The sequence below is a fragment of the Hemitrygon akajei genome, chromosome 19, assembly GCF_048418815.1.
Source record: "Hemitrygon akajei chromosome 19, sHemAka1.3, whole genome shotgun sequence".
In the NCBI taxonomy this organism is placed as follows: Eukaryota; Metazoa; Chordata; class Chondrichthyes; order Myliobatiformes; family Dasyatidae; genus Hemitrygon; species Hemitrygon akajei.
In genome coordinates, this window is record NC_133142.1 from 7,668,914 (window position 1) to 7,790,809 (window position 121,896).

Consider the following 121,896-nt stretch of genomic DNA (forward strand, 5'->3'; position numbering starts at 1 on the left):
CCATGGAGAGGACGAGAACTTCAAATGTTTTTGCCTGCATTTCTGAAATAGGTAAAAAAGACAATGTCAATAACATAGCAGATCAATTTGAACAGACGCATCATCGGCTCCATCCTACCCGCCATCGAGGGTATACATTCAGAAAGGTGCTAGAAAGAGACCAGCAATATCATGAAGGATCCCACACACCCTACTCATGGACTGGTTGTCCTACTCCCATCATGAAGGAGGCTATGTAGCACCCACACCAGGACTACAGAACTCAAAAACACTTACTTCCCAGAAGTAGTAAGGCTGATCAATATCTCCACCCACTAACCTCCCCTCCACACCCCCAAACACCGCTACTTTATCATTTCCTATCAGAGTCACCTTAGGTATAGACAATCCAGTGCCCAGCGTCACCTTATGGACATACAATCAATACATAACCCATCTTATGTATTTATTGTGTTCTTTATCTTATTGTATTTTTTGTGCTGCATCAAATCCAGAGTAACAATTATTTTGTTCTCCTTTACACTTGTATACTGGAAATGACATTAAACAGTCTTGAACCTTGAACATCTGAAAAGTTTCCTCCACGTACCTGACAAAATGTATTATTGCTCTCAGAATTTGTGTTTCTTTCTTCAAGGCCATAAATTGTTCTTGAAAGTTCACATTGCAATAGATGAACACCACACAAAATGCAGGAAAACATAGCAGGTCAAAGTTCAAAGTCAATTTATTATAAAGGTGCATGTTTATCAGCATTTACAAGCCTGAGATTCATTTTCTTGCAGGCATTCACAGTAAATACAAAGAAACACAATAGATTCAGTGAAAAACCATACATAACAGGATGGACAAACAGCCAATGTGCAAAAGACAACAAAATGTCCAAATACAAAAAGAGAAAAATAAATTAAATAACCAATAAATATTGAGAACATGAGATGAAGAAACACTGAAAGAAGGTCCGCAGGTTATGGGAACAGTTAGTATTGGGATGAGTATAGTTATCAGAGGATCAGCAATTTAAAATTCCTTGGTGTCATCATTTTAGAGGATCTGACCTGGGTCCAGCACCTGAGGGCGATTACAAAGAAAACACAGCAGTGCCTCTACTTCCAAAGGAGTTTGCAAAGATTCTGTATGTCATCTAAAACTTTGTAAAACTTCTGTACATGTGCAGTAGAGAGTATATTGACTGGTTGCATCACAGCCTAGTATGGTAACACCAACACCATTGAACAGAAATGCTGATTCCAAGATGGCAGCTCAACGCAGTTTGCAGCTGCTTCTCTGGAGTTGATATCTGTTATTTGTCAAGTGGGGTGCCATGCACAATCCTAATCTGATGAAAAATGGACGTGGGAGCATGAAGGAACATCTGGAAATCTTCAGGAAGGCCTTCTTCATTGCTGCTGCTATGAGGTCCGGGTCTCTGCTGGGAAGAACAGGCCCCCAGTCCTCAGGGTCGCATTGCTGGTGGCCGGGGCGTCGTAGTGCGCTCGGCAGAGGATGGTGCTCAAAGAGGCTGTGCCGGAGGGGATGGTCAGAGGCTCAGAGGTTTGATGGACTCGGAGTCCACTGCAGTTGGGGTGCTTTCACTGTGTGCTGCATCTGCGAGGCTGAGTCCGGTGGTGCCTTGGAAGTCCATAGCGAGGGTATTCCCTTCTGCCGCCTGCATGGGATGCAGAATCGGGACCCTGAGGACTTGTGGAAACTGTACTGTGGTTTCTTTCAAACTTATAGTCTTTTAACATCTTTGGACTATTTTTACTGTGCCCATGGTCTGTTTTTTTTTTAATCAATTGTCATTTTGTTTGCACTGTTGTAACTATATGATTTTGTATAGATCTTGTAGCTTTAGTTTTTGGTTTGATGGGTGGTAAAGTTGGTCTCCTGACTTGATGTGTTTGGGTAGTCTTGTTTTGTCTGGTGGGTTTGGAGCTCCTTTCCGGGGATCAAGCTAAGATGGTAGCACCATATTAATAAGCAGCAAACTCTCCGGACTCTGGATTTGGGGATTACCAAATGTTATCTGAATTTTCTGGTGTAGTCTGTTTTGTCGTGTGCTTTTGTGATATCATTCTGGAGGAATGTTGTTTCATTTTTTAACTACATTGCAGTTGTGGTTTCTAAATGACAATAAACTGAAATTCAATTCAATTCAATACAATGAGTTGTGAATACAACCCTGTCTATCTTGGATAAAGCCCTTGCCACCACTGAACACATCTACGCTATTGTGGGAAAGCAGCATCCATCATCAAAAAAACCCACTATTCAGGCCATGCTCTCTTCTCACTGATGCCATCAAGAAGGATGTACAGGAGCATTAGGTCCTACACCACCAGGTGAAGGAACAGTTATTACCCTTCAACCATCAAGCTCTTAGACAAGAGGTCAGGCAGCATTTTGAAGAGGAATAGGAATTTGGGGTAACATTTCAATTTAACTGAATCTTCTGAGGAAGTAATGAAGATGATGAATGAGGCTAGGGCAGTAGATGTTGAAAGCATTTGACAAGGTCCCTCATGATAGTCTAGTCCAGAAGATGAAGTCGCTATGAGATGGCAAATTGCATCCAAGATTACCTTGGTCATAGAAGATACCAGGTATTGGTGGGAGCAGTGCTTTTGTGACTGGAAGTCTGTGGCCATTTCTAATCCACAAGGATCAGCGTTGGCTCCTCTGATGCTGGAATATGCAGTATGTTAATGACATGACAGAAAATGTACACAACTAATTAGTAAATTTGTATATAACATAAAATTATGGATCATAAGGAAGGCTGTGACAAGAACACAGAAAGATAAGATCAGTTGAACTTTGTGCAGAAAAATGGTAGATGAGACAAATCTGGACAAGCTGAACGTGTTGCACTTTGGAAGGCCAAATGTAAAAGTCATCTTTCTAGCAAATGTTAGGACCTTCAGAAGGATTACAGGGTGCATAGTTCCCTGAAAGTGGCAACGCACATTGATAGGTGGTAAAGAATGCATACAGCATGCTTGCCTTTATCAGTCAGACTGTTAGGTATAAGAGACACGTTACAGCTGTATAACATTTTGGTTAGGCCACATTTGGAGTATTATGTGCAGTTTTGGTCGACACACTATAGGAAGGCTTTGGAGAAGAAGCAGATAAATTCTCTCCATAACTGAATGAGTTTCTTCTTGGTGCTCCAATTTTCCCAAACATCCAGGACATGTACAGGTAAGGTTTAGTAAGTTGTACTCATTTTATATTGACTCTGGAGACATGGTGACACTTGTAGGTACTGTCTTGGACTGTGTTGGTCATTAAGTCAAACTGGGGGTTATATGTATGAAGTAAGTCAATGACATACATCGTTACGCTACCACTTCACATGAACGCACCTCACTAAAGAAAGGAAAGTAAAACTGAGTAGACACGTTATTCCCGGCCCCCGTGTAGTTATTCTGATTAGTTTTTGGAGTTTCAAAACATAACAGTAGGCACAAAGAAGTTTTAAATGAGCCCAAGATGACTATCCATATGTTGAAGCACAATAAGACCTGTCAGTTAGAAAACACACAACAAGATTCAGAATGGGGAGAAAGAGATGTTTGACTAAAAAATTGTGCAGCTCATGTTTCTTCAGAAGGGGGAGAGATGGTTGATTTTTAAAAAAGCCAAAAATAGACAACATTCATGGGTTCATAAAAATGTGAAAAGTGAATATTGGGTGATAATAATTATGGGTTATATGTAAAAGTATGTGAATGGCTTACGTTATTACGCCATCACATCATATATGTGTGCCTCACTAAAGAAAAGGAAAGCAAAATTTAGTAGACACATTATACAGACTCCAGCATTTTTCTTTCAATTAGTTTTGAGATACAAAACATAACACACTCCACTGATGCTGCCTGACCTGCAGAGTTCCTTTAGCATTCTGTGTGAGTTTCTCTAGATTTCCAGTGCCTGCAGAATCTCTTATGTTCCTGATTTGCTGTTCACATGTCAGCTATCTTGAGCAGCAGGATGCTCCTGCTTTTAAGAATAAGGACAGCAGCATTTTCACTCTCACAGAAGCTAAATATCACTTACTTGCACTCGTAGTTTTCCGGGCCCACTGTCTGCGTTTTACTTGTTTCCTTTCAGGGTGCTTTTTGGTCACTGGCACATCTACAATTAGAAAAATATTCTCTAAAATTACCTGCAGTAAATAACAGAGACATAACAAAGAACACATAACCGTACAGGCCATTTGGCTCATCATGTTTTGGTGACCCTATATAAACCTATTCACATTCAATCTATCACACAAAAGTACAACTGCAGATGCTGTGGATCAAAGAATACGTACACAACACTAGAAGAACTCAGCAGGTCAGGCAGCATCCGTGAGAAAAGAGTAGCCAACATTTCGGGCCGAGACCCTTCATCAGGAATGAGGGGGAATAGAGATAGGGGAGGGGGTAGGGCCTAGAGGCGCCAGGTGGAAAACCAATCAGAGGAAAGATAAAGGGGGGAGGGGGAGGGGATAAGCATGAAAGAACTATCGAGATAAAGAAGCAGAAAGTTGAAAAGGGAGAGAGGCAGAGAGGGACCTGGGATAGGGGAAGGGGGAGGGGGAGGGAATTACTGGAAATTGGAGAATTCAATGTTCATACCACCAGGCTGGAGGCTACCCAGACGGTAGATGAGGTGTTACTCCTCCAACCTGAGTTTGGCCTCATCATGGCAGTAGAGGAGGCCATGTATGGACATATCTAGATGGGAATGAGAGGCAGAGTTGAAGTGGGTGGCAACCGGGAGGTCCTGTCTATTGTGACAGATGGAGCGTGGGTGCTCAACGAAGCGGTCCCCCAATTTGCGTTGGGTTTCACCGATGTAGAGGAGGCTGCACCGGGAGCACTGGATGCAATAGATGACTCCAACAGACTCGCAGGTGAAGTGTTGCCTCACCTGGAAGGACTGTCTGGGGCCTGGAATGGTGGTAAGGGGGGAGGTGTGGGGACAGGTGTAGCATTTGTGCTTGCAGGGATAAGTGCCAGGTGGGAGTTCTGTGGGGAGGGACGTGTGGACCAGGTAGTCGCGGAGGGAACGATCCCTGCGAAAAGCTGAGAGGGGTAGGGAGGGAAAGATGTGCATGGTGTTGGGGTCCTGTTGAAGGTGGCGGAAGTTGCGGAGGATATTATGCTGGCTGGTGGGGTGGTAGGTGAGGACAAGGGGAACCCTGCCCCTGTTGTGGTGATGGGAGGATGGGTTAAGGGCTGAAGTGTGGGAAGTGGAGGAGATTCAATCTATCCCTTCCTTCCTACACAGACCATAATATTCCATTTTTCTTACATGAATGTTACATCCAACTAAGTGTTTTTTAAATGTCCCCAATGTATCTACCTCTACCACCACTCCAGACAGGGTATTCCAGGCATTTACCACTCTGTGTAAAATAAAACCTTACATCTCGCATCTCCCCTAAACGTTCCTCCACTCACCTTAAATGGATGTCCTCTACTATTGGCCATTGCCAACCTGGGAAAAGTAGCTGGCTATCCATTCTATCTATGCCTTTCATAATCCCATACACCTCTATGAAGTCAGCCCTCGTCCTTCTTCTCTCCAAAGAGAAACACTCTGGATTTCTCAACCTTTCTGGTAAATACAACATCTGCCGGAAGTAAATTCCTTGTATGTGCATAGGTACTTGGCGATTAAAGTCTGATTCTGAATCCCCTCTGAAACATTCTTCCTAAAATGAGATAATACAGCTGAACACAATACTCTAAGTAATTCAGGTTTGAAGTAAATATATTATCAAAGTACATATGTATACGTCACCATATACAACACTGAGACTTATTTTCTTGCAGGCATACTCTGTAAATCCAAGAAACATAATAGAAACAATGAAAGACCTCACCTAACAGGATGGACAAATACAAAAAAAATGATAATAATAAATAAATAAGTGGTAAATATCAAGAACATGAGATGAAGGGTCTTGAAAGTGAGTCCATAGATTGTGGGAACAGTTCAGTGATGGGGTGGGTGACGTTGAGTGAAGTTATCCCCACTGGTTCAAGAGCCTGGATGGCTGAGGAGTAATAACTGTTCCTGAACCTGGTGGTGTGAGTCCTGAGGCTCCTGTACCTCCTTCCTGATGGCAGCAGAGAGAAGTGAGCATGTTCTGCGTGGTGTGGGACCCTAAATGGCAGATGTAGATGTTACAGCACTCGATGTAGATGTGCTCAGTGGTGGGGAGGGCTTCTTTCCATGCTGGAAGTGCGGATTAACCCGTGTTTTATAAAGCTGCCTTATCATTTGCTCCTCTTTCTTCAGATATGGTTGGGGGGAGGGGGCGGAGTTGTTATTATGATCTGCGGAACCTAGTCTCATCTCAGGGGATTAGGCACTTAGGCCTGAATCTTTGAAGTTCTCTCCACTAGGTTGTGGAATGTCCGTGCTAATCACTAAATATACTCAATACTGAGATCAAACACAAGGAACTAAAGTGAAATAAGCTTGGGCAGGAAAATGCACAAGCAGTAATAATCTTAATGCATAGTAGGGAGGGCTTTTTAAATTTATTGAGATACAGTACGAAATAAACCTTTCTGACCCTTCAAGCCATGCCATCCAGTAACCTCTGATTTAACCCTAGCCTAATCACAGGACAATTTACAATAACCAATGAAACTACCACCTGGTATGTCTTTGGACTGTGGGAGGAAACCGGAGCACTCAAGGGAAACCCACACGGTCACAGGAAGAATGTACAAACTCCTTACGGGCAGCAGCAGGATTTGAACCCAGGTCACTAGTACTGTAAAGCATTGTGCTAACCACTATGCTATCTTGCTGCCTGATGAGCGCCAACATGGACTAACCCTGCTTCTCTCTCCTATGATGGTCTTATCAAAGGTGCAAGTGGGAGACCAGCTTAGTAACCATGACCACAATATTTTATAGATTCTACTGACTAGTAGAATCAAATCTAATAAATGAACTTTTGATCACAGAAGACCAAATTCCATAAAACACTGAATTCCAAAGGAAGGATTGTGGAGCAAGCTATCCGTTGCCTCAGAGTCACCAAGCACATCTTCCCCCCCCTCCCCCCCGCCCACTTCCTGCTTTCTGCAGAGATCATTTCCAATGTGACTCCCTGTCCATTCATCCCTCATCACCGATCTCCCTCCTGGCGCTTATCCTTGTAAGCAGAACAAGTGCTACACCTACTCTTACACCTCCTCCCTCGCTACTATTCAGGACCCCAAACAGTTCTTCCAGATGAGGCAACATTTTACCTGTGAGTCTGCTGGGTTCATCTAATGTATCCAGTGCTCCCAGTGTGGCTTCCTGTATATCAATGAGACCCGATGTGGATTGGGAGACTGCTTCACCGAGCATCTACTCTCCGTTTGCCAAAAAATGTGGGATCTCCCAGTCGCTACCCATTTTAATTCCACTTCCCATTCCTATTCCAACACATCAGTCTATTGCCTCCTTTACTGTCACAATGAGGCCACACTCAGGTTGGAGAAACACCACCTGATATTCTGTCTGAGTAGCCTCCAACCTGATGGCATGAACATTGATTTCTAGAACTTCCAGTAAAGACTCCCAACCCCATCATCTTTTCCCTCACTCACCTTACGTTTCTACATGGTATCAATTTTCACAATTATTTTAATGTTTTAGATTTATTTTCTCAGCTACCAACTCAAAATCTCATGAGGATGTCATTAAAGCGCAAAACTTACTTCTTTGTTTTCTCTTTGTTTTCGAGCTCTGCTCCTTAGATTTTAGCTGTGTTGCATCTTTCTTCTTTGAGAGTTTGCAACGCTTTGTCGGGAACAAACTCTTCTTTTTTGACAGATTTTTCGTCTGTAAATTTTCCAAACTGGCACTCTGATCTTGATTCTTCTCTGGGGGCTTTGCTTCTGCAGATATTTCCCTGACTTTCTTTACTACTTTTGCTCTTTCAATGTTTTTATTAGCTTCTGCATAAAGGAATACAGAGTACAAGAAGATATATAAGTCAAAAGAAAAAATAAAATAGTATCAAATGCATTGTATTAAAAATACAGTTAGAATCACAAAAAACTGTATTCATAAAAATTAAATTGTAATATTGAAATATAATAATTTTGTTATACAGAAAAAAAATCTAAACCCACTACCAAAGTCAGAGCTGTTAGGAAAAGCAAGAAAAAATGGGGAAAAAACCCTTATCATATAATAACCACTATCTGTACTTTTACAACAAATCAGAGGTTTTGAAAATAACTCAAAAATGCTCCCCACAATGTATAAAAGGTTTGCCTAGATTCAAAAACTGAACATTGGATCTTCTCTAAATTTAAGCATGACATAACATCCCATAACCACTGAGCATGAGTAGGTGGAACAGCATCCTTCCATTTAAGCAAGAGCGCCCTCCTAGCTATAAGTACAAACCCCATTTCCAGAAAAGTTGGGATATTTTCCAAAATGCAATAAAAACAAAAATCTGTGATATGTTAATTCACGTGAAACTTTATTTAACTGACAAAAGTACAAAGAAAAGATTTTCAATAGTTTTACTGACCAACTTAATTGTATTTTGTGAATACAGATTAAGGCCAGACTAAGAGTGGTCCAATGGTCCTCCAGGGTCGGGGGTTCAGCTCAGGGCTAACAGCCCTGACTGGTCAAACAAAATTGTTATGGAAACAGCAAAGAAGAGTCTGTCTACATCTGTCTGTTTCAGGACAGACGGAGATGGATGCCCTTCATTGCTGCCCTAAACACCAGCAGGTATAATGGGCAGTAAGTAAGTTGGTCAAAATACTAGAATATGCTGCAAATTATAAATAGAAAAGATTCTGCAGATGCTGGAAATTCAGAGCAACACACACAAAATGCTGCAAGAACTCAGCATGTTAGGCAGTATCTATGGTGAGGAATAAACAGTCAATGTTTCAGACTGAGACCCATCTTCTGGACTGAAATATCCAGTGTTTATTCCCCACCATAAATACTGCCTGACTTGCTGAATTCCTCTAGCATTTTCTGTATGTGTGTGTGCTATACAAAAAGTAGTTTGCAGAGTCATAGAGTCATACAGAACAGAATCAGGCCTTCTGGCCCATCTAGTCTGTTTCATGGTGCAGTGAATGTGGAATTGAAACCAGATAATTAATAAGCAACAATCATAAAAGGAAAAATGACACAAATGTGGCTAATGAGAGAAGTTAAGGCTAAAATAAAAGCAAAAGAGGCAGCGTATAAAGAAGCAAAAATTAGTGGGAAAACTGATGACTGGATGAATTTTTAAAATTTACAGAAGGAAACTAAGAAAGTCATTAGGAAAGAAAAGATGAATTATGAAAGTAAACTGGCAATTAACATAAAAAGGATACTAAGAGTTTTTTTAAATATATGGAGAGTAAAAGAGTGACACGGGTAGATATAGGACCTATTGAAAAGGATGCTAGAGAAATTATAATGGTAACAAAGAGATGGCAGAGGAACTAAATGAGTATTTTACATCAGTCTTCACAGTGGAAGACTTTAGCAACATACTTGATAGCCAGAGGTCTTAGGGAATAGAATTAGGTACAGTCAAGATTACTAGAGAGAAAGTGCTTGAGAAGGTAAATGGACTAAGGATAGATAAGTCTCCTGGACCAGATGAAGTGCATCCACGGGTTCTGAAGGAGGTGGCTTTGGAGATTGTGGAGGTATTGGAAATAATCTTCCAGGAATCAGTAGACTCTGCCACGGTTCCGGAGGACTGGAAGGTTGCTAATGTAGTTCTGTTGTTTAAGAAAGCGGGGGAGGCAGCAAAAAGAAAATTACAGACCTATTAGTCTGACATCGGTAGTTGGAAAATTATTGGAGTCGATCCTCAGGGATGAGGTTATGAATTACATTGAGGTGTATGACAAAATAGGCCTAAGCCAGCATGGTTTCATGAAGGGAAGATCCTGCCTCACCAACCTATTGGAATTTTTTGAGGTAATCTCAAATAAGATTGACAAGGGAGAGGCTGTGGATGTTGTGTATTTGGATTTCCAAAAGGCCTTTGATAAGGTGCCGCATAAGAGGCTGCTTAATAAGATGAGGGCCCATGGAATTACAGGAAGGATATTGGAATGGGTGGAGCATTGGCTGATAGGCAGAAAGCAAAGAGTGGGAATACAGGGATCCTATTCTGGTTGGTTGCCGGTTACTAGTGGTGTTCCGCAGAGGCCGGTGTTGGGGTCTCTTCTTTTTACACTGTATATTGATGATTTAGATCATGGATTAAATGGTTTTGTGGCTAAGTTTGCGGATGACACCAAGATAGGTGGAGGAGCAGGAAGTGTTGAAGAAACGGAAAGGTTGCAGAGAGACTTGGTCAGTTTAGGAGAGTGGGCAAAGAAATGGCAGATGAGATACAGTGTTGAGAAATGTGCGGTTGTACATTTTGGAAGAAGAAACAATCGGGCGGATTATTATTTAGATGGGGAGAAAATTCAAAAATCGGAAGTGCAAAGGGACTTGGGGGTCCTAGTGCAGGATACCCTAAAGGTTAACCACCAGGTTGAATCGGCAGTAAGGAAAGCGAATGCTATGTAGGCATTCATTTCAAGAGGAATAGTGTATAAGAATAAGGAGGTGTTGATGAGGCTCTATGGGGCACTGGTGAGACCCCATGTGGAATACTGTGTGCAGTTTTGGGCCCCCTATCTTAGAAAGGATGTGCTAATGTTGGACAGAGTTCAGAGAAGATTCACGAGGATGATTCCTGGAATGCAGGGACTAACATATGAGGAGCGTTTGTCGGCTCTTGGATTGCATTCATTAGAGTATAGAAGAATGAGAGGGGATCTCATTGAAACATTTCGAATGTTGAAAGGGTTGGATAGAGTAGATGTGGAAAGGCTGTTTCCCTTGGTGGGTGAGTCCAGGACAAGAGGTCACAGTCTTAGAATTAGAGGGTACCCATTTAAAACAGAGATGAGGAGAAATTTTTTTAGCCAGAGGGTCGTGGATTTATGGAATTCATTGCCACATATAGCTGTGGAGGCCCAATCATTGAGGGTTTTTAAGGAGGAGATTGACAGGTATCTAATTAGTCAGGGTATCAAGGAATATGGGAAAAAAGCTGGAAATTGGAACTAGACGGCAGAATAGTTTAGCTCATGGTGGAGTGGCAGAGCAGACTCAATGGGCCAAATGGCCTACTTCTGCTCCTTTGTCTTGTGATCTTGTGAACTACAAAGGTGAGGAAATGCAAAAGCACTTACTACAAAGGACTGTGAGAGTAGCTGAGAGGATCTTAGGGGTCTCACTACCATCTATTGGGGACATTTATCAGGGGCCTTAGTAATATTAAGGATCCACCCATCCAGCACCTTCTTTGACTTTCTATCATCAGGCAGGAGACTCTGATGTACATAAACAAGAGCGGTCAGGATGGCAAACAGTTTCTGCCATTAGGCATCCGAACTACCTGCTGCACCACATTCAAAATGTCACCAGTTCATCGGTTCTGTACCTAACAATATTTAATTTATACACATTAATTTGTTTATTTATGCATAATTCATCTGTAGGTTTTAACCTTGCTTTTCCAAGTTATCGTGTGTTATGTGTACTACTGTGCTTTACATCCTGGTCCAGAGAAACGTTGTCTCATTGGATGGTATGCATGTATAAAGTTAAATGATAAATGATAATAAACTTGATTTGACTTGTAGCTAGCTGATTTCTGTATGTGCAGTATCATGCTGACCCTTCAACAGTTCTAATGCCATTTCTCCAATTAATGAACAAAGATGAGAACTGTAATTAAAGGGAAGACCAGCAGAAGACAAACAGCTTTTGAAGTAAAAGAGTACGAGGAAAATGTCTATGAGTTGACTATGATATAATGTACTTTGAAAAGTGTGTGAAGATTTCAATTGGAGCAGAAGCTCAAATTAGTCACACAACAGATGATGCTCAGGGGAAAGCTATTATACTTCCATCATTTATATTGACAAAGAGTGAGAAAAACCTTCCTCAAATTGATAAAGAGCCATTCGGAATCATCACTGCAGGGTTGAAGCGCTTCATCAATTCCTGGTGGGCAGACTTTCTACCTTAGTCACAGATCATAAACATTCATTAGTAACTTTTGGTCCTAAATCAGTAATACTGACATATAGAACATCGAACATTACAGCACAGTACAGGACCCACATTCTAAGACCCACGATGCTGTGCCGACCTTTCACTCTACCCTAATATTCTTCTCTTCTACATAACCCTCCATTCTTCTGTCATCCATGTGCCAACCTAAGTGTTTCTTATATGTTCCTAATGTATCTGTCTCTATCACCACCCTGACAGGGCATTCCACACACTTACCACTTCCTGTGTAAAAAAACCTATGTCTGACATATCCTCCCCCATACTTTCCTCCAATCACATTAAAATTATGCACCCTCATATTAGCCATTTCCACTCTGAGAAAGAGTTTTTGGCTGTCTGCTTGATATATGCCTCTTATCATCTTGTACATCTTTATCAAGTCACCTCTCATCTTTCTTTGCTCCAAAGAGAAAAGTCCTAGCTCGCTTAACCTATCCTCAAACAATATGTTCTCTAATCAAGTCAAGTCATTTATTGTCATTTCAACCATAACTGCTGGCACAGTACACAGTAAAAAACGAAACAACTTTCCTCCAGGACCATGGTGCTACATGAAACAACACAAAACTACATTATACTTCAGACCTACATGGGACTACATAAAGTGCACAAAATAGTGCAAGATAGTAGAATAATTAATAAACAATAAGCACAGTAAAGGGCAAATTACAATATAATAATAAATAGTGTAAATGTAAACAATGTTTTAGCAGGAATTGAGAAAGAAATGAGCAAAAATTGCAAAGGGAGTGGAGTGGTGTTCAGGGGAGGGAGAGAGGGAGAGGGAGGGAGAGGGAGAGGGAGAGGGAGAGGGGGAGAGAGAGAGAGAGAGAGAGAGAGAGAGAGAGAGAGAGAGAGAGAGAGAGAGAGAATGCGCATGCGTGTGTGGAAGTTGGTGTTGGACTAGACTCTGGGAATCCAGACAGAATCCTGATAAATCTCATCTGCAGCCTCTTTAAAGCTTCCACATTCTTCCTATATTGAGACAATCAGAACTGAATATTTCAACTGTGGTCTAACCAGAGTTTTATAGAGTTGCAACATTACCTTGAGGCTCTAGAACTTAAGTCCCCACAAATGAAGGTCAGAACACAGCATATGCTTTCTTAACCACCATATCAGATTGCACTGCAACTTTCAGCAATCTATAAATGTGGACTCCAAGTTTCCTCTATTCCTCCACATTGTTAAGAATCATGCCATTAGCCTTGTATTCTGCTTTCAAATTCAATTTTCCAAAGGGAAACACTTCACACTTTTCTGGGTTGAACTCCATCTGCCACTTCTCAGCACAGCTCTGTTTCCTGTCAATATCCCATTGCAACCTATGACAGCCCTCTACACTATCCAGAACTCCATCAACCTTCATGTTATCTGTAAACTTACTAATGCACCCTTCCACTTCCTCATTGAAGTCAAAAATTGCAAAGGCCAGGGGTACCAGAACAGATCCCTTCCTAGTCAGTGCCTGACTATGACTGTAGAGTTTGAGGAGGTAGGCTGTACTCTTCTCTGAACACAAATTACGAGGGACCAAACAAAATTTTCAATAAGAGTATCACAGGATACTGTTATATTTTGTAACTCCAGAAATTACTCAAAAGCAAAATACAGGAACTCGCGGATGTGTGTGTACATTATTTTACTATAGTGAGGTGAGCACTTATGATATGGTGGCATACTGACATATGCCATTCAAGTACTTTTACATATTAACTGTAATAAACTGTTTAAACAAAAAAAGTGTATAATCAAAAATATTTACAATATTACTCAAATATTAAATACACAACACTCCTCCTTACTCAACTACACACTCCAAATCAACATACAGGTAGAATGCAACTCAACTTTTACATGCACACACACATATCTACACATCTAGCTATACACATATACACAGTATAGTATATAACTACTCAAACTTCTGCTTTATGATGGTGTTACTGAATATGGATGACAGCTGGTAATCTGAAAACAAGATATTTAACTAAATACTCTATTAATAACTGCTTTTATATGGAAAATTGTGATAAATATTCCATCTAAGCACTGAGCTGATTTGGAAAGCTCGAGTGTGGGCCAGAAGCGGCCCAGAGAGTTTTGCTGTGGTAGGGCCTGAGCCAGAGTTTGGGGAACGACTCAGTGCTTGAACAATTTAAACGCTGGGCCAGGGTGCCCGGACTGGAGGTGAGGGTTGAGCTGGTTCTGCTCCACAACGTTTTACTCTGCTCTTCTCCATGATGAGGCTGAGACACTGTCATGCCCCAGATGCTCCTGGCTTACTGTCTGCATGCTTCACAGCAATCTGCCTCTATACGATGGACTGAGTCTGAGTCTATGGGCCCTCTCCGGCTGTTCCCAGCTTCAGATTTATAGACTCAATTTCATTCTGAATGCTGATGCTTGCTTTATTGTTTTCATGATTTGATTTGTTTTTTCCCCCCTCTTTGCACATTAGGTGTTAGTATTTTTTTTAAATTAGGTTCTTTCAGAGTTCTTGTTTTGTGGATGCCTGCTAAGCAGAAGAATCTCAAGATTGGATAATTTATACATACTTCGTTAGTGAAGTGTACTTTGAGTTACATGGACATCCACAGCATAATGCATTTTAAATTGTCTCATTCAGGCCTCAAGATTCAATCGCTTGGAGGATTTTTCACTCCTGTGGGATAACATCTTTCCTGATGAGTGTGGAGAGGTGCTTGGCAGGTGAGACTTGTGTCTGTGAAACAATCTCAGGTTCTGGGGCTTCCTCCATGGTGACTGCAGGAGTTGGCTCTGGGACTGCAGGAAGTGGTTTGGGCACCTCATTTAGAGTACATATATAATGCCTATAAATAGTGTTCACCCCATTTGAAATTTTCATGTTTAATTGTTTTACAACATTGAATCACAGTGGATTTAATTTAGCTTTTTGACATTGATCAACAGAAAAAAAGATTTTTGTGCCAAAGTGAAAACAGATCTCTACAAAGTGATCTAAATTAGTTATAAATATAAAACACAAAATAATTGATTGCATTAGTATTCAATCCCTTTAATAAGACACATCAAATCATCACTTGTGCAGTCAAAGTGTTTTAGTTAGATAGAGATCTGTTTCTGTAGAACTGTGTGCATTGAAGGTGTTTCAACTGATTGTAATAAAAATACACCTGTGTGTGTGTGTGTGTGTGTGTGTGTGTGTGTGTGTGTGTGTGTGTGTGTGTGTGTGTGTGTGTGTGCGTGCGTGCGTGTGTGCGTGCGCGCGCACGCAGCGTGTCTAGGGCATCTGAAACCTGGTGGAGCCCATCCCTCTACAGGTTTTTTTTTTATGAGGTCGAGTTGCTAGCTTGACACTCAACCCAGGCACAGATGGAGAGCATGCAAGGGAGCCGGCCAGATTCGAACTCAGGACCTTTTGCCCCGAAGTCCAGCGCTGATACCACTACGCCACGTATCTGGTGTATCCTGGCAAAAACTATGCCATAAAGACACAAGGACACTCCAAGCAACTCCACAAAAAGGTTATTAAGAAGCACCAGTCAGTAGATGGATACAAGAAAGTTTCCAAGTCACTGAATATCCCTTGGAGTCAATCATCAAGAAATGCAAAGAATATGACACAGCTGTAAATCTGCCTAGAGCAGGCCATCCTCAAAAAGTGAGTGACTGTGCAAGAAGGGACCTCTCCTTCACTGTCCAAAAAATAAAAGAGCTGCTTGTAGATTACAGGAGGAACGGAGACAGTCTTGCCCCGATCAACATCAATGGGACTGCAGTTGAGAGGGTGAGTAGTTTCAAGTTCCTCAGTATACACATCACTGAAGATCTCACCTGGACTGCACACATCAACTATGTGGCAAAAAAAAAGCATTACAATGTCTCCTCCACCTCAGGCGACTGAAGAAGTTCGGCATGAACCCCCAAATCCTCAAGACCTTCTGCAGGGGCACCATTAGAGCACCCTGACTGACTGTATCAACTCCTGGTATGGGAACTGCACCAGCGTTCATTGCTAGGCACTGCAGAGAGTGGTATGGACAGCCCAGCGCATCTGTGGATGTGAACTTCCCTTCACTGAGGACATTTACAGCAGCAGGTGCAGAAAGAAGGCCTGGAAGATCATTGGAGACACTAGTCACCCCAACCATAAACTGTTTCAGCTGCTTCCATCTGGCAAACGGTACTGCAGCTTTAAAGCCAGGTGAACAGGCTATGGGACAGTTTCTTTCTACAGGCCATTAGACTTATAAATTCACATTTGTACATTGCAATGGAGTCAAAGTGCAAAGATCTTTACTCCCCACACATTGTGGGACGGATGTAAGATTTAAATAAATTCAATTCAGTAGTGAGGAAGGCCACCAAGAGACCAATGACAACTCTGGAGGATACAAGCTTCAGTAGTTGAGATGAGAGAGTCTGCACATACAACAACTGCTGCCTGGGTGCTTCACCAGTCACAGCTTTATGGGAGAGTGGCAAAGAGAAAGCCACTGTTGAAAAAAACTCACATAAAATCTAGGTGAGAGTTTGCCAAAAGGCACATGGGAGACTCTGAACTCAACTGGAAGAAGGCTCTAAGGTCTGATGAAACCAAAATTGAGCTCTTTGGACATCAGACTAAATGCCGCACATCATCAAAACACACTCTCCCTACCGTGAAGCATGGTGGTGACTACATCATGCTGTGGAGATGCTTCACTGCAGCATGCCTTGGAAAGCTTGTGAAGTTAGAGGGTAAAATGAATACAGTACAATACAGGGAAATCCTGGAGGAAAACCTGACACAGTCTGCAACCGAACTGCAACTTGGGAGTAGATTTGTTTTCTAGTAAGACAATGACACCAAGTATAAAGCCAAAGCTACACTGGAATGGCCTAAAAACAACAAAGTTGATGTCCTGGAGAAGCCAAGTCAGAGTCCAGACCTCAATCCAATTGAGAATTTGTGGCTGTACTTGAAAAGGGCTGTTCACTCACGATTCCTATGCAATCTGTCAGAGCTTGAGCTGTTTTGTAAAGAAGAAAGGAAAAAATTGCAGTGTCCAGATGTGCAAAGCTGATAGAGATCTGTCCACACAGACTCAAGTTAATAAAATTCACTAGGCAAGGATCAGGATGACCAAGCCAATGAGGTGTTAGCACTGCCCCTTTCAATACACTCCAGGGTCTGGAAGATTCTGTGCCCAGCTGATAAAACCCCAGACTGATTACAACCTGACAAGTAACTATTCTAGTAAGAGACAAGATAAGATACTTAATAGGATGGCTGCGAAGTCTCGGAGAATTAACTGGAAGTGATCAAGGGCAATTGCGACTTAAATGTAAACTAGAGAAAACTTGACAATAACACATAAAAAATCTGAAGCACAAAAATACAGCTAATTAAAATTAATAAAATGCAGAGAATACAAAAAAATCCAACAGCAAAAAACTCAATAGTTCTCAGAAAACTACTGATGACCCAAGGTCATGACAAATTCTAGTGGTTCATTGGGTACATCTTCATGTGCCTACACTATCTACAATGTGGAAAATGATGCACATACATCACAGAGATAAATGACAGGAGTGACCGATGGTTAAATCACAAAGCGTTGACTTCTTGGTACTGATATTGATGTTATCGCTGCAGTAGATACAGGCAGGTTCATAGGGTCCAGATTAAAATCAACAGGGAATTATACCACATACACTGGTGTAGTTAAGTTAATTATTTTCCAAATTCATGTAGCACACTACCTTTTACTCTTCGCTTGCCTTTCTTCCGAAATGGTTAGGAACAGTTCGTCTTTAATAACAATTTTAAAGACTAAAGATCAGCTTTATTTGTCAGATGTATGCCATAACCTTGAAACATAGTGAAATTTGCCATTTGCACCAACAGCCAACACAGTATGAGGATGTGCTGAGGGCAGCCTGCAACTATCGCCATACTTCCAGTATCAAACTAGCCCGCCCACAATTTACTAACCCTAATCCGTACATCTTTAAAAAGTGGGAGGGGGCAATTATCAGAAATTAGTGAAATCATTGTTCATGTAATCACATCTGAGGCTACCCAGAGTAAGGTGTTACTCCTCCAACCTGAGTGTGGCTTCATCACGGCAGTAGAGGAGGCCACGGACAGATATATCAGAATGGGTATGGAAAGTAGAATTGAAATGGATGGTCACCCAGAGATACAGCTTTTTCTGACAGATGGAATGAAAATGCTCAGTCTTTGTCTCAGCACCCTAATGTCGATAATGTATTTATGATAAGAAGCAAGGTGCTTTTCTGGGTTTTGAAAGTATGTGTGCTAAAATTGCAGGGAAGAAACTCAAATCTGTTGTAACATTTGGTTATTTGAGTTACTGTCATCTTCCTGGGACAGCTTGAATTAGTCTGGCCATTTTTAATCTGGTATTAATTTAGTGTCAATTTTTTTCAACCTTGTGCCAACAATGGATTTTTAATCTGGTGCCAGCTCACACCACTCAGTCTCCAGAGCCACATAGACACAGAAGATCTGAATTTGTATGGCTACTAATCAGTCACCAAAGGCCAAGCAAACCTAGCGTATCGCTTTACAGTGGCGGCAATCACAAATCGGGGTTCAATTCCCATTGCTGCCTGTAAGGAATTTGTACATTCTCCGAGACCAGATGAGTTTCCTCTGGCTGCTCCAGTTTACTCCCACAATCCAAGTTAGGGTTAGTGAGTTAGGGGTTACTATGTTGATGCTGGAAGCATGGTGACACTTACAAGCTGCCCACAGCACAATCCTCAATAATTTGATTTCATGTAAACGATTCATTTAAATGTATGCTCCTATGTTTCAATGCACATGTGACAAATAAAACTACTCTACTGTTTATATTTATCTTTAACTTGGGGTGCGTCTGGTGTTCTGGTTGCCTCTGCTTGTCCCTAAGACAAAGCATTAACTTGCTCTGTCTACTCCTCAACCTTAGAAACATATACAGGAGAAAATCTGCAGATGCTGGAAATCCGGAGCAACATAAATAAAATGCTGGAAGAAATCCACAGGTCAGACAGCATCTGTGGAAAAGTGTAAACAGTCCACGTTTCAGGCCAAGACCTTTCTTCAGGACTGAAAGGTAAGGAGGGGAGGGAGATGATAGGTGAACTGGTGGGTGGGAAAAGTCTGGAGAAGACAAAACCTGATAAGAGAGGAGAGTGGACAATAAGAGAAAGAGAAGAGGGAGGCAACCGAAAGGGTAGTAACAGGCAGGTGAAAGACACAGGGCTATTACAGAAAAGGAGGCTATTCATCGCATCAAATCCTTCCACTCTTCTCATTACTACTATCAGGGAGGAGGTACAGGAACCGAAAGACATACACTTAATGCTTTAGGAACAGCTTCTTCTCCTCTGCCATCACATTTCTGACCAGTCTATGAACCTGTGAATATGACTTTGCCTGTCCTAATTCGCATTATTTATTAATTTATTTACTGTAACTTGTACTAATTTTTGTCTTGCAGTGTACTGAGCCTCAAAAGTCCTGCCAAAGGGTTTCGACCTGAAACGTCGATTGTACTGTTTTCCATAGATGTTGCCTGACCTGCTGAGTTCTTCCAGCATTTTGTGTGTGTTGCTCTGGATTTACAGCATCTGCAGATTTTCTCTTGTTTGTAATTTCACAACATTTTTATTTTTATTTATTTATTGGGATACAGTGCAGAATAGGTCCTTCTGCCCCTTCGAGCTGCACCACCCACCAAACGTAATCACAGGACAACTTACAATGACCAGTTAACTTATCAACTGGTATGTCTTTGTACAGTGGAAACACCTGGAGGAAACCCACATGGTCAAGGGGAGAACATACAAGCTCCTTACTGGCAGTGGAGAGAATTGTATCTTGGTCGCTGCTGCTGTAAAGTGTCGTGCTAACCACTATGCTACCAAACAAAAACTGATTCTGAATCCGCTACTTTCCTCCAAAATAATCTATTCCATTCTACTCCCAAGCACTGTCTCTGTGGCTCTGTAAATAATATTCCCTCAAGTTCATATCCATTTCCCTCATGAAAGGCCTGATGATTCCTGTTATGCAACAAACATACAGGTAATAATTCTCAAAACATCAGCAATCTGTACAGAGTGTTTTACTCCACTTCTCCAGTTCTGCCCTTCGGGCAATTAATTTGTTTTTCTTGTATGATTAAGCATATTTGGCTTTTATTTTAATAAGCAGTCCTGGTCTGTGCAGCCAGGAAGTAATAAGTAGGAAATCACAATGGCTAGCAGAAGGCCAGACGTTTATGTTAGGAGCTATAAAGAGGTTTCGATCTAAAGCCATCCTGTTGTTTCCACAGCAGAAGCATTACTTTTGGAAGTTGATGTTATATTGTTTAGAAGTTAACCTAAAGGTATCAGTAAGATCTTGCTGAAATAGAATATTATTTTTGAGTTAATTAGCCACTAACCTAGATGCTAATAGTATACTCATATTATTTACCGGTAGTATTTACTTGTCAGAATCTTATAGTATTTAGCTGCAGTAAACTTAGCTAAATATACCTGTGTATATTAACTTGTGTGAATAGAACAACGTGGTAATTGCACTGAATTTTGTTATTGATCAGTTTCAGTCCTTCTTCACTCTGTTATGTGATTTAGTCTGCAATAAAACCAAGGAGCTAGGATACTACTTCATGGCTTTCCGTCATTCCTGAATGGGAAAACAAACAGGAGAACGTCTGCAGATACTGTCAATCTAAGCAAGACACACAAAATGCTGGAGGAACTCAGCAAGCCAGGCAGCATCTATGGAAAAGAGTAAACAGCAGGACTCATAAAGGGTCTCAGCCTGAAACGTGGATTGTACTCTTTTCCATAGATGCTGCCTGGCCTGCTAAGTTCCTCCAGCATTTTATGGGTGTTTTGTTGATTATTGAATGGAGTTAAGCTGACTGTCTAGTTGATTTTACAATACCTCAGCAAGGGCCGTATACCTCCCTTTCCTTTACCCTTCAATGACTCTGTATTGATGGTTTTGAGTTTGATACTGCTGATTGAAAGGGCTTGGCCCCTGCCCAATATAAAAAAAACCTCTAACAACCATGTTTCCATAGTTCACCACAGCTAATCCCACTTCTATCAGTAGATGAAGCAAAGTTCACAGTAATTTTATTATCAAAGTACATATATGTCACTATATACCGGTACTACCTTGAGATTCATTGTCTTACAGGCATTTACAATATAACAAGGGAACACAATGTAATCAATGAAAAACTACCCACAGGGACTGACAATCACTGTGCAAATACAAAAAAACAAATAATATACAAATAAATAAAGTGGAGTAGCTAAGATGGCACCAGAGGGCGACTTCTTTGCGCTCATCTGTGGAACAGCTTAAATTCTTCTCTTTAATGTCTCTTGTTTTCCTTTTCAAAGGCGGCTGGGGTTCTGTCGGAGTCCGTGATCAGCTGCCCTCAAACTGTGGTTCTATACACTGGTGAGTTCCTGCTTCCAGAGTTCAACGAACACTCTAGCATTTTTGTTATCTCCAGGAACAGCCTGAAAGACAAACACCTTTGGGGTGCGGTCTGATGTGGATGACCCAATTCCTTTCTGTTGTTGTCAATTGGAACATTGCAAAGATCGGACCATTAAGACATCGGGTGCAGCTGTCAGAGGCCTCTGCACTCGGGCGATCACTCTATCTCTCTCTCTCTCTCTCTCAATGAGCTGAAGTAACCGTCGCTTCAGATTATAACATTGAAATAGTGATCTATCGGCGTCCCTCTCGCTGTGGAAAAGGTGACATCTCCCTGTCCTTTGATAGTGAGAGAGAGAGAGCCTATGACATGTCAAAGTTTGAGGTTATGGACTGTAGTTCATTGGACTGCAAATCATGGGGGGCTTTGCTAATGCTTGCTTGCTGGGTGGTGGGTGCTGGTGATTCCTGCTGGAAAAAGTGGGTGAAAGGGGACACAGGAGGGTTGACGTTCTGCTGCTGCTTGTGCATGGGGTGGGGAGGGATCTTCTGTGTTCTAACATTTTTCTGTCATTCATTCTTTGCGGTTTTCTTCTGTTTTGTGGATGTCTGCAGAGAGTAGGAGTTTCAGGTTGCATACCGAATACATTTTCTGATATTAAGTGGAACCATTGAATACTGAGAACATGAGTTGTAGAGTCCTTGCAAGCGAGCAGTGATTGCCAGTATATACTTATGCACCAGGATTGGAGTCTAAAACCATGCTTAACCTCCATTGACTTGGATAGACACCAGTTTAATCCAGCAGCCTATATTTAATATTGTGAAATTATATTCCAGGTAACAGTGATTTCACTGATGATAAGTTGCCATACTTTCTATCTTGACCAAGATGATGTTAAGTACTCACAATATCTTTGCAGTGTTTGTACACTGCTACAAGGCAACAAATTACATTTAATATGTCAGTATTAATAAAACTGATTTTGGTGTCCAGAACTGGAAATTCCCCCTCTCTACTAACAGAGTATCCCTCATTTCAGCCTCAAAGAATCCTCTTGCATCACACATTGGAAGTCCTTTTGAAATGAGATTGCAATTTAATGCTGAATTTAGAGTGTCTTTGTGGTATAGTCAATTGGGTCACAAATGATGACAAAAATGTGCAATGCACTTTAGTGAAGTTGCACAAAAGATGATCAGAGTGACCAGCCCTGGGTGGATCTTGCAATGTTATAATGCAAAATGGTCACCAACCTGGATCAAGCAAGGGTCAGTAATGTGAGGCCTAAGGAGTATGCCCTATCTTCATTATATGCGTCTTCAGACGGATTCACAGTTGTATGAGGAACCTATTTCTACCAATGTCTCCTTATATGCGTCCAAAACTCACAGTTATGCGAGGAGCACTGCTTTCCCTCCAATAAAAGTCACGTGCGCGTGCCTCAGTCTCACTCCCGCCAGTCTCACATTGGTTTTGGCAAGGTGTGGATGCACTATTTTGCACTCTTAAACATTTGTTGGTTTTACCTATGGTGCAGTGATTTTGTGCTTGAAATATTTAACTATGCCTCCTAAGCATCCAATGTCATATCCCAGGCAATCAGCCGAGTGGCAGTGAACCGCTTTAACACTTGGAAAAAAGTTGGAAATTATAAACAGCGCAGCATCAGCTGAAGGTAACACAGCTCTGGGATGGTACTGCTGGGAACAGAATTCTGCCTTTAAAGTTCTTTTGTTGCTTGACAATGCACCAGCCCATCCTAAACATTTGGACAGCATTCATCCTAACATAACAGTGCGTTTCCTGCCGCCTAACACAACATCACTGATTCAACCACTCGACCAAGGTGTGATCCACATTCAAGGTGTAATTTTTTACGGCGAACTATCTCTCAGATGCTGCAAACAATGGACGATTTTGAAAATCCCAGGAGTTTACCAACGGTGAGGGAATGGTGGAAGTCAGAACACTTGGCACAAATGGCGATGGACATGGACCCAAGTTTAGAACGAAGTCAGCATTTCAGTTGTTCTCTGCTGTCAACCCTTTTTCCCTACAAGCAAATTTGTGCTGAAAAACAAAATGCTGCCAAGCAAACAAGCCTCACCACTTTCTTCAAACTGGTGCTGGCAGTTCTAAGAGTTCTGTGAGTCTTCCTTCACCCCTTGCTGTGCTTGATATGATCCTGATGACTCCAACCATCCATGCACCTTATCCACGTAAAGCTGCCCAACACCACAACAACCACTCATCTCCCGGAATAAACACACCTGCCACTGTTGGTAAGTACTGTACACCCTAGTATGTTAACTTTCTATGATTTATTACATTGAATATTACCTTGAATTGATGAAATACTATGAATGTGCCTTGTGGTACTGCTTTTGTGTCGTATTGGTATGAAAATGTGAATAAATTAGAGAAAAAACACATTTAGGAAGCCCTCTGGAACGCATCCCTATTTTCTCCATTTAAATAATTATTCACATTATGCGTCGACTGCGAGGAATGTATCCCCCGCATATAACAAGCATAGGGTGTTTAGCTAACAAGTCGGGGAGTGGACAACAGATTGGAAATCTGTGTGTCTGTGTGTCTTGCATGTGCCCTAGTTAATCAAATCTGTTAGCAGCCAGTAACAGTAATATCCATGAAATATAATTTTCTCATGACATTGTCTTTCAGATTTTGATTACACTTACAATTAGATTGATTCAAAGTTCAAAGTAAATTATATATATCACCATATACAATCCTGATATTTATTTTTTGTGGGCATACTTAATAAATCCAATAACCATAATAGAATCAACTGAAGACCTCAACGAACAAGGTTCACAGCCAGTGTGCAAAAGACAACAAACTGTGCCAATACAAAAGAAATAATAATAATAAATAAGCAATAAGTATCAAGAACATGAATAAAGAGTCCTTGCAAGTCCATAGATTTTGGGAACAGTGATGGGGCAAGTGAAGTTATCCCCTTCTTGGAGAGCTGATTATTAATAATGAGTCATGTGGTTGAAAAATGTCATCTGAGAAAAGTTTGAAATCCATTGTTGGCTTTGAAATATAACATTTATAAGTGAGCCAAAGCTGACCAAACTTACATTGCAATTTAATTACCTTCCTCTAAATTTATTGCAAATTGTACTGGGGTTAATAGTATAAAAATGTGGAAGATTCACAAAAATATATCCATACTATCTGTTCAAAGATTCAAAGTACATATATTGTCAAAGTGTGTATGCAGTATACAACCCCGAAACTTGTCTTCCCACAGACAGCCACTAAACAAAGAAACACCATGGAAACCGGTCAAAGAAAACATCAAACACCCTACATGAAAAATTGTGCAAGCAACAAAGAAATGAGCAAAAAATGCAGAATATAGAACATCAAACCACAGAATCATTGAAACATCCTAGGAATGTTCAGTTTAGTACTTTACTTTATTGTCACCAAACAATTGATACTAGAGCATACAATCATCACAGCGATATTTGATTCTGCGCTTCGCACTCCCTGAAGTACAAATCGAATTAAATACAATAAAAAATGTAAATTATAAATAATCATTATTAGAAAATAGAAAAGGGAAAGTAAGGTAGTGCAAGCCACGTCTGGATATTTGGAAGGTACGGCCCAGATCCGGGTCAGGATCTGTTCAGCAGTCTTATCACAGTTGGAAAGAAGCTGTTCCCAAATCTGGCCATACGAACACAGTTCGTACAGATCAATTTAGCTCTGTGTCGATCGTAGACTGCGGGCTACGAAGCCGGTCTGCCACAGTCTGAATCACACAAAACAGCAATAAAAAAGGAAAAAGCAGAAACACAACAGAACAGGTCATATGGCTCTACCCATTCACTTTGCCACATACCCTTCATATAAGCAAATAGTAAGTATTCAAATTTTGTTCATTACTTACCGTATTGGTTGGGATCAGGAGTTGTGGCAATGATTTCTGAAAGGAAATAAAGTAAATGTTACCTCAATGTGTATTAACAGAAGTATCCATAAATGGTTTTTTTTCCCCCAGAAAGCTCAGCCTGGAAAGACAAGATAATTCTACAGCACTTGGCATCCTTAAATTTTAATGATGAAAAGAAAATACATGAGTGGCACACACAAATTGCTGGAGGAATTCAGCAGATCAGGCAGCATCCATGGAAAGGAAAAAAGAGTTGAGATTTTGGGATGAGACACTTCATCAGGATGGGAAAGGAAAGGGGAAAAGGCCAGAATAAGAAGGTGGGGGGGGGGGGGGGGAGGTGAAGGAGCACAAGCTAGAATGCGATAGGTGAAGCCAGGTGAGGGTAAAGTAGGTGGGTGGGAGAGTGGGGATGAAGTGAGAAGCTGGAAGTGATAGGTGGTATAGGGCTGAAGAAGAATGAATCTAATTGGAGAGGATAGTGGACCATGGGAGAAAAGGAAGGAAGAGGGGTACTGAAGAGAGGTGATTCTGGCTATGTTCCTTTGAATTAATGCACTATAATCCAAAGAATATTCTACTAACAACAACACACACAAAATGCTGGTGGAACACAGCAGGCCAGGCAGCATCTATAAGGAGAAGGGTCTTGACCCGAAACGTCGACAGTGCTTCTCCTTATAGATGCTGCCTGGCCTGCTGTGTTCCACCAGCATTTTGTGTGTGTTGTTGTTTGAATTTCCAGCATGGGCAGATATCTTCATGAATATTCTACTAAACCTCTTCTGCACCCTTTCCAAACAGTCCACATATTTCAAATAATTCTACACACAATACACCAAATGTGGCCCAACAAAAGGTTTATAGAGGTTACAATGACTAAACCTTTCTACTCAACACCCTGACTGATAAAAGTATGACTTTTTACAATGTATTCTCTTGCAGAGCCACTTTCAGCAAGCTATGAACTGGCATCTCAAGATCCCTCTACATATCATTGCTACTGAAGGTCATGTACATTCCTCATACAGCACAGAAACAGGACCCTCACTCCAAATGGTCCTTGCCAGTCAAGATTCTCACCCAAGCTAGTCCCATTTACCTGCTTTTGGTCCATATCCTTCTGAATCTTTCCTAATCTATGTACCTGTCCAAGCACCTTTCAAACATTAATATACCTGCCTGCCTCAACCACTTCCTTGGCAGCTCATTCCATATATTGACCAGTCTATGCATAAACCATTTCCACTCAGAATCCTATTAAATCATTTTCTCTTACCTTAAACCTATGTTTTAGTTCTTGATTCTCGAACCCTGAGAAAAAGACTGTGCATTTATCATATCTAAGCCCCTTTGTACAAAGTACATTTATTCATTTTTTCATTCATTCATTATGTGCCATGTGGGTGATGATCTTCAAAGGTCTTTAATCTGAGAATCTCTTCGAAACGTTTACCTGTCCATCCCTTGACGTAACTCATGAACGTCCTGTGCTGTCGATGGCAACTTTTTCTTCCATCAGTTTTTTCCATCACTGCAAGATGTTCAAGCTTCACTTTTCTCAGTACATGTCCCAGAAATTCCAACTGTTGTTTCCTGATTGATGCTATCAGCTCTCTTCTTATTCCAGCTTTTCACAACACTTCATTAGTTACTCCATCCTTCCGTGATATTTTCATCATTCTTCTCCAAAACCACATTTCTGCAGCTTCAAGTCTTCCCTCATTTTGCTTTGACGTTGTCCATCATTCATTTCCATATGTTCATGTGGAATGAACATAGCACCACAACACTCTGAGTTTCAGGCCCATAAAATTATGTTATTCTTTAGTATCTTGCTCAAATGATCAAACATGCATTTAGCAACCCCAATCCTTGTTCTAATTTCTACATCAATTATACATAAGAGAAAGAGGGCTATGGAGGAGGGAAGGATTGGATTGTTCTTGGAGTAGGTTAAAAAGACAGCACAACATCATGGGCAGAAGGGCCTCTACTATGTTCTGTGTTCTACTCAACCTCTCCCTAATCGAGTCCCAGCCACATCCTTACAAATCTCCCTACATTCTTTGCAGTTTAATGGAATCTTAAGGTGCCACGGTAGTGTAGCAATAAGCACAACACTATTACAGCTTGGGGCATCAGAGTTCAAAGTTCAACCCTGGTGTCCTCTATAAGTAGTCTGTACATCTTCCTTGTGGAAGACATACCAGATCGTAGTTAATTGGTCATTGTAAATGGTCTCATCACAAGATCAGGGATAAATCGCGGGGGGTGGGGAGGGGGGAATGTCGTCAGGAGTTGCAGCTCGAAGGGCTGTACCACGAATTAAATAAATCCCTTTCCTATACTAGGTGACCAAAACTCTGCATTTGCAACATAAAATTCCAATTTCTATTATCAATACCATGACTAATGAAGGTCAGTGTGATAAAACGCTGCTTCACCACCGTCTACCTGTGATGTCATTTCAGGAAACCATGTACTGTGAGATACTCAAACCACTCCATTTGGCACCAACAATCATTGCATGGTCAATCAAAGTCACTTAGATCACATTTCTCCCCCATTCTCATGTTCAGGCCTGGAGCAAATAGGTGGGTTGTTGGGCTGGAAGGGCCTATTCCCTGCTGTATCTCGAAATGAATAAAAATAAATACTATTCTATCTACGGTGATTGTCCATCATGTCTGATGATGACAGGAAACCTGTGGGAGAGTTTTTAGGAGAAAAAGCCATTGTACTGGGGCAGTTCCAGTCCCCCAACCTCAGAAGTCTGGGGTCAGTGGTATGAATGAAGGTCACTAATTGGGGTCTTCCTTGGTTGCAATGGATGATGTCTTCTGTGCCTTTTCATGCCCTTTGCTCTCCATGGAGGATTGCAGAAATGCCTTCCTGCCATTGGATCTCACTGCAGATCTCATCCACCCATCTCAACAGAAGTGACTTTCCATGATAGCACATGTCCCTGTCTCATCTACATCTATGATATATACAGCAGTGTTGCATGAGGTTGTTATAGCCAGGGGCAGTAATGAGGATAAGCTCCCACTACATATCAGGACACGTTTGGAAGAACTCAGAATCAACAACAAATTTTAATTAACTGCGAAAGGAACTAGATTCCTATCATTAGGGTTCTGATAAACTCTGGCTAAACGCAGGTAAAAACAGCTCAGGGCTGAGGTTTCTTTCCTTGAGAATTAATACAATTGCATGAACAGTCAACTGCCTGGCAACATTTGCAAAGGAGTTCTACGAGAAGAAAATTTATTTTATTAATAATAGTTTTTGAAATACAGAATATCCTGACACTAAAGAAAGAGGCATTTTTAAGAATCTAGCACCATTTACTTGGGCGCACAGCAGTTCAAAAAACCACAGTAGTTAGTGCAATTACTGCATAGTGTAAAATCGGACTGGCGTATCTATTGATCGCAGGAGAGGGCCAAGTTTAAATGCAGCGTTATAAGGAGCAGACTATTAATAAATTAATTCCGTTATTCCACGAAGTAGGGAGATTCTGGAAGTTATTGTCATTACTTATAACCATATAACAATCACAGCACGGAAACAGGCCATTCCGGCCCTCCTAGTCCGTGCCGAACTCTTAATCTCACCTAATCCCACCTACCCGCACTCAGCCCATAACCCTCCACTCCTTTCCTGTCCATATACCTATCCAATTTTACCTTAAATGACACAACTGAACTGGCCTCTACTACTTCTACAGGAAGCTCATTCCACTCAGCTATCACTCTCTGAGTAAAGAAATACCCCCTCGTGTTTCCCTTAAACTTTTGCCCCCTAACTCTCAAATCATGTCCTCTCGTTTGAATCTCCCCTACTCTCAATGGAAACAGCCTATTCACGTCAACTCTATCTATCCCTCTCAACATTTTAAATACCTCGATCAAATCCCCCCTCAACCTTCTACGCTCCAATGAATAGAGACCTAACTTGTTCAACCTTTCTCTGTAACTTAAGTGCTGAAACCCAGGTAACATCCTAGTAAATCGTCTCTGCACTCTCTCTAATTTATTGATATCTTTCCTATAATTCGGTGACCAGAACTGTACACAATATTCCAAATTTGGCCTTACCAATGCCTTGTACAATTTTAACATTACATCCCAACTTCTGTACTCAATGCTCTGATTTATAAAGGCCAGCGTTCCAAAAGCCTTCTTCACCACCCTATCTACATGAGACTCCACCTTCAGGGAACTATGCACTGTTATTCCTAGATCTCTCTGTTCCACTGCATTCCTCAATGCCCTACCATTTACCCTGTATGTTCTATTTGGATTATTCCTGCCAAAATGTAGAACCTCACACTTCTCAGCATTAAACTCCATCTGCCAACGTTCAGCCCATTCTTCTAACCGGCATAAATCTCCCTGCAAGCTTTGAAAACCCACCTCATTATCCACAACACCTCCTACCTTAGTATCATCAGCATACTTACTAATCCAATTTACCACCCCATCATCCAGATCATTTATGTATATTACAAACAACCATTGGGCCCAAAACAGATCCCTGAGGCACCCCGCTAGTCACCGGCCTCCATCCCGATAAACAATTATCCACCACTACTCTCTGGCATCTCCCATCTAGCCACTGTTGAATCCATTTTATTACTCCAGCATTAATACCTAACGACTGAACCTTCTTAACTAACCTTCCATGTGGAACTTTGTCAAAGGCCTTGCTGAAGTCCATATAGACTACATCCACTGCCTTACCCTCGTCAACATTCCTCGTAACTACTTCAAAAAATTCAATAAGGTTTGTCAAACATGTCCTTCCACGCACAAATCCATGCTGGCTACTCCTAATCAGATCCTGTCTATCCAGATAATTATAAATACTATCTCTAAGAATACTTTCCATTAATTTACCCACCACTGATGTCAAACTGACAGGTCTATAATTGCCAGGCTTACTTCTAGAACCCTTTTTAAACAATGGAACCACATGAGCAATACGCCAATCCTCCGGCACAATCCCCGTTTCTAATGACATCTGAAAGATCTCTGTCAGAGCTCCTGCTATCTCTACACAAACTTCCCTCAAGGTCCTGGGGAAGATCCTGTCAGGACCCGGAGATTTATCCACTTTTAAATTTCTTAAAAGCGCAGGGAGTACTTCCACCTCTTTAATTGTCATAGGTTCCATAACTTCCTTACTTGTTTCCCACACCTTACACCATTCAATATCCTTCTCCTTAGTGAATACCGAAGAGGAGAAATCGTTCAAAATCTCTCCCATCTCCCTCGGCTCCACACATAGCTGACCACCCTGATTCTCTAAGGGACCAATTTTATCCCTCACTATCCTTTTGCTTTTAATATAACTGTAGAAGCCTTTCGGATTTACTTCCACCTTATTTGCCAAACCAAACTCGTAACTTCTTTTAGCTTTTCTAATCTCTTTCTTAAGTTTCCTTTTACATTCTTTATATTCCTCGAGCAATTCCTTTACTCCATGCTGCCTATATCTATTGTAGACATCCCTCTTTTTTCGAACCAAGTTTCTAATATCCCTTGAAAACCATGGCGCTTTCAAACCTTTAACCTTTCCTTTCAACCTAACAGGAACATAAAGATTCTGTACCCTCATAATTTCACCCTTAAATGACCTCCATTTCTCTATTACATCCTTCCCATAAAACAACTTGACCCAATCCACTCTCTCTAAATCCCTGCGCATCTCCTCAAATTACTTGATTCTCTGCACATCTTAAAGAGAGAACAGAACAGATCGTTCCTCAGATACATATCACATTATACTGAAGGCAAAGCAGATAAAGCATACAAATAAAACTTAGCCCTTCTAATTTCCTAGCGGTTTCCGATTACCTGAGTAATAGCAAATATTCATGGAAAAATAGAGTTACATGCTTTCAGGAAGCCATTAGGATGCTGCTGCCATCAGGAAGGAGGTACAGGAACTCAAGTCAAAAGTAAAGTTTATTTTCAGAGTGCATTTATGTCACCACATACAACCCTGAGATTCAATTTCTTCGGCAATACTCAACAATTCCAGACAACAAACTGAGTAACTGCAAATATAAATAAAAAGTAATAACGAGAACATGAAATAACAAGATAAAGAGTCCTCAAAGTGGATCCTTGGTTGTTGGAACATCACAATGCATTGGCAAGTGAGTGCAGTTATTTCTTTTTGTTCAAGATCCTGATGGTTGAGGGATAGTAACTGTTCCTTAATCTGGTGGTGCAAATCCTAAAGCTGTTTACTCTCTACCTGAGAAGTCCCACACCACCAGATGAGTTTGAGAATAGCTATTATTCCCTCAACCATCAGGCTCCTGGACCAGAGTGGGTAACTACACTCACCCCAAAACTGAACTGATTTCACAACCTAAGGACTCACTTTTAAAGACACTACAACTCATGTTCTCATTATTCATTATTTATTTATTTATTCTGTTTCTTAATATATTTTCACATTGGTTGTTTGTCCATCTCTGTGTGTGTGGACTTTCATTGATTCTATTGTGTTTCTTTCTATTTACTGTGCCTGCAAGAAAATGAATCTCAGGGTGGTATATAATAGTTTACACAGTATACATACATATATGTTGCTCCCTTCTTGAAAACTGGAGTGACACTTGCAATTTTATGTCTGCCAGAACCATTTCAGAATCTAGTGATTGTAGAAAGATTATTACTAATGCCTCCACAATCTCTTCAGCCACCTCTTTCAGAATCCTGGGGTGTAACCAATCTGGTCCAGGTGACTTATCTACCTTCAGACTTTTCAGTTTCCCAAGAACCTTCTCCCTAGTAATGGCAACTTCACACACTTCTGACCCCTGATACTCTGGAACTTCCACCATGCTGCTGGTGTCAACCACAGTGAAGATTGCCGCCAAATACTTATTCAGTTTGTCTGCCATTTCCTTGTCCCCCATTACTATCTCTCCAGCATCATTTTCCAGCAGTCCAATATCCACTCTCACCTCTCTTTTTCACTTATGTATCTGAAGAAACTTTTGGTATCTTCTTTACTATCATTGACTAGCTTACCTTCATTTTCCATCCTTTCCACCTTAATGACTTTTTAGTTGCCTTCTGTTGGTTTTTAAAAGCTTCCTAATCTTCTAACTTCCCACTAACTTTTGCCCTATTATACACACTCTCTTTGGCTTTATACTGGCTTTGATTCTCTTGTTGTGTCATCTTGCCTTTAGAATACCTCTTCCTCTTTGTTAAGTATAAATCCTATGTCTTCTGAGTTGCTTCCCAAAATTCCAGCCATTGCTGCTCTGCCATCATCCCTGCCAGTGTTCTGTTCCAATCAGTTTTGACCAGCTTCTCTCTCATGCCTCTGTAATTCCCTTTACTCCACTGTAATACTGCTACATCTGACTTTAGCTTCTCCTTCTCAGATTTCAGGGTGAATTCGATCATATTATGATCACTTTCTCTAAGGGTTCTTTTACCTTCAGCTCTCTAACTAATTCAGGTTCATTGCACAACTCCCAATCCAGAACAGCTGATCCCTTAGTGGGCTTAACCATGAGTTGCTCTAAAAAGCCATCTCGTAGGCATTCTAGAAATTCCACCTCTTGGAATCCAGCACCAACCTGATTTTCCAAATCAATCTGTATATTAAAACCCACCATGACTATTGTAACATTGCTCTTGGTGGTGCATTTTCTATCACCAGTTGTAAGTTATAGACCACATCCTTACTACTGTTTAGGGGTGTGTATATAACTCACATTAGAGTCTTAGGTCTACCCACAACGAATCAAAACCTTCTGACCTTATGTCACTTCTTTCTAAAGATTTGATTTCATGTTTTACTAACAGAGCCATGCCACCCCCTCTGCTTACCTGCCTGTCCTTTCGATACAATGTGTATCCTTGGATGTTATAATCTTCTTTCAGCCACAATTCAGTGATGCCCACAACGTGGCAATCTATAACTGTGCTACAAGTTCATCTACCTTATTCTATACACTGCGTGCATTCAATTATAACATCTTCAGTCCTGTATTCACCCTTTTCGATTTTGTCCATCTTTTACTTTGCAACTCCTCCCATTGACTGCAATTTTGCCTTATCAAGGTGTCTCCTTGATAGGAGACTCACTGCACACTGCCTCTGTTTGTAAACCCACTATCTCATCATCAACACTATCAATCCAGTTCCCATTTCCCTGCCAAATTAGTTTAAAGCCTCTGGAACAACTCCAGCAAACCTGCCCGCAAGGATATTGAACTGCCTCTGGTTCAGGTGTAACCCATCCCTTTTGTACAGATCATACCTTTCCCAGAAGAGATCCCAATAATCCATAAATCTGAACTCCTGCCCCCTTCTCCAGTTCCTTAGTCATGTATTTACCTGCCAAATCATCCAGTGCTTACCCTCACTGGTGCATGGCACAGGCAGCAATCCAGAGATTACTACCATGGAGGTCCTGTGTTTCTGCTTTATAGAAAGAAATAAACTATGGATGTACTCAATACAACTTCCCAAATATCCCAGAACAAACTAACAGGATATCATTCAATTTTTTTGTTTGTTTGTTTTGGGGTATTTTTTTCTGTTACTTACATTTCATTTTAGATATATCCCACCATCCCTTGGTCCCTGCCTGAAATATTACCGGTAACAGTATTGCATTCATTCTTCAGATATGCCAATGCTTCATACTCTATATTAGCTTCTTCCAAAATTTGTATGAGGCTTTGAATTGTTGGAGGATTTTGCCGATTTCTCCACATACGTAGCATATTAAATATTTGATACTGCTGATTATCTCTACTGGAGGCAATTTGGTCAACTTCAGAATTTGTAATGTCTAGATATCCTATTGCCAAGCACTTCCAAGTGCCTCCTATTTTTCCAGCTAGATGCATTAGCTGTTGTTCTGTTACAATATCTGAAATAGAAAGAAGAAAAACATTTTTAAATCAGGAAAACAAATACAACTTTTTTTATTGTGACTGAATAAGAGAACCCCTAGTGCAGGGCTTCCCAACTTGGGGTCCATGGATCCCTTGCCTATTGGTCCACGCATAAAAAAAGTTTGGGAACCCCTGCCCGAGAAGAAACTCCCAGCATGTTTTATGGTGAAATGTATTGAACATTGTAAGGTCAAAATAGAGTAGATGTGGAGAGAATGTTTTCTAGAGTAGGGACATGTTCGGGACAGTATTGTGGGCTGAAGGGCCTGTATTGTGTTGTAGGTTTTCTATGTTTACTAGTGGGGAAGTCTAGGACCAGAGGGTACAGCCTCAGAATAAAAGGTGTTCATTTAGAACTGAGATGAGAAGAAATTTCTTTAGTTAGAGGGTGATGAATCGGTAGAACTAATTGTCACAGACGTCTGTACAGACCAAATGGAAGCCACTTAATTTGGAATTTGATAGGTTCATGATCAGTAAGTGCATCAAAGGGTATGGGGAAAAGGCAAGAGAATGGGGGTGAAAGGGATAATAAATCAGGATGATAGAATGGTGGAGTAGACTTGATAGGCCAAATGGCCTAATCCTGCTCCCACGTTGTATGGCCTTACCTTCCTCCCAGATTCCAAACAAACAACTGCAGGTTAGTAAGGTGTAACTGAGTGGCAGGGTTGGGCCAGAAGTGCCTGTTACTGTACTGTTGACAGGGTTGGGGGGGGGGGGGGGGGGAAGGGGCCTGTTACTGTGTTGTAGCTCTAAATAAATAAACCAAAAGTAAAACACAAGGGGGTAACTTACAGTCATCACTTAATGTGCCAGATTGCACATCGTTGGGATATTTGTGATAGTTTTGCACCCAGCTTCTGGTTATATTCATTCTATGTTTGAAAGAAAGTAGTTGAGCTTATTCATTTCAGATAGTTTTCTACTTTTTTATATTATTCAGCTAGTTAGAGCTAGTTAGAACTTCCGGTAAGGTGGCAGTACGTTTGGATGCAGTGGCTTCTAGGGGGATAACCAAAGGCGTTTTTTTTTTCTTTGTTAAATATCTTTTTAATGATCAGATCACAATACTGGACTCCAAAGACTTTAGGTGCTGCTTGTTCATTGGAGGAGCTGGACAGAGTGTCGGAGGAGCTGGAGGGTTGTCAGAGGAGCTGGACTGGGTGCAGACTGGGTTGCTTGTCTGCCACAGGAAGGCAGTGGGGTTGGTGTGTGAAGCGGCATGCAGTGTAACCATGGGTGATAGCCTTGGACATTTCTCTTGCGATTGCACTGTTGGACAGTGATATTGTAAGATGCCACAGGACAATTATCTTTGTTTGGTGACATGACAGGTGGTGAGGAAGCTACGTAGCCTTAACTGTAGCGAGGACTAGGCCTCAAGCCACGGGCTTGCCTGCTACTGCAGCCCAGGAAGAGACTCAAGAAGCAGTGTAGCTCAGTTGGGTGCTGCCCTCCAATGTTTAAAATTAAAATTGCAGGCTGGGTTGTAGTTGCTATGCACTACCAAGAACAACACCATCAGTCTGCAGGACATGTTGCTTGAGGACTTGAGCTATATGAATGTTTTTTTTTGCACGACTATGTTTTTTTGCTCAGTGTTTTGATTTATGTGCTGTGTATGTTTTGCAACTTGGCCCCAGAGGAACGGTGTTTCGTTCAGCTATATCCATGTATGGTTGAATGATAATTAAACTTAAATTTGAATTTGATTTGATTTATGTCCATTGATATCCACAACTGAGAGTCATCACATCATGTATTCATTTCAGCTATACCTGCCCTTTCTCGATTGTTGGTGTCTTGCCTGTTACTTGCCAACATGTTTATGCCTTGAGCCTAGAGAAAAAAAAAGGGGAAATGATAGATAAATCACAATGGAACAATTTGGGAAGTTAATTGGCTGATTTATTGCTTTCTGCATGTAATGATGTTTCATATGTGAGACTTTCATAAGTGTTAAATTATTAAATGAACCAAGAAAGCAAAAATTATACTTCTCTCTTGTATTTTTTAATGGAATTGCATCTATTAGTTTTAATTGGCCAGAGAAAAACAGTTTTCCCATTACACCACAACTGTGTAGTTTAGATAGGGAAGGCTGAACTTAATGGCCAAAAGTATCATGAACTTAGAACATAGAACATTAAATCATAGTACCAGCCTTAAGACCATAAGATATAGGTGCAGAATTAGGCCATTTGGTCCATTGAGTCTGCTCTGCCATTTCATCATGGCTGATCCATTTTCCCTCAGCTCAATCTCTTGCCTTCTCCCCGTGTTCTTTCAAGCCCTGACTAATCAAGAATCTATCAACCTCTGCCTTAAATATACCCAATGACTTGGCTTCCACAGCCACCTATACCAATGGATTCCACCGATTCACCACTCTTTTTGCTAAAGAAATTACTCTTCATCTCCATTCTAAAAGGACACCCCACTATTCTGAGGCTGTGTCCTCTGGTCTTAGACTCCCCCACCACAGGAAACATCCTGTCCACATCCATTCTATTGAGGCCTTTTAATATTCAATAGGTTTCAATGACATCACCCCTCGTCCTTCTGAATTGAAGTGAGTAGAGGCCCAGAGCCATCAAACATGCCTCATATGACAAGCCTTTTAATGCTGAAATCATTTTTGTTCATTGTCTTTGAACTCTCTCCAATGTCAGCCCATCCTTTCTTAACTTACTCAATCTAATCCTTCCCTCCTACATAACCCTTCATTTGTGTATCATCCCATGTGCCTGTCTAAGAGATTACAAAATGCCCCTAATGTATCTGCCTCTACCACAACCCTGGCAGGGCGTTTCATGCACACTGAACTCTCTTTTTTAAACAACTTTCCTCTGACTTCTCTGCTTTACTTTCTTCCACTCGCCTTAAAATTAAATCCTGTTTGTATTGGCCATTTCCGTCCTGGGAAAAAGTCTCTGGCTATGCAATCAATCTATGCCTCTTATCGTTCTGTATACCTCTATCAAGTCACCTCTTCGCTCCAAAAAGAGAAGTCCTTGCTCAAATCAAACTACCTTCATAAGACATGCCCTCTAGTCCAGGCAGCATCCTGGTAAATCTCTGCACCATCTCTAAAGCTTCCACATCCTTCCTACAATGTGATTAGAACTGAACACAATATTCCAGTGTAGTCTAATCAGATACTGATAAAGCTGAACATTACCTCACGGCTCTTGAACTAATTTTTTCCAAATAATGAATGCCAGCTCACTATATGCCTTCTTAAGGTGCAAACTGTGTTGCTGCTCGCTACTCAAAGACATTGGAATTGGTGTGTGAAAGTGACATGCAGTGTAACTGGGGGTGATGTGTTGGATATTTGTCTTGTGATCACAAGACCTTGTTAGATATTGATAATGCAGGATGCCACATTGTTTGGTGATGAGACAGGCGGTGTGGGAGCTGTACAGCCTCGGTTGTAAAGGCCTCAAGCTGTGGGCTTGTTTGCTGCTGCAGGCCAGGTGAGGAGGTGCCGGAGGCGGTGTAGCGTTGAGTCTGTGCTTGGTTGGAGGCTGTTCTCTTTTCTCAGTGCTGCCCTCCAGAGTTCGATGAGTGGAATCCTCTGAGATGTAACACAGAGTCATAGGAAGTCATTCCTACCTGTGGCCATCAAACTTTACAACTCTTCCCTCGGAGTGTCAGACACCCTGAGCCAGTAAGCTGGTCCTGGACTTACTTCCACTTGGCATGATTAACTTATTATTTAATTATTCATGGTTGTATATCGCTATATTTCTTCACTATTCTTGGTTGGTGCGGCTGTAACGAAACCCAATTTCCCTCAGGATCAATAAAGTATGTCTGTCTGTCTGTCTGTCTAAATGACAGACTGGATTATCAGGAACCGTACCATCAATTTGCAGAACATATCATTCATGGTCTTGAACTATATATGTGTTTATTTTTGTGATTATGGGTTTTTTGTTTGCTATTTTGAATGTGCTGAATATGTTTTACCCCTTGGCCCCAGAAGAACACTGTTTTGTTTGGCTGTATCCATGTGTGATTGAATAGTAACTAAACTTGGTATGATTTGATTTTGAATTTTGAACAACCCTATCAACTTGCATGGCAACTTTGAGTGATCTATGAACATGGACCCCAAGATCCCTCTGTTCCTCCACTCTGCTAAGAATCCTGACATTAACCCTGTATTGTATCTTCAAATTCTACCCTCCAAAAAGAATCACTTCTCATTTTTCCAGGTTGATTTCCATCTGCCACTTCTCAGCCTAGCTCTGCATCCTGTCAATGTCCCACTGCAAACAAAAATAACCCTCCACATGATCCACAACTCTAAAAACTTGTCTCATCTGCAAACTCACTAACACACCCTTACACTTCCTGATCAAAGTCATTTATAAAAATCTCAAAGAGCAGAGGTCCCGATCTCCAGGCAAAAGGACACTTCATCTATTATCACCCTCTGCCTTTTATGGGCAAGCTAATTCTGTATCCACACAGCCAGGTTTCCCTGGATCCCACGCCTCCTGACTTTCTGAATCAGCCTACCATGGGGAAACATCAAATACCTTACTTAAATCCATATACACCACATCCATTACTCTACCTTCATTGATGTGTTTTGTCACATCCTCAAATAATTCAATTGGGCTTGAGAAGCATAACCTACCTGCCCCTCACGAAACCATTGTGACCATTTCTGATCAAACTATGCTTCATTAAATATACCCAATGTCTTGGCCTCCACAGCTGCCACAGTAATGAATTCCATGGATTCACCACCCTCTGGCTAAAGAAATTCCTCCATATCTCTGTTCTAAATGGACATCCCTCTATTCTAAGGCTGTGTCCTCCTGTCTTAGACTCCCCCACCATAGGAAACATTCTCTTCACATCCACTCTACTGAGGCTTGTCAACATTTAATAAGCTTCAATGAAATCCCCCCTTCATTCTTCTGAATTCTGAATTCCAGTGAGTACAGGCCCAGAACCATATAATAAACTTTTTCAATTCCGGAATCATTTTCATTCCAATAGAGACAATTCCTAGCATTTTAATGCTTCTCAGATCTTTCCTTTTATACACATAAGCGCATTTGCACAGTTTGTTTACAGTTTCCAGTTCTTGATGTTTACAGTTACATTTGCTAAGTATGGCTGCAGAAACAGAATCTCAGGATTTATGGGATTTATGTGGTGACAAGTATGTACTCCGATACTAAATTTTACTTTGAACTTTAAACTTTACACTGTTCATTATCCCATTACCTATTTTGAACTTCCATGGACATTGGACCAACCATAGAACCATAGAACATCACAGCACAGAAACAGGCCTTTTGGCCCTTCTTGGCTGTGCCGAACCATTTTTCTGCCTAGACCCACTGACCTGCACCTGGACCATATTCCTCCATATACCTCTCATCCTCTTCATCTCAACGTTTTTCTCCATGACCCATTGAAGCTCAGAGTTTATTGCTCCTGGCTAGTCTCTCATATAAATTGTATATAAATTTAATATTAGCTTTCATTCTTTCTTTTCTCAACTTATTGTAGTGAACTAATCTTACATCAGTGCTGTCAAGGTTTTTGTTTTATTTATTGAAATACAGCATGGAATAGACCATCCCAGCCCCCGATTTAGTCCTAGTCTAATCATGGGACAATTTACTTAATAGCCTATCAACCAGTACATCTTGGGACTGTGGGAAGAAACCCACACAGTCACAGGGAAAATGATCAAACTCCTTACAGAACAGCGGCAGGATTTGAACCCGGGTCAATAGACAATAGACAATAGGTGCAGAAGTAGACCATTCGGCCCTTCGAGCCTGCACTGCCATTTTGAGATCATGGCTGATCATCTACTATCAATACCCGGTTCCTGCCTTGTCCCCATATCCCATGATTCCCCTATCCATAAGATACCTATCTAGCTCCTTCTTGAAAGCATCCAGAGAATTGGCCTCCACTGCCTTCCAAGGCAGTGCATTCCAAACCCCCACAACTCTCTGGGAGAAGAATTGATACTGTAAAGTGTTGTGCTAACCACTACACTACCATGTCAAGGATTGAGACAGCATTAATCAGGCTCTTTAAATAACTTCCTCAAACCAATGCAATCCTCCTGCAAGCTATCCAGGCTGTTTCAAATCATCTATCGTCCAGAAAAAGCAGACATTTAGTCAACAGCATCCTTATCAAAGACCCACTCGATCCTGTTCACCATAGAAGTAACTTGATTGAAATGGCTTCTCTACATTCTCCTTCCCAATTCTGTGATACTAATTAACTATATGAATAACTCCTCCAACATGAGTCATTTGACAAATCTCATGTCTTCTATTAAAACCGGAACAAGAAGTTAACCCAATTTAATTCACTCCCACGGACCATCTGTACATTTGAGACCATAAGACATAGGAGCCAAATTAAGCCGTTTGGCCCATGAGTTCAGGTATAGCCAAATGAGATTTCTTTTGCTTAAATGTACAAAAGCGTTATCAAAAAAAATGTCTAGCGCAGGGGTTCCAGTCTTTTAATCTACCACCACCTATGTCATTAAGCAAAAGGTCTGCCGACCCCAGGTTGGGACCCCCTGATCTCGGGAGATCAAGAAAGGAAATTAGAAGTGGTAAAAGTATTATCCGGGGGTGAGACTGAAAGAGATTTACCGCAAATTCCGGTCTATAAGCTCCCCCCCCCCCCCATTTTCAAGGTTACTTTTTCATGTTACTTTTGTATAAGCCTTTTATGGGCAAGCTAATTCTGTATAAGCCGACCCCTTTTGTAGAGGTTTTTGATTTAACCAGAAAAGATCCCAAGATGTCACATGCCGGTACTCAGCTTTGCCGGATCCAGAACCTGGAAATTTTGTGAACCGGTACTTGCTAAGAAAATAAGCCTACACATTGTAGAGCGTTATAAGCGAATTCTTAATAAATAAATCAGGGAGGGAAATTTTGGATTAGGTTCCCAATGCTAAAGGATCCTCTGAAATGTAACCCCCGTGAAATCATTTAGCACCCATCGTAATCTCGTTAAAACATAACACGGGGTGGCAGGATCAGTACGTATACTCAGTATTGATTTTGCGACCACCATGTACAAAAGATTAAAACGAATGTGATATGATGCTGGCTTCAAGCCGAAGGTTGTTGATTTTGCTAAAGGAACGAATAATTCTGCAGCTGCTAAGAAGTTTAGTGTAAACGAGAAACAAGTGAGAGAGTGGAGAAAGGCAGAGGACACGCTGCGGGAAATGCCAAAGACGCTATGTGCAAACTGCGGGAAAACATGCCAGTGGCCAGAACTGGAAGAAAAAGTTTTAGAGTGGGGGAATCACCAGCGATCATCCAGATACGTTGTTACCAGATAAATGATTCGAGTTCAAGCGTTGAAATAGGCGAAAAACACCGTGAGGTCAGCGAAAATTTCAAAGCTACGCGAAGTTGGTGCACCCGATTTATGAACAGACGCGATCTTGTCTTGAGACAAAAATGATTGCTCAGAAAATTCCCGTGGGATACTGTTTACATTCAAGAACGCTACTGGATGGACGAAGCGGGTTGCTTAAAGTGGGTTAAAGAGGTGTGGCGTCGACGTCCCGAAGGTTTCGGGAAGGAAAAGTCGCTACTTGTCCGGGGCAAGTTCAAAGCGCACTTGTCAGGTGAAACAAAAGCAGCGTTGAAAGCTGAAAATACGGACATTGCAGTCATCCCCGGTGGTTTGTTGTCCGTGTTCCAGCCACTAGATATGAGTTTAAAGAAACTATTCAAAGAATTCATGCGTCGACAGTGGAATGAATTTGACTCAAAAACAGCTAATAAATACGACCTGTCTTCTGTGTGTTCGTTTTTCCAAAGTTGGCACCCTCTGTATAAGCCGACCCCCTAATTTTAGGACCAAAATTTGGGGCCAAATTCTCGGCTTATACACCGGAATTTATGGGTAAAAGTCCAAAATCTTAATCATCTATATTTTAAAGTTTTGAAGAATTGTCAATAGAGTTAATGCGTGCATTGATCATAATCATTCATGAATCCATAGGTTCTGGAATTGTCCCTGTGGATCGGAAAGTAACAAATGTGACCCCTGTTTAAAAAAAGAAAAATCGACCAAACTATCCTTTCATCGTGAGAGGAAAATTACTATAATCTATGAATGCATTAACAAATTACCCAGAAAAGAATGTTCGGATTGAACAGAGAAACTCACTGAGGATTCGTTTTCCAGCTTCCTTGGAAATTTACCAGGGTTCCGCTTCCCGCGCTTATTTGAAATTCATCATGGCTCCAGAACCAAGAATGAGTTAATGCTAAGACGAGGAGCACGATAATTGGATCCTGCCGGTGGGCGGTCAACCGGAACAAAAAAATCGGCCGAACAATCTTAAATAAATTTATCGGATCAGGATGTTTCGGACATTTGATCATACTGGAAAGGAAAGAACTCGGAAGCCAGAAAAAAAAAGGAGCGGAGGGAGGGAAGTGTACAGTAAATGAAAGTGAAACGAAATCTCAATATCTTTATCTCCCATCCCCCTTTCACTCTCCACTTTCCGTAAGGATAGCTGCCACCGTGATTCCCTTGTCCATTCGTCCTTACCCCACTAACCTCTCTCCTGGCATTTATCCCTGCAAGAGAAAGAATGCCCTCACCTCCTCCCTCATCGCAATTCAGGGTTCCAAACAGTGCTTTGAGGTGAGGCAACATTCAACCGCGAATCAGTCGGGCTCGTCTATTGTGTCCGGTGCTTACGGGTAGCAGGACCTTAAATTGGCCTAAGGATGTGGTCGACCCTTCCCTTGCGAATCCCCGGTCCAGCTGACCCAGCTGGCAGCACCTGGTAAGGGTCCGTTGCTCGGGGTTACGAGCGATGGCGGACGGCGGACCCTGCAGGAGACTGGTGGGGAAAGAGGAAGAGCTACGACCTTGGAAGACAATGGTTGCTTTGAAAGCAGATGATCTACCAAGAAGAGAGGTGGTTATCTCTTTACACTCACCTGGCAGAAGGCACTGCTGTAACCTGCCAAGTACACGATTTCCCAATATGTCAGTCTCAATAAAGGATCAAAACAACGACGTTAACGACAAGTGTCGGGACAGAGCGGCGTGGAGGGAAATCATCCGCCAACCAGAAATTCTATATGCGACTTGACGGCTTCCGATGCGGCCTCTTCTACGTTGGTCAGACCTGAGGGACGGCTTTGTCAATCACCTTCACTCCATCAACAAAAGGTGGGATTTCCTATTTTAATTCCAATCCCCACTCCCATTCCAACACGGCAGTTCGTGCCCTCCTCTGTCACCACGATGGCATGAATGTTAATTTCTCTAAATTCTGGTCAGTTTCTCCTCTGCCGCTTCCCCCTTCTTCAATTCCCCACTCTGGTGCCCCTCTCCTCCTGGTGTCCTTCCTGCTTCCTCTTCCCTGATCCAATCTCCTCTCCTATCAGATTCCTTCTTCTCCAGCCCTTTACCTTTTCCATCTATCACCCCTAGCTTCTCACTTCACTACCCCTTCCCCACTCACCTAGTTTCACCTATCACCTGCCAGTTTGTGCTCCTTCCCATCTCCCACCACCTTGTTCTGGCTGCTTTCCCCTTCCTTTCCAGTCCTGATGAAAGACCACAGCCCAAAAACATTGACTTCCATATATGCTACCTGATCTTCTGAGTTCCTCCAGAACTTTGTGTGTGAAACCTCCAGATTGTTTTGAGCAGTGGCCAAATAGCAGTCGGAAATGTGAATAAATGTAGCTCACTCAGGTCCACTGACCAACAGGAAAGATGTAAATAAGGCTGAAAGAATACAGAGAAAATTTACAAGGTTGTTGCCGAGACCTGGGGACCTGAGTTATAAGGAAAGATTGAGTAGGTTGGGACTTTATTCCTTGGAACATGGAGATTTGATAGAGATATACAAAATTATGAGGGTATAGGTAGGGTAAATGCAAGCAGGCTGTTTCCACTGAGGTTGGGTGGGACTAGAAATAGAGGTCATAGGTTAAGGGTGAAATGTGGAAAGTTCAAGGGGAACATGAAGGGAAGCTTCTTCATTCAATTGTGGGAGTGTGGATCGAGCTGCTAGCACAAGTGGTGCATGCAAGCTCGATTTCAACGTTTAAGAGAAATTTGGATAGGTACGTGGATGGTAGGGGTCTGGGTGCTGGTCAATGGAAGTAGGTTGTTCAAATGATTCAGCATGGACTAGATGGCCCAAAGGGCCTATTTCTGTGCTGCATTTTTCTATGACTCTATGACACTGATCAATACCCTATATGATGCATCATGTATAATTTCAGATCTATTTCAAAGCGTTCTAGTGTACTTCATTTCTGAGATCACCTGTAATAGCTATGAAATATTGTGTGTTGTTACTGATAAACCTGCAACAATGGAAAACTATGAACCTCAAAAGAACCAGATGGCCACTGTGTTCCCTCTCTCACAACTGGTAATGAAATATACCCACTTCTCTTGGAGCAGAATGGCTCTGGAACCTTCCTTATGCACAGTGAATAAAAAATATATCTACAAAGAAGGCCATGAGAACAGTGATCTATATAACTACCTGTTCTAGCCCTCCTCTTAAACCAAAGTGCAATGAGCTCTCTGGTCCTGTGTGGGGAGCCAAAGAGTGCTGGGCTCTAAGGTGCCGAGAACACCTTCATTAGTTAACTGTGGTTTAACCAGTATCATTAGTTGTTTAACCTTGTTAAGTTTATTTTGTTAGTCTTGGGAATTCTGGGTCACCTGTGCTATTTAAGCGCATGCTCCTCCACGCTTATTGTGGGGTTCTAATTTTGAGAATGGTTCGTCTTGCGGTGTCGCTTGGTCGAGCTACCAATGTTCTGCTGGCATTCCTATGTATAACCTCTGCTTGCCATCCCTGCATGAGAGTCTGAACTTGGGTTGCATCATTGATAGTGTACACTGTGATGCCAAAGTTTGGGTTAAAGCAGCAAGATGTATCAGTGATACCTCATACAGATCCTCACTCAGATCTGTGTAGCAGATTTGCTTTCTGATGGTTAGCCCTCTGAGTGCAAGTCCACCTGCTGCCTCTTTGACCAGTTTAATCTCTCTCAATCATGCTGCAACTGCAGTGAAACATTTAGATAACAGCACAGTGCAGTGATAGTGGAGGGATAGCATGTTTGGACTGTAGTACATCACAGTACAGGCCCTTCAGCCCACAATGTCATGCTGACCTTTTAACCTTAAACACAAAGACCTTTTAACCCTTCTGTCCCATAGTCCCTCATTTTTCTCTCATCCATCTGCCAATCTAAAAGATTCTTAAGTGCCCCAATGTATCTGCCTCTACCACCACCCCTAACAGCATGTTCCATGCAACTACCACTCTGTGTGAATAACATACCTCTGACATTCCTTCTCCCCCCCATAATTTCCTCAAATCACATTAAAATAATCCTCATGATCATAATTATGTGTTGTATGATCAAGGGGATCATGGTCTTTCTATGATCATGATTATTCTTGGCAATTTTCTCTACAGACGTGGTTTGCCACTGATTTCTTTTGGGCTGTGTCTTTACAACACCAGTGACTCCAGCTATTCTCAATACTCTTCAGAAAGTGTCTGCCTGGTGTCAGTGGTCACATAACCAGGACTTACGATATGCAGCAGCTGCTCATACGACCATCCACCTCCTGTTCCCATGGCTTCATATGACCCTGATTTGGGGGGGGGGGGGGGGGAGGTTGCTAGGCAGGTGCAACACCTTGCTCAAGGGTGATCTGCAGGCTAGCAGAGGGAAGGAGTGTCTTACACCTCCTTTGGTAGAGATGTAACTCCACCCCACCACCTTAATATTCTCCCCCTTTACAATAGCCATTTTTCCCTGGGAAAAGTCTAGCTACCCACTCTTTCTAAGTCTCTTATCATGATGGAGTCCTAAGAGCTGCCTGACCTGGCTGTTATTGAACTTCTCGAGAATTGATTGGTCTGCACTCATCCAAGCCAAGGGGGGCATATTCCATCTGACTTTTCCATTTGACTTGTACTTTATGGACAGTGGAAAGATTTTGTAGTATCAGTAGCTGCATATATCACAGTGGCAGTGTAGTAAACTAAATAGGACACTCCTCCAAATTTAGGGAACAGCAGTAGGAAGTCAAAGTAAATTTATTATCAAGGTACATTTGCAATACGTCACAACATACTACCCTGAAATTCATTTTCTTGTGAGCATTCCAGTAGAACAAAATATACAATAGAATCAATGAAGAACTACACAAGATGACAGACAACCAACCAATGTGAAAAAGGAGGCAAACTGTACAACTACATAATAATAATAGTAATGGATATAATATTACAGGATAAACACGGAATAGCACTTAAGATAAAGCCATTCCAAATACACATAGCATACAGAGATCAATAAGTGAAAAACACTGGAAATATGCTAAATTGAAAGAGGAAATTGAAAGACTATGGAACAATGAACAGAATTAATTTAGATCGCTTTGTAGAGATGTTTTCACTTTGACACGAAGGAATCTTTTTCTGTTGATCTGAGTCAAAAAAGCCAAATTAAATCCACTGTGATTCAATGGTGTAAAATAATAAAACATGAAAACTTCTGGGGGGGGGGGGGTGGTGGGAGAGATGAATATTTATTATAGGCACTGTGTGTAAATCTTCAGAAAGCTAAAATACTAAACACCACTAGAGTAGTCCGAAAAGTCCTAATAATTGAGAAATGAATTTGCTTGGCTATATCCATACCTCAGATTTTACCAGCTTAAGCTGACAAAAAATATAAATATGTAATAAATCACATTGAAAACAGGAGGTGAGTGAAGTTATCAATGCTGTTTCAGGAGCCTGATGGTTGATGGGTAATAAAAGTCTGTGTACAATGAACTGCTTTGATGACATATCTACTTTTGTCAGGACAAGGTGAACCATTTTAGATATCTCCAGAGTTCATTTCACTCTAGCACCCAAATATAGACAGTGGATATTGTTTGTTTGGACTGTAATACATGTTCAGATTCTGTTGTTAGGAAGCTATCAATTCATCCCTTCTGGCCAAATACAGACAGAATCACCAGTTTCATATTACTAGAGACTATCCTATTGAAGTGAATGAACCATATTAATCCCTCATTCAGCCAGAGGCTAGAAATGATGCTTCTATATTGTAACTTGTGAAAACTTCTATTTCCATTCAGTTTATAACCTATATTAGATACATGAATATATTGTGGTTTGGACATTTTACTGGAGGTGCCAATTCTCATTTACAACTTGTGGTATCTATACACAGCAGACTGCTGCACACGCTGATACATTTCCACTTGCTGCTTGGGCAAACTTGCTTAGGCACACAACCCAGGCTTTTCTTACACAAGAGATTTCACAAAGAAAACTATTCCCCATTCCTGTTTCCCTCTCTCAACTTTTTCTGTACCTATCCATCACACCCTCTGTCGCTTCTCCTCCTCCCCTTTCTTCCATGGTCTTCTCTCCTATTAGATTTCCCCTCCTCCAGCCCTTTATTTCTTTTGCCAATCAACCTCCCAGCTCTTTACTTCACCCCTACCCCCTGTCCTGGTTTCATCTAACATCTACCACCTTGTACTTCTTCCTTCCACCCCCCAACTTTACTCTGACTTCTCATCTTTTTTTCCAGTCCTAAAGAAGAATCCCAGCCTAAAACCTTGACAGTTTATTCCTTTCCATAGATGCTGCCTGACCTGCTGGGTATTTATTGGATTTCCAGCATCTGCAGATTTTCTCATGTTTGCAATAAAAAATCTATAGAAAACAGCAAAGACCATTTTTGTGCATTTGTGGGAACCCTTTCAATTTTTGGAATCATTTTTGTGGACATCCTTTGAATGCTCTCCAATGTCAGCCCATCCTTTCTTAGATAAGGAGCATAAAACTAAGCTGTTCTTGTGGGCTAAAAAGTTCTGAAGTCAAAGTCAAGTTTATTGTCATCGACACAAGTTCATGTATACACAGGTGGAGTGGAAAACTTACTTGCAGAAGTATCACCGGCACAGAACATCATGTAAGCAGTAGTCACAAGAAAAATATAAATTATACACAATTTTTACAAGAAAGAACAAATATAGAAAAAAGTAAATTTTGATGCAAAGTGATCTAAGTGGTCACAGTAAAGGGTTAGGGTTAAAGCTCCAGGACAGGCTGGTCAGATGCTGAGGGACTGTGTGACCTAGCTAACAGAGGTCTTAACGGACTTCTTTAATATCTCTTTGAAACAGTCCACTGTCCTTGCAAGCTTCAAGGCAGACAGCATCGTTTCAGTCCCCAAGGGAGTGATGGTAACTGGCCGAAATGTTTACTGCCCAGTGGGACTGAGTTCAATAATCATGATGTGCTTTGAGCGGCTGGAAATGGATCACATAAAATACTATCTTCTAGCTAGATTGGACCCTTTTAGTTTGCTTACCATTCAAACTGGTTCACTGATGATGCCATAGCCTCGGCTCTACACTCCACCCTGTTGCACCTAGATAATGATGCCCCATGTGCCAGAGTGTTGTTCATTGACTTCAGCTCGGCATTTAACATGGTCGTCCCTCAGATGCTGGTGGGTAAACTGTCCTTGTTGGGACTCAACACCCCTTCCTGTAACTACATCTTGGACTTCTGGAAAGACCTCCAGTCAATCTGAGTTGACAGCAGCACCTCAATTCCACCATGCTGAGCACTGATGTCCTCCAGGGTTGTGAGCTAACTCCGCTGCTGTTCATGCTGCTAACTCATGACTGCGCTACCAGATTCATCTCAAACTGCATCATCAAGTTCAGAAGCAGAATCAGGTTTAATGTTCATGGGTTCAATATCCTTTCAGAAATTGGATGGCAGAGGGGAAGAAGTCGTTCCGGAATTATTGAGTACGTGCCTCCAGGCTCCTGTACCTGCTCCCTGATGGTACAACAACTGTCGGCGTCATCAGTAATAATGATGAGTCAGCAGGAGATAGAGAGGTTTGTCAGATGGTGTGAGAACAACATCCTAGTGTCAGTGTGGAGAAGACAAAAGAGATGATTGTGGACTAAAGGAAGATGCAGGTTGACACCTCTCCATTGCACATCATTTCTTGCAAGCAACCACAAAATAAAGAAACACCATAAAACCCACTAAAAAGACAAAGACCATCAATCACCCAATGTGTGAAAAAAGAACAAATTATGCAAACAATAAAAAAGTAATCAAATAACACAAAGAACGTGAACTGCAGAGTCCGCAAAAGTGAGTTTACAGTCACAAAGCCAGTTCAGTGCTGTAGCCAGGCAAGCAGCTGAATGGCTACAGGCCACAGCCACTTCAGTACTGAAGCAAGTAAACACTTGGAGTAGTGAGCTGAATACCCGCTCAGCCTCGAATCCTTGATCTCTTTAATCTGACCTGGTGCTCAAATCAGCTAAACATAGTTTTGTTCTTTGGCCAGGTCCCACTGCGTTAATCCAGCCCAAAGTTTCAGTCTGGCCCCAAGTCCACTCCAGCAATGGCTGTGCCTGCATTCTCGAGAGTCCAGCTTGCCGAATCCTTCAGGACGCCACAAAAACGCCAGGTCATACAGATGGCTGAAAAGCTCAACTCCCAAAGGGAAATTACAGGCTGCAGATTGCAGTGATCATGGTCCAGGTGAAGTGTAATTAATAGAAGAGTTAGAAGTTTTGTTTACTGCCCGCTAATTGTCACTGTATCTTGCCAGTTCCATCTTGCAAAGGTCAGTGAATAGTGGTGTTCTCCAGGGATCTCTGCTCTTTGTAATATACTGTACACAGATGACCTGAATGAAAACGTGGACGGCAGTGTTGATAAGTTCACTGACAATACAATGATTGATTGCATTGTAAATAGTGTAGAAAAATGCTAAAGGATAGAGCAGGATATAAAGCCATTGAAGATATGGGCAGTAAAATGGCAGATGCAGTTTAATCTGGGTAAGTGTGAGATTTGCACTGTGGGAGATCTAACGTAAAGGGAGGATATACAGTTAGTGACAGGACCCCTAACACTGTCTACGTCTGGAGAGATCTAGTCAATAACTCCCTGAAAGTGGCTGCACAGGATGATGGGTGGTAAAAAGGTATATGGCATGCTTAGCTTTGAGAGTCATGAAGTTATGTTGCTGCTATATAAAATTCTAGTTAAGCCACATGTGTTGTGTTGTATGACGTGGGTTATCATGGTCTTTCCATGACTATGATTGTTCTTGGCAAATTTTTCCACATAAGTACTTAGCCATTGCCTTTTTCTGGGCAGTGTCTTTACAAGATGGGTGACCCCAGCCATTATCACTACTATTCAGAGATTGTCTGCCTGGCGTCAGTGGTCACATAACCAGGACTTGTGATATGTTCCAGCTGCTCATATGATCATCCACCCCCGGCTCCCATGGCTTCACATGATCCTCACTGGGGCTAGGCAGGTGCTACACCTTGCCCAAAGGTGACCCGCAGGCTAGCGGAGGAAAGGAGTGCCTTACACAGAGACAATTACAAATATAACAGATGTTTAAGAGCTCTTAAATAGGCACATGCATCTGCAGTGAATGGAGGAATATGGGCCTTGTTTAGGAAGAAAGGAATCTTTTTTCAGTTACGCATTTAACTACTTTAATTAGCTCAACTCCAAGAGGACCACAACCTTATCATGGTGTGGAGGCTTGCGTGCCTCAATGACCCAGAGTTAGTGCTTTGGTTTTTGCTAGGTAGGGTTACCCATATCAAACAGGTCAAAGGTAGAGGACAGACTAAGAGTGGTCCACTATTCCTCCAGGTTTTGGGGGTTCCACACAGGATTAAAAACTCTAACTGGTAAGACAACATTGTTATGGAAACAGCAATAAAGAATCCTTCTGCATTCAAGTGCATCAGTATTCCTGAGTCTCTACCCAGGACTTTCATGAGGATGATTCCAGGAATGAAGGGGTTAACATATGAGGAGAGTTTGGCAGCTTTGGGCCTGTAATCACTGGAATTTAGAAGAATGTGGGGGCGGATCTCACTGAAACCTACCGAATGTTTAAAGGACTAGATAGGATGGATGTGGAGAGAATGTTTCCTATGATGGGGGTATCCAGAACTAGAGGGCACAGCCTCAAAATTGAGCGACGGCCCTTTAGAACAAGGGAAGGAGGAATGTTTTTAGCCAGAGTAGGAAATCTGTGGAATGTTCTGCCATGGAGGCCAATTCCATGTGTATATTTAAGGTGGAAATAGATAGTTTCCTAATTGGTCAGGGCATCAAAGAATATGGCGAGAAGGCATGTGTATGAGGTTGAGTGGGGTCCAGGATCAGCCATGATGGAATGTCTCAGTAGACTCAATGAGCTGAATGGCCTAAATCTGTTCCTATGTCTTATGACTGACAGTAGTGAAAACTGAGAGGAAGCTACTGACATGATGAAGGAAGCTCTGAACGTCAGCGGAGGTGGAGGACCTTCATTGCTGCCCTAAATGCTAGCAGCCTAGCAGGCAGTAAGTTAATTAGCTCAGCAAAACATTGTGGGTCGAAGTGCCTGTACTAAGTTCTATGTTTTAATATTTTGATTGAATTACCAATAAACTTTCAGAAGATGTTTGACTTAAGTGTAATGTGTAAAGCTTATTAAGATGAGACCTCTCAATGTTATGGGGAAAATTGAAGGTAGAAATGATCTAGGACATAAAGCAAAGGATTTGGCTGATCATTGTGTGGAGGTAATTTTATGTGTTGTTCTCCTTGGGTTAATTTTGCAATGCGATTTTTATAAATTATCTGTTACCAGGTTCAAGAACAGTTACTACCTCTCAACCATCAGGCTTTTGAACAAAGGGGATAACTACACTCATTTGCCCATCCATTGAGATGTTCTCACAACCAATGATCCCACTTTATCTTGTTATTTCATGTTCTCATTATTTATTGCTATTTATTTATATTCACATTTGCACAGTTTGTTGCCTTCTGCACTCTGGTTGATCTTTCATTGATCCTGTTACAGTTAGTACTCTATGGATTTGCTGAGTATGCCCACAGGAAAATAAAACACAGTATTGTATATGGTGATATATATGTACTTTAATAATACATTTTACTTTGACTTTACCAGAAGTAGCATTAGAAAGACTGTAGTTAATTTGAGACCCGGCAACAAGTTTTGATGAAACAACAAATTTGAAAAAAAACAGAATTGGTGTTTTGTAAAACAACAAATTTGAAAAAAAAACAGAATTGGTGTTTTGCAAAACAACGAATTTCATACATTGAAGAGTTCTTAGATCGGCACATGAAATTGAAGTGAGGGGAAAGATATGGACCCTGTGCAGGGAGAAGGGTTTATTTTAGTTAGGCATTTAATTACTAGCTTAATTAGCTCTGTAAATCATTTGGGCTGAAATGTCTGGTAATAAACCTGATTCTGATTCTTTCAAGTTGTAACTCCGTATTATTTGATAAAATAGAGAAGATGAAAAGACAATGTTACATACAACAGGGGTCACCAACCTCTTTTGCACCACAGAATGAGTTAATATTGACAATATTCTTGCTGAACGGCGGGGGTGGGTGGGTAGTGTTAATCACAAACGGAATATAGGTGATAAGTCAACTATAAGTCATTTATAAGTGGCTAATACGCTCAATTTCATTTCTAAAAGGGTTTATCTAACGAATTTAATATTAAACACAAAGCGAATATTTTCCCTGCATGAATATAGTAATAAGTCAATTATAACTCACTTATAAGTCAATAGCATCATAACATTTTTATAACAACACACACAAAATGCTGGTGGAACACAGCAGGCCAGGCAGCATCCATAGGGAGAAGCACTGTCGACGTTTCAGGCCGAGACCCTTCATCAGGACTAACTGAAAGGAAAGATAGTAAGAGATTTGAAAGTAGAGGGGGGAGGGGGAAATGCGAAATGATAGGAGAAGACCGGAGGGAGTGGGATGAAGCTAAGAGCTGGAAAGGTGATTGGCGAAAGTGATACAGAGCTGGAGAAGGGAAAGGATCATGGGACGGGAGGCCTCGGGAGAAAGAAAGGGGGAGGGGAGCACCAGAGGGAGATGGAGAACAGGCAAATAACTAAATATGTCAGGGATGGGGTAAGAAGGGGAGGAGGGGCATTAACGGAAGTTAGAGAAGTCAATGTTCATGCCATCAGGTTGGAGGCTACCCAGCCGGTATATAAGGTGTTGTTCCTCCAACCTGAGTTTGGATTCATTTTGACAGTAGAGGAGGCCATGGATAGACATATCAGAATGGGAATGGGACGTGGAATTAAAATGTGTGGCCACTGGGAGATCCTGCTTTCTCTGGCGGACAGAACGTAGGTGTTCAGTGAAACGGTCTCCCAGTCTGCGTCGGCTCTCACCAATATATAAAAGGCCACACCGGGAGCACCAGACGCAGTATACCACACCAGGCGACTCACAGGTGAAGTGTTGCCTCACCTGGAAGGACTGTCTAGGGCCCTGAATAGTGGTGAGGGAGGAAGTGTAAGGGCAGGTGTAGCACTTGTTCCACTTACAAGGATAAGTGCCAGGAGGGAGATCGGTGGGAAGGGATGGGGGGGACGAGTGGACAAGGGAGTCGCGTAGGGAGCGATCCCTGTGGAAAGCAGAAGGGGGGGGGGAGGGAAAGATGTGTTTGGTAGTGGGATCCCGTTGGAGGTGGCGGAAGTTACGGAGGACCTGGAGGCTGGTGGGGTGGTAGGTGAGGACAAGGGGAACCCTATCCCGAGTGGGGTGGCGGGTGGATGGGGTGAGGGTAGATGTGCGGGAAATGGGAGAGATGCGTTTGAGAGCAGAGTTGATGGTGGACGAAGGGAAGCCCCTCTGTTTAAAAAAGGAAGACATCTCCTTCGTCCTAGAAAGAAAAGCCTCATCCTGAAAGCAGATGCGGCGGAAACAGAGGAATTGTGAGAAGGGGATAGCATTTTTGCAAGAGACAGGGTAGGAAGAGGAATAGTCCAGGTAGCTGTGAGAGTCTGTAGGCTTGTAGTAGATATCAGTAGATAGGCCGTCTCCAGAGATGGAGACAGAAAGATCAAGAAAGGGGAGGGAGGTGTCAGAAATGGACCAGGTAAATTTGAGGGCAGGGTGAAAGTCAGAGGCAAAGTTAATGAAGTCGACGAGCTCAGCATGCGTGCAGGAGGCAGCGCCAGTGCAGTCCTCGATGTAGTGAAGGAAAAGAGGGGGATGGATACCGGTATAGACTTGGAACATGGACTGTTCCACAAAGCCAACAAAAAGGCAGGCATAACTGCGAACCATACGGGTGCCCATGGCTACACCCTTGGTTTGGAGGAAGTACATAACATTTTTATGTAACGTTTGGATATTAAACACACAGCTATATGTTCCTCCTATGAACATATAAAATCATTGCAACACACCAGTGAGAGGACAAGGTGAGGGCCGGAGCTCCCCATGCCGGGGTCGCGGTCCGGAGAGAGGGACTGACCGAACGTGCCCGCCCTCCTTGTAGGATCTATCGGCCGACAAAAGTTTGGCTTGAGGGATGACTTTCAGTAGATCGCAGCGAGGTAGCTGCTCTGCCACTTACGAAACCCTGAGCCCAAATCAGGTCGTCTGCGAATATTTTAGCACCGGGTTCCCCACGAACATTTGGTGTGCTAAACAGGTTCAGAGGCGGTGCCCACCTGTCCGCGCTCCGGGCCGGTACCAACGGTACTTCCCGCCGGCCGCACGAGGCGGTGCCCACCTGACCGCGCTCCGGGCCGGTACCAACGGCACTTCCCGCCGGCCGCACGAGGCGGTGCCCACCTGTCCGCGCTCCGGGCCGGTACCAACGGCACTTCCCGCCGGCCGCACGAGGCGGTGCCCACCTGACCGCGCTCCGGGCCGGTACCAACGGCACCTCCGGCCGGCCGCACGAGGCGGTGCCCACCTGTCCGCGCTCCGGGCCGGTACCAACGGTACTTCCCGCCGGCCGCACGAGGCGGTGCCCACCTGACCGCGCTCCGGGCCGGTACCAACGGTACTTCCCGCCGGCCGCACGAGGCGGTGCCCACCTGTCCGCGCTCCGGGCCGGCACCAACAAATGTGGAGGGAATTTCACTCTGTGTCTGACCCCGGGAGTGCGTGACGGGACAGTGTGGAGGGAGTTTCACTCCCAGACAGCCCTCACTTTTCCTTTCATCCACAAAAGAGTCCCTTAAATGTCCCTAAAGTATCTGCCTCTGCCACCCACTCCTGGCAACGTGTTCCACGCACATAACACTCTGTGTAGAAACCTCTGACATCCCCTCTGTACTTGCCTCCAAAATGATACCGTCTCTTATTGGCCAGTGCCACCCTGAGGAATAAGTCCACTCTTATCACCTTCTCAAGTTGCCTCCCATCCTCCTCCACTCCAAAGAGAGTAGCCCTAGCTTGTTCAACCTCTCCTCATAAAACATTCTCTCTAATGCATCCTGGTAAATCTCCGCACCCTCTCTAAAGTTTCCGCATCCTTCCTATAATGAGGCGACCAGAATTGAACACAGTATCCCAGTGTGGTCGAGCCAGGGTTTTATAGAGCTGCAACATTACCTCCCGGCTTTCGAACTCAATGAAGGCCAACACACCGTACGCCTTCTTAACTACCTCGTGTGGCAGCTTTCAGGATATGATCCCCATTGAGAATCTTCCATTCACCCGATGCTCTGCCTTAAAGTTCGACCTTGCGGAGTGAATCGCTTCGCTTTTCCCCCTCACTAAACTCTGTCTGCCACTTCTCAGCCCAGCTCTGCACCCTATCAGTGTCCCCTCATAGCCTACAGTGCAGTGGGGTGTGCCTATCGAGGGGGGCACTGACCTATGAGGAGCATAGGCTGCTGAAACTGTGGAGTGAAGGGGCAAGGGAGGGGTCGGGGGGGGAATGGTGAGCCCACTGACATGAATCAGCCCTCTCTCCACTCCCTGGAGGTACTCCCCTCTCCTTGCTGTGGGCTGTACGATCACAGCTAAATGGTAGGGCATTAAGGAATGCAGTAGAACAGAGTGATCTAGGAATAATGGTGCATAGTTCTCTGAAGGTGGAATCTCATGTGGATAGGGTGGTGAAGAAAGCTTTTGGTATGCTGGCCTTTATAAATCAGAGCATTGAGTATAGGAGTTGGGATGTAATGTTAAAATTATTGGTGAGGCCAAATTTGGAGTATTGTGTACAGTTCTGGTCACCGAATTACAGGAAAGATGTCAACAAAATAGAGAGAGTACAGGAGATTTACTAGAATGTTACCTGGGTTTCAGCACCTAAGTTACAGAGGAAGGTTGAACAAGTTAGGTCTTTATTCATTGGAGTGTAGAACGTTGAGGGGGCACTTGATAGAGGTATTTAAAATTATGAGGGGGTAGATAGAGTTGACGTGGATAGGCTTTTTCCATTGAGAGTAGGGGAGATTCAAACAAGAGGACATGAGTTGAGAGCTAAGGGGCAAAAGTTTAGGGGTAACACAAGGGGGAACTTCTTTACTCAGAGAGTGGTAGCTTTGTGGAACGAGCTTCCAGTAGAAGTGGTAGAGGCAGGTTCGATTTTGTCATTTTAAAAAAAATTGGATAGGTATATGGACAGGAAAGGAATGGAGGGTTACGGGCTGAGTGCAGGTTGGTGGGACTAGGTGAGAGTAAGCGTTTGGCACGGACTAGAAGGGCCGAGATGGCCTGTTTCCATGCTGTAATTGTTATATGGTTAAATGTACAACACAGGAATAAGGAGACAAACATTTAACAGATTGGAGAGGAAGCGGAAGTACATTTATTCGGCGGGGGAAGAGGGGGAAATAGATGCTGACCTCACCAACATGGCGGCCGTACGGACAGCGCGAGCGTTGTCAGAAACGCGTTGCGTCACGGCGCACGTTTCCGCGACGTTTGTAAGCGCGCCTGGGCGGAAGGACAACAAAGCAGCGGCGTGCAGCAAACCAGAGATGCGATGCAGCCGTAGCCGGGCGCCGTGAGTACCTGTGGGTGGTCAGAGCACAAACTCACCGCACCGTTTGTAATAGCAACTGACACGGCCTAAAGTGTAAACACGGGACGCTGGAAATCCGGAGCAACACCCACACAACACGTTGGAGGAGCTCAGCAGGCCAGGCAGCATCTGGAGAAATGAATAAACAGTCGATGTTTCGACCCCAGACCCTCCAGGACTCTGCTCAGAGTTCCTCCAGCATTGCACAACTTAAAATAGGCGCTTCCAAACTTTTCATTTCTTGAAAAATGTACCTTTGTTTTTAAGTAGTGTTTCCCACATCAGCGGAATTTGATCCAGGCCTTTTATAAAAGAGAGAGGGATCGAAGGAACTTGTGGGTGGTGTTTATTTCGAGGTTTAATGCAAGAAGACAATCAGAAATTTAATTAATTAACTTTAGTTTTTGTCTTGTTTTTGCTAAGAACTATAGCTGGGGAACAAGGGATCCTGCTTGTGTCTTGTTTTTGCTAAGAACTATAGCTGGGGAACAAGGGGTCCTGCTTGTGTGAGAAGTATCTGATCTCTTTCTAACGCTTTTGTAAGATTTGCCATTACTTGAATACCTGAGATTTTGTTTTGCTGTTGTTGAGATGCATGGCGTTATCTTTAAAGCTTGCAAACTGTTATGTTGGGGTGGTGAAACGCTGCAGCCTAACATAATAAGAGAGTAGAATTAGGCCACTTACTGTGCCATTCCATCATGGCTGATTTAATTTCTCTCTCAACCCCAATCTCCTGCCTTCTGCCTGTAACCTTAACGCCCTTACTAATCAAGAACTTATCAATCTCTGCTTTAAATACTGTAAACCTAATGATTTGGCCTCCACAGTGATCCGTGGCAATGAATTGCACAGATTCCCCTCTCGCGTGCTAAAGAAATTCCTCATCTCTGTAATAAAGGGACGTCCCCCTTTTCTGAGGCTGTGCCCTCTGGTCCTAGACTCTCCACATCCACTCTATCAAGGTCTTTCAGTATCCGATAGGTTTCAATGAGATCACCCTCATTCTTCTAAACTCCAGTGAGTACAGGCCCAGAGGTCGTCATATTCTGCTCATGTTAACCCATTCATTCCCAGGATGATTCTCTTGAACCTCCTGGACCCTCTCCAGTGACTTCCTTTCCACTGACTCAACCTGCAAGTTAACCTTCAGGGAATCGTGCCTGAGAACTCCCAAGTCTCGTCAGATTTTTGAATTTTCTCTCCATTTAGAAAATAAATGTCTTTATTCCTTCTATCAAAATACATGACGATACACTTCCCAAAACTGTATTCCATCTGGCACTTTTTTGCCCATTCTCCCAATCTGTTTAAGTTCTTCTGCAGACTCCATTTTCCTCAACATTACCCACCTCTCCAGCTACCTTGGTATTGTATGCAAACTTGGCCCCAGACTTGGCCAGTTCCAAATCATTGACATACGTTGTAAAAAGAAATGGTCCCAATACCGATGCCTGCGGAACACTACTTGTCACTGGTAGCCAATCAGAATGGGCCTCCCGCTAGTTCACCGATCTTTTATCCAGGCTAGTATCTTTCCAGTAATACCGTGGGCTCTTGTTAGCAAGGTATGTGGCATCTTCTTAAAAGGCTTCTGAAAATCCAAGTGAACAACATTCATGAACTCTCCTTTGTGTTATTCTTTCAAAGAATTCCAACAGATTTGTCAGGCAAGATTGAGGAAACCATGCTGACTTTGGTCTATTTATCTTGCGTCTTGAAGTATCACCGAAACCTCATCTTTAATGCTGGACTCCAACACCTTTCCAAGGCTAACTGGCCTATAATTTCCTTTCTTCTTCCTCCCTCCCTTCTTAGAGTGGAGTGACATTTGCAGTTTTCTAGTCCTCTGGAACCAGCATCCAGTGCTTTCTTGAAAGATCATTACTAATGCTTTCACAACCTCTTCAATGGCCTCTTTCAGAACCCTGTGATGTAGTCTGTCTGGTCCAGTTGACTTATCTACCTTCAGACCTTTCAGCTTCCCAAGTACTCATTTCTAAATACCCCCTCCCCCCACCAACAGCCTTGAATTTCTGGCATACTGTTAGTGTCTTCCACAGTGAAGACTGTTGCAAAATAAAGATTAAGGTTATTTGTCAAAAGTATACCAAAACATGCAATGAAATACGTCATTTTCTGTCAATAACCAACACAGTTGGTCACGAGGATGTGCAGAGGGCAGGTTACAAGTGTCGCCATCTTCTGGTTCCAACATTCCAATTGTGAGCATGCTAGGTGAAGTCGCTAGTCAGCGTACTCCCCACTGCTCTTCTATAGAACACGTACAAAAGCTGGATGAACTCAGCAGGTCGGGCAGCATCCGTTGAAATGAGCAGTCAATGTTTTGGGCCGAGACCCTTTGTCAGGGCTGAATAAGGAGGGGGCAGGAGCCCTATAAAGAAGGCGGGGGGAGGGTGGAAGGTGCCAGGTGAAAAACCAATCAGAGGAAAGATCAAGGGGTGGGGGAGGGGAAGCAGGGAAAAGGGATAGGCCGGAGAGGTGAAGAAGGAATGTAAGGGGGAAAGCACTATGGGTAGTAGAAGGCAGAATCATGAGAGAGGTGATAGGCATCTAGAAGAGGAGGCAGAGTGAAAATGGGATGGTGGAAGGCAGAGGGAGGGAATTACTGGAAGTTGGAGAATTTGATGAGGAGCTGGAGACTACCCAGATGGTTTATGAGGTGTTGCTCCTCCAACCTGAGTTTGGCCTCATCATGGCAGTAGAGGAGGCCATGTATGGACATATCCGAATGGGAATGTGAAGCAGAGTTGAAGTCGGTGGCAACCAGGAGATCCTGTCTGTTGTGGCGGACGGAGCGGAGGTGCTTGACAAAGCAGTCCCCCTATCTGTGTCGGGTCTTGCCGATGTAGTGGAGGCCGCACCAGGAGCACCGGATGCAATAGATTACCCCAACAGACTCACCAGTGAAGTGTTGCCTCATCTGGAAGGACTGTTTGTGGCCCTGAATGGTGGTAGGAGAGGAGGTGTAGGGACAGGTGCAGCACTTATGCTTGCAGGGATAAGTACCAGGTGGGAGATCTCTGAGGGACGTGTGGACCAGGCAGTTGCGGAGGGAACGATCCCTGCGAAAAGCAGCGGGGTAGAGAGGGAAAGGTGTGCTTACGTGTTGATTTGACCACAGCATCTGCAGTGTTTACTCTTCTATAGAAGTTTAGATATCATGTCAAGTCTGTGCAAACTTCTAAGGAAGGTAGAGGCTCTGCCGCGCTTTCTTTGTAATTGCACCTGCGTGCTGGGCTCAGGACAGATCTTCCAAAATAGAAACAGAAATTTAAAGTTGCCGGCCCTCTCCACCTCTGATCCTCCAGTGAGTATTGGCTCATGGACTTCTGGTTTCCTCCTCCTGAAGTCAATAACCAGCTCCTTGGTCTTGCTGACGTTGAGTAAGAGGTTGTTGTTATGGCACCACTCAGCCAGGTTCTTAATTGATTCAGCTTACGGCAGTGGTGTCGTCAGCAAACCTGAATGTTACATTGGAGTTGTGCTGAGCCACATAGTCCTAGGTGTAAAGTGTGTAGAGCAGGTAAGCACACAGCCTTGCGATGCAACACACACAATATGCTGGAGGAGCTCAACAAATCAGACAGCAGATATGGAGGCGAAAAATTGTTGAAGTTTCAAAGTTCATAGTAAATTTAGTCATCTAAATCTGCTGAGTTCTTCCGGCATTTTGTGCGCATAACATGATGTTCTTAGAACCTGATTGCTTGCAGGCCCAAGAGATTACAGGTACTAAAATCTGAACTAACAATTTACTGGAGGAACTCTGGGATCAAGCAGCATCTGTGGAGATAATCATCAATATTTTTGGTTGAAACTTTGCCTGAATGGTTGCAAATTGCAAACCACTTTGGGCTATTCAGTTAAAAAATATTAAATTATTGATGCAGATCAGATGGGCTGAAGGGCCTGTTTCTGTGCTGTGTTTTTCTATGATTCTAATCTTTAAATCACCAGGCAGCATTGAATAATTGTGTTTGATAATATCGTGTGTTAGAACCATTTGTGAAATGCTAGTTTCATTCTGACTTGGTCCTCCCTTAAAATTAATTTTTGAGTTTCAACTCTTCTCCCCTAATGTGTCTGTGTGACTGTTTGTCCTGACCTAACAGGTTTTAGGTGAGGGGGCTCTGATTTGTTTTTTTTTAAAGAAGATGATTAAGGAGATGCATGCAACGTTGTGATATTTGTGATGTTCCAGATCAGCTGGGATTTCAAACACCGGATAATGAACTGACGCTTTACTCATCTGTGTACTGCTGTTTAATAGGCAGGTGCAAACAGCCACCATCTGCAAGTTTACTGTTTTATTTTAAATCTGATCTTCGCGCCCTTCAGATGAGAGGCTGAGTCTGCATATGAAGCTCACCCGACTTCGCACATCCGAGTTGCCAACTCTCAGGATCATCTTGGAGTCTCCCAGGTATTGAAAATTCCGCTGCAAAGCAAAAATCCAAGAGAAAGAAAATTGCAAGTGTTTTTTTATTTATTTTTTGCATTTTAAGTTTTACCTGCTTTGGAATTAGTTGGGTGGTGTGTGCAGTGCTCGTGGAAACAGTTGGTTTAGTCAAAATCAAGTTTAGTATCACTGGCAAGTGCCGTGAAATTTGTTGTTTTGGGGCAGCAGTACTGTGTAATACGTTATATTTTAAAAAACTGTAAGTTACAACGACAGTGGCCCATAATGGAGCTGGCTGAGATTTCAACCGTGTGCAGCTTGTTCTGATTCTGTGTATTGGTCCCCCTCCATACCAGATGATGATGCATCCAGTCAGAATGCTCTTAACGGTACGTCTGTAGAAACTTTGGTGACATACCATGTTGTGATGGAACTTCTGAAACAGCACCAGGCCAAAGATAACAAACTCTTTCAGAATGAATGGTGAATTTTTATTGGGTTGAGTTTTCGTCTCCAAGTGGAGAAAAGCCCGCTGAGTTCCCACAAAAATTGTGTTGGGGGAAACAGTACGGTGTATTTGAGCATGGAACCAAATAATATTAACTGAAGATCTCTGAAAGCAGCTTCTGTGCAAAAACAAATGATGCCCACTTAGTGAGTTGGGTGGAAGAGAAAATGGTAGATGAAATACAAGGATTTAATTTTTAAATCATTAAGTTGGTAACTGGGAGATTATTGAATTTATCAGGAAGATAAAGACCAGAATAATACTAAGTTGATGAGGAACTAGTAAATTTTGAAGCAAGTGTAATTAGCCAATATCCTTGATAGAGGTTGGTGCTTAGAAGGTCTGGGTACAACATTGCAAGAGCTGCAAAGTAAAAAGTGGAACTGCAGAGGTTTGTAAACTTAGCCAGCTCCATCATGGGCCCTAGCCTCCTCATCATCAAGGATGTGGGGAAGCACGATAGTATAGTGGTTATCACAATGCTTTACAGAAACAGTGACCCGGGTTTAATTCCCGCCGCTGCCTGTAAGGAGTTTGTACGCTCTCCCGGTGACCTTGTGGGCTTCCTCCTGATGCTCTGGTTTCCTCCCACTGTCCAAAGGCGTACTGGTTGGTAGGTTAATTGGTCATTGTAAATTCTCCCATGATTTAAATCTAGGGATTGCTGGGCTGCTCAGCTTGAAAGGCCAGAGGGTCATGCTGTCTCTCCAATAAGTAGAATCTTCAAAAGGCAACGCTTCAATCAGTTGGCATTCGGCATTAAAAAAATCCCATTTTCTGGAACATGCCCTTTTTTCATTACTATCATCAGGGAGGAAGTACAGGAGCCTGAAGACAAACACTTAACATTTTAGAAACAGCTTCTTCCCCTCCACCATCACATTCTGAATTGTCCATGAATACTACCTTGCTATTTTTGCTCTCCTTTTGCTGGACTTTTTAAAATATATCTATTTCTTATTGTAGTTTATAGTATAATTTATGAATTGCAATGTATTTCTCCCATAAAACAACAAATTTAATGACATGTCAGTGATAATAAGTCTGATTCTAATTTTAAACATGCAAGAGCAGCGGGGAATGAGGAAGGCAAATAGTATTGTACCCTTTGTTGCAAAATTGAGGAAGTTTTGTACATCTGTACAGGTCAGATTTCATTAAGAGTTTCTATATGCAGTTTTCTTCACTGAAGGAGGTTATGGTCCCTTAGAGTCTGCACGATGTAGATTCACTAAATTAATTCCAGAGCTGAGGATGTCAGTGTATGAAAAGAGATTAAGGTTGGCTTATACTCTTACAGCATTGAGAAGTATGAGAGGATCCAATTGATAGTTACAAGTTGGGTGAGTTCCAAGTAGCATGGAAGAACTTGTCCTTCGTAACTGAGAGTTTTACAAGGTCTTAGAAAAACCCGTGAGACTAAAGGCAGGGATAGCCTGTGTCAAATGGTATTGAAGGAAGTTAACTATAGTGATATTGGATTTACTGAGTTCTGCAATTGGAAAACAACACAAAGTGGGGAATGATAGGGCAGGAGGTACAGGACCCTGAGGTCCCACACCACCAGGTTCAGGAACAGTTATTACCCTACAACCATCAGGTTCGTGAACAACTTCACTTGCCTCAACACTGAACTGATACCACAACCTACAAACTCACTTTCAATGACTCTACCACTTGTGTTCTCAGTATTACTCTTTGTTTTATTTGCACAGTTCATGTTCTTTTGAATGTTGCTGTTTGTCAGTCTTTATTTTTCATAAATCTTTTCATAAATTCAATTGTATTTCTTAATTTTCCTGTAAATGCCTGCATGAAAATGAATCTCAGAGTGACATATATGTACTTTTACTTTAAACTAACTGCCAAGTGACCTATCAATGTTTCTTGCTGGTAAGCTACATGAAACTCTGTTCTAGGAAAGCAGGATCCATTTTTGGGGAATTTCGTCCCTTCCAAGATGTGCTTTCTTTTTGCTACTGCCATCAGGAAGAAGGTACAGGAGCTTTGCGGCTCATATCACCAGGTTCAAGAACAGTTAGAGCCCTTCAGCTTTCAAGCTGTTGAACCAGAGGGAATAACTTCACTCATCACATCATTGAAATGTTCCCACAAACCATGGACTCATTTTCATTGGCTCTTCACCTCATGTTCATGATATTTATTGTTTGTTTATTTATTATTAATATTTCTTTCATTTTGTATTTGCACAATTTGTTATTTTTTGTACTCTGGTTGAATTTCCAAGTTGGTGTGGTCTGTCATAGATTCTGTTATGGCTATCATTCTATGGATCTATTGACCATGCCCACAACAAAATGAATCTCGGTTGTATATGGGTACAGTAAATGGGAGAAATGCAGAGGAAGCCAGGTATTCTTGTGTATGAATCACAAAAAGTTAACAGAGAAGTGAATATTTAAGAGAATGATTGTTTCCAGATGAAGCACCTCTGTCTGAAACAACACCTGTTTATTCCCCTCAGTTTATGCTGCCTGACTTGCTGATTTTGTCCAGCATTTTCTGTGCATTGGTTTAGTTTTAACTCTACTGTCATAATGCTTGATTTTCCCCTGCAGTGCAAAAAAATGTAACTGTCTTGTGCTTTAATATATGCAGTGACTCCCCATCCACTGCTCTTTGAGATGAAGAACTCCAGAGATCCATAGGCCTCCTAAGAGAAATTTCTTTTTGTAGTCATAAGTGATTGACCCTTTATCTTGAGTCTCTGAGTTCGATTTCAAAACTCGTCAACCAAGGGAAACGTCCTGAAAGCAATTACCCTTTTAACTGCCCTCGGAATCATCTTTCATAACCTGATGATTCTCTACATTTCATTCAATGTGACAACTTCTTTCCCACTTCTTCTAAATTGTTTGTAAATCTTAAAAGGCATTTTAGCTCCTTTGTACAGTTCTCTTTCCCACCTAGTTCAGTATCTTCAGTAAACTTAGACACTTTATGAAAGCCAGAGGCATTGATTGTTAATATTTCTGGTCTCAGCATTGGCAGAGATCAGTCCCCACATTCTAGCTGCGAGTATAACTGATGTTTCTGTGACATAATAGTGCTGTACTTTGATGTATTGCCTGAAAGATTGCCCCTCAACCATCAGGCTCTTGAACCAAAGGTGATAGCTTCACTTGCCCCATCATTGAAATGTTCCCACAAACTATAGACTCTTCATCTCATGTTCTAGTTATTTATTGTTATTATTTCTTTCTTTTGGTATTTGCACAGTTTATTGTCTGTCATACACTGGTTGAATGCCAAGTTAATATGGTCTTTCATTGATTCTGTTATGGTTATTATTATACTTTACGTTTATTGAGTATGTCAGCAAGAAAATTAATCTCAGGGTTCTCTATGGTGACATACATAAGGAGTTTGTATGTTCTCCCTGTGACCGCGTGGGTTTCCTCCAGGTGTTGCAGTTTCCTCCTACAGTCCAAAGGCGTACTGGTTAGTAGGTTAATCGGTCATTGAAAATTGTCTTGTGATTAGTTTAGGGAGATTGCTGGGTGGTGTGGCTCGAAGGGCCAGGAGGGCATATTCTGAGGTGTTGCATTGTTTTTGGAAAATTAATCCCAGTTTGGGCTTTCACAGTGAAGAGCATGGGGAATGTTGTGCGATAGAGGAACCTTAGAACTCGTGTATGGTTCACTGAGAGTCGAGTCACACCTAGACAGAGTGGTGAAGATGACCATTGGTATGCTGGCCTTCATCATAAGACAGAACAGAATCTGGCCATTCAGCCTACCAAGTCTGCCATTACATCATGGCAGATTTATGATCCCTCAGCCCCATAGACAGGGCTGTAAACATCAGTCAGGGCATTGAGTATAAAAATTGGAGGAGGGGGTTGTCAAGGAGTGGTTGTACAGGACACTGCTGAGGCTGCACGTGAAATACTGTGTTTAGTTTTAGACGCCCTGCTATAGGAAAGTTTTTATTAGGTTGGAGATACTGCAGAAAGGACTTGAGGGACCAAGTTACAGGACAAGGTTGAATAGGCTAGGACTTTGTTCCTCAGTGCTTGGAGACCAAGAGGTGATTTTGTAGAGGTATATGAAATCATGAGGGGCGTCGACAGGGTGAATGCTCTCAGGCTTTTTCCCCAGGGTTGGAGATTTAAGAACGAGAGGGCATGGTTTTAAAGTGAGAAGACAAAGATGTAATGGGAATTGAGGGACAACTTAAGACGGTGCTGGTGAGACACAGTGATATTTTACCGGCAGCAGCCAAATCAACTAACTCACGTTGATAGTCACTGTAATCAGTAGCCTGTGAAGTCCCGTTCAGAGTTGTGCTTTTGAACTGCTTGTATGACCTGCCGTTTTTTGTGGTGTTCTGGGGAGTTTGGCAAACTGGAGTCTCAGAGGTGCAGTACAGTTGTAGAATTGAGGTAGTGGGGCCCATGCTCGAGAGCAAGGAGCAGCTGCTGTTTGGCCATTGCCAGAACGGACTTGGAGCTGAACTGAAGCGGAGGGACCCGAGCTGGAGCGAGACTTGTTGCTGAGTTGGGCAGCGAGGTCCGGGTTCAGGAGTGAAGAACGTGCTGATGTTTGGCTGTTTTAAGTGCAGGGCCTCATTGAAAAGGTTAGGTTGTTGGGGCTAGAGACCAGGGATGGGCCAGTGTTCAGCTCGCTGCTCCGTGAGGCTTACTCGTTTCTGCACTGAATTGGGGCTGAAGCCGGCAACTGCTTGGATCCTGGATTGGCTGCAGTGATGAGCATTCATAGCTGCAGTCTCACTTTTGTGAACTTTAGTTCGCATGTTCTTTTTTTTGCCCATTGGGTGTATGATAGTCTTTTTTTAATGGGTTACATTAAATGTTCTTTTTTTAATGGGTTCCATAGTAATGTTCATTGAGATAAAGCGCGGAATAGGCCACTCTGACCTTTTGAGCCACATGCCCAACAATACCCCAATTTATTCCTAGCCTAATCCCAGGACAATTTGCAATGACCAATTACAGTACCGACCTGTAAGTCTTTGGACTGTGGGAGGAAACCCACACGATCATGGAGAGAACATACAGTTTCCTTACAGGCAGTGGTGGGAATTGAACCTGGGTTGCTTACACTGGAAAGCGTTGTGCTAACCACTACACTAACGTGCCTGACTGTAAGAAAAAGGGGAATCTCAAGTTTGTATATAGTATACACAGTTTGATAATAACTAAACTTTGACTCTTTTTTACACAAAGGGTGGTATCTATGTTGAATGAGCTGCCAAACCTCCTTAGCCTTCCAAGAAAGTAAAGATACCGGCATGCCTTCCTTGTGATAGCATCTGTGACTCTTTATTACAAGGGAGGTCTGTTGGCTACACAAGTTCAGTCTTTAATGCCTGCAATTTGAGGAGCAGGCATAGTCAGCACATCTTTGTGTCTGGGAATTTGTGTTAATGGGAGGGGTGCCAGGAGGAATGGGTGGATTGAATGGGAATTTGGAAAAAGGATGGTTTGAGAGAGGTTGTTATGCAACTCCATTATGGGTGCAAGTTTCCCCACCATTGAGGACATCCTACTTTCTTTAGCAATCATCATTAAAGACCCTCACCATTCAGGTCATGCCCTCTTCTCATTACAACCATAGAGAAGAGGTACAGGTGTCCCCGCTTTGCGAATGATCACTTTACGTCACTTCACTTTTACAAAAGACCTACATTAGTAACCTGTTTTCGCATTACAAAGAGGATTTTCACTTTTACACAAAATTTTCCCATATAAGTTAATTGTTCTTCGCTTTACACCATTTCGGCTTAAGAAAGGTTTCATAGGAATGCTCTACCTTTGTGGGGGGGGGGGGGGAACACCTGTATAGGAGCCTGAAAACACACACCCAGTGTTTTAGCAACAGCTTCTTCCCCTCCGCTGTCAGATTTCTGAATGGTCCATGAGCACTATCTAACAATTGAAAATTCTCAAAATTTGCACTATTGATACTTTTTATTGTAACTTGTGGTAATTTTTAAAAACTTCTTGTACTGCACTGCTGCCACGAAACAACAAATCTCCCAACATACTGCATGTCAATGAGACTATCCCTGATTTTGAACTGAAAGCAGGGATTAGTCACAGGAGCAAGAGTTGTACAAAAGTTGATACTAACAGAACGAACTGACATATCACAAAGTTTAAAATCACAATTCACACCTGAAAATGTGTTGATATTATCTGGAAATGAAGTAAAATATTACAGGAAATGATAGAGATACTGTTTAATTATCAGAGGCAAATTGTTTAGAGATTGACAAAGAAATTGTAATTTTAAAAAAGTCAAAGAACTTGATCTAATGGCAATTTAATAATCAGGTTTATTATCACAGACATATGTCGTGAAATTTGCTGTTTTGAAGCAGAAATACAGTGCAATACATAAAATATACTATAAATATATTTAAAAATTATATAAGTAGTGAGGTAGTGTTCATTGGTTCAACGTTCATTCAGAAATCGGCTGATGGAGGGGAAGAAGCTGTTCCTAAATCATTGAGTGTGTGTCTTCAGGCTCCTGTACCACCCTCTCTAATGGTAGTAATGAGAAGAGGGCATGACCTAAGTGGTGGGGGTCCTTAATGATAGATGCTGCCCTTTTGAGGCATCACCTTTTGAAAGTGTTCCTTTATGCTGGGAAGCTAGTGCCCATGATGGAGCTGGTTGAATTTGCAACCTACCTGTAACCTTTGCTAAAGCTAAAATCAGATGTATCAGTATTGCAGTGGAGTAAAAAGGAATTACAGGGGCATGAGAGAGTTGTTGGCCAGAATTGTTTGGAAAAGAACACTGACAGGGATGATGGCAGAGCAGCAATGGCTGGAATTTCTAAAAACAATTTGGAAGGCACAGGCTGTATACACCCCAAAGAGGAAGAGGTATTCTTTAAAAAAAAAAATGACACAACTGTGGCTATCAAGAGATGTCAAAGCCAACATAAAAGCCAGAGAGGGCAAAAATTACTGGGAAGTTAAAGGAACTTTTAAAAACCAACAGAAGACAACATAAAAAGTCATTAAGAAGGTAAAGATGGAATCTGAAAATAAGCTAGCCAATAATATTAAAGAGGTACTAAAGGTTTCTTCAGATACATAGTGTAAAAGAGAGGCAAGAGTGCATATTGGACTGCTGGACAATTATGCTGGAGATTTAGCAGTAGGGGACAATGAAATGCTAGACAAATTGAATAAGTATTTTGCATCAGTCTTTATGGTAGAAGACACCAGCAGTATGGTGGAAGCTCCAGGTGTTGGGGGTTATGAAGTGTGTGAAGTTACTATAACTAGAGAGAAGGTTCTTAGGAAACTGAAAGGTCTGAAGGTAGATAGGTCACCTGGACCAGATGGTGTACCTCCCAGAGTTCTGAAAAAGGTGACTGAAGAGATTCTGGAGGCATTAGTAATGATCTTTCAAAAATCACTCCATTCTGGAATGGTTCTGGAAGACTGGAAAATTGTTAATGTCACTCCACTCTTCAAAAAGGGAGAGAGACAGAAGAAAGGAAACTATAGGCCGGTTAGTCTGACCTCAGTGGTTGGGAAGATATTGGAGTCGATTATTAAGGGTGAGGTCACAAGTACTTGGAGACGCATGATAAAATAGGCCAAAGTCAGCATGGCTTCCTCAAGGGAAAAGCTTGCGTGATAAATCTGTTGGAATCCTTTGAAGAAATAGCAAGCAGGATAGACAAAGGAGAATTGGTTGATGTTGTGTACTTGGATTTTCAGAAGGTCTTTGATAAGGTGCCACACATGAGGCTGCTTAACAAGCTATAAGCCTGTGGTATTACAGGAACGATTCTAGTATGGATAAAGCAGTGGCTGATTGGTAGGAGGCAAAGATTGGGAATAAAGGGAGCCCTTCTGCCTGGCTGTGGTGACTGGTGGTGTTCCACAGGGGTCTGTGTTGGGAGTGATTCTTTTTATGTTATGTCTGATTTGGATGATTGAATTGATGGCTTTCATGAAATGTTTGCAGATGATTATGAAGGTAGGTGGAGGGGCAGGTTGTTTTGAGGAAGTAGAGAAGCTATAGAAAGACTTAGATTAGGAGAATGGGCAAAGAAATGGCAGATGGGATGCAGTGTTGGGAAGTGTATGGTCATGCACTTTGGTAGAAGAAATGAAAGGGTAGACTCTTTCCTAAATGGAGATAAAATAAAATATGAAAAACTGAGGTGCAAAGGCATATATAATGTTAGTTCAAGATGACTGGAATATAAAAGCAAGGATCTAATGGTGAGACTTTTTAAAGCATTGGTGAGGTCTCACTTGGAGTATTGTGAGCAGTTTTGGGCGCCTTATCTTCAAAGGGATGTGCTGAAACTGGAGAGGGTTCAAAGAAGGTTCACAAAAATGATTTTAGGATTGAATGGCTTATCGTATGAAGAGTGTTTGATGGCTGTGGGCCTGAATTCACTGGAGTTTAGAAAAATGAGCGGTGACCTCATTGAAACCTATCGAATGATAAAAGGCCTTGATAGAGTGCATGTAGTGAGGATGCTTCCTATGGTCGGAGAGTCTAAGACCAGGATACACAACCTCAGAATGGAGGGGTGTCCTTTATGAACGAAGATGAGGAGGGATTTCTTTAGCCAGAGACTGGTGAATTTGTGGGATTTTTTGCCAAAGGCAGCTGTGGTGTCCAAGTCATTATTTAAGGCAGAGGGTGATACAAAGTAGATTCTTGCTTAGTCAGGGCACAAAGGGATACTGGGGAGAGGGGGGAGAAAGGAGATTGGGGTGAGAGGAAAATTGGATCAGTCAAATGGCCTAATTCTGCTCCGTTATCTTATGGTCTTTTCCTGATCCTATGCTGTGGCTCCTCTGTACCAAACGTTGATTCATCAACTGGTTAGAGTGCTCTCGACGGTATTTCAGAATCTGGAATTTATTGTACAGCGTCAATGCTGTCCAATGAATAAAAGTAAAGTGCTGTTAAAATCTAACTGTATGTTCTGTGCTTTTCATAGTAGCTTTGTATCAGGAAATTGCTTCGCTTAGCATTTATATTGAACTAACTGTGGACTGTTTATGTCCTTAACTGTCTGCAGTGACTATACAAAGCATCGAGCTGCTGGTTGTTTCAGAGTATACATACATATTAAAGATGTGAGGGAATAGTTAACTGTTTCTTTTGAATTTACTCCTCAACACTATCACAACTGGCAGATGGACACCGTAACCCCTGCTGGAGTTGTGTGGTTATTTTTTTTTATTTGTCTGGATGATGTTGGAAATAGCTTGTCGCTGTCCCTTTGGATTTGTGTGTTCTCTGAACTTCTCTGGCTGTAACCTGCTGCAAGAGAAACCCGACTCAACAAAGAAATTCTGCGGCATCCTGCTAAAGTAAAATAACCATCACACTTTGAGTCATGACTTGCATTCTCTTCCCACAAGTTGGTGTGCTCGTATGAAGAGCTGCCTCTTCTCTTCCTTTCAAGCCCTGACAAAGTATCTCCGCCCAAACGTTCCACCAGAGATGCTGCCTGACCCGTTGAGTTCCTCAAGCATTTTGTGTGCATTCTAGACGCAAGATGGTTCCCCTCCTTCCCTCCAAGAGGACACCGATCTTGTCGTAGGATTTGGAGGTTTGCGTGCCCCGGTGATCCAGAGAGCTATGTTGGTTGGAGTCAAGGACTTGTGCTTTGGCTCTTGGTGAGGTCACCCATGTCAAACAAGTCAAAGAGTAGAGGCCTAACTAAGAGTGGTCCACTGGTCCTCCAGGTCCGGGGGATTTAGCTGAGGGCTAACAACCCTGACCGGTCTAAAAACAATTGCTATGGAAACAGCAATGAAGGATTCTTCTATACAGACAGGGATGGAGGACCTTCATTGCTGCCCCAAACACCAGAGGCGTAATGGGCAGTAAGTAATTCACTTAAATTAATGATTTTATTTATTTAGAGATACATGGAGGAACAAATCCTTCCAGCCCAATGAGCCATGCCACCCATCAAGCCACCTTGGCCTAATCAATAGACAATAGGTGCAGGAGTAGGCCCTTCGGCCCTTTGAGCCAGCACCACCATTCAATGTGATCATGGCTGATCATCCACAATCAGTACCCCATTCCTGCCTTCTCCCCATATCCCTTGACTCCACTATCTTTAAGAGCTCTATCTAACTCTTTCTTGAAAGCATCCAGAGAATTGGTCTCCACTACCTTCTGAGGCAGAGCATTCCATAGATCCACAACTCTCTGGGTGAAAAAGTTTTTCCTGAACTCTGTTCTAAATGGCCTACCCCTTATTCTTAAACTGTGGCCTCTGGTTCTGGACTCCCACAACAACGGGAACATGTTTCCTGCCTCTAGCATGTCCAATTCCTTAATAATCTTATATGTTTCAATCTCATCCCCTCTCATCCTTCTAAATTCCGGTGTATACAAGCCCAGTCGCTCCAATCTTTCAACATATGACAGTCCTGCCATCCCAGGAATCAACCTCGTGAACCTACGCTGCACTCCCTCAATAGCAAGAATGCCCTTCCTCAAATTTGGAGACCAAAACTGAACACGATATCCCAGGTGTGGTCTCACCAGGGCCCTGTACAACTGCAGAAGGACCTCTTTGCTGCTATACTGAACTCCCTTTGTTATGAAGGCCAACATGCCATTAGCTTTCTTCACTGCCTGCTGTAGCTGCATGCTTACTTTCAGTGACTGATGAACAAGGACACCTAGATCTCATTATACTTCCCCTTTTCCTAACTTGGCACCATTCAGATAATTGCCTTCCTATTCTTGACACCAAAGTGGATAACAGGGCAATTAACCTATGGACTGGTATTTTTGAATGTGGAAGAACACCCGAGCATCGGGAGGAAACCCACGTGGTCACGGGTGTAATGTATTATTTGAGTATTCGTAGGTCAGAGTGCGTATGACATCAGAACGCGGGTTTTGTAAAATGGAAGTCTGGTGAATAAACGTGTGTGTTTAATACTGCGGTGTCCGAGTCACATTAACGCTACATGGTGTCAGAAGAAAGCGGGAAGGAAAGGAAGAGAAGACACGTAAAAAGATGTCACAGTTACAGCCACCGTCGAGTTTAAGCCTACGAGGTAATATTGCTGAGAACTGGAAGGTATGGATCCAGCAGTTTGAGCTGTTTCGCACCGCTAGTGGTGTAGATGACAAGACGGAGAAAGTGCAGTGTGCTACGTTTCTGCATGTGGCTGGAGCAGAGGCAATAAAGGTTTGCAACACGTTTGTCTTCCAAGAGGGTGAGCAAGATAAAATTGAAGTGTTGAAGAAAAAGTTTCAAGATTACTGCGAACCGAGAAAAAACCTACTGTACATTTGACACATTTTTTACGAGGGCTCAAGGACCGACAGAGACTATAGACGCCTACGTAACAGATTTGCAGAACAAGGCAAAAAACTGTGAGTTCGGACAACTGCATGATTCTTTAATACGCGACAGGATTATATGCAGCATACGCGATGATCATGTGAGAGGCAGACTGTTGAGAGAGGCGGAGCTTACATTGGAAAAAGCGATTGATATGTGCCGTGCTAGGGAGATCACGTCGAGTCAGGTTAAAATGCTTAATGAAGAGACTGAAGTATACAAAATAAAAGCTGTGAAAACTGACAAGAGTAGGACAAAGCCAGCTCCACAGGATAATCAAAAGGAAGTTAACTGCAACAGATGTGGTTATAAACATGGATACAGAAAATGTCCAGCCTTTGGTAAGACATGCAAATTATGCAGAAAGAAAAATCACTTCGCAAAGATGTGCAAATCGCAGGAGCAAGCAAGGAAAATGCATGCTGTGGAACAGAGTGAGTGCAACAGTGACATGTTCATTGGAACAATTGAAGTGGAACAGGAGGTCAGTGCTCCACTTCGAGAGCTACGAGAGAGCAACACTGAATGGCATTGGGAAGATGAACAAAAGAAAAGTTTTGACACATTGAAGCAGTTGGTTACCAATGCACCAGCACTCAAGTTCTATGATGTCAATAAACCAGTGACAATGTCTGTGGATGCCAGTTCGGAAGGAATAGGAGCTGTTATACTGCAGGATGGGAGGCCTGTGGCGTATGGATCACGGGCACTTACAGACTGTCAACGCTGATATGCTCAAATCGAGAAGGAATTACTTGCCATAGTTTATGGGTGCGAGAAGTTCCACCAGTATGTATATGGCAAAGAAATCCAGGTTGAGAGTGATCACAAACCACTTGAGAGCATCTTCAAAAAGCCACTTCACCAAGCTCCTATGAGGCTGCAAAGGATGCTTCTCAGGCTACAGAGGTACACTCTCACAGTTACCTATAAGCCAGGAAAGGAACTGCACATCGCTGATGCTTTGAGCCGTGCTTACCTGAAAGCAAAAGGAAGAGTTGCTAGGAAGGGAGCTGGAGTTCAACTGGGTTACACCTCAGCTACCTATTTCTGAGGAGAAGTTGAACATGTTCAGGAAAGCGACTGCAGAAGATCCTGAAATGCAAATGCTAAGAGACATTACAATGAATGGATGGCCAACAGAAAGAAAAGATGTTCCAAAAGAAATACAGAAATACTGGACACTTAAAGAGGAAATTAGCTATGCATCAGGACTAATGTTCAAAGTGGCAAAACTCATCGTACCAAATCAAATGAGACAGGAAATGCTCAACAGAATTCATGAGTCACACCTGGGGAAAGTGAAATGTAAAGAAAGAGCAAGGGACATTCTCTATTGGCCAGGTATGTCAACTCAGATAGAGGACATTGTGTCTCAGTGTGCTGTTTGTAATGAAAATAAAAACAGCAATCCAAGAGAGCCTCTGCTTCCCCATCCACTACCAGGAAGACCATGGGAGAAGCTTGGCACAGATCTCTTTCGCTACAATGGTGCAGAGTGGACTACTATTCAAAATATCCAGAAATCACCAAGTTAAGTGACATGTCCAGTCAAGGTGTCATTACCTCAATGAAGTCGACATTTGCAAGACGTGGTATTCCAGATATTGTCGTCAATGACAATGGTCCACAATATGCCAGTGGTGAGTTTAGAGAGTTTTCAGAAAGCTGGGAATTTCAACATGTTACTTGCAGTCCTGGGCACGCTCAGTCTAATGGACAAGCAGAGAGAACTGTACAAACTGAAGAACATGCTCAAGAAGGCACAAAGCAGCAATGGTGACCCTTACATTGCTCTGCTTGAATATCACAACACACCGATTGAAGGTGGGGTTCTCTCCTGCACAGCTGTTGATGGGACGTCGTCTGAAGTCCAAGCTGCCAACATCCACAACTCTACTGACTCCTGAAGGTAATGCTCAAGTACATGACAAGCTAAAGTACAAGCAAATAAAGCAAAAGAGCTACTATGACAGACATACAAGACAGTTACCAGATCTGCATATAGGTGAAAATGTCAGAATACAGAGAGGAGACACTTGGCAGCCAGCTGTGGTTGTGAACGGGCATCAGCAACCAAGATCCTTCATAGTTCGCACGCCGGATGGAAGAGTCTACAGGAGGAACAGGAAGCATCTGCTGAAGACAGGTGAGAGGGTGTTTCCACGTACAGATACACAGGACATTTCCACGGATACAGACATGGAAACAAATGACACCAAGAGTGAGGAGTGTGACGAAACCCCACGACACAATGACGGTGAAAGTTCGGCGCAGACAGACCGAGGTGGAAATGCAGACACAGAGGTTACTTGAGAGACTGACTCTGAAGGACAAGCACAGTCACAGTTCTATCGCACAAGGTCTGGGAGACAAGTCAAACTTCCAGCTAGATACAGAGACTAGATCTACCTACAGTCTCGCACAGTTTGAAACAAAATCACATGTTATAAGTTCCAAGGTGTGAAATAAAAGGTTTATTAGTCTATTTTAGTAAAAGAAAATATACTGCTGTTAGTATTGTAAGATACAATGTAGAATACAGTATAAGAAGTTAAGATTTTTATTAGTTTATGTCATGGCTGTTGTAATGTTAGAAAGTCATACCTAGAGGCATTGTTCTGGTAATTCACAGTATTGTAAAAAAAAACTTGAGAAGGGGGATGTAATGTATTATGAGTATTCGTAGGTCAGAGTGCGTATGACGTCAGAACGCGGGTTTTGTAAAATGGAAGTCTGCTGAATAAACATGTGTGTTTAATACTGCGGTGTCCGAGTCACATTAACGCTACAACGGGGAGGGCGTACGGAGTCCTTACAGGCGTCGATGGGAATTGAACTCAGAACTCTGACACAAGCTGTAATAGCATTGAGTTAATTAGCACTCTACTCTGTAACCCCAAAACTGTCTCAGTTGCAGGGTGGCAAGGTAGTGTAACATTTCACAACACCAGTTGTAAAATCAGGGTTCGATTCCGGCCACTGTCTGTAAAGGGTTTATAGGTTCTCCCCATGACACCGGGTTTCCTCCCACATTCCAAAAGCGTATCGGCAAGGAGTTAATGAGTTGTGGACGTGTTCTGTTGCTGCCAGAACACTTGTGGGCTGCCCAGCGCAATTCTAGCTGATTTGATTTAACCCCAAACAATGCATTTCACTGTCTGTTTCAATAGAGATGTGTCAAATAAATCTAATCTTAAGTAATCTAATTCTTCTTTCTCTGTGGGTTTTACAGATGAATGTAAAGGTGAGGTCTTTGGGAAAAGTGACTTGATGCAGGTTGATGAAACTAGGCAGAAGCATGGACTAGATGGGCCAAAGGGTCTGTTTTTGTGCTGTAGTACTCTGATTCTAAGTTGTGCTAGACGCCGATTGGGGGGAGGGGGTGGTAGTGAGTGACTGGAAATGGGGAATGACATTTTGAAGACATTCAAAATCCGTTTTCCTTTGTATTTTTAACTCAACTTCTTGCCTGTTTCTGTAACCTTACTGTTTGTATACAAATTTGTGACTTGTCTGTGTATACCATGGACCACAGTCAGTTTTGTGATCTGTGACCAGTTAATCTCTCTGGTAATATGTTAACCGCAACAATAGCTATACAAAGTCACAGAAAAATCACAGCATGGAAAGATGGCACTCAGCCCACTGTGCGCTGTGATGCCAGGCAGTTAGGTTCAGATGGTCCCTTTGCTGCTCATCCACATGCTTCCGTGGCCTTGCAAATTGTTTCCTGTTAACATCTTAGTCACTGCGCTTTTGCATTTACTTCAGATTTCTGGATTGCTGTTGTGTCTTCCTTTTAAGATGAATTTGCTCTTATTACATTCCAGATTCTAACCACAGTGAATAAAGTTTCTCCCTGTGCCATGTGTGGTTCTTTTGACAATCACTTCATTCCACATTCTCTGGTTTGTGACCCTACTGCCGATGGGAATGGTTTCTATCTATCAACTATTCCTGTCCCAATCCTTCATGATTCTAAATACGGCTGTCCCCAGATTATTCACTCTGTCCGTGAACCAGAAATCTCTCTTCCCTAGAGGCAGCGTAGAGGCTCTTGAACCTTCCAAAGCCTTTGTATCTTTCTTAAAAAGTGAGGCCAAGAAATGACTACACTGTACGATAAAAGTTAGCTTTATTTGTCATGTTAGCCGGCGGGTGGTATGGTGGTATAGTGGCATCCACGGCGGACTTTGAATCTGGTCCCATGTTTGAATCTGGCCAGCTCCCTGCATGCTGTGCTCCGTTGAGTGATCGCTAGCAACCCTACGATGTTCAACAATCTTTATGTATAAGCATGCAGATCTCTGTTCCTGTACTCCTTTTAGAACTGTCACTATGACCTCATTGCCTCGCTTCATTCTTCCATTGAAAAATAAATCCGCAGTTCTGTGATATATTTCGGCTGCTGTCTGCCCATTTACAGGAGTCTGGCTATGTCTCGGCATCCAATACTTTACCACTCTCCCAAGTTTAGGAAATTGTCCCTGCATATCTTCATAAATAAGTGTCATGTCGTATGATGTAAGTAATCATGGTCTATTCATGACCATAATTGTTCTTGGCAATTTTTCCAGAGAAGTGGTTTGCCATTGCCTCCTTCTGGGCAGTGTCTTTACAAGACAGGTGACCCTGGCCATTATCAATACTCTTCAGAGATCACCTGCCTGGCATCAATGTCGCATAACCAGGTCTTGTGATACGACCATCCAGCACCTGGCTTCACGCGATCCTGGTCGGGGGGTGGGGGGGGGGGGGGGGGGCTAAACAGGCACTACACCTTGCCCAAAGGTGACCTGCTGGCTAGCGGAAGGAAGGGCACCTCTGGATGAAGTTGTATATCTATACTGCCACCCAAGTCACCTATATGCTCGAGTCATTAGGAAAAGCAGTGATCTTTGTGGTCGTCTTGCAGGGACACCATTAAATGTTTCTCTCCAGGGCTGAGAACACTTGTTCACCTCTTTTTATATTTTTCTTGTCATTTGGCCAATTTCCTATCTGTGCCACTGCTGGTCTTCCTATTTCCAAAGCCTTCACCAAATTGATGCTGACCATACAACAGGAGCAGAATTCAGTCATTCATCCCATGGAGTTTGCCCCGCCATTCCATCATGGCTGATTTATTATCCCTCTCAACCCCATTCTCCTGCCTTCTTCCCATATCCTTTGACACGCTACTGATCAGGAACTTATCAATGTCTGCTTTAAGTATACCCAATGACGGCCTCCACAGCTGTCTGTGGCAACGAATTCCACATATTTACCCTCCTCTTGCTAAAGAAATTCCTTCTTATCTCTGATCCTGATGGACGTCATTCTGTTTTGCATCTGTGCCCTCTGGTCCTAGACTCCCTTACTATAGGAAATGCTCTTTCCAGGTCCACTCGTCTAGGCCAGGGGTTCCTAACCTGGGGTCCATGGCATAAAAAAAAGGTTGGGAATCAGACCTTTCAATAATCCAGCCTTGCTAGATTACCTTTATCAATCAACATTTGACCCAATGAATGCTAATACAATGTCTGATTGTTTCCCCATCACCGAAGTTGAACTCATTTTCCTGCAGTTACTTCATTTCTCCTGGCTTTCTTTTCAGCAAAGCGATAACATTTGCTCTCCTTTGGTCCTCAGACAACAGATTCAGATTTATTTATCGCATGTGCATCCAAACACATGGTGAAACACGTCGTTTGCATTAACAGCCTACACACCCAAGGATGCGCTTGGGGGAAGCTCGCAAGTATCGCCACACATTCCAACAGCAACATAGCGTGCCCGCGATGCAACATCCATGGTCACCTCCAACAAATGAAGGGCTCATCAGGGCATGCTATATAAGAAGCATAGTGAATCTTGCAGACTGCACCCAGAACATCCTCCGACTGTATTGGTGATCGGCATAAATGATGCATTTCACTGTATATTTTGGTGTACCTGTGGCAAATACAGATTCAGATGAATTTATTTATTGCATGTACAGTACATTGGAACATACAGTGAAATGTGTCATTTGTGTTAACAACCAACGCAGCTAAGGATGTACTGGGGACAACCCGCAAATGTTGCCACACACTCTGGTGCCAACACAGCTAATCTTTTAAAAAAAACTATTTGGCAGCCCAAGAGAAATACAGTGGTTTGCTGTTAATTGGACCATTGTTTAATCAGGGCAGCCACTTATTTGAGGCAACATTTAAAGAACTAATGGAGAAAATCACCGGGATTCCCTTTGTTTATTTGGAACACTGTGCCGCTTAATTGGGACAGGACATTTCTAACATGTTAGTTTGATGCACTCTCGTGGGCATTAGGCAGAACACTGTGCTTCGAGCAAACAGTTCTTAAAATCGTATCAGTTGCATATGTTTGTGTTGAAAAATCAGCTGTTTTTGTCAGTGGTAGTTAATGAGAAATAAACAGTAAGACAATTCAGATCTGTTTTGTTCTTTGCAGTTTCAGTCATTCAGGCTTGGCAATGCCAGAAACAGCTGGGAGTGAAACTGAACCAATTTCCTATTTCACAAGTTAGGATCTATAAAGAATTTGAAAGTATCAAATTCTTCATTGTTTCTACTTTGAAGGTAACATTTTTGGATGCTAAAATGAAAATGAGGATTTGGAGGATGCAATCTTTGATAGCATTGTAGGAAGGCAGTCCCATTATCTACACTAGGTGTCTGTGCTGATCTTGTTCATTTACAGTCAAAAGAACAGGATGAATTCCTCTGTTGATAAGTATTAGGAGCTAATAGAGTCTTGTAATACTGCAGTAGTATTTTAATTTTTCTGTGATTTTGTTAAGTGCATAATTTGCTACTCAGTTTGCCTTTTATATACCTTTCCAACTATTCCCATGAAACTTCGACTAATTGGGACAGCCGCTTATTTGGGTCAAAATGTACTGGTCCTGATGTGTCCCAGTTAAGTGGAATGCACTGTACTTCCATTATTTTAACTGATCCTAGTTACTAAGGAATATCAAATGGGTATGGCTGATTTTTCTTTATTTCATAGGACTTGATGCTTATGCAATTACATCATAGGCTCTACTGGTGGGCATTTCTAATTACAGTCATAAATTTATTGTTTATATATTTTTTTATGTTTATCTTATTACGATACAGTGCAGAACAGGCCACTCTGGCCTTTCAAGCTGTGCTGCCCAGCAATCTCCTGATTTAATGATTTAATTACAGGACAGTTTACAATGACCAATTAATCTACCAACCGGTATGACTTTGGACTGTGAGAGGAAAACAAAATGGAGGACTATGCAAGGAGGAAAGCCTTAGATTGATCTTGGGGGTTGACACAATATGATGTGCCAAAGGACATGTACTGTGGTGTGGAGTACTGTACAGTGTTTCTTGAGCTGACAGCTTTTGGTGAGATGAGGGACATCTGTGATGCCCAAAATGTGGAGAGTCAAGGAACAATAGTTAAATTTAATATCAGAGAACGTATGCAGCATACAGCCTAAAATTTTTACTTTTCGCAGATGTCCACAAAACAGCAGAAAAACCCCAAAGAATGAATGACCAGAAAACATTAGAACATCGAAGCCCCCCCCCAAAGCAGCAGCAAAAGTGTCCATTCTCCATCCTCCCCCTCCCTCAACCTGCTCCAGCAAAAGCTCCAACCACCCCCCCCCCCCCCCCCCACCCTATGCAAGTGATAGCAAAGCCCCTCAGAGGCCACGATCTGGAGACAATCAAAAGCTATTGTCCATCCCACCACTTCAACATCTCTGGTGGCTGTAATTTTAAGAGAAGGATGTATTTTGAAGCTGGAGGAGCACATGACATTAATGTTAGTTTAAAAAAAAATGTGTCCATGGAAGAGAAACTTCAGGTCTATACTTGGTGTAGTTGCACTCAGTCAGTCATAAATTTTACCTAGAAAGATCCAGTTTTGATCCTCTGACCGCTTAAATTCTTTCTTTTGTATCTAACCTCATTTTTACCCAGGACTTGCACTGTGACTTTACCACTTCCCCTTTCCTTGCAAAGGGCATGTGCAGAAAAGGCACAGTAAAGTCATAAATACCACAGGACAGAAATTGATCCTTGCATTTACCCCGTTTATACCCCTCATAATCTTGTATATCTGTATCAAATCTCCCCTCATTCTCCTGCACTCCAGGGAATAAAGTCCTAACCTATTCATCCTTTCCCTATAACTCAGGTCCTCAGGTCCTGACAACATCCTTGCAAATATTCTTGTGAAGGGCTGTCTCATATAAATAGAGTTTATTGCTTGCTTGAATGTGAGGGATGGTTGTGAGGGATTTTTATTTGATACAAGTGTAATAACCTTCCCAATCCAAAGTGTTCCATTCTTGATATCTGCTGGCAAATTGAATATTACTTACATTGGTTGAGCAACTTCTATTTCATTGTTTCAAGACCACTCATTTTTCTGAACTGTGGAGTTATGAAGTTATAGAGGAATAATGAATGGAAATCGGCCCTTCAACCATTGAGTCAGTGCTGACTTTTAGCAAAGATTTTTTATACTAATTCCACTCTAATCCATATAATTTAGCCCCTTTATCTATTGTCACTGCACTGCATTGTAAATACTTCAACCAACCCGATGTTCCCGATGTTAGGAGAGTCCAGAACCAGAGGCCACAGTTTAAGAATAAAGGCTAGGCCATTTAGAACGGAGTTTAGGAAAAACTCTTTCACCCAGAGAGTTGTGGATCTATGGAATGTGCTGCCTCAGAAGGCAGTGGAGGCCAATTCTCTGGATGCTTTTGAGAAAGAGTTAGATAGAGCTCTTAAAGATAGCGGAGTCAAGGGATATGGGGAGAAGGCAGAAACGGGGTACTGATTGTGGATGATCAGCCGTGATCACATTGAATGGCGGTGCAGGCTGAAAGGGCCAAATGGTCTACTCCTGCACCTATTGTCTAATGGTCTTTACATTGTGAACACATGCTGGTATTTATGTACTTATGCACATTTTATTCCATAAGACATAGCGGTAGAATTAGGCTATTTAACCATCATGGCTGATTTATTGTCCTGAATTCTTCTGCCTTCTCCCCATAATTTGATGCCCTTATTAATCAAGAACCTATCAACCTTCGCTTTAAATATACCCAATGACTTGGCAATGAATTCCATGGATTCAAGCCCTCTAGCTAAAGAAATCCCTCCTTATCTCTACTCTAAATACAATGGCCTTGTATTCTGAGGCGTTGTCCTTTGGTCGTGAATTCCTACACTATAAGAAACTTCCTGTCCACATCCGCTCTATCTAGGCTTTATAATATATAATAGGTTTCAGTGAGAATTCCCCCTCATTCTTTTAAACTCCAGCAAGTACAGGCCCAGAGACATCAAATACTTCTCGTATGTTAACCCTTTCATTCCTGGGGTCATTTTCATGAACCTCTTCTGACCCAGTGCAATGCCAGCATATCCTTTCTTAAATAAGGGGCACAAAGCAGCTCACAATGCTCTGAGTGCGGTCTGATGGGATCTGCACTGAGGTTATTTTTATCTGTACATAACAAGAACCTTTGTAAGCATTCTTGTATATATTTTAAAAAAATGCCAAGCTCTGTAGAATTTAAAATTAGGTGTCTGCTGCTTAACCAAACATGAAACACCAGCAATCTCATGGGATTCTCCCCTATAATTAGAAACAGTTTCTCTCCAATGACCCAAATACTGTCTCACTGTCCCCACAATGTCCGGAACTGGCCCTTCGGAAATGTACACTTCTTTGTAGTAAGAATCTTGGAATATTGTGTTCATTTCTGGTCACCTCATTATAACAAGGATGTGGAAGCTTTCGAGAGGATAGTACCTGGACTAGAGACCATGTCTTATGAGGAAAAGTTGAGCGAGCTCGGGCCTTTCTCTTTGGGGTGAAGGAGGATGAGAGGAGAATTGACAGAGGTGTATAAGAGGCATAGATCAGGCGGACAGCAGGCTGAAATATTGAATGTTTATTCCCCTCCATAGATGCTGACTGACCAGCTGAGTTCCTCCAGCATTTTGTGTGTGTCTGTTGCTTTGGATTTTCAGCATCTGCAGATTTTCTTGAGTTTGTACGTTCTCCCTTTGAGCATGTGGGTTTCGGTTTCCTCCCACATTCCAACGATGTGCGGGGCTGGGAGGTAAATTGGTTACATGGGAATAATTAGGCAACGTGGGTTCATTGGGATAGAAGGACCTTTTACTGTGCTGCATCTCTAAATTAAAATAAAAACTGCTTTGCTAACTTGGTGGTTAATTAATGTGCCATCCTGCACATCTTTGGGATATTTGTGACTTTGCAGCTTTTCTCTTCATGTGCCATACTGTGTCATCCGAATCTGGGGTCGCATTGAAATAGAAAGAAGTGACCCCTTCTCATTGTTCATACTGCAGGACTGTGTGCTCCATCGGTCATTTCTTACTCCATTCTGGGTTTGTCCATAACAGCAAAAGGGAGCAGTAGGGATATTGATGTGCCAGGCTGTGAATTCCCAGCCTGTCAAAAGGTTCAAATATCATCAGGTCATCTCCTGCGGCATTGTAATAACCAGTTTCACCTTGTGCTGTCTGTCTTGCAGGCTTCTGCTGTAAGGATTTGTGTCATTATGTGTGGGCGCACTGCATGCTCGCTGGCAGCTGATCAGCTTAGACGTGCCTGTGCTTATCGAGACAGGCAAGGAAGGAGACGAGAGCCTGAATGGAGAGATGGGGACCAAGATAAGTACAGGCCCTCGTTCAACAGGAGCCCACATTCCAACAGTCCAGTGCTGGTATCCAGACGACACTTTGACAAAGTAATTGATTTCATCCTCTCTATTTCTATGTTGCCTGATGATTGATGGAAAGATCTTTTATGTTTTAGAGTTCTACAGCATGGGAACAGGTGCTTTGGCCCGGCTTGACAATGCTAACCAAGGTGGTACTTGAACTGCCTGTTCGCTTTTGTACAGCCTGTATACCTTATGCTCCAGATTTCAGCATTTGCCATCTCTAACATCTCCCTTTAAACCTTTCCTACTCACGTACATTTGAAAATCTCTTTATAGTGTTATTGTAACCACCTCTACCACTTCCTCTGACAAATCGTGCCACATAACCAGCATTTTCAAAATAAAAGTAAATTATCAAAGCGCACCTACGCTCTGGTTACTTTGTTAGTTAGAGGATTGGAACTTGGTGTAGCCCATCCATTTCAGGGTTCGATGTGTTGTTGGTTCGGAGATGCTCTTCTGCACACTACTGTTGTAAAGTGTGGTTATTTGAGTTACTGTCACCTTCCTGTCAGCTTGAACCAGTCTGGCCGTTCTCCTTTGTCCTCTGTTATGAACAAGATGTTACTGCCCACAGAACTGCTGTTCTCTGGATATTTTTTGTTCTTCTCTGCAAGCTCTAAGGACTGTTGTCCGTGAAAATCCCAGGAGCTCAGGAGTTCCTGAGATACCCAAATCAACAATCATTCCACTGTCAAAGTCACTTAGATCACATTTGTTCTCCATTCAGATGTTTGGTCTGAACAACAACTGAACTTCTTGACCATGTCACCTTGCTTTTATTTACAGGTTGAGTCTGTGGTGAGGAAGGCAAATGCAATGTTAGTATTCATTTCAAGAAGACTAAAATACAAAGCAAGGGTGTCATCTTGAGACTTTATAAAACATTGGTAAAGCCTCACTTGGAGTATTGTGAGCTGTTTTGTGTCCCTTAGAAAGGATGTGCTGAAGCTGGAGGTGGTTCAAAGGAGGTTCATGAAAAATATTCCAGGTTTGAACAGCTTGTCTCATCAAGAGCATTTGATGGCTCTTGGGGCTGTATTTACTAGAATTCAGAATAATGAGGGATGACCTCATGTATATGGATTTCAGCAAGGCATTTGATAAGGTACCCCATGCAAGGTTTATTGAGAAAGTAAGGAGGCATGGGATCCAAGGGGATATTGCTTTGTGGATCCACAGAAAGCAAAGAGTGGTTGCAGACTGGTCATATTCTGCATGGAGGTTGGTGACCACGGTGTGCATCAGGGATCTGTTTTGGGACCCCTACTCCTTGTGATTTTTATAAATGACCTGAGATAAGAAAGTGCAGGGATAGGTTAGTAAATTTGCTGATGACACAAAGGTTGGGGGGGGGAGGGTGGGGTGTTGTGGATAGTGTGGAGGGCTGTCAGAGGTTACAACAGGACATTAATAGGATTCAAGACTGGGCTGAGAAGTAGCAGATGGTGTTCAATCCAGATAAATGTGAGGTGGTTCATTTTGGTAGGTCAAATATGATGGCAGAATATAGCATTAATGGTAAGACTCTTGGCAGTGTGGAGGATCAGAAGGATCTTGGGGTCAGAGTCCATAGGACAATCAAGGCTACTGTGCAGGTTAACTTTGTGGTCAAGAAGGCATATGGTGCATTGGCCTTCATCAATCGTAGGGTTGAATTTAAGAGCCAAGAGGTAATGTTGTAACTAATTAGGACCCAGGTCAGAACCCTCTTGGAATACTGTGCTCAATTCTGGTTGCCTCACTACAGGAAGGACGTAGAAACCGTAGAAAGGGTGCAGAGGAGACTTACAAGGATGTTGCCTGGATTGGGGAGCATGCCTTATGAGAATAGGTTGAGTGAACTTTGCCTTTTCTCCTTGGAGCGACGGATGATGAGAGATGACCTGATAGAGGTGTATAAGATGATGAGAGGCATTGATCGTGTGTATAATCAGAGGCTTTTTCCCAGGGCTAAATGGCTAGCACGAGAGGGCACAGTTTTAAGGTGTTTTAAGGTCAGGGGTAAGTTTTTAATGCAGAGAGTAGTAAGTGCATGAAATGGGCTGTCAGCGGCAGTGGTGGAGGTGGAAACGAAAGGGTCTTTTAAGAGACTGCTTCAGTTCCTGGCTGACTGTTTCAGTTCCTGCTCGACGGCCTCAATTTCTGCCCGACAGCCTCAGTTCCTGCCCGACAATATTACTTACTGTAGTTTCCCACAAAAAAATGAATTTCATGGTTATATCAGTGACATATACGTACTTTGATAATAAATTTACTTTGAGCTCGCTTGTCAAAGCAGTGTACAGGGTTGTGGCTACTGTCATACACAAGCAGCTGCTTGGACCCACGGGTGGGAGATGAGTGCCTGGTAGAGGCCAAAGGTGTATGCGCTGCTTCAGATTGGACACAATAAGTCCCCTCACTATAGCACTAAAAACGTAGTGCTACTAACATTAGCTAGTCCCCCGAGGTAGCTGGGTCCCAGGGTCCGATGTCTATGTGAGCAGGGGACAGGAGAGCCGGTGATCTCCTAGGTGTGCAAGTCAGCAAGTCCGGAGTTCATGGCTTGGAGTTCGGAGTCCCATCATCAGCTAGTCCTAGGATTGATACCAAAAAGATAGAAGCCTGAAGGTCAATCAGAAGTCTGGAAGTTGAGGACTGATGGCTGAAATCCTGGGGGTCTATAGTTTGAAGTCCATTGGGGAAGTTGGAGGCCCAGGCAAGTCTGCTGGAGACCTGTCCTGGGTTTGGAGGACTGTAGATGGGAGGGAGGAGTGGGGCTTCTTTTGCATGTTGTTTTGTTGTTTGTTGTGTTTGGTGTTGTTCTGATGAACGTTGTGGGCCTGCTATGTTGGCGCTGGAATGTATGGCAACACTTGTGGGCTGCCCCCAGCACGTCCTTGGGTTGTGTTGGTCGTTGACGCAAATGACACATTTTGCTGTATGTTTTGACGTACACTTGATAAATGAATCTGAATCTAACACTTCAATAGTAATGGACTGATATCTTCCAGTTTTTCTGGAGGGACCACCTAGACTAGTTCCTGAGATGCCAACAGCACTGTTAATTGTGGTTGTTATTGGGTGTTGGGTCTGTACCCAGGTTAGAGATGAAAACCATTGCTACTGTTTCGTCACTTGCTCTTGTTTTGACAGGAGGCAGAGAGTTGGGAGCCTATGCTAGCAGCCATGCGGTGGGGCCTTATCCCTTCCTGGTTTCGGGAAAACGACCCCTCGAAAATGCAGTACCATACCAGCAACTGTCGTAGTGACGGGATGATGCAGAAGAAGTCGTATAAGGTATGATACCTCAGTGAATGGGTGGGTCTCACGGTAGTCACACACTGATCCAATGAGGCACAACCCCTTAATGAGCAGGAGGGTCTCACAGTAGTCACACACTGATCCAACGAAGTACGACACCAGTGAACGGGGGAGGTGGGGAGTGTCTCACGGTAATTGCACTCTGATCCAATGAGTTGCAATGCCTCAGTTAGTGGGAGGGTCTCACGGTAGTCATACAATGTTTAAGCAAGGTACGACGCCTCAGTTAGTAGGTCTCACAACAGTCATACATTGTTTAAACGACATACGACATCACAGACAGTGGAAGGGACTCACAGTAGTCACACACTGATCCAATGACGTATGACAGCAATGAGCGGGGAGACTGTCATGGTAATCGCACACTGATCCAACAAGGTTTGACGCCTTGGTGAGCAGGTGGGTCTCACGGTAGTCGCAGACTGGTTCACTGAGATGATACCTCAGTGAGCAGGTGGGTCTCACGGTAGTCGCAGACTGGTTCACTGAGATGATACCTCAGTGAGCAGGTGGGTCCTCACGGTAGTCGCAGACTGGTTCACTGAGATGATACCTCAGTGAGCAGGTGAGTCTCACGGCAGTCGCAGACTGGTTCACTGAGATGATACCTCAGTGAGCAGGTGGGTCTCACGGTAGTCGCAGACTGGTTCACTGAGATGATACCTCAGTGAGCAGGTGGGTCTCACGGTAGTCGCAGACTGGTTCACTGAGATGATACCTCAGTGAGCAGGTGGGTCTCACGGTAGTCGCAGACTGGTTCACTGAGATGATACCTCAGTGAGCAGGTGGGTCTCACGGTAGTCGCAGACTGGTTCACTGAGATGATACCTCAGTGAGCAGGTGGGTCTCACGGTAGTCGCAGACTGGTTCACTGAGATGATACCTCAGTGAGCAGGTGGGTCTCACGGTAGTCGCAGACTGGTTCACTGAGATGATACCTCAGTGAGCAGGTGGGTCCTCACAGTAGTCGCAGACTGGTTCACTGAGATGATACCTCAGTGAGCAGGTGGGTCCTCACAGTAGTCGCAGACTGGTTCACTGAGATGATACCTCAGTGAGCAGGTGAGTCTCACGGTAGTCGCAGACTGGTTCACTGAGATGATACCTCAGTGAGCAGGTGGGTCTCACGGTAGTCGCAGACTGGTTCACTGAGATGATACCTCAGTGAGCAGGTGGGTCTCACGGTAGTCGCAGACTGGTTCACTGAGATGATACCTCAGTGAGCAGGTGAGTCTCATGGCAGTCACACACATTGATCCAGCGACTCCACTATCATTGCTCATGCAGTTGGTTGGGTGACATCGAACCCACAGAATAGGAAACAACTGGGAAACAACATTTACCTGAAGTGTTGACTTTTGATTCTCACTCCGAAGTATTTAGAACACTTTTGCTTTTTTTTTAAAAAAAAACTTTGTCCACATGTACATTGAAGTGTGTTGTTTACATTCAGTTAAATCAGGATGTGCTGGGGACAGCCCGTGAGTGTTGACACACTTCCCTCATCAACAGAGCATGCCCACAACTCTCTAACCCTCACTGTGCGTCTTTGAAATATGTGAGGAAACCGGAGCACTCAGAGAAAACCCACAGTCATGGGGAGAATGAGAAGCTCCTTGCAGACAGTGAAGGGAATTGAACCCCAATATTACACCTAGCACAGTAAAGCAATATGCCCCCTACAGAAAACTAGCTGTTCACACCAACAGGTTATGACTATCCTCAACCCTCCTGACCTTGTCAAGACTTCTCTATTCTTTCCTCACTTACGTTCCCTTCGGGGTGTTAAAACTATTTGCCCTAAGAACAGTGAAAGAGGAGTTAACTGAATAAAGTTTTCATCATAGTCATTTCTATCCCTACTGTACTGTGCAAAAGTCTTGGGCACGTTAGATTTTTTTCAGAGGCTGTGGCCTCCTCTGACCCCTGATCTCAACTTCAAAGATTCAAAGTACATTTATTACCGAAGTATGTATGCAAGATTCAAGTACGTTTATTGTCAAAAAATGTATAAATTATGCAACCTTGAGATTTGCTTGCTCACGTGTGGCCACAAAGCAAGAAGCTGGAAAAAACCCAATTTAAAGAAAAAAATAAGAGCCTTGATGTGCAAGAGAAAGAAAAAAAGTAAAAATCATTCAAACAATTGAAGTGAACAACAAAATTGACAGACAGACAGACAGACAGACAAACCTTTCAAATGCAGACACCTTCCTCCAGGAACAGGCAAGAGTGAGTGAGAGAGATTGGTTGCTCGTAGGTAGGCGGCGCTGAACACCTTCTGCTCTCATCCTTGTTGGTGCTTTATCTATCTGATGCAATCTATCTTGATGTGAATGACGCAAAATGGAGTCGATCATGGGCCCGCGCCCTGTCTCCAGGCCGTACACTTCTCTCAAAACCCCACTGAACCCCCTCGGAATCCACAAAGCGCCAGATCATTCAATCAGCCTGAAAACATGGATCACAAGCTTCGATAGTAGCAGAATCATACTTGAAATTGAAAGTGACAGCATCATGAACTGTCTGAAGGATGTTGCCTTTGGTCGTGTTGTGATTACCTGGAAAGGTAGAAGCGAGCGAGATAGCCAAAGTCTACTGAAGAACCGTGGCAAGTTCTTAGATGCTCGAATTGAATTGACTTTATTACAACCTACCAGCCGCTATTTTTTTAAATAAAATTGCACAACGTCGTACCTACGAGAATTAATGTCGTTCTAAAGGCAAAGGGTGGCCACACCAAATATTGATTTGAATTTTTTTTTAACTATTTATTGCCCCTTATGGTAAACTTTTTGATATTTAGAAACTTTTCATTATTTTTGAAAGCATCTTCATTACAGAATTTTCTTTACATGGGCCCAAGACTTTTGCACAGTACCCTTATCTTTCAGAATCTCTGGCTTTTCCCCAAGGCTTTAAAGTGAAAGAAGTATCCCTTACTATTAGTCACTTTTGCAGAGTAAGCACCTGAGACTCACAGGCATGTATGTAGTCAATTATTGAGATTGTGACTGATCCTAGGTGTGTATCTTCCTTTGCTTATTCCCATAATACCTGACAGAACACAGGAGCATAAGAATTAGTGAAAGAAGAAAATAACATTTATTTCGAGATACATTGCAGAATAGGTCCTGCTGGCTCTTCGAGCCATGTTGTCCAGCAACTCCTGATCTAACCTAACCCTAGCCGGATCACAGGACAGTTTACAATAACTAATTAATCTTCCAACTGGCATCAGGCCTGTATTCACTGCAATTTAGAAGAATGAGGAATGACCTAATTGAAGCCTATTGAATGTTGAAAAGCCTTGCTAAAGTGGATGTGGAGAGGATGTTTCCTGTGGTGTGAGTGTTTAAGATCAGAGGACACAGCTTCAGAATAGAGAGGGGTTGTCCTTTTAGAATGGAGATGAGAAAGTATTTCTTTAGCCCGAGACTGGTGAGTCTGTGGAATTCGTTGTCACAGGCATCTGTCGAGGCCAAGTCTTTTTATATATTTAAGGCAGAGGTTGGTAGATTCTTGACTGCTCAGGGCATGAAGGGATACGGGGAGAAGGCAGGAGATGGGGACTGAAAGGAAAAATGGATTAGCCATTATAAAATAGCAGAGCGGATTCGATGGGCTAAACGGCCTTATTTTACTCCTACATTTTTGTGGTATTTGGACTGTGGGAGGAAACCAGAGCACTTGGAGGAAACACGCAGTCATGGGGAAAACGTACAAACTCCTTACAGACAGTGGTGGGAATTGAACCCAAGTTGCTAGTAACCACTATGCCACCGTTCTGCCCCAATGTCCCCTGCACCTCCCCTGCTATTCAGTAAGGTTACATTCGACCTTTTATTTATTTAGACATACAGCATGGTAACAGGCTCATGTGACCCAACCAGCCTGTGCCTCCCGATTACACCCATGTGATCAATTAGGCTACTAATCCGTACATCTTTGAAATGTGAGAAGAAACCAGAGCTTCCAGAGGAAACCCACGCTGTCATGGGGTCTAACGTACAAACACCTTACAGACAGCAACTGGAAATGAACCCTGGTTGTAGGTGCTGTAGTAGCGATATGCTAACCATTACGCTACCATGCTGCCCCGTACCTCTGTCATTTCCTTTTATGAAACCACTTGTTATCTAAATATTTATTCATCTCTATGTTGAATGTACTGTGTGACCTGCACCATCAATTCACCCTCTGATGAAGAACAACCTTTTTCTTCTTAGTGCTGAATAACTAAGCCCTGCTTCTAGGTACCCCAGCCTACTGAAACATCATCCCTATCTTCTTCCGTTATTATGCCACTGGCGTTTAGGGCAGCAATGAAGGTCTTTCATCTCTGGCAGTGTTCAGGGCTTCCTTCATTATGTCAGTAGCTTCCTCTTAGTTTGACATGCAAGCCCTGGGTGGAGACTCAGGAATAACATCGCACCCCGATGTAGAAGGATTCTTCATTGCTGTTTCCATAACAGTTTTGTTTCACCAGTCAGAGTTGTTAGCCCTGAGCTGAACCTGGAGGACCGGTGGACCACTCTTAGTCTGGCCTCTACCCTTTGACCTGTTTGGTATGGGTGACCCTACCAAGAGCCAAAATATAAAGCCCTGACTCCAGCCAGCAAAGCTGTCCAGGTCATTGAGGCACGCTGTCCTCCAAACTACAACAAGGTTGTGGTCCTCTTGGAGGATCCATCCTGTCATGTCTCATTAAATATTTTATGTTTCAATGAGATCACGTCTCATTCTTCTGAAGTCTAAGAGTATAGACCAATCTGCTTAATCTCATAGGACAGTCACACCACCCAGGAATGACCTGGTAATCATTTGTAACATTCTCTCTATTACAGGCATATCATCACTTACATAAAGGAAATTGACTTGTATATAGATTTCAAAATCTACTGTACATGTGGTCTCACATAATGGAAGTCAGTGGCCTCCATTTAAAAATTAATAATTGATCCATTATGAACTGCGGTTTGTGGGAGTTCCAAAGTACGGTCATGTTGGGTGGAGGAATTTTTCCCAATGACTCCTGATATGAAAAAATAATAGAGATTCCTGCTTTTATAAAATGAAATGGGGACTCTAAATGATTTGCGTAACATTAATGCACAGGTGATTTAGAAATCATAATATTGGCATTAGGGAACATCTCAGGCGAGTGTGACCCAATGTGAACAACTCAGCACTCTTAACAAGAACCTGTAATCATCTTAATTTTGCTTTTGCCAGGAGCCGCTTATGAAAGGCCAACGCTGTGTCGTGTTGGCTGATGGATTCTTTGAGTGGCAGAAGCAGCCAGGGGAGAAGCAGCCCTACTTCATCCACTTTCCACAGACCTGTGAAAAAGAAGAGGTGAGATGATAAAAGGTTAAATTTGCATTGTGCCTTTCCTGTCTGGAGACAGGGGCTCCCAACCCTTTTTTTTAATGCCATGGACCAATACCATTAAGCAAGGGGTCCATGGACTCCAGGTTGGGAACCCCTGCTAGAGGGTCCATAATGTTTTTGTCACAGTGGAACCAGGCCCTTTGGCCCAGCTAGTCTTTGCTGACCAAGCTGCTTAGCTGGGCTGTACAATGGGAAACAGGCCCTTCAGCCAACCTCATCTATACTGACCAAGGTGCCTATCTGGGCTGTCCCATTTGTTTGTGTTTTATTCCTCGAAATCTTTTCTATCCACCTACATGTCTAAATGTATTTTAAACATCAAGGACTCTGCAATTTATGTTCTCAGTATTATTTTTTTAAAAATTATTTGCACAAATGGTCCTCTCTTACAAGCTGTCGATCTTTGTTATGCATGTTTTTTAATGAATTCTGTTGTATTATTTTCCAATAAATGTCTGTAAGAAAATGAATCTGAAGATAGTATATGGCAACAGATACTTACTTGAATAATAGATTTACTTTAAACTTTGAAATATAGTAATTATACCTGGCTCTACCACTTCAGCTTGTTTCTTATACCCAACATGTTCTGTATGGAAAACCTTGCCCCCCAGGTAATCTTTTAAAGCTTGCCCCCCCCATCACTTTAAACCTATACTCTCTGAAGCTTTATAAAGCACTGGCCGACTGCAGTTGAACCACTTGGAGCCGTTTTGCGACCCTTGTTTAAGAAAGGACGTGCTGGCATAGTTCAGGGTCTAGAGGAGGAGGTTCACGAGAATGATTCCAGGAATTATAGGGTTAATGTGTGAAGAGTGGCTCTGGGGCTCTGGGGCTGTACTTGCTGAAATTTTGAAGAATGAAGGGAGATCTCATTGAAACCTATCGAATATTGAAAAGCCTAGACAGAGGGATATGGAAAGGATGTAAGTGTAGGACCTAAGGGCACAGACTCAGAATTGAAGGACATCCTTGTAGAACAGAGGAATTTCTTTAGCCAGTGGGTGGTGAATCTGTGGAATCTATTGCACTGATGACTATGGAGGCCGACATTGGGTATATTTAAAGCGGACGTGGATAGGTTCTTGCCTAGTCAGGCTGTCAAAGGTTATAGGGAGAAGGTAGGGGAGTGGGATTGAATGGGATGATAGATCTTTCAGTTTTATAAATGACCAGGATGAGGAAGTGGAGGAATGAGTTAGTAAATTTTCTGATGACACAAAGGTTCGGTGTGTTGTGGATAGTGTGGAGGGCTGTCAGAATAACAACGGGACATTGATAGGATGCAAAACTGGGCTGAGAAGTGGCAGATGGAGTTCAACCCAGATAAGTGTGAGGTGGTTCATTTTGGTAGGTCAAGTATGATGGCAGAATATAACGTTAATGGTAAGACTCTTGGCAGTGTGGAGGATCAGAGGAATCTTGGGGTCCGAGCCCATAGGACGCTCAAAGCTGCTACACAGGTTGACTCTGTGGTTAAGAAGGCATACGGTTGATTAGCCTTCACTAATCGTGGGATTGAGTTTAAGAGTGGAGAGATAATGTTGCAGCTATATAGGACCCTGGTCAGACCCCACTTGGAGTACTGTGCTCAATTCTGGTCGCCTCACTACAGGAAGGATGTGGAAATCATTGAAAGGGTGCAGAGGAGATTTACAAGGACGTTGCCTGGATTGCGGAGCATGCCTTAAGAGAATAATTTGAATGAACTCGGCCTTTTCTCCTTGGAGCAACGGAGGATGAGAGGTGACCTGATAGAGGTGTACTAGATAATGAGAGGCATTGATCGTGTGGATAGTCAGAGGCTTTTCCCCAGGGCTGACATGGCTAGCATGACAGGGCATAGTTTTAAGGTGCTTGGAAGTAGGTACGGAGGAGATGTCAGGTAAGTTTTTTACGCAGAGAGTGGTGAGTGCGTGGAATGGGCTGCCGGCGATGGTGGTGGAGGCGGAAACTATAGGGTCTTTTAAGAGACTCCTGGATGGGTACATGGAGCTTAGAAAAATAAAGGGCTATGGGTAAAGCCTAGATCGTTCTACGGTAGAGACATGTTCAGCACAGCTTTGTGGGTCGAAGGGCCTGTATTGTGCTGTAGGTTTTTCTATGTTTTCTAAATTAGCCATGATGGAATGGGAAAGCAGACTTGATGGGCCAAATTGTCCAATTACGTTCCTATTTCTTGTGAGCTACTTTTACTCTCCCTCGTGTAGGAGAAAGGCTGACTCTATAATCCCTTGTCTATACTTTTCACGAAATTATAAACCTTTTGAGTTCTCCCCTTGGCCCTATATGCTATAGGAAAAAATATCCGAGCCTGTCCGGTCTCTCCCAATAACTAAGCCAGTCCTTGATAAACTCCTTGAGAGTCTTTTAAAGAGCTAATCAGGAGAATCAGAAGAGGAGGTTTGGTGTCTATATGGAATTTTGTATGCCCCTTGGTCAGGTCACTATAGTACATCTTCATGGGATCCAAAGTGGCAAGCTGGTTCTAAATCTAGCTTAGCGGCATGAGTGAAAGCAATATGTGGATAATGTTCAGTGATCAGAGTTTGTTTGCAATAGAAAGTTGCAATACCCAGAACCGAATTTCTTGTTTATTGAGGTTATAGCAGCAAATAAGGCTTAAGTACAGATTGTGGTCAACATATTGGATTTTCCAAAATTGATTGATCTAGTCTCACCCAAGCTGAGGGAAAGAAAGTCTGCAAGCATTCACCCTATCTATACCCCTCATAAGTTTTGTATACCTCACATATAATTTTATACACCCTGCATAATTTTGAAATAGAACCATTCTACATTTGGGGGTGAAATTTGTGAGGCTTGATTTTTTAAAAATAAAAACACTTCTGGATTGTCAGAGCAAGCCGAGTGTTCTAAATTTGAAGTGGAAGAGCATGATTTCTCTCATTATTTGTATACCTCTGTAAGATCACCCCTCGTTCTGTAGTCAAAAGAATAAAATCCTAATCTATTCAACCTTCCTCTAGAACACAAGTCCGCAAGCCCCAGCAACATCCTTGTTCATTTTCTCTGTACTCTTTCAAGCTGACCAAAACTGCACACAATATTCCAAATTTTGCCTCACTAACCTGCTCTACAATCTCAACATAGCTTTCCAACTCCTGTACTCAAAACTCTGATTTATGAAGGCCAGTGTGCCAAATGTACTCCCCTACGTATCCGTGGTGCAACTTTCAGAGAACTGTGGATCTTTGTTCCCAAGACCCTTTCTTTGTTCTTTGCCCTACCATTCACTGTGTAAGCAACACCTCACACGTGCTTGCATCAGTTTTGGAAAACCTAAAGTTGATCACAATCTGTATTCAATCATTATTTGCTGCTATAGTGAGAATAAACAAAAATATTAGCTCTGGGTGTTGCAACTTTCTATTGCAAACAAACTTTAATCATTGGAAATCCATGCTGCCTGACCTGCTGAGTTTCCCTGGCATTCTGTGTGCACTGAACAGCAAAACGAGCCCCTTTATGTGCACATGCGTGCGTGCACACTAATGGAAATTAAATTGATGAAGAGAGGGATATTGGGATTCAAGTTGCTTAAAAATGGTAACTTTGGTAGGTCGGGCCGTGATATAGGATGATCTAAATGCCGGCCCAGATAGACTAGAAAAACAGGGTGTTGGTTCTGAAGGTGAGGGTCGGGCCAATTCCGCTTGCTCTTCTACGACGTTTACTCCTCTCTCTCTGGCACTGAGACTGTGAGAAAGCTCTGGCTGCTATGCGCTTCATATCTGTGAGCTTTGTGGTCAGTGATTTGCCTCACTATATGATGAACTGAGACTGAGGCTAAGGGCCTACTCTGGCTGCTCTGGAATTCAGGTCTTTGGACTCAAGTTGGTTTGTAATGCTTACTTTTATTGCTTGCATGATTTGTGTTCATGCAAACTGGACTGGTCAAGGAACACTGAGGCTGTCTACAAGAAGGGTCAGAGCCGTCTCTACTTCCTGAGGAGACTGAGGTCCTTTAACATGTGCCGGACGATGCTGAGGATGTTCTACGAGTCTATGGTGGCCAGTGCTATCATGTTTGCTGTTGTGCGCTGGGGCAGCAGGCTGAGGGTAGCAGACACCAACAGAATCAACAAACTCATTCATAAGGCCAGTGATGTTGTGGGGGTGGAACTGGACTCTCTGATGGTGGTGTCGGAAAAGAGGATGCTGTCCAAGTTGCATGCCATCTTGGACAATGACTCCCATCCACTCCATAATGTACTGGTTAGGCACAGGAGTACATTCAGCCAGAGACTCATTCCACCCAGATGCAACACTGAGCGTCATAGGAAGTCATTCCTGCCTGTGGCCATCAAACTTTACAACTCCTCCCTCGGACTGTCAGACACCCTGAGCCAATAGGCTGGTCCTGGATTTATTTCCACTTGGCATTAATTACCTATAATTATTTAATTATTTATGGTTTTATATTGCTATATTTCTACACTATTCTTGGTTGGTGCGACTGTAACGAAACCCAATTTCCCTCGGGATCAATAAAGTATGTCTGTCTGTGTTTCTGTTTCTGCTCATTTGGTGTTGGTCCCATTTTTTTAATTGGGCTCTTTTGGGATTCTTGCCTTTTGGCTGCCTGTAAGCATGTGAATCTCAAAGTTGCATTATTTATACATACTTTGATAATAAATGTACAGGTTTCCCCCACAATCCAAAGGTAGAGCGTTCCTGTGAAAGCGTTTGTAAACCGAAATGTCGTAAAGTGAAGAAGCAATTACCATTAATTTATATGGGAGAAATTTTTGAGCGTTCCCGGACCCAAAAAATAACCTACCAAATAACGCATAAAACCTAAAATAAAACTAACATATAGTAAAAGCAGGAATGATATGATAAATATACACACTATATAAAGTAGAAATATTGTATGTACGGTGTAGTTTCACTTATCAAAAACCTGAAGACAGCGAGCCAAAATCGATTTGGAGAATAAAGATCAGCACGTACATGCATATGCACGTACACGCATGCGCAAACAACTTGCCCGCACAAGGTTTCACAGTCATTGTAGTCTTTCTCGGGGTAAACACACGTATAAAGCGGGCGTCTTTTTTTTCGTAAAAGCGAAAATCCTCTTTGGTTAGTGAAAACAGGTTCTAATGTAGGTCTTTCGTTACAGCGAGTTGTCGTCAAGCGAATGTTCAAAAAATGGGGGACACCTGTACTTTGAATTCTTTGCTTGCCTTCATAGGTCAGGGCATAAAATAAAAAAACAAGTACAGGTAGACCCCAAGTTACGAACCTCCGACTTACGGACAACTCGTACTTACGAACCAAGGAAGGAGAACGCTGTCCGCCATTTTAAATCGGATCGCGATGCAGTCCACCATTTTAAGTCGTTGCTGTTGACACTGTGTTGAGTGTTTAACTTTGTATTTGGCTTAAATTTTTCTTAGTAAGATTCACCCTGACCGCCCCCCCCCCCCCCCATTCCAGTCAGCTGGTGGCGCAGTGAGATTAGCACCAGGCTAGAGAACGGAGGTTCCTGAGTTCGATTTAGTGACAGACCGCTCCCGTGCTGGGTTGATGTCGATCCAGTGACTCCCATACCATCCGTGCCGGGTTGATGTCGAGCTTGCAACTCGACCTTGTAAAAAAAACACTGCCACCCTCCAGTTTAAATTCCCACGCGGAATATTGTGGAGGATCAAATACCCAAACCCAGCACAGCCCCCACTTGTCCCATTTAACCTGTCTCAGTGCCGTGCAGTTTAGGACCCAGGGAATTTAGTGCGGTGGTCCTTAGGACCCAGCGGAGCTCGGCAGCTGGCGGAGGTCGGGACCCACCGCCCGCAGTGTTTCTGTTCCATTGACGGGAAGCGATCGTGATTGAAAATAAAGTGGAAATAATAAAGCGTTTGGAAAGAGGTGAAATGCCATCAGTCATTGGAAAAGTGTTAGGCTACAGTCGGTCTACGATCGGAACAATTTTAAAGGAAAACGGATAATGTGAGAATAACGGAGCATGTGAAAGGGCCTGCCCCGATGAAAGCTACAATTATTACGAAGCGACGCAGTGGTTTAATTATTGGAATACATATGTTTCTTAAGTGTTTTATATGCATAGAAAGGTAAATATATATACTATATACTAAGACAAACGTTTGACTAACTGACACTAAATAATACCGGCTGTACTTGTTCCGACTTACGTACAAATCTGACTTAAAGACGGACTCGGGAACGGAACCCGTACGTAACCTGGGGTCTGCCTGTATGTAGTGTTGCAACTTTACAAAACTATCACACTGGGATAAGTTCATTGTTATCAGACATACAGGTAAACTAGCTTTAGCAGCAGTATCACAGTACAAACTGTGATGACAAACTTAACGTAAACTTAAATTAATGTCACAAGTGCAAGATGGAGAGAGAAGAAAAACAGAAAAATGTCATCCTCCTGCTCCATTAGAATCTGATGTAATATCATGGGCATATGTTATGAAAATTGTCTTTGTGACAACAGTACAATGTTGGAGTTTTAACTACATAAAGTCTTCCTGACCTCACCCTTAGCACTCTTTAGGTTTAAGACCATAAAATATAAGAGCAGAATTAGGTCATTACCTAGGGTGTAGGTCGTGAAGCTGGTATTTAGAGTGAGGAGGGAGACCAGCGGAGCGCACGTGCACTGATCCCAGTATTTATGCCGACCTCCCTGCTCATTGTGACAAAAGCAGATTGGTGCCAAAATTAGTATTTGAATCGATGAGCACAAAACAAACCTCTCGAAACTGGGTGGAATTGATCCTCATTTGGCTTTCTCTGATCCTGTCCTTTTATAAATTGTTTAATTTTGCTGAGTGTGTTCCCCACAATCAGCTGCGTTTACCTGAATCGGTCATTTTCCTTGATTAGAATTGACTCAGTTTCGATGGTGATTGTTCACCATATCAGCATCTTTCCTGGAGGATAATCAGGAGGGGAAGAGAGCTGCGATTAGCTCAGTCTGTTTAAATTAGTCCGGGGGGGGGGGGGGGGGGAGAGAGAGAGAGAGAGAGAGAGAGAGAGAGAGGACGTTTGAGAGCAGTGATCAGATACAGTTGCCACAATTACCTGCCCATTAATCTGGTTTGGATAGACAACACTCGCAGTTTATTGTTTAAAGTGATAGCCTGCTTCCCTGTGGTCTAAACCATTGTGGCGATTTTTTTTAAAATTGCAAGGTACCAATTATAATACTGAGGCTTTACTTTTTAAAATGCATCAGTGCTTTGAAAAATGAATCCCTTGGCTAGGAGCAGGAGAAATCAACCATTGTTTCTGCTCCATTTTTGGTTATGCAATAACCCTTCTACTTTTTCACATGATATTGATCGGAATGTAAGCGCATTGAGGGATGAAGTGTTCCTGACTGCACGCTGTAAGTGTCCTGTGGGTTTATATGGTGAGGTTAAGTGATGGGAAGATGGAGCTGATATTGATGGTGTAGACAGCAGGGAGCCCTTCACCGGACCTCGGCCCTATGTGGAAACAAAGCTATTTCTGTCCATTATATTAATTATCTCAGTCAAAGAGATGGTGTTGTATGAGTAATGGCCCAACTCCACCTCTGATGCCAAAATGTCCTACACTTGTGATTGTGTGGATGGAGAGGAAGAGCTGCTTTGTTCAGGCCCAGAGCCTCCAAGAAGTCTGGGCCAACACCTAGTGCTACGCTAGGAGGAGTTAGTCTTTCAAATTCAGCATCAGGCTGATTAGCTACTTGCGCCCTCAACTGCTCATAAACTACCTTTTGGCTTTGTGGGAATGAAAAGAGAGGATTTAATCCCCATGAATTTATTGATGGGTGGCGGGGTAGAGTTGTGTCTCTACAAGGAGATGTAAGGTGCAACACCTGCTTAGCCCCCCCCCCCCCCCCCCCCACAACTCGATCAGGGTCACGTGAAGCCATGGGAGCAGGCGGTGGGTGGTCATATGAGCTAGTGCACAAGCCCTGGTTATGCGACCACTGATACCAGGCAGACAGTTTCTGAAGAGTATTGATAATGGCTGGGGTCACCCATCTTGTAAAGACACTGCCAGAAGGCAATGGCTAAACACTTCTACAGGAAGAAAATGTCAAAAGTAATCATGGTCATGGAAAGGCCGTGATCGCCCATGTCATACGTAATAACGATGATGGTGCTTTAATTTACTGTTTGTCAGTGAATGCTATTAAATCAGATTGTTCAATCATTATACATTGGTATGATGGATAGTGTGGAAGGTTATAATGGGATAGGGAAATTTGGCTGTGTGAATTCAGAATTGGCTCACCCACAGAAGGCAGAGGGTAGTACTAGATGGAGCATACTTTGCCTGGAGATCAGTATCCAGTGGTATTCCACAGAAATCTGTTCTGGGACCTTTGGTCTTCTTGATTTTTATAAATGACCTGGATGAGGAAGTGGGGAGAGAGGTTAGTAAGCTTGCAGATGCCACGAAGGTTGGTGGAGTTGTGGAGAGTGTAGAAGGTTGCTGTAGTTGACAACAGGACATTGACAGGATGCAGAGCTGGGCTGAGAAATGGCAGATGGAGTTCAACCTGGAGAAGTGTGAAGTGATCCACCTGCAAAGGTTGAATTTGAAAGCAGAATACAGGGTTAACATCATGATTCTTAGCAGTGTGGAGGAATAGAGGGAACTTGGGGTCCACGACCATAGGTGTCTTCATTTTGCCACATAAGTTGATAGGGTGGTTAAGAAGGCCTTTATTAGTCAGGGAACTGAGTTCAAGAGCTGTAAGGTAATGTTGCAACTCTATAAAACCCTGGTTAAACTACACTTAGTCCTGACGAAGGGTCTTGGCCCGAAACGTTGACAGTGCTTCTTCCTATAGATGCTGCCTGGCCTGCTGCGTTCCACCAGCATTCTGTGTGTGTTGTTTGAATTTCCAGCATCTGCAGATTTCCTCGTGTTTGCCCTTAGTGTATTGTGATCACCTCATAGGAAAGACATGGAAAAGCTTTAGAGAGGGTACAGGGGAGATTTACCGGGATGCTGCCTGGATTAGAGAGCGTGTCTTATGATGATGGTTTGAGTGAGCTCAGGCTTTCCTCTTTGAAGTGAAGAGGCATACAAGGTAGACAGACGCGTACAAGATGATAAGGGGCATCGATTGTGTCGACAGTCAGTGTGGAAATGGCTGATACAATGGACATGACTTTAAGTTGTTTTTTTTTACAGAGTGTGGTAGGTGCATGCAGTGTGTTGCCACAGTTGTGGTAGAGGCAGATACTGTATGTGAGGAGCATTTAAGTATATCTTCTCAATATTACTTATTTACCTATTTATTTTTTATTGTTTTTATTGTGTATGCGGATTTGTCAGTCATTGTGTGTGGTTTTTCATTGATTCTATTGTATTACTTTGTTCTACCGTGAATGCCTGAAAGAAAAAAGTTTTAGGGTAGTATATGGTGATGTGTACGTACTCTGAACTTTGACTCTTAGATTGATTCAGCAAGGTTGATGGCTTTGCTGGAGGGAGGTGTTAGATTGATTATCTAGCAGTGGGCTGAAGGGCCTGTACTGTGCTGAGCTGTTCTTTGTTGTGTCAAAGTGGAGAAGTAGATTTGGGACGGTATTGAGAACCTCTAGTCTATGTACTAGAACCATCACCTCACATGACCTGCCCCATCAATGGAAGAGAATGCTGCTCCCACACTGGTCTCATCAAAGATTCAAAGTACATTTATTATCAAAGTATATATGCAATATACAACCGAGATTTGCCTTCTCCACTGACAACCATGAAACAAAAAAAAACATGGAGCTGGTTCAAAGAAAAACATTAACCCCCCCCCCCCCCCCGCGCACACAGTAATAAAAAAAAACAATCACGCAAACGGCAAAAATAAAGATGAACAAAGTAAAACGGGGGAATATAAAACACCACCTCACAAAGTCATCGAAAGTGTCCAGTCATATTCAGTCCAACTTGGTTCATTTAATCTCCCTCTGTGTCATCACAAAACCTGCATAACTGGGGTGGAAGCAAATTATCTTTGATTCTGATGGATTGCCAAAGAAGACAATAAAGTAACTGCACTTGAGAAGTTTACTTTTGGGCTGTAAAGCACTTTGGGATGTCCTCACGAGAATGTGAGAATTATAAAGGATCTTGGACCTGACATATTAAGTTGTTTCTCCTCCCACACACCCAGCCTGACCTCTGAGTATTTCCAGCACTTCCTGTCTTTATATTGTCAACGCGTTTGAGCAAAATCTGCTGATGCTGGACACCCAAAAATAGAAAGTGCGAGAAGCACTCAGCAGATCATGGGCATCTGTAGGGAGAGAAACAGTTGTTATTTCAGGTCATGTTTGTTATTGTTCAAACAAGTATGGTGAAGTACAGGCAGGAAAGGAAACCGACTGCAAAAGCACCAGAACATATAGGAGCAGAATTAGCGCATAGGGCCCATCGAGCCTGCTCCGCCATTTCATCATGGCTGATCCATTTTCCCCCTCAGCCCCAATCTCCTGCCTTCTCCCCGTATCCCTTCAAGCCGTGACCAATCAAGAACCTATCAACTTCTGCCTTAAATAGCATGCCCACAACTTACTACCCATAACCGTGCGTCTTTTGAAATGCGGGAGGAAACAGGAGCACCTGGAGGAAACCCACATGGTCACGGGAGAACATACAAACTCTTTACAGACATTGGTGGGAATTGAACCATCATTGGTTATCGTCTGTGCTGTAAAGTGTTATGCTAATCGCTACATTCTATATGGTGTAAGCGGGGTGGACACAGGGCTAAAGAGCCTGTTTTTATCTTGTCTGCCTCTATAAATATTAATGAAATGTGTCTTTTGCTCCCAGATTCTTTTCTTCTGTCCCATTTCGACTTTTCTGTGGAGTGGATTAACTCTTTGTTGATGATTCAGGTTGGTTGATGGTGAAGAGTGGAAGGGCCGGCGCCTGCTCACAATGGCTGGGCTGTTTGACTGCTGGAAACCTCCGAGTGGCGGCGAGGAACTATATACACACACCATCATCACTGTGAGTGCTTCCAAAGCCATCAGCTGGGTACACGAAAGGTAAGGAGGAGTGAACACGAGCTTCTGCAGATACTGGAATTCCAGAGCAACACACACAAAATGCTGGAGGAATTCAGCTGGTCAGGGAGCATCTCTGGAGAGGAATATGCAGTTGACGTTTCAGGCTGAGTCCCTTCAACAGGACTGCAAAGAAAGGGGGCAGAAGTCAGAATAACATGGTGGGGGGAGGGGATGTTGATAGGTAAAACCAGGTGAGGGTAAAGTAGGGGATGATGTGAGAAACTGGGAGGTGAGAGGGGGGGAAAGTGTAAAGGCTGAGGAGGAAGGGATCTGATGGGAGAAAGGGGAGGAGGAGGTGACCCAGAGGAAGGTGTGATGGTCAGGTGAGGAGAAGAGAAGGGGTTAGAAGAAGCATGAGTGGGCAATGGAAAGTTTAGAAAATGGAGAGGAAGGACTACAAGCTGGCAGGTGATTGGAGGGGGAAGATGGGTGGCTGGAGGAGGAAGGATGAACTAAGAAGCTGGAAGGTGATGGGTGAATGAGGTAAAGGGCTGAAGAAGATTGAATATGATAGGAGAGGACAGGGAAACATGGGAGAAAGGACAGAGAGGACACCAAAGGGAGGTGATGAGCGGTTGAGGAGACTGGGTAAGAGAGGAGCCAGAAGAGGTAATGGAAAAGGAGAGAGGAGGCTTGTGGAATTACCGAAAGTTAGAGAAGTGGATGTTCGTGCTGTGCAATTGCTGGCTATGCAGATGCAGGCTATGAAGTTTGTGTAGACGTAGAAGTGGAGTTGACACCTGTGCAGATCAAGATCTGAGTTAAACACATAATGCTGGAGGAACTTAGTAGGTCAGGCAGCATCCATGAAGGGGAATAAACTGTCAACATTTTGGCCTGAGTCCCAAGACCTAAGAAGTTTTGAACTCTTTTATTAGCCATTTCCACCCTGGGAGAATGTCTCCAGCTGTCGATCTATTAATGACTCTTGTATACTTCTATCAAGTCAGCTCTCATCCTCCTTCGCTCCAGCGAGAAAAGGCCTAACTTGCTTAACCTGTTGAGACATACACTCCAATCCTGCTGAATTTCTTTTGCACCTTCTCTAAGTCATTGTCACAGACAGCTGTGGGGGCCAAGTCTTTGGGTGTATTTAAAGCAGAAGTTGATAGGTTCTTGATTAGTCAGGGTGTCAAAGGTTGTAGGGAGAAGGCAAGAGAATGAGGTTGAGAGGGAAATGGATGAACCATGATCAAATGGGCCAAATGGCCTAAATTCTGCTCCTATGTCTTATGGATGGTGTAACTTTTACTGTATTAAAGGAGCAGAACAGGTGGAAGTTTTAAACCACCAGGCATCCCTTATGCATAGAATGTGTGGTGTGTATGAACTAGTACTTGAAACGTAGCAAGGTTGAATGTGAACCGCTCTCGCTCTCTCTGTGTAGGATGCCTGCTATTCTGGATGGAGAGGATGCTGTGCGCAGATGGCTGGATTATGGTGAAATATCCGTCATGGAGGCCATCAAACTGATCCACCCAACAGAATGTATCGCTCTTTACCCAGTCTCCACCCTGGTCAATAACTCCAGGAATGACAACATCGAGTGCATCAAACCCATAGAACTGGAAATGAAAAAGGTGAGAGTTTTGTGTTTTCTAAACTCAAAGGTACCTGGTGGAAAGACGGTGCAAGATTTATTTTTTTATTTAAGAACACCTTTTGCTTCCTTGGATGCAGATTTGTAGGTGACAGGTTCTCCCCCCTTCCCACTTCAAGTTCACATTTAAGTTTGTTGTTATCTGACTGTACATAATGCTCCTTTGGTGCCATGTTGAATGACATGGCAGTCATGGTCTTTCCATGACCATGGTTGTTCCTGGCAAATTTTTCTACAGCAGTGTTTTGTCATTGCCACCTTCTGGGCAGCATCTTTACGAGACGGGTGACCCCAGGCATCATCAATACTCTTCAGAGATTGTCTGCCTGGCGTCAGTGGTCGCACAACCAGGACTTGTGATCTGCACCGGCTGCTCATACGACCATCCACCACCTGCTCCCATGGCTTCATGTGACCCTGATCGGGGGCTAAGCAGCTGCTACACTTTGCCCAAGGGTGACCTGCAGGCTTTCGGAGGGTAAGAGTGCCTCGCACCTCCTTTGGTAGGGACTTATCTCCACCCCGTCACCCAGGCTGTATGTGTATACGGCCAAATGAACCGGACTATGGTGCACTCATAATACATACATCATGCACAGCACATTTAACCAAGTATTACCACAAATAAGGGGCAATACAGTATCGCAGTGGTTAGCACAATGCTTTACAGTACCAGTGACCCAGGTTCAGTTCCCTCCTGCTGTCTGTAAGGAGTTTGTACGTTTTCCCCCTGACCGTGTGGGTTCTCTGGAGATGCTCTGGCTTCCTTTGACAGTCCAACGACATACCGGTTGGTCATTGTAAATTGTCCTGTGTTTAGGCTAGGGTTAAATCGGGAGATTGCTGACCGGAAGGGCCTATTCTGCGCTGTATCTCAATAATAAAAAAATTAGATAAAAAGTTAATATAGTGTGTGTGAAGCCCACAGCAAAGGTAAACAGTGCAGTAAACAGCTCGCTGTCCTAGTGATGAGACCTCTGTGAAAGTAGGGTATTCATTTGTCTCCCATCCTGGGGGAAGAAGCCATTACCCAGTCTGGCAGTCCTCGTCCTGATGCTCCTGTACCTCCCTCTCTGCCAGTAGTGGATCAAAGAGATTGTGGGATGAGTGATAGGGATTTCAACAATGCTTGGGTCTCTTCGTCTACAATGCATCCAGTAGTTGTCACAGATGGGGGGAGGGAGACCCTGATGGTCCTATCCTTTACACCTTGCCCATTCTTCGTGCCTGACTCCAGGTGTAAATGGAGCCTGTTCGGATGTGGACTGGATCACATTTAACACATCCCTCGTCTGGATACATACCTTGTTTTACTTCCTTAGCTGGGCTTCAAGGTTCCTAAAGATTGAACACAGCTCTCTTCCTTGGGCACACAGGCACCCTGGCACAGGACTCAAGTCCAAGGTGCCTGTGCCTACCACCACCCCGGCAATGCGTCCAACTCACCTGCCACTCTGTATTGTGGGGGGGGGGGGGGAATCTACCTCTGACATCCCCCTATGCCTGCTTGTCTCTTAGGCTGGCTCCTTCCACGTGAAGTCTGATCTCTCCTGGAGTGGTCTGAACTACTTTGACCCAGAAATGGTGCTTTGATTCACTGAAGAGGGGTTCCAGGCCATTGAAGATGTGAGAGTTATCATGTACTACTTTGAGGTTCATTTTCTTGCAAGCACGTACAAGAATTACAATACAGTAGCATTTTTTGATTTTTATTGCGATACGGTGTGGAGTGAAGGAAGCTCTGCTGGCTCTCCGAGCCGCACCGCCCAATCACGTGGGCACACAGCCTCAGAGGCAGGTGCGTTATTCTTGGGATTTGTGTTCTGAATATGCCTCTGTGCAGCAGTGTAGATTTTGATCTGTCCAGCCCTGACTGTGGGCTCCTTCTCCTGCTGTTTGGGCATCTTTCACTAGACTCTGCTTTTTTCCTCAGCTTCTTCTCCCCTCTTGGGCGATGCTTGATCTAAATTTCGAAAGTTATGCGGAAGCACCCCCTAACCATCTTTCCCACCACCTGGTTCTACCTATCACCTACCATCTTGTACTCCTTTCTCCCAACCCCTCCCTCTCACCTTGACTGTTCACTGTTTGTTCCTCTGTATAGATGCTGTCTCACTCCCTAAGTTCCTTCTGTATTTTGTGTGCTCCTCCCACATAACCTTCCATTTTTCTTTCATGCATGTGCATCAGACTGTCTTAAATGTATGTGCTTGTATGACCAGCCCGAGCAGGTTGTTCCATGTACCCACCACTCTGTGAGCAGGGGAAAAAACTTACCTCTGATATCCCCCATATGCTTTCCTCCAGTCAACTTGAAATGTATCACCCCAGCGTTCCCCTAGTGTGTGTCTCTGTCTCTGTCTCCTCGCAGGATCCCTGTGTAGGTCTTGGTCTCTCTCTCTCTCTCCCTCACAGGAACCCCCCCCGTATGGACCTGTCTGTCTGCCTCTCCCCCCTCCACCTCCACTTCCCCCTCCTGGGACCTCCGTGTGGGTCTCCGCTCTCCCTGTCTCTTTTTCTCCCCGTCCCCTGCAGGAACCCCGTGTGGGCCTGTATGTGTGTGTCCTCCCCCCTTCCTTCCTTCCTGTCCTTCCCCCTCTTCCCCTTCCCTTCCTCCCCTCTCCCCCTCCCCCCTCTCCCCTCCCCCTCTCCCCTCCCCTCCCCCTCTCCCCTCCCTCTCTCCCCTCCCCCCTTTCCTCCCTCCTTCTTCTCCCCTCCCTTTTCCCCTCCCTTTTCCCCTTCCTTTTCCCCTTCCCTTTCCCCTTCCCTTCCTCCCTCTCTTCCCTCCCACCCCCCCACCCAATGAGACCCCTGTGTTGGTTAGGTTCTCTTTCTTTCCCCTCTGCCCCGTAGGAACCCCATGGTTGTGTCTCTCTCTGTACGCCCACCCAGTGGGATCCCCTTGTGGGTCTCTGCCTTTCTCTGTCTCATTCTCTCCCCTCCCCCCTGCAGGTCTTTGTGTGTCTCTGCCTCTCTCCTCCCTGAATTGCTGTGTGGGTCTGTGTGTGTGCCTGTCTCTCTCTCTCTCTCCCCCCTGCAGACTCCCTATGTGGGTGTCTCCCACACATTGCCTGAAGTTTATTGCTGCAGCAGTTTCTTTCTAATGTCAATTTTCCATCAAGCTGGAATGATGCTTGTGCAGTTGCAGTGTGGCAGGGACACATCGGCATGTACACAGCGTTCTCTTAAGAGCAACGGTGCCATAGATAGAGACAGCGAGGCTGAGATTGAAATGTGGTGATGGATCACGCAATGAATTTTGAAGTTCACCCATCCGGAGAGAACCTTCTGACACATGGCAGCGGTTTGTATGTCTGCAAAAAAAATGGCTACGGGGAGCAGTAATGTAGAAATAGAGTTGCTCGCTCAGTACAAAAAATAAAAACACCGAGCTCCTGGGAACTGGAGCAGGAATAGCTTGACTGACTGTTAGAACGTCAACAGTACAGACCCTTCGGCCCACGATATTGTGCCAACCCTTTCAATCAGAACCTCCTGTCCCACATAGTCTTCCATTTCTCTTTCATGCAAGTGCCTTTCGAGCCGCTGATCCCCTGAACCTAATTCTGCTTCTGTGTCTTACAGTCTAATAGTTTACGGGGAGAAGGCAGGACAATGGGGTTCAGAGGGATAATATAACGGCCATGTTCAGATGATGGAAAAGACTTAATGGGTGGAATGGCCTAATTTTGTTCCTTTTGTCTTTTTGTCTTAAATGTCCCGAATGTATTTGCCTCTACTGCCAATCCTGCCAGTGCGTTACACTCATCTATCACTCTGTATGGGGCAGGGGGAACCTACCTCTGCCATCCCCCTATGCCCGCTTGTCTGTCAGGTTGACTTCTTCCACATGACTTCAGACTCTGTGTCTGATACTTTCCTGGGTTTTCTGGACTACTCTGACCCAGAAACAATGCTTCAATGCACTGAAGAGGAATTCCAGGCCTTTTAATGTGTGAGAGTTAAAAGAAAAATTGGTTCCTTAGTAAGAAAATGACTGATCCTTTACCTTATTCCGTTTCTGACAAATTCCCCTATCCCTACTTTCTGCTTTAAATTTGCTCATGCTCTGTTAACCATAGAAAAGTACCACCCAAAAACAGTCCTTTTGGCCCATCTAGTTTGTACTGAACCATTTAAACTGCCAACTCACATCAACCTGCACTGGGATCATAGCCCTCCAAACCCCCCCTACCATCCATGTACCTATCCAAACTTTTCTTAAACATTGAAAGAGAGTTTGCATGCACCACTTGTGCTGGCAGCTCATTCCACACTTGACCCTCCGAGTGAAGAAACTTTCCCTCATGTTCCCCTTAAACTTTTCACCTTAACCAATGACCTCTAGCTGTATTCCCACCCAACCTCAGTGGATAAGCCTCATCTAGTGTTCTGGGAAAGAGAATTTAAAAGAACTAAAATCATCAATTATTGTCCCTATTTCAAATACTATGGATAAATTCAAATCTTCTGGGAAAGAAAGAAAATCCTCCCAACATCTGTGTATTGCTAGGAGTATAAAAGTAGGGAAATTTTGAGTAAACTTTAAAGGGTGAATGGGTACTGCATACAGTTTTGATTGAAAGAATTTAAAGATTAGCTTTGTCATATTTGTCCTGCTGAAGGGTCTTGGCCCAAAACGTCGACTGTTTATTCCCTTTCAGAGATTCTGCCTGACTTGCAGAGTTCCTCCAGCATTTTCAGGTTCAGGTTTACTGCAGGTACATCAAAACATATAGTGAAATGCATTGTTTACATTAACAATCAACACACCCAAGGGTGAGCTGGGTGTCACCACACATTTCGGCGCCAACGTAGCACGCGAGTGTTGCTCAAGATTTCCAGCATCTATAGAATCTCTTGTGTTCAAACTCTGATAGTGTGATCGATGTTACAAGATTGGACTCCTGTAGTACTCTTCATTACATTGTAGGTGGAAGAAGGTAGAACGGATTAGATCACCAACACTAAACCTCATCAACTCTACGATTTGAACGGATTAGAATTGGTTTTGTGGTGAGGTTCCGCCTGTCAATTTGAATGTGGTGCGACAGTACCATCTAGCGGTGACAAATGTTATTGCATACAAATTCAGTTCAATGCAGTGGAAGAATTTAACAAATCAGAATACATTTCCAGACCGCGACGTCTCATTATTTATTTATTTAGAGATAGAACGCAAAACAGGCCCTTCTGGCTCACCAAGCTGAGCTGCCCATCAACCCGTTGATTTAACAAGTCATTGGGTGTATTTAAGGCAGTGATAGGTTCTTGATTAGCAAGTGCATCAAAGGCTATGGAGTGAAAGCAGGGGAGTGGGGATAACTGGAAGAATTGGATCAGCCCATGATTGAATGGTGGAGCAGACTCGATGGGCCAAATGGTCGTCTTCTGCTCCTATATCTTACAGTCTTAACTCTTGCCTAATCACAGGACAATTTACAATAACTAATTGATCTCCTAACCGGTACGTCTCTGGACTATGGGAGGGAACCAGAGGAAACCCACATGGGAAGAACATACAACTTCCCTATGGAATTTGCCAGAATTGAACTCTGAACGCCAATGGCCCAAGCTGTAATAGCATTGCACTAACTGCTATGCTACCGCAGTGCCCCGAATTAAAGGCTTTAACATATATTTAATTTTAGCAAACAATTGATGTAAAAGCATTTTTGCACAATTTGAAACATGTTAGTTTGACAAGTATATATTTATTGGCTTTCAGTCTAAAATTGGTTTATTAAATTATAGTTGGCAGCATAATTAAGGTTTATTAAACAGTAGTTGCATAGCAAATGGATTCAGTTTTTGCATGACAATTACATGCATGCTTTTTCTTGTGCCCCTTTTGAGTGCGAGTGCGATGTCTGGTGACTAGGATGTCAATGTGGCTGCAGTAATCCGGCGCTGAACGAAGACCGATTAAGCAATAATGTCAGAGTAGAACGTGACGCAGCTGAGGATCGGCTCTCTGAGAGATGAGAATGCACAGCCCAGTATGCTTCAGACAAGCTGCTTGCATTCTGCTGCTGGGGAGAAATATGTCAGATTCTGTGTAATTCAGTCCCATGCTGTTTGCGATGCCTGTTACCTGCACTGGAGCTGAAGCATGCACACCATGAATCATCCTGCTTCCATCCCTCCTGTGTACTGTTTGGCGCATCCTGACTGAGTGACATTAACTTTGATACTGGGATTCGAGTCGGCACCCCTTCTGTGGCCCTACTGGAGGAAGCTCTTTATCAACAGAGAGGCTAGCAAAATGCTATCGCCACACCAGGGACTTGGGTTCAGTTCGCACCACTATACGTTCCTGAGGAGCTCGTGCCTTCTGAAGTTCATTGTCATGGATCGCAGATTGAAGTTTATTGTCAGGGATCACACGTGGAGCTGTTTGGATAACTGCAGGAAGCTAACCAGCTTGTTTTGGAGCTAGAAGGGCGATACGCCAGGAGGGGGCGAATTCACCGCTGTTCCTCATTTGAAATCTCTTTACGATCCACCCATGTTCTTATTAAATGCTGAGCAGCCTATGGTTTAACTCCACGTCTGCCCTTCAGCTGTGGTGGAAAGACCTCTAATTGATTACTTTCATTTTGATTAGTGGAAAGTAATTAAATTAAGCAATAATAATACACGGGGAATTAGCTTGTTAATGAGGTCAGATTGTGGAAGGACAATAATGTGGTTGTATGTCATGGTGACAAACTCCTTATCCATCTTCACCCACCCACTGCCCCCTTGACTGCATATTCTGCAATCTCTCATTCGTCACACTTGCCCTGATCCATTCCATTTGTCGTCAGGGAGTCATTGGTAATGGGACAGACTCCTTTCGATGGGCCAAATGACCTGAGTTTGCTCCTATGTCTTACGGCTTTTCCTTTTCTTACAGCATTTCACCCCCGGTGTCTATAATTCCTCCATCCTGTTTGGTTATTGAAATATTTTCTAGTTAGGTGGTGAGTTAATATATTGTTACATGTGCTGTGTGTGATAAGTGTATTTTGGTCCAGAGGAATGTTGTTTCGTTTGGTTGTATATATTCAGAATAGCAAACCTATAGCTTTCTGGGGTCCAGGTCCCACAGCGTACTGAAGCAACTGTACCCAGTGTTTGGACTACGATTTAAACACGATGGCAAATCGAAAGGGTCGGGTACAGGCCACATCGAGGAGGCAGGGCCCAAGCCTCAGAGTGACTGAACCTGATGTTTGGACTATTTAGGCGCTGGAGCAGATTGAAAAGTTCAGGATCTCGGGGCGCAAGGCTGGTTCCGCTTGCTGCTCCGCTCAGCACTGAACTAGGGTGTCTGGGGACGGATTCTCTGTGGACCTCAGTTCAGAACTCTCTTTGCTTGTGTTTATTGTTTGTGCAATTTGGTTTTTTTTCTCTCTCTGCACATGGATGGTCTTTTTTTAATGGGTTCTTTGCTTCATGACTGCCTGTTAGGAGACAAATCTCAAGACTGTATAATGTGTACGTACTTTATAATAAATTTACTTGGACCTTGCACCTTTATAACCTACCTTTCTACCTAGCAGATCTCCAAAACAGAAGCAGACTGATTGTCTTAGTGTCATAACTGAGGCCATGCTGGCTTTTGGAGCTCTTCATTGCTGTCACCGTCACTGCCCAATTTCATCCATGTAACACAGCCTGGCTCATTCATCCATGTTCCCTCTAGCCTTGGAATGTTTAGTGCAGGTTCATTCTTCTCCTCTCCAATAGTAGGTAACCTCTGTTCCTCCTGCCCCAGTTTGTATCACGTTCCAGACACCATCACTCCCATGATTGTTCTTTGACACTGATTTTAATGTTTTCAGTTTATCATTTTTCTTCCTGTGACATCCAGCTCTGAAAATCAATTTCTTTGTTCCTCTAGTGCACTGATTGGTGTCCTTTCTTCCAGCTGACTGCACCCTGCTTCCTAGTTTCCCCCCTCAAAACTTCTCATCCACCTTTTTCTGTTGCGATGCATGTGAAAAGCCACCACTTTTAGCCAGGATTTTGTTCTTGTCTGGCTTGGCATCAGCTTTATTGTGTTCTTCTCTGTTCTGTTAATGGTACTGAATCGTAAGAAACTGCTGTAGGAAATCCAGGTTTCTCCTTGAGTACAAGCAAGTTTGATGCTCTGTCAGTGGTTTCACAGGCCAATATCATAGAATACAGCCGCACAGTAACACTCCTGGCCCATCTAATCTGTGCCAATCTGTTTCCCTGCTTGGTCCCATCTACCTGCACCAGACCGTAGCCTTTCAAAGCTATCCCATGAATGTTCCTATCCAATCTTCTTTAAAATGTTGCAATCAAACCCACATCCACCACTTCTGCTAGTAGATCGTTCCACACTTGCACACCAGAGTAAAGAAGATCCCCCTCAAATTCCCCTTAAATATTTCACCTTTGACCTTTGATCCATGACCTTTAGTTCTAGTCTCAGTGGAAACAAACTGCGTGTGCTGAGGAAGTGCATTGAAGATGAACACTGAATACAGTTGTAATCAACTGGTCTTTCATGAAAGGCCATAAACCTGAAATATTAACTCAGTTTTTCTCCTCTTAATACTGCCTGACCTCCTGACCATTTTTACATTTGTTTTACATTTTGGAAAGGACTGTGTAGCTTATTATGCAAACTTAGCTGTTGTTTCTGCCTATTCCACAGAAAATCAATTGGATGCACCAGCTACTGACCTGAATCCAACAGCAAAAGTTAAAGATTTAGATTAGCTTTATTGTCACATGTACATTGCAGCATACAGTGAAATGTGTAACATTTCCTACTTGTTCAATTGCCTCTTAAACATTACTACCATACCTGCTTCTACTCCCCTCCTGGCAGCAAGTTCCACCCCCTACCACTGTCTAAAATAAAATGGGTCGCTGCAATGCTATTACAGCTCGAGTTGTTCCGGAATTGAAAGTTCAATTCCAGTGCTGTTCTGTAAGGAGTCTCTTTACGTTCTCCCTGTGGAATGTCCGGGTCCTCTGGTTTCCCCCCACGGTCCAAAGCCGTATTGGGTAGGTTAATTGGACATTGTAGAAAGGTTAGCGTTAATCAGGGGTTGATGGGGCAGTGTGGCTCGACGGGCCAGAAGGACTTGGTTTGAGCTGTATCGCTAAATAAGGAACAACACAGTCCAGGGATTGTGCTGGGCAGCCCGCAAGTGTTGTCATGCTAACACAACGTGTCCACAACTTAGTTAACTCTAACTCATGCATTTTTGGAATGTGGGCGGAAACCAGAGCAGCTGAGTAAAACCCACGCGGCCACAGGGAGAACGTACAAGCTCCTTGGGGTCAATGGAGGGAGTTGAGCCCAGATTTCTGATGCTACAGTAGCGTTATACTATCTCCTACGCTACTGTGCCCACTGAGTTTGGGTCTAATTGTTGTGTTTCCATTGCCTCCTGTAGGAACCCAAACCCAATGCCAGCAGCAGGCTGATGAAGAACTGGCTGCAGAACTCTTCACCCAAGAAGGAAGTGGCAGACACAGGAAGACCAACACCAGTTAAGGTGGAGACTCCAAAGAAAAGAGTGGGATTAATGCACATGTGGCTCCAGAAGACAGAGGAGCCCGTAGCCAAGAAACTCCACACAACGTGAGGCCTCTGATATGTAGTTAGCACGTTGAATGTTTACACGTTGGAAGAAGTTAATTGCGGCAAGTTTGTTTGTTCTCCACTTTGATCTTTATGACGTTGTACATTCCCAGAAGGGAAAATGCAATTGAACTGAAGCGAGTAAATAGCCAGCAGTTCTTTCACCATCTGATGAAAAGGACGTGGCTAACTTGTTTTAATAGACTACTGCATTGACAAGATTAGTTGTTCCTGTGATTTAGTTTATTAAAAATTGAAACTTTTTTGCTTTAAGCACTGAATTCATTTCATTCTTTATTGGTGTAATGATTCTGGAACATGTACTGTTGCTTTGCAATAATTAAATCAAAGTCTCCCTGTACTTTAATTGTGTGTTAATCAGAATACAGTGCCAGAGAAGGGGAGCATGAATCATCAAGTCTGCACTGAAGAGCTGAGGTTGAGCCAGGTAGGGCTTTGCCTTTTGGAGCAAAGGAGGATGAGCGGTGACTTGATAGAGGTCTATAAAATGATAAGTATGAGTTGAATGGAGAGCAGATTTTTTTCCCCAAGGTGGCAATGGGGCACAATTTTAAGGTGCTTGGGGCAAAGTATAGGGGGTGATGTCAGAGGTAGATTCTTTTTATAGACCCAGAGAGTGGGGAGTGCACAGAACACCCAGCACCGGGGTTGGTGACAGAAGCAAATATATTAGGGATGTTTAAGAGACTCATAGAGTCAAAGAGAAGTACAGCACAGAAACAGAACCTTTGGCCCATCTCATCCGTGCAGAGACTTTTAGGCACTTAGATGATAGAAAAATGGAGGGCTACGTAAGAGGGAAGGGCTAGATTGATCTTGGAGTAGGTTAAAATGTTGACACAACATTATGGGTTGAAGGGCCTGGAATTTCTATGTTGCACGTACTGAGTATGTTTTGGAGAAGTGAGATTCATCAGTAATTTCTGCCCTGATTCTGTACTTTAGACATGTGGATGTGTGTCAGGCCCGTGGCTCATGTTAAGCATCTTACCTTATCTGTAGTGTGGTGTTTCAAAGTTCAAAGTCCATTTAATTGTCAAGGTATGTATACAATATATAACCTTGAGAGTCATCTTCTTACAGTCAGCCACAAAACAAAGAAACCCTGAAGAACTCATGATAAAAAAGACCGTCGTACCCCCAATGTACAGAGGGGGGAAAAACAGATCATACAAAAGAAACTCAGGCAAGTAATTTTCTGAAGTCAGAGTCTGTCCAAATAAACCTCACTGGAGCAGTGAACTGAACCAGCCCTTCCCTCAATAGACAATAGGTGCAGAAGTAGACCATTTGGCCCTTCAAGCCTGCACCGCCATTTTGAGATCATGGCTGATCAACTACTATCAATACCCGGTTCCTGCCTTGTCCCCATATCCCTTGATTCCCCTATCCATAAGATATCTATCTAGCTCCTTCTTGAAAGCATCCAGAGAATTGGTCTCCACTACCTTCCGAGGCAGTGCATTCCAGACCCCCACAACTCTCTGGGAGAAGAAGTTTTTCTTAACTCTGTCCTAAATGACCTACCCCTTATTCTCAAACCATGCCCTCTGGTACTGGACTCTCCCAGCATCTGGAACATATTTCCTGCCTCTATCTTGTCCAATCCCTTAATAATCTTATATGTTGCAATCAGATCCCCTCTCAATCTCCTTAATTCCAGCGTGTACAAGCCCAGTCTCTCTAACCTCTCTGCGTAAGACAGTCCGGACATCCCAGGAATTAACCTTGCGAATCTACGCTGCACTTCCTCTACAGCCAGAATGTCCTTCCTTAACCCTGGAGACCAAAACTGTACACAATACTCCAGGTGTGGTCTCACCAGGGCTCTGTACAAATGCAAAAGGATTTCCTTGCTCTTGTAATCAATTCCCTTTGTAATAAAGGCCAACATTCCATTAGCCTTCTTCACTGCCTGCTGCACTTGCTCATTCACCTTCAGTGACTGATGAACAAGGACTCCTAGATCTCTTTGTATTTCTCCCTTACCTAACTCTACACCGTTCAGATAATAATCTGCCTTCCTGTTCTTACTCCCAAAGTGGATAACCTCACTTATTCACATTAAACGTCATCTGCCAAGTATCTGCCCACTCACCCAGCCTATCCAAGTCACCCTGAATTCTCCTAACATCCTCATCACGTCACAGTGCCACCCAGTTTAGTATCATCAGCAAATTTGCTGATGTTATTCTCAATGCCTTCATCTAAATTGTTGACGTAAATTGTAAACAGCTGTGGTCCCAATACCGAACCCTGTGGCACCCCACTAGTCACCACCTGCCATTCCGAGAAACACCCATTCACCGCTACCCTTTGCTTTCTATCTGCCAACCAGTTTTCTATCCATGTCAATGTCTTCCCCCCGATGCCCTGAGCTTTGATTTTACCCACCAATCTCCTATGTGGGACCTTATCAGATGCCTTCTGAAAATCCTGACACCCTGACCTTTACAATCTGACCCAGTGCTTAAATCGTCGAGTTCAGTTATTTCAATATGCTCTGGGGCCTGGACCCCACTGCCTTGATTCAGCATGGTGCTTAAATCATTGTCCAAAAATTGGGTTCATCACTTCGATATGCTCTGAGCCTTCCCCCCACTGCCTCAATTTGGCCTCTACCTGACCTTTCCGATTTGGCCTGGCGGTTAAATCAATCGAGCCTCAGGTCTTCCTCGATCTTGGTGATGGTCCCACTGCCTCTCCTCTCCTCAGTTCTGCCACATCGCATTGTCTCCTAGACCAGTGGGAAGAGATGAACAAGAAAGTCTGCAGATGCTGGAAATCCAAGCCCCACACACTAAATGCTGGAGGAACTCTGCATCCATGGAAAAGAATACAGTGGACGTTTCGGACCGAGACCCTTCATCAGGGAAGATGCAGGCTGTTGCTTGTGATGACTGTTTACCAGAAAAAGAGTGATTAAGGAAGTATTTACCGGTAGTTATTTCATTGGCCACCAGCCAGAAGTCACTGAGATTCACCAGCACCACCTTTAACTGGAAGACAGCTGGGACTCGGCCATCAGTGTTTTTCTCTTCATCTTTTCTCCGGCAACACTTGGAAGTTGGTAGAAATGTATGACTAGCATAAAACAGTGTTAAATGTGTACACAAATCCTGGAGTCTGCCATTAGAGCATTTGATTAGCATTGTGTTGTACTGCAGAGGCAGAGCATTAGGACCCTGTGGGAATGATAACTGATGGGTGTACTGGTCTTTAGTAAATTAACAACCAGCAGGAGATGTAGAATGAACACAGAACAAGGATTTAGTGTGAAGCTTTAATTAGCTGTTTGTTCTCAAACAAAGGAGGAAATGATTAGATTGGGCTGCTGCACATTTCTCTGCTTTACATCCACACTTTGACCTGCTGCTGCCCTGTAACCTCCGCCCTCCTTTCCATCAATGTCTAATCCCTTCATAGTCTGGTAGACCTGTGTTAGGTACATGTTCTGCAGGGACCCAGTGGATGCAAAGTGAATACATTTGCATTATAAAACACCACCCGCGCTCAGAAGTGCCTCAGTCACACAATCAATCCTAGAGTATTAGTGTTGATATCAACACAAGCCTCCTGCATTTCATGATCTTTTGAGGTACTTTAATAGCGCAGGTTTAAAAAAAAATCAGAAGAGGGGGATGAACTGAAACTTGGTGCAGCCACGGCAAGGGCTCAGTGAGGAAGGCCCATGGTGTAGGGTTCTTCCACTACTGGATAGGGAAAGACCGGCTTGGGTGAGGAAACCCTCAATTATTGTAGTAATGTCCCACCCCAGGAGACCATGGTGCTATTGATGTATAGGAATGTAAAAGAACAGTACTGGAAGTATTGACTAGGAATGAAAAGGATTCAAATGCTTTATTCTGTAAATTTTTAAAATTATGAATGAAGTTTATTTTATAAAAAATAGCATCAGAATAGAGCACTGGTAGCAATAAGGCTATAAAATAAAAGCAGAATTAGGCCATTTGGCCCATCAAGTCTGCTCCCCATTTCATCATGGCTGATCCATTTTCTCTCTCAGCACCAACCTCCTGCCGTCCCCCTGTATCCCTTCATGCCCTGACTAATCAAGAATCTATCAGCGTTTCCCTTAAATATATGTGAAGACTTGGCCTCCTCAGCTGTCTGTGGTAATGAATTCCACAGATTCACCACCCTCTGGCTGAAGCAATTCATAGAAACATAGAAAACCTCCAACACAATACAGGCCCTTCGGCCCACAAAGCTGCACTGAACATGTCCTTACCTTAGAACAACCTAGGGTTCTATTTTTCTAAGCTCTGTATCCATCCAGGAGTCTTTTAAAAGACCCTATCACTGCTGTCGCTGGCAACCCGTTCCACACACTCACCACTTTCCGTGTAAAAAAAAAACACTTACCTCTGACATCTCTGTACTTACTTCTAAGCTCCTTAAAACTGTGCCCTCTCGTGTTAGCCATTTCAGCCCTGGGAAAAAGCCTCTGACTATCCACACAATCAATGCCTTTCATCATCTTGTACATAAGAAATAAGAGCAGGAATAGGCCATCGAGCCCATCCCGCCATTCAATAAGATCATGGCTGATCCATCTACCTGCCTTTTCCCTATAACCCTTAATTCCCTTACTATGTAAAAACCTATCTAGCTGTTTCTTAAATATATTTAGTGAGGAAGCCTCAACTGCTTCCCTGGGCAGAGAACTCCACAAATTCACCACTCTCTGGGAAAATGTTTCTCCTCATCTCCATCCTAAATCTGCTTCCCTGAATCTTGAGGCAATGTCCCCTAGTTCTAGTCTCACCTACCAAAGGAAACAACTTTCCTACTTCTATCGTATCTACCCCTTTCAAAATTTTGTATCTTTCTATAAGATCCCCTCTCATTCTTCTGAACTGCAGAGAGTATAGTCCCAGCAACTCAATCTGTCCTCATAGGTTAACCCCTTCATCCCTGGAATCAACCCAGTGAGCCTCCTCTGCACTACCTCCAAAGCTTCCTCAAGTAAGACCAGAACTGCACACAGTACTCCAGGCGCGGCCTCACCAGTACCCTGTATAGTTGCAGCATAACCTCCCTACTCTTGAATTCAACCCCTCTATCAATGAAGGCCAACATTCTGTTTGCCTTCTTAATAACACGTAACTGCAAGCCAACTTTTTGTGATTCACGAACAAGCACTCCCAATAGTCCCTCTGCACAACAGCATGCTGCAATCTTTAACCATTTAAATAATAATCTGCTCTTCTATTATTCCTTACAAAGTGGAATGTCTCACATTTACCAACGTTGTATTCCATCTGCCAGACCTTGGCCCACTCACTTAACCTATCTATATCTCTCTGCAGACTCTCCACATCCTCTGTACAATTTGCGTTTCCACTCAGCTTAGTGTCATCAGCAAATTTTGCTACACTACACTCAGTCCCCTCTTCCAAATCATCAATGTAAATGGTAAACAGCTGAGGGCCCAGCACCGACCCCTGCGGCACCCCCGTCACCACTGACTGCCAACCGGAGAAACACCCATTTATACCAACTCTCTGGCTTCTATTGGTTAACCAATCCACTATCCATACCAATACACTTCCTCTGACTCCATGCATCCATATCTTATTTATAAGTCTCTTGTGCGGCACCTTTATCGAATACCTTCTGGAAATCCAAGTATACGACATCCACCTGTTCCCTTCTATCCACTGCACTCATTATGTCCTCAAAGAACTCCAGTAAGTTTGTCAAACAGGACCTGCCTTTTCTGAATCCATGCTGTGTCTGTCTAATGGAATCACTCCTTTCTAAATGTTTCGCTATTTCTTCCTTAATGACAGCTTCAAGCATTTTCCCGACTACAGGCGTTAAGCTAACTGGCCTATAGTTGCCCATCTTTTGCCTACATCCTTTTTTAAAAAGTGGCGTAACATTTGCTGTCTTCTAATCCGCCGGGACCTGCCCAGAGTCTAGAGAGTTCTGATAAGTGATTACCAACCCATCTACTATAACCTCCACCAATTACTTCAGCACCCTGGAGATGCATCCCATCAGGCCCTCTAGTTTGCTCATCACTATCTCCTTGGTGACAGTGATTTTTATCAAGGTCCTGACCTCCCATTTTGTCCATAACATCCTTCTTTGGCATATTAGACGTGTCCTCCACCATGAAGACCAAGACAAAATGCCTCAGCCATTTCCTTATCACCCAATATCAGTTGTACACCTCTATCAGGTCATCTCTCATCCTCTGTCACTCCAAGGAGAAAAGGATGAGTTCACTCAACCTATTCTCATAAGGCATGCTCCCCAATCCAGGCAACATCCTTGTAAATCTCCTCTGCACCCTTTCTATGGTTTCCACATCCTTCATGTAGTGAGGCATCCAGAACTGAGCACAGTACTCCAAGTGGGGTCTGACCAGGGTCC

The 121,896-nt window shown here is 43.1% G+C and overlaps 1 protein-coding gene across 9 annotated transcripts; it reads left to right on the forward strand.

The window, feature by feature from the left end:
• Positions 1-57,276: 57,276 nt before the first annotated feature.
• Positions 57,277-115,743, forward strand: hmces (5-hydroxymethylcytosine binding, ES cell specific). 9 transcript variants are annotated; one of them, XM_073072028.1, is made up of 8 exons: positions 57,327-57,414; positions 61,727-61,879; positions 84,291-84,506; positions 87,621-87,764; positions 93,024-93,145; positions 104,090-104,239; positions 105,648-105,840; positions 115,283-115,743. In XM_073072028.1, exons 3-8 carry the CDS (start codon positions 84,318-84,320, stop codon positions 115,472-115,474), a joined length of 990 nt encoding a protein of 329 aa, XP_072928129.1. In that variant the 5' UTR covers positions 57,327-57,414; positions 61,727-61,879; positions 84,291-84,317; the 3' UTR covers positions 115,475-115,743. The 9 variants fall into 9 exon arrangements, with proteins under 9 accessions (XP_072928138.1, XP_072928129.1, XP_072928133.1 ...); XM_073072032.1 differs by having other exon boundaries at positions 57,330-57,414; positions 61,795-61,879; XM_073072029.1 differs by having other exon boundaries at positions 57,355-57,414; positions 61,658-61,879.
• The last annotated feature ends 6,153 nt before the right edge of the window (positions 115,744-121,896 follow it).

Excerpts from the sequence above, each read along its gene's own strand:
- hmces (XM_073072037.1), top strand. The coding sequence starts at position 84,318 with ATGTGTGGGCGCACTGCATGCTCGCTGGCAGCTGATCAGCTTAGACGT. Across the intron at positions 87,765-93,023 it reads TGCAGAAGAAGTCGTATAAG|GAGCCGCTTATGAAAGGCCA; the intron begins GTATGATACCTC and ends TGCTTTTGCCAG. Across the intron at positions 105,841-115,282 it reads TAGAACTGGAAATGAAAAAG|GAACCCAAACCCAATGCCAG; the intron begins GTGAGAGTTTTG and ends TGCCTCCTGTAG.